Below are 139,816 nucleotides of genomic sequence, written 5' to 3' on the forward strand. Positions count from 1 at the left end.
AAGTCTTTTAAAAACACATGGATGCAGCCTTGAGCTGTGCAACTGGGTGCCTTTCACAGGACTGGCACGAATACTAATTTGATGCAACGGAACTTTTTAACTAACAGGATAGCTTGCTGTCCTTTCCCTCTATTCCTCAAACTACCACAGCCAGCTTGTACAAGATTAGTTTTCAGCAAGACAGCTGCAAAATACATGTAATTTTTTTTTTTTTTAAACCTTCACTCATACTCGCATTCAACATTTTCCTACTTTATAGAAAAGAGCAGTGGGACAGTCTCTTAGAGCTGTAAAGAAGCAAAATTACCTCAACCAGTAGGTGATAAACTAGCATTGACGAAAAGCTTTCATTCTGCAGAGTCTGCCCTGTACACACTGCATGCTTTCAGTTTCCACAGTAACTCAAATGTGTTTTACTGATGAAAATACGTTTCCGATTTGGAAAGTTAATTTCAGGTAGCCTCCTTTCACATGGGAAGTAGAACAAGAGTATACATTTATCCATGAATTCTAACCTCAAAAATATTTCTCATGTAATATTATCACTAGAAAACAACTTGCGGCCGTGCCACCAAAGCCTCCATACGCAGGGTTCTACATGCCTACATTCCCGGAGTCCAGCCATGTCATTCACGACTGTTTTCCCTTCCTGACGTGCTCAGTTTACAAGCAAGAAAACTCCTCCCTTTCTTGCTCAACAGCCCGTTCAGCAAGTTCAATTTCAGATGTGAATCAAGCTAACTTTTCCTGGGCCGAACCAGCTACAAAAGCTCTGCAGGCCAAACTCAGACTGCACCAACATCCACGCAAATTCACTATTTTTATTGATTGCACAAAATTTCATCCAACTGGAATTCAGTAAAAACAACACTGGTAAAACAAACAGGGAGATAATTACATTCCCTTTAACTTTGTTAGTTTTGCAAAACAAAGCGGAGGAAAAAATTCAGCCATCTTAATGGAACAGCTCCAACACACTTTGCACAAGACAAAATCAGAGGTTTTAAATAACAAGGAGTCTCTGTAAAAAGTTACCTTTGCCGAGTAAAACGGCATTCTGAGGGTTTTCATCTCATCTACCAACATCAACCAAACCAGTCCGTCCCCCCATCTCCTCCAACCAGTGCCCTCTAGAATTAGGCAGGCTGCTGTTTCCAGATAAAACAAGAAAAACCTGACTGGGCATGACACAGCATAAGAAATGTAGCTTTTGTGAACTCAGGTGGTATGTATCCAAAATTACACTGGCTACAGAAAAAGATGCAAAGCCTTAGCTGTACTGGACAAGATCCTACTCCTTACGGAAGCTGCATAAGGACCATTAAAATATGCTCATATATTATCTCCAAAGAGGATTAAACTCTATCAATATAACTGTCCGTCCACAGAGCTTGGTACTGTTGTTTTAGTAGAAAATAATCAAAGCAGTATACCAGTGCAAACAGTGTGCAGGACAAACATAAGGCTATTTGCAGCTCCCTATTACATACATTTATAATATCTGAGGGCAACAGGAAGGTGTCATTACCATTGACGGAAAGAATTACCGGTTTCGAAAGCATCCCCTCGCTAGTGCCTCTCCAAGCAGGTGAACTTGGTCTCAGGCAGAACAACGGAAAAAGCCACTGTTAATATGTTCTCACGTAACAACTGCTGTATATTAATAAAGGTAGATTTTGCCGCCGTTCCACTCAATTACTTTTCTTAAGTATGTTCTTTACTAATGATCTGCTCAACAAGATATACCTCAAGTAACAACTACTTTCTGCATCTTGGGGATACATTCAATGATGGCAGACCACTATATGACCATCAGTCACTCCATGGCAGTAGGCTGTGGTAAGACAAACTAATCCAGTTGTTATTGCAGCAGCATGAGAAAGACATCACAGCCATTTAAAAGGAATACTTTATTTACTTACCTGTCTTGATAAGCAGGTAAAGTTAGTTAACTTTCTCTGGTTGCGATAGGAGTCCTGGGCCCCTTTTTGGTACTTTGAACAATCAAATCCTCCATACGAATGAAAACATTAATCAACTTTTTAAAGGACTGAAGGAAAGAAAGCAAGCTGGACAGGGAAAGTAGAATGGTGAAAACAAAAGAGTTGGCACACAAGTTGGCAGCAATTTAGACTTGATATTCAATGTATCAAAATAGTAGTATCACTTCTCAATCATCTAAGTTCTGGTGCTACATATGCTTACAATATATTTAGATTCAAATAAAAGTAAAGACATCACTAGATATTAAACAAGTTTAAAAAAAAGAAATAGCGTCAGAACAAGATTGCCATAGTCAAAAGAACACCTCTCGTATGGGTTATAAACTGCTAGAGTTGGGATTCAAAGGACCGTATCAGCAACTTGCCCGTTCGACGGGACACCCTGGCAGCCTCTTACTTGGTGAGGACACAGGAAGACTGCAGCAAGAACGAACTGGCTTTCCACAAGTTTCACTCTGTATTCCCTCTGCTGGGTCCCAAACATCAAGATCCAAATCTCAGAATGGAGCTCACAACAAATATGCAAGAGCGTGTCTGCTGAAATAACTGGAAGGGGCGTAGCACAAAAACTCCAGGTAGGGGCTTGACGCAGACTAGAAGAATCTCTACTTTGTGAGAAACATTTAATTCAACACGATGAATTACAAGAGGACAGATTTACAGAATAATAACCGTAACAGACTGTTTAAAAAGGAAAATAATTTTCACTGGCTGCAGTACCAGGTAAGGTTCCCCAAAGCAATACCCGGTAGAGCAGCAGCAAAGTACAATTCAGTCTTCTTGCAGTACTCCAAATGAGCAATATCAAAGATTTTTCTGTTTTCAAATCTTTAAGAAAAAGAGTTAATATTGTATCAATCACTTTGGCATGGGTTACTTTTCAAGGAGCTTAAACCTATCCAGATCACTAAGCTGAACTACTCCCAAAGGCTATTACTTTCCAGGCAATTCCCCTGGCCCCTTGCTGTCGCTGCTAATCATTCTTACACGATAAAGGCTCTGGGAGCTACTTTCTTCCCCAAGTTTTGGGATACCAACAACTTGTACAATTGGTTAGTGGCACAGTATTTAATCCACCACTTTATACTGTATTCTCAGCTGAGACATCCATGCATGAATTACGCAATGGATACCCTAAGACTAAAATAACTTTTGCAACCTAGTCAACACATTCTCCAAGCTATAAACTCTCATCTTCCTCCCCTCTCCCTATCCTCCCTCCCCAGATAAATCCATTTTTAGCCACAAGTTACCCCAATATGCTCACAGATGTACTAGAAGAGACTGAGGAATCAATCAAGGTACCCATGGTGAAGCCAAATACTTATAAACACATTAAGGCAGGTTTCACATCATTTCATTTTTGGACACAAAATGCTGGTCACTTCACTGCACATGCAAATAAGAAAGATTTAATACTTAATAAAAAGCTTTAAATTCGTTTTTAGATATCAATTATAGAAAAATCAACCTTTTTCCTTTCTTGTTTTAAAAGAGGTCAGAACATTACTGCACACGAAAGTAGATGTGAGGACACACCTGTTGGAATGGATCCCCTTCCCTCCACACACACAGAAACAGAGGTCAGGGTTCTTGGCACCAGAAGAGAATGGAGGAAGTCTTCCTCATTGTCAGTCAGAAATAAGTCATCCTTCCATTCTGAGTTGAGAAGGTCCTTCTGACTGGACTTAAACCAAAGCAAAATATACCACAGAGTGGGTATATTTATCTTCAAAACTATTCGGCTATGCTTGGACATACACACAACTCCGTATCAAAAACGTGCACCGTAGCGCATTCAGTGTGGTGCTGGAACTAACTAAAAAACCAATTGCCATTGATGTAAGACCAATTCCTCAAGTGTAACTTCCCCTACCAATCAAAACGTCAGGTGGAAGAGGCACTGGCAGTTCATCTCCCAGACTACACTTCCAAGACCAATGTGGTCTTGCGAGGAAAAGGAAATTCAGTGACCCGAATTGACACATGGAATGACAATCCACAACATAAAATGACCTCCCTACAGTCTGGTACAAACAGGTAGCCCACAGCAGAGTAGCCAAGGAGTGAAACAGCATCTCTCTCACTTGTGTTGGGAGAGAAAATTGTTTCTATGGGTCATTGTTAAAGGTACTTCGATAGAAAAGCTTAAAAATGTATCACCTATCACTGACCCACAACAAAAAAAAAAAAAAAAAAGACGACAAGAAATTTGGTTCCTAGTATTTTCCCTCCCACCATTTTATATTCCTTTATTCCCTCCCACTTTTGCATTCCTGATCACCCTACCCCTTTAGAAAAAGGAGGGGGAGTAGAGTTTAGTCAAGTTCCATCTTCAAAACTACCCAGCAATTAATGAACCATCAGCTTCTCAACGTTTCCTGAAGTGTACATCAAAATGCTCATAGGTACAGTTGGATTGTTGGTGCAATTTACTCGGCAGACACTCTTGGCTTTGTTGTGCTGACCCTGCTGACAGGGTTTATACTGGGAATTCTTAGATGGAACTCCCTAGAAGAAAGAGAAAAAAAGACCTTGTAAGTCAATAAGAACTTTTTATGTCTTTATAGCAAGTGAGCCCTTAAGAGAATAAAGCACCATTGCCATAACATATCTATTTCTTTACCTCCTGTTTTTCACCTTTAGCAGACAGTTTGTTCTGGTTCTTTGCTGTTGCCAGACCTTTGTAGTAGAAAGGAACGCCAGACATTCGCTGTCCACATAAAGCTACTGTTAGTGATGTGGTAAACCAGGAAAATACAGAGAGCCCAGATAGAAGATGGTATCTCCCAAAGGCCAAACAGATTTTGTGTTATAATCAACCTTCCAGCTTGAAGGATTGCTTAACATAAATCACTCCTCCTTCTCCCTGAAATACAGCTGCCACTCCCTCCAAAGCGGTTTTCTTTTCTTTTGCTATTCATCCTAAAAATTCTTCCCCCCCATTCTTGACTCTTGCCTCACAGGCTCTGGAGTCTACATAACGAAGCACCCAGGGTATTGGCTATCCTACTTCAGTGACAGAACACTAATTGATTTTCTTAGGCTAAAACTTAAAACGATCAAAAATTAAAATCAGTGCGTTCTGTTTTCATCTCACTGCATGAGCTCCGCTGACGATACATACAGTGCTCCTGGCTAGGGTTACATCAAAGGAACACAGCAAGGAAAAACTCTGCTTCGTAGCATGGTGCGCCATCCCTATCTCGTGCAGCATAAAACATTTAAGGGAGCTCCTGTTGGTGTATCTTGACTTGGCCTTATATATCTGCTTTTTTCTGCATTGCTACACAGTAACGATTCATTACTCAGAGCTATTGTGGTTTACAAGGCAATAAAAAAAAATTCTAGTTGCACCTTTAAAAAATTGCACTGCACAAGTGAAAGTCAGACATATACTGGAGAACTGTGATACTTTTAAGGGATGTGCAATGTAAAGTCACATTTCTGTGAATCCTGTAGTTACTACTGTTACACTATCTTAAACTTTTCAGACGTTTCCAGATTTTGAATATATATGTTCTTCTGTTACTTTCAATTTATAAATTTCCACCACATATAAAGTTTTTTTAGCAACTTCCCTCTTTTGATGGTCAGGTTGCCTTTTTTTAACTTTCTACAAATATTATTTAAAAAATTCCACAAAGGTGCCCTCTAATATACCCTGCAAGAAAACACGTACTAAAAATGCAAAAGTGAGAAAAAAAAGGCAGGCGAGGGAGAAACTGAGTCCGTAAGATGGCAGCTGTCCTTTCTGCCCACAGCGTCCTCTTGCCTGTCACAGGAAGTAATAAACAAACAAATAGGGGGGAAAAACTGACATCAGAAGACAAATAAATTTTTAAGAACTGATCCACTTTCAAGACAGAATCCTTCAAGTGCTTACATACGCGTTCTGGTTACACATTTAGCCCATGTGACACAGACATAAGGCCCAGAGCTCTCTATGGCAACGCAAGCACCCACCAGACGTCACACACATCAAAATATTTGATTTTTTTTTTCCTGAAAGCATGGCTACTGCACCTTTAAAACTGCACGCTAAAAAGCAAAGATTGGTCAGTATATACTAAGATTCCTTCCGAAAACATTTCTGCCTTCAGTGAAGTACAGTTTAAGGTGAGAAAGGATGCTGCCACATTACCTGGACTATACATTCTCCATCTCCTGGTCATGGTCCTGCTCCTCCTCCTCCTCTTCCTCTTCTCCTTCTTCCTCGCCTCCCTCTTTCTCTGAAGGAGCTTCCCCATCTCTTGCTATTTCCTCTACATGGGCAAGCATGTCAGCCATCAGCGCTTCCTCCAGCCTCTTTCGCACCTGCTGCACCAGCTCCTCTTGCTTCCTGCCCCAAATCAATGAACACGGACATCAATCCTCAAAGTTGCCTCTTTCAAGGGAAAGGAATCTTATATCCCTCACACACGAGCCTGGGCAGACAAGCATGGCTTTGAAAGAGCCCTCCAAGAACTGCATCGTAAAAAAATGCCTGGCATTATACTATAAGTGAAGTTGAAAGAACTTTAAACAGTTGTCCAATATTTTCTATTACAAGCCCTTAGCACTGATTGTACCATTTTTAATTCTGGCTGAAATTTTCCTAATCTAGCAGCTGACTCAAGACTTTTTTTTTTTTTTTTAAATTCCTAGTACTAATATGAATTTAAACAAGAAAAAGTCAGCCTACCCTGCTCGGATTTCCAAAATGAGACTGGAGAAAATTAAGTTTCTGACCATTTCAATCTTTTTGCTCATTCTCCTTTTGAGTCACAACCTTAAATTTGCTCCTTTTCTGTCAAAGTCATAGTAAAGAAAAGAAGTGATCAACAGTCTCTGGCTCATGGGACTCCTACTTCATCTCAGCCACAGGAAATCATAAAGTTATAAACAGACCATTTTTCCTGGTCATTCATGTGTAAATCAAGCAGAAAAAAAGTCATCCTGTAATTCAAAAAGATTTATCAGTCAAACAGTCAAAACAATTACTACCTTTAAATGCTGTTAATGAATGCAAATTAGCGTGCTTTCAGACTAGTCTTTGGCATATTCAGTTCCCTATCAAGAGCTTAAAGCTGAATTTGACCAGTCTTGATTTAGCAATACAATTCATTACTGAAAGCAAGCTGTACCTAAATAAATCACATCCTTGTTCGATGCCACCACAGCACTTAGTGCTTTTATTTGGTCCTGTGCTGACAGAGTAATGTGAAGAGAATCAAATCACACTGTTCAGGATTTCTCCAATCCCTTCTTTGCTTAGAGGTGCCTTAATCAAAGTTACTCAAATTCAGACACCTTTTTCAATACAAGGAGACACACTCTGACATGAAAAACAAGTATGAACCTGAAATCTCAGGGTAACTGAGCATGGTCAAAATAAAAAATAATGGGCTTTAAGTACATGCCTGTATGAGAGCAGCTTCATGTAACAGGTTTTCTTCTACTCTACTGATATAGAAGCATTGAAATTAATTCAGCAATAGTGCTCCATCAGACATTTAAACTTGCCATTGAAAGGAAAAAGAAAGCAGGAGGTACTGTTTTACCACAAGAAACCGTGTTCCAAGACAGTAAGCGCTATTTCTAGTTAATACCTAATATCTTCATCCGTCACCATAAAGGCTTTGCAAAGCGGCTGTGAGGTGTTTAGCCAAACGCCAGGATTCTTCTCAACGGCCGCAGACAGCTGTCCAGTGATAGGCATAGTGCTAGTGTGCAGAGCACTAGCTATAGCAGAGAGAAGGGTTTCATCAGTGCAGCCAGGTCCAACCCCTGCAAGTGGGAGGAAAAGCGATAATCACCATTGCACAAGACAAAAAACAGCAAATCAGGACATCAGGCATTATTCAAATTTTAACGGCAAAGCACATACTGCCACTTAGAAAGCTAACACAACATAAATCTCAGTCCTAAACACTTCTAACAGCACCTGTACAACTCCCTCCAAGGTTATTTAAACCTAGATCAATTCCTCATTCCGTTACACAAAACAAACCCAAATTAGGAATGGAAGTTGTTTCCATTCTGCTTCTGGAAAATGAACAAAACAAAACAAAAAGTCAAGAACTTTGCTTCAGTGTTGCCTCAGGACGAAGGGCACCAAGCCTCCCAGCCAGAGTACTAACAGTTCCTGTGGAAGCAGGAATGGTCTGCAGCACTGAAGAACAAGGAGGTCAAACACAATACCTTCATATCACCGCTGATTGGTATCAAAATGCCACCCCTGGAGTTAAGGGCAGACTCTGATTACCTTGTAAACCTTTTGGAAGGTCCATTGTTTTCACCAGCTCTTCTGCAATGTCAAAAGCATTCAGTCCACTTAATTTCTTCTCCCAGAAGAGCTGACATCAAAGAAAGTGTTTATTGGCACAACACAGAAATGGAATTGACAACTACACAGAGCACCTGCTTACTATCAGAAAAGGGAAGAACACTGCTGCAGACAATTTTATATCGGGTTTACTACAGAAGGGGTCTGCCATGTCTGACGGCAGGGAACACTCCTCACTGCCAGTCCCACAACTCTGTCCGGATTTGCTGCCTTGAAAAAGACTTTCTTTTCTTCCAGGGACTGGTACATTTGCTGCTTCTGAACTGCAACAGCAAGTCAAGGCTTGCTGGCTTTCATCTAAGCACACATAGTGTGGGACAGCCTTTTTTTACACTCCTATTTCTCTCTTGCTGTCTCACACATACCACAGAAGTTAAGGAATGCAAGAACTGCATCCAAACTCTTCCCAAGGTAAAGCATTATTTTATTCCTCTCTAGCAGTTTCTCATGAGCACAACCAGGTCTAGTCCTTTACCGTATTCTGAATCACAGGTTCTCCTCAAGCTTAAGAATACGTGAATGCATGGTTTGGTAGGAAGTCACCTAGATACACCTTCAGCTCTTGATCTATACGTCTAAGCGTGATCATCGAATAGCTGGAGTACGATTTATCTTGCAAGAAAGCAATTTTATCTAGATTTTGAGAAACTAATTTACCCCAAACAGTCCACCTGTCCCCTTTTCATGCCTGTCAAAATCTGAGTGCATGTGAACTCACATTACTTTTCCAATTACCAGCTCCCAACAAGGGGAATAGGGACAGTCACAGCCGGCACACACGGGCTGGATATTCTCTAGCCTATGACTTTCATATAGGTGAATTTTAAGCCAGCGCATGATGGAACTTAACACTGCTTCCAAATTTTAAAGAAACATCTGGAGCCTGCTGACTAGAGGTTAAAATATACTACAGTCTGATAAAACATTTTGAAGTTGTAATTTAACTGACTCTTAGAGGTTTAATGCAGAGAAAGACACAAGAACGAGCAAGTTTGCCCTATTCTATGCTATATAATAGAAAATGAAATATATAAACCAATATGTATACATATTATACATACAGTATATATCATTTTATATATACATATATGCCTAAAAACCTCTAAAGGACCTTCTCAGAAAACAGACTCCAAAGTTGTCATGAAAAGAAAAAGGGTTACATAAGGAAAGCACAAGCAGAGCCTAGGAAGCTGCCTTACAACAAGTGGTAAGGTGAGCAGCGAAACTACACAGGTCAGATTCCATCTGCGTGTACTGGGGCTGATCTCTGCTGCCCAACAGATTGCACTCACGTATCAACCTCTTCCACAACAGGGATACAAATCGCTATCCAGCTCCGCGTTTTGCATATCGATGTCATATCTTTAGTGTCCTCTTTTATTGCCTTAGCTAGCCAAGGGGGTTATGGGCACAGCAACAACACTATAAACATGCATGCTCTACTTCCTTAGGAAACCATGCTAGAACCCCACCAACCTGTTTAAAAAAAAAAAACAATCAAACAAACACCCCCCCCCCCCCCCCCAAAACCAAAACATACCACCCAACTCCATTTCAAACAGAGCCTAACTCACACTTCACAAAAGTAGATTTTAAGTTTGCAGAAAAGGTTTTCAGTGTGAGAGGTGGGTATTTTCTAGGGTATTTTTAAATTTTATTGCAATCACTTTCCCTCTTGGAAAGATGTATTTTAATGCCACCAGACCTACAAGAGTTTAAACTGTACTGAACATTGATACCGATGACAGCATCTGAACAGACTAACGAAGCTGAACATGTAGTCTCCAGAAGGTATGCGGATGGCCTCGCTACAGGAAAGGATTCACAGAATCCCTGGTGTGAGCTCTGCGGAGGCAACAGGCTCCGGTAGTAGCAATGAAATGAGAATGCCTTCCAAAGGCTGCTTTGAACAGGTACATCTTATTTTACCAGTGCCCAACTTCAAAGCCACACTTGTCCTAAGCACACTCGTTGCATCCTTTCACTAGATGAAATTAAGCTGAAAGATTTCCTTTAATTTTGGTGTATTCTCTTGTTTGCAAATACACAGTATGATAAGAAAACCACTTTGATTTTGTATTAATAATGACATTCCAAGTGAATTTATGACCTTATTCATAGAGGTAGAGTTAACTACTAGTGACATACGCATCTGAAAAAAAGGCCCACGCAGGGGGGTACAATCCCTTGCGCTACAGCACAACCACCACATTGTATGTGGTCCGTACAGGAACAGGGATTTCTTGAAACACAGAATTCTTATACAATTGGAACATTTGACAGTGATGCTTATTACAATGCAAATGTCCCTTAAAGTGCTTACGACATCTGTCTAAATTTGTTGATAATACTTAATTTCAGCATTAAGGAAATGAAGGCTTAACTAAAACATAATTGTAATATAAACAATGGTTGGAGTCTAGTTATAAAACACAGTGCAGACAACATTAACTATATATTGGAAATGGGTTTTGTTCCGATTTTAAAAGCTGGGAGCACTGTACGTTACTGTTTTTGAAATATCAGAGACTTCAAATTGCCGTGGACTATCTGTTCAGCATCACAAAGTTAAAGCGGTTTATTTTGGGACCCTGCCAGCAGCAAAACCAGGAGTTTTTTAATTCTGGAGAAGAAGCTACTAAGCTGCAAGCCTTACCTGCCGGGGCTGGTCCACAGCTTTCTGAGGATCACTCTTCACCTTATTGCTGGGATGGTTTGTGATCTTTGTGACAGGTTGTTTGAATATGGAGGCTGTCTGTCTGACAGGCAGTGCTGTGTTCAAATCAGGCTTGCCCTAAAAATTTCAAACAAAAGGAGGGGAAAAGCCCACAAAAATATTTTCAATTTGCTACAACGCCGCTATAGCCATAAAGATGTACAGCAGGGAAAAGAAGAGTTCATGGACTTGAAAACTTGTCTGATCGCAAGCTATGCGAGTTAGACTGCTAAAAACGCATAACTACGTTCAAATCTTGCCTTAGACCTATCAAAATTAAAATAAGTTTTCCACTCTTTTGCATTCCACTTAACCTACTAGCCTCCTCTCACTCTAGTTTATACACATTGGTTTCATCCCAATTTTGACAGAATTTAGGAGTCAGAACACTGAGTTTGCACTTTGACAAGCCTGTAGATCTGTGGTAGATCACAGTAGACAAGTGACTGTAGAACACTAAACGAGAAGATTTTGACACAATACTTGTAATAATGAGAAAAAAATATGAAATGGGATTTAGAGAATGTTTTGTGAATCCAGAAACCATTCTGTTTAAATCCAGCTGTGGATGCCAATAAACAAATCAATACAGCTGGAACCTTGATCGCTTTTTTTACCTTCAGTTCTTAACAAAACTCAGTTTTCCCACGGAGCTCATAACAATCAAGTTTTCACTACAGGACTGCATTTTATGTTAGCGGAAACATAGGAAGACCGTTCCTCGTTCCCGAGATCTAACATGCAAGTCTTGAAACGGCTGTAGGACATACTTTGTTCTTGAGGATGCAGACACTGCGTCTGCTTAACATATTTATTCATGAGATGTAGAAAAGATGTATTCAGGACAAATAGTCTGAATCATCTGTGTTAATCCCTTTATAAGCCAATGATAACTATTCATACATTTATTGAAAGGTTTGGGCAGGATTTTTAGCCGATGAGACGTGTGTTAGCTGCTGGTCTCTGCAGCAAGGCATGTTTCTTTTAAAACATCACTACAGCACCTAGTGCTTTAAGTCAATGCTCCAATCACTCTGATGATGATGATTCTTGACTGGTTGACATATTTAGAAAGTAAGCGTTATGCTCATTTCCACATTTAATGTTTAGGTACACAGACATAAGCTTTTGGGTTCTGAAAAACTTAAGAATGACTTGAGCCAATCTATCCAGACAGGCAGTATACCAATGTCACTGTAATCTTGACTACCAATCAAAATTACCAGGTGCCAAACACAGACTCTTTTATTTTGTTCTACAAATAGGCCTCGCCATGCTCTTGCCTCTTCAGCTTTTTGCCCGAAACGCATCCCCTCCTTAGATCAGTTCCAAAGCCGAGATAGCAGCATGGCCTAGCCTACAGATAGCTCCAGGGAGTCACTTGCCGGAGGCGGTGTTATCTCCTCATCCCTGCTGCTCCACCCCACTCTTCCCTCCTCCCCCAAACCAAATGCCAGAGCAGAGCGGAGCTGCTGCACAGCCACAGGAGTCAGCTGGAGATCCGGGGCTCTGGAGGAGATCGTGCTGGAGAAGACGATCTCACACTCCAGAGAGAAAGATGCCAGCCCTCTCTCCAGCCCTTCTGTACAAAGGATTTAGCAGTACCGCAATGTTCTTCCGTGCTATCAGTACCCTGGAAGAATCAGGGAATCGCAGTATTTGTCCAACACCCCATAACGGCGATTCTCATACAACTCCAGTTTCACACATTAATTACAGAATGCTTAATTTTCACGCTATCACAGATACTGTTCTGAGAGGCAGTCTGGCCAGTACAAAGCAGATGGAAAGGGGAAAGCTGCCGCTGCATCTCAGTCTTACTTTGGCTTGGTTGGAACAGTCATAGCGCATCCTCTGTCTGTTCTTGTTCATTTTATTCATCAACATCTTCCCTGTGCGGAAGTCAAAAGTGCTCAGGTCCATCGAGCTCCCCAGGTAGCGTGCCAGCTGGGGCTTGCTTCGGAACTTTTTACCACTTGGGCTGAAAAAACACAGAAAAGAAGCAAGGAGGGAAATTAAAACGCTCTGGACTTCAATACCAGCGCTCGCTGCAACTCAGGAGAGGCAATTTTTATTTCCTTCATGAAAAACAACGCGTGCTGAACTTCCAAGAATGAAGCTCACATTAAACGCTAAATGGATATTACTGCTTCCATATCAACTCCTTCTTATGATTGCTGTGGAAGAGACAAATTAAGAGCAGACCATGTTAAAATGTTTTTATACGTAAAGAAGAAGATTCAGACCAGGTATAATTCACACAATAACCAACATGGTTGCACAGATGTACTTATCACTTGGTTGTCTCAAATAATAAATGTCCATTTTCAAGCATAATTTCTTCTCCCAGGAGTGTTACGTTTGACTAGCACCACAAACGTCTCCTCGGACTCCTTTTTCCTCCCCCTTGAATAGCACATTCAGGTTTGATTACAAGTCTTTGGTAGCATTCTTAACACTTAACTTCAGGATTACACAGTAGCAAGGAGAAAGAACAGAAGTTAACTGCTGACAAGCTGCAAAGCAAAGAATTACAAAGCTTAAGTGATGCAAAGAAAAAGGTCAAAATCTTGGAAAACATTCCATTAATGGCAAAACAGAAGAGAGATTCTTTTCAAACACCTGGTTTCACATGAAAGACTACAGCCTGGCAAGCAGGCACAAATTACTCCAACTCCTCGTTGTTGTTGGGTTTGGTTTTTTTAAGTAATATAACATAACCTTTTGCACTACTACAAAAAGCACTGCTAGGTAAGCTCTTTTATTTTTTATGCATAAAGCAAAAATAAGCCAATGTGTTGTGACTGCAGCGTAGAACTATACAGACAACAAGCACAAAGTATTCTCCACATTCTCATTTAGCATCATAGCAACACCTCTTTATTCCCTTAATTTCTCTCATTTCTAGTTTTCTGCATCTTGCAACTTGCATATTCAATCTTAGTACCCATCTGGTAGAAGCTCACTCCACATACATCTATCACACTAAACACTGGTTAGCTGGGTGAAAGGCATTTTAAGACCAAAAATGCCAGTTACCACTCCACCCCTATTCATCCATTTTCTTCTTTTAAAGAGCGGTTAGTGGTGTCGGAACATTTTTTTTTCAGCCATATTGCATGGAAGAAGGGTGATCTCCTCCCTAGCCTACAAATACCCTCTGCTCTCAAGGGCCAGGGAAGATTCAGGCCATCTCATTTAGAAGACGTAAGGTCACATCCCAGCGAGACCTCGCTAACAGGCTGCCCGCTGTACCCAGTGGTGGCTCCTGTCAGTTCAACAACTCAATTCAAAGCAACTTCACAATATCCAAGCGTTGAACTTGAGAGGACTAGAAGCAGTACCTACATAATAGAGGCTCTATTTTTTCTACTGAGAAGTGGTATCAATGCAACTTATACCTGCCAGAGACAAATTAATGGCAATGAGGTTCAAATGCTTTCTGCGGACAGTTGGAGCTCTGTGATCACCTGCCGTTATTCCTGAAGCCAGAAATGCAGGCTACTTGTTGCAAGATTTCTACTTGAAGGCCAAGAATAACTTGAAATAATAAAGTTGTGACAGGATGAGAGGAAAGAAGTATTATTATTTCAGCAGCACAGACCCTGCTCTACCTCAGTGGTGGTGTTCACACTGGTAAGATACTAACAACCTCTCTAGGGTCTTCTCAAAGGAAAAAAGCTCCAAGGAAAAAGCCTCTTTTCAACACAATATCTGCTTCCTTGAAGCCTTTATTAGGGGAAAGGCCTGAAAAAATAGCATAACCATAAAATGTCTGGTATGGGACAGTGGCAAACCAATTAGCTCAAGTTAGACTGCATATGCAAAAAAACAGATTAAAAAAACCAGAAAGTACCAAACTGTTAAAAACTCTCCAAAAACTGAGAGACAAGGTTAATATGAATTATACTAAAACTGAAATCTGAAGAAGCCTCTCAAAGGATTTACGACTGAAAGGCTGTGGTCATCCCACACACAGCACCTGCTTCAGAAGCTCCTGGCCCCAACTGCTCCCGAGCTGCTTATCCTGCCTCGTATCTACTCCCCGCACCACCACTGCTCAAGCACCAAAGCATTCATGCAAATGCACAGTTAACCAGATGGGGAAAAATAATCCATCTTTAGAGGGTAGGGAGAAGAGAAGGAAACACACCTCAGCTGGACCAGTTTGCTACGGAGCCGCACAAACACTTAGGCCAGAAAATGACATAGAGAGTTGGAATAAGCAGACAGGAACAGAGCCTGGGTCCAGACTCAAATTTGAAACCACTTTTTAAAAATACAAAGGGAGTTATATGCTTCAATCCAGAAAAAGGAATAACCAACTCCAGCAGCTTTTAGGCCAGAGCCATCGCTGCCTTCAGTGAAGCCAAGAAGAGAAACTCCTACTGTATGAAGAATATGACACTGCTTCCTCTTCCAAGATCCACAGCTCCAATTTACAGTTTAGTATCTCAGTAATTTTAAAAATAACACATTACAGTGAATTGCGCACTGCACAATTGCGCAGCGCAACTTCCACAACACAGCCAGATACATTCAGAGACAGTATTTTAAATGCAACACAGCCCTTCAGCTTTTTTGTGTAGTATGTGTTCTAGTAATTTTGCAAAGAATCTGAAAAGCTGCTCAAAGTCCACATATGTCTAAAAAAAAAAAAACCCACCTGAAATGACTCAGAGTCCTGTCTCTTCCTGGGGAAGCTTGGCCCAAAGGAAAAGCACTGAAATGTTCAGAAGAAAAACTTTTATTCTGATTATGTCTTGAAAAAGGCAATACTGTACCAAGCTTCTCTGGAACAATGGCAGACCGGGGAACGAAGCTACAACTCAAAGCTGACGGCAAACTTGCTCAGTAAACACGAACAGAAGGGAAGTGGCTGGTGTGCTCTGGAGCTCCTGGGGTCCGCCTGGCAGGAGCATGCCTGGTAGGACACAGCCACTGAGGGCACCTACAGACCAGGACGGGGAGAAAGGCAGCCGAAAACCCACGCCACTTCAGCAGCGGGATTGCTCGCTGCATGTCACAACGCACAGAAACAGTAAACCAGCATTTGTGAATTCTGAACGTTGTTAAAATGCTCGTGTGCCCTTTAAATGTCACAAAATTTTATCTCCTTCTACTCCAAAGCAAACACTTTGCTCTGCACTCCTGGTTTTGATATACAAAGACTTTGAAGAGACCCGGAAGAGAGACATCTTGGTGCAAAGCTGCAAAAACCAACCTCTCCTAAATCATACTGCAGGCACTGATACTGCGAGCACGCTGCACTTGGCTGCTGAATTAAGGTCTTTCACACTTCACCGTGTTACGAAAAAGCAAGGCAACTACAAAGTTGCAAACGATTTTACATGCTCGTCCATCAAAAGGTCCAGCACATTATCCCCTTGCCCTGCCTGCCTCAGCACTAACAAAACGAACCCGAAGAGGACCGAGGGGTGGCATGACCAAACCCAAGCCACCCTCATTTATTATTCTCAGACTTTTTGGGCGCGGATTAAGCTGAATGCGTGGCAGCCTATTGAAGGGCCAGGGGCTGCCAGGTGCCCGCTGCTCTCCATGTGCAGCTCACCCTTTGTTTCCTGCCTTATATTCTTGAGGAGAGACCGACTGCAAGCCCAGGCCCTCTCCCCTCCTCCCTCATTACACAAGTCTCCTCCCCTCCGCTCTCCCCATTTAGCCTACGCAGGATCTGCACAACTTGGAAAGCAAGGGACAAAAGACAAAAAAAAAAAAAAACAAACCTGAACAAACCCAGGCGTCTCCTGCCTTTTAAAGAAATGGAGGCAGGAAGAAGCTAGGTAAAAAGGGTGATCAATAGCATATGCCCAAAGCCTCATTTCCTCGGTGGGGGGTGATGGGTATAATGCAAAATGTTTTTCCTTCTCCGTTTCAATCGTGCTCCCTCCTGCGTGGAGCTGGGGAGTCAGAGCCCACCCCAGCCTCCCTCGGCTGCACTTCTCCCCCCAGCCCTGCTCCAGGCCCTTCGGGTGCCGTACAGCCCCGACACTGCTTCCTAGGGAGAGACGCGCGCCCTGGGACACCTCGCACGCTGCCGCCGTCAGCCCCCCCCTCTCGCAGCACCTTCACGTTATCCCTGGCTGCAGCATCTGCACCAAGTCCTGCCTCAGCCGTCCCACACTCCGACAACTCGGTTATCCCGGGACAGGCTAGCACGGACATACTTGCTGCTCTCACCAGCGCACATAAAAAGCACCGGTGTGAACAAGCAAGAGCCCTCCAGCTGCTGTAACCCACCTCACATCTTCACACATCCGCGCAGCAGCATCTCCCCATCCCTCCACGAACGGGTGCCCTCAGCTCTGCACGGAGCAGCCTCGGGGGATCGAGCTGTCCCTTGCCACCGCAGCCGTCCCACGCAATATTTATGTGCGCACGGAGGCCCCGCACCACTGCCAGCAGCAGCAGCGTGTCAGGGATGCTCCCTGCCCCGCAGGGCAACGGGGTTGTCTTTGTTCAGTAACTCGGGCTCTGACCACAAAAAAAAAAAAAAAAAAAAGAAAAAGACCCACCACATCACCAAAAAAACCCCCAAAAAACCAACTTTGATACACACAATACACGCAAAACGTCTCAGATTTCCAGAAGCACCCCACCCCTCAACAAGAACCCAAGCGGCAGTCCCGCGACGCAGGAATGAGCCCAGTATGACCAGTCATTTTTATAGGGCTCATCTCAAGCATCACGAGAGCTTCCCTGAGGGAGCTGCGACTAAAACAGAACAATCAAGAAAGAGCAAAGTACCGTCTCAGTAAAAGCATTCTCCTCCACAATTTTTTTGGGAAAAAAAGGAGTATACAGACCAAAACATACTTGGGGGGGGGGGGGTTATGTAAAAAGATTTTCTTCAACTTTTTACATAGGTGCTGCACAGGTAAGAAATTCACCACAAAACAAGCTTCACCCAAGAGATCTGTTAAGTTTGCTAGAACAGCAACGTCAACAACTCCTCGAGGCAGAGACGAGCAGCGACCCCAAACTTCTCAGACGCTTGGTCATCAAACCTTCAGCAGAAAAACGCTACAAAGAAAAAGCCACACAAAGCAGCACTAAATTCTCCTTCCCCGAGGTGAGAACACTGAGTTTGGAGAGAGCCTTTGCAGCCAAAACTCTCTCAAAGACAACCTACCGCTTTCACAAAATCCCTGATACGCTTCCCTTCCTGAAATCCTGCATCCCTGCCCCTTTCCTGCTCGCTCTGAGTTTGCCCCCCAAGCCCCACCACATCAGCCAGGCACCCGCGTGGGCTTCCCAACTCTTAAGCCACGGGCAGACGGCAGAATGCACTCCAGTTAAAAAGTTTCTGCACAATCAACAGCTGGTAAGCGCGAGGTTATAGGAGTGTTTCTAAAAACCTGCCCTTACACCTTGAGAAGGGTTCGATTTCCAGCCAGCAACCGGCTTGCACAGACTCACATCTCACGGGCTGAACATACACGGCACAACCCATTTGTCCTGTTGCCCAAAGCAGAACTCATATTCGACAGAAACCTTCCCGCAGAAAGCACGTGCTGCCAGTGCTTAGAGTTACAAAAAGAAACCTCCCAACAGAAAGCGCAGTAGCCCTAAACAGCGGTTCAGAAAGGCAGTAACTGCCGCCCCGCCGCTGAGCGCCTCGGCTCAGCGTTAATTCTCGAGGCTGGTGATTGCACACGAGAGCACTCGTTTCCAAACCACGCATGCAATTTTCCACAAACACTTACTCCATCTGTACATTCGGCATAGCCGGACAAAAATATCATCCAGGTAAACAACAGGTAGAAATAGCAGAGGTATTAATAAATTGCCACACGGGTATTTTCCACTCTGAGGTAATGCAAAACGCAACAGCAACCAAAAATTAGTGCAGCAGGGCCCTATTATACCTTTGATCTCTGTCCAAATTGATATAAAGGGAAAATCCATTGTGACTTGGGAATAAAAACATGCTACTTATCCTCTCTCGCCCTCTTTCTCAAGTTCAGCTCCGAGACCGCAACTTTACAAATAATTTATTGGAAAAACGGGGATCTTTGAAGCTTTCGGCTGCACCTCCTCTAGCTGCTGCCGGTGATCTCTTCTTCTCCCTGCAGACTCCAAGCTGCAGCGGCGGAGCCGGCACTTCCAGCCTCCCGCTCTCAAGGATGGCATTCGCTGGTTCACTCGCTACCCGGCACGGCACGCTTTTCTCAGAACCGTAATCCGATTTAAAAAAAATGAAATCCAACGCGTGCAGAAGCCGATCGCGTACGTTTTGCCGACTAGAAGGGCCAGATGAGGACACCTGGATAACTCCCGCTACGCTCTTCCAGCTCCCGATGGATCTAAGTTTCACACATCAGCTGGCGGGTGCACCGGGGCTGCCCGGTACGGGCGCAGGAAGGATCCATATGGCCCACCTAGGGCCATATGAGGCATCCGCCGGTATTAATAGAAATCCCTGGGGCAGAGCGAGCCGCTCCCCAGCCATGCGCTTCCCCCAGGAGCAGCACCCACAGGATAACGCGCCCCCAGCCCTGCCCCGCGCTCCCACCCACAGCAGCAGCCAACGCTCCCCTCCTCGCCCGACCCCGCATTCCCCAATGCGCACAAAAAGCGGCGGACGGAGCCCCCCAAGGCGGGCAACCACTCTCCCCGACGCCCTGGCCACTTCACAAACGCCTTATTTACTCGACATTAAGCCAAGATAACTGTATTTGCCAGGCGTCAGCCGCCCCGCGGGGACGAGCGGGGTACGAAGGGCCGCGGCCCCGCTCCACGGCGCCCAGCACCGCTCGGCCGGGCGCTGACAGCGCGGCGGGGCCCCCGCGCCCCCCGCAGCCCCCGCCCCCGGTCCACCTGTGGCCACCGACGGGCCCGGCCCGGCCCGCCCCCGGCGCCCCGCCGCGAGGGAGCGCGGCCCCAGCCCCCCCCGGGCCCGGGGCAGAGGCGCCGCGGCCCGGCCGAGCGCTCCCACCTCTTCCGCTCCATGGCGGCCCGGCCCGGCCCGCGGCCGCTCCCTCCTGGCTCCGGCCGCCGCCGCCTCCCGCCGGCTCTTCCCGGCGCCGCGCTCTCCTCCCGCCGGCGGCTGTTCCGCGCTCCGCCCGCTCCCGCCGCCCCCCGCCGAACCGCGGCTCGCCCCGCTCCCGCCCGCCGCCCCCCCCCCCGAGCGCGGCCTCCGCCGCCGCGGGCGCCCGCCGGGCCCTGGCGCCGCTCCGCGCTCCGCCGCGGCCCTCCCGCCTCCTCCGCTCCGCGCCGCTCCGCCCGCCCCCGCCGTTCCGCGCCCGCCCCTTCCCACCGCGCCGCCTCCCGCCGCCGCCGGATCCCTCCGCCCGCGCGCGCCGCGCGGATATAGTCCCTCCCCGCCGCCCCGCTCGGCGGGAAGCCGCCCGGCCCCCCCCCCCCCCCCCCCCCGCCGCCCCGCTCCCCTGCGGGCCCTCCCGGCCCGGCCTTACCCCAGCGCCGGGCGCCGCGGCCCCCCCCCGCTGTCCCGGCAGCGCCGCTTTGGGCATCCTCCCCCGCGGCCGCCCCGGCCGGACTGGCGGCCCGGCCCCGCGCCCCCCGCTCGCGCCCCCTGCAGCCCCGGCCCCGCGCGGCACCCCCCACCCCCACCCCCCCCCGGGACCCGGGCCCGGCACCGGCGCTGGAGGCGGCCCCGCCGGGACGCGGAGCACGGCCGGGGGTGCCGGGCACGGCCCCACGCAGCGGGCACGGGCAGAGGCGGCCCCACGGAGCGGGCACGGGCAGAGGTGGCCCCACGGAGCGGGCACGGCCCCACGGAGCGGGCACGGGCAGAGGTGGCCCCACGGAGCGGGCACGGCCCCACGGAGCGGGCACAGCCCCACGCACCGGGCATGGCCCCACGCAGCAGGCACGGGCAGAGGCGGCCCCACGGAGCGGGCACGGGCAGAGGTGGCCCCACGGAGCGGGCACGGGCAGAGGTGGCCCCACGGGCAGTGGGCACGGCCCCACGGGCACAGGCGGCCCCACGGAGCGGGCACGGCCCCACGGGCAGTGGGCACGGCCCCACGGGCACAGGCGGCCCCACGGAGCGGGCACGGCCCCACGGGCAGAGGCGGCCCCACGCAGTGGGCACAGACCCATGGGCAGAGGTTGCCCCGCGCAGTGGGCACAGCCCCATGGGCAGAAGTAGCCCCACGCAGTGGGCACAGCCCCACGGGCACAGGCGGCCCACGGGGAGAGGTGGCCCCACACAGTGGGCACGGCCCCACGGGCAGAGGTTGCCCCGCGCACTGGGCACAGCCCCACGGGCAGAGGTTGCCCCGCGCAGTGGGCACAGCCCCACGGGCAGAGGTGGCCCCACGGGCAGAGGTAGCCCCACGGGCAGAGGTGGCCCCACGCAGCGGGCACGGCCCCACGGGCAGAAGTGTCCCCACGCAGCGGGCACGGCCCCACGGGCAGAGGTGGCCCCACGCAGCGGGCACGGCCCCACGGGCAGAGGTGGCCCCACGCAGCGGGCACGGCCCCACGGGCAGAGGTGGCCCCACGCAGCGGGCACGGCCCCACGGGCAGAGGTTGCCCCGCGCAGTGGGCACAGCCCCACGGGCAGAGGTGGCCCCACGGGCAGAGGTGGCCCCACGGGCAGAGGTGGCCCCACGGGCAGAGGTGGCCCCATGCAGCGGGCACGGCCCCACGGGCAGAAGTGTCCCCACGCAGCGGGCACGGCCCCACGGGCAGAGGTGGCCCCACGCAGCGGGCACGGCCCCACGGGCAGAGGTGGCCCCACGCAGCGGGCACGGCCCCACGGGCAGCAGGCACGGCCCCTGTGCCGATGTCGCCTCCCGCGGCGCCCGAGCCCCCGCATGGGAGAGCCGGTCTGTTCTGCAACACGGGCCCCCCTCGGAGGGGCTTTTTCCGAGATCACCGAATCGTTGAGGTTGGAAAAGACCTGTACGATCATCCAGGCCAACCATCAACCCAACGTGCTTTTCCTGGGTTCATTCCGCACGTTCAGGGGCACCGCGCTGCGGAGCGCCCGTACCCCTTCTCCTGGGACAATGTCCAAAAAGAGATCCATACGGAAAAAAAAAAAAACAAACCAACCACCAAACCCCACACCCAACAAACCAACAAGGAGGAGGAAAATCTGCTCTGGAGGAGATGGTGTGAAGATAAAGCAGGCAAAGTCTTTCAGGAAAAAGTGTAAACCACAGCCTGTTACAGATGGCCAAACCATCCCCCGCAGCGCGCCGGGAGAGGCGGCTGCCTCCCGCTGCTGGCTGACACCTACCTGGACACCCCAGCTTTGAGAGGGTACGACCCAGCCCCCTGTTTTAGCAGCTGGCTGTGCCTCGCCATTACAGTAGCCACGTGCTGGAAAACGCTAAGCAGCCTGCCTTCCAAAGCAAGCCAGAGTAATTAATTTTCCTTCAACGAACAAATGACACGCTAGGTTTTTGTTAAGAATCCTGCACGGACCAGCAGTCCTGAAGCAATCACCGTCAGACTTCAAAACAGCAGCGTCCGCAGGAGCGCACCCGGGTCGTGCACCCGGATCCGGCCACGACGGCAGGGCTCGCCGCTCTCCCGGCCACAGACGCGAGCGCGGCTCCGGCCACCGCTCAGCTCTTCTGACGCTGATTTCGTCTGTTTGAACCTCCAGCGCTTCCTCCAGCCCACATCTGTGCAACAAGCTGTCGGTAGTTTTACTTACTTACTTTTTTTTTTTTAAAAAACAGGGCTCACTCATTTGTTTCAAACTCCCTTATTTGGAAAGCAGCAGGGAGCACAAGGAAGGATGCAAGCCGCGTGTCGCGGGCGAGAGGAAACCCAGAGTCCCCCGCGCACGGGGTGCAAGTTGTCCAGACTTGGGGTAGAAATTGAAAACAACTTCAGAGAGCTGGGTGAGTCTGTAGGTGCTGGGTTGCATTTGCTTCGTATAGAAATATTTTTACGATACATGACGGTGGGGATTTTGTCTTTAATTTAATCAATATGGAGCCTTCTGTTGCCCTGAAGGCATTCCACCTCTCTAGGGACTGGTTTGGGGTTTGTTGGCTTGTGTTTAACGTTGTCTCCTTCTGGACTCACACTTACGAAATACCTTGCTCTGCTATCACTGTTATTTCCTGCAATCTTGAACGCACAGATCAGAAAAGTTCTAATAGCCAGTATTGATCAAACCCACATTATTTTTCATAAATGCAGCTCCCCTTTGTTAAAAAAAAAAAAAAACAAAACAAACCCTAGTCACAACCCAGCCAAACTCATACTATTCTAACCAAAAACTTGTACTGAAACACAGCTTCTTGATTAAAAATGAAGTGTACAAAGGGAAACTGAGGCACAGAGTGATGCGGTTGGCTCTCATTTAGCACAGCAAATGGGAACACTGGGAGCAGAACTCAGTAAGGGTGAGACGCTGCCCACCTGAAAGCGGAGTCCTGACCCCCGCACGCCACGAGGTAACCCACTCTGTCCCGCTGGTACCTACACCTGGGAGCAAAAGCTGGCAGAGTCCTGCCCGTATCTCATCCCTCTGCTCCAAAACACCAGCGATCCTCAGCACCAGGGATGGAAACCCCATACCCCCTCTTTCACACTAATTCCTTCATTGTTTCCTCTTTCTCCGATTAAAAATCAAAGCCACGAAGAGGAGCGAACCTTTCACTAAGAAATGAGATTGTGCAAGACACGCCGTCCACATTTGGACGCTGCGTTTTGAGAAGGACATGGAGTGACTGGAAGCAAGCCAAGAGGAGAGCAATGAAAATCATCAGCTGTCTACAAAATGACCTGTGAGGGACGAGGAAAGAACCAGGGCTGTTAGTCTCAAGATAACAGGTGAGATCTCATCATAGCCTTGAAATATGTAAAAGGGAAAGAATTACTGGGCTTGTATTGCAGGACGGGAGAGAACTTCCTTTTTCTAAAGATGTAAACTGAGAAGTTAAGCACAGAAACAGACCACGCAGAGGACTCTAATCTCCCTCAATGGCATTTTTTAAGAATAAACTGGAAAAGCTGGGGATCGGATCCTGCTGTGGGGTGGGACGGAGAAGGTGACCTCTTAAACGTCCACTGAAACTCAAGCTCAGGGTAACAGTAGTTAGAAAATCAGTTTTCACTGACAGCTGGTGCAGCAACAGCTTGCAGCAGGGAAGGCATTTACTCTCCTAGGACTGCATGAAATGTTTGGGTAGAAACTGTCTCTTGAGCCCAAAGGAAAATATTCCAGTGTTCCTTTGGGAATGCTGCAAAGGTACAGACGATAAGGTCTTTGCAGATGTCGCCACCAGCTGAAAGCGTATTCAGCTGCCAGAGAGCCCGTGTTGTTCAAGGACTAGCAGACAATCCAAAAAAAAAAATCACCAAAATCAGTTGTTGTCAGCCATGGAAGCAAGCAACAGGATATCCTGACAGAAAAAGCTCTTCCACTTAGCCCTGCAGATAACTCTAGTTGAAAGCTTTCTGCTCTGCAGCCTCATATCCCAGGCCCATCAGCAGAGCTTATTTCAGAGCAGGATTCACCCGGGAGCGCCCAACCTACCAGCCCCTGCGGAGGGGCAGAACCTGAGGCTGGTCCAGGAGACGACTGCAGGAGGAGACCAAGAAGGGCTGAACGTAGCAGACTGACAGCACTGAGGTGGTTGCAATAACGACTCCCTGTCCCATCGCCACTTACACCTGTCACGATGAAAGTGAAGCGGAGGTACCAGCATGGACAAACACTTAGAAGAGGCGGGCAGGAACGCAAGCCCTCCTTTTCTTAGAGGCGGTTTTGACGTTACACCGTTAACCCAGAGCGGAAGGTGCTTTCCGATTTCTGCAAATCCAAAGCCCGGTGAGCTTGGCCGCCGCTGTGCCCTCTAGTGGGACTCTCCAGGTTTTGAAGGGGAAGCTCTTCCTCTGGCAGGTCGTCCGTTGTCTTTTAACTAATTTGTTCATATAATGTATGTGACATTTGGTTAGCTCATTCTGAAAAATAATTAACTATTAGAAAAGAGGCAATGCTAGGATATTAAAAATTAGAAAGATCACTCGTGACACTTGAACAGTGATTATTTGAATTTTAACAGAAATGTGCCCAAGGATGCAAAAGAGATTCTATACTCTATTCTAATACAGTATTTCTGAAGAGTGCTTGCTCTTGTGGAAGGAGAATTACTAGAAGTTAAATCAGTTTTATGCACTAATCCTCATGTTAATTAGAGACAAAGCCATCATTTGAAATGCTGCAAAAAACACAAGCAGCTAAACAATCGCCAAAGGGCAAACAAATCCAAAGCCCGTACATTTCTTGCAGTGCCTGCCTGTGCGGGCAGCTGGTATTTTGAATGTTTTTCTCCTTTAAATATCTTCTAACCTCATCTGCCGTGCACAACGCTATCGCTGGGGCTTTGCTAAAGGTAACTCTCACTAACGAGAGCTGCAGACTGACAACGCGGGGGGACCAGGGTCCTTAGGGGAACGGGCAACACAGACAGCCCCTCAGTTCAAGGCCTTCTGAAGAACTCTCTCAGCCGTGGCAGCAGAGGCTCGCCCGCCCACGGGAACAAGCCAAAACTAGATCATTTCTGAAGTCAGCAGCAGCGTATTATGCCCGTCCTGTCTAGACGTGTTGAACAGGTAAGTAAGAGCAGAGGCTCTTAACTGTTCAAGTCTGAGCTTACACTCCTGATGATGTGCAAGTACAGGCTAATATAATGTCCACTTTCAGGTGTCCTTTGGATGAAAACGGATCGATATCAACATCCCTCTATATAGTGCAGGGCTGCTGCTGTCAAACCTCCATTCTTGCCATTTCAAGGCTTTGGCCTTTTGGGAGTCAGCCAGGAGTTCAGGAGCGCTGCTGGAGCAGGGGAGCGGGACAGACCGAGGAAATAGCACAGTTATCCCGTTACACCGTAAGCTTCTGTACCGTCCTGTTGGACGTAGCAGGGCAGCAAACAGAGCTTTGCATGTCAAAATGATATTCCTCATGCCCCCAATTAATTATCAGTGATGCTGCCCAAGCAATGCCAAAGCAATTATTCTGTTAAATAAGTAGTTCAAGCGTCCTGCACAGTGCCACTGTTTAGGCAGATTTTACCACGGTTTTCCATAGAAACAGCACTCAGAAGCTTCAGCCCTGAAGGTGACACCCAAGCAGCACAGCTACTACAACTGAGACTTTTTTTCCCCTAAAGAGATTCGAACTTTTCATTACAGCCAAAAATTATAGTGAGATGAAATTTGGCACTAAACAGAGAAAACAGCGATCCTGTTCTCACACAGAGATAAGTTTGTTTGCAAATTCTGGTCTTTGAGGAAAGGGATGAACTTCCCCACTAAGTCCAAGTCGCCTGCTGTGGCTTAGTGGCAGAGACCAGATCAAGAATAATCCTTGTACTTCCTTTTTCTAACAGCTAAAAACTTTTTCATCTAAAGGGCTCTGGTAGTCGGTTGTTTCATCACCAATTTATGTTGACAAATATAACTATACATTCTTTTCCTACATATTCTTTTCCTCCTCAAAACCCACATTAAGAAAGTAACTGCGCAGCTCTCTAAACCACTGGTTTTCACCCTGAAAGCCTTCCAGGGTTCGCCGACTGCCTTCCTTGAGCCCCTGGATTAAGCCAGAAAAGCCAGCCTGTTTTCAGACAGCACACACTGCTTCCAAATAGTGTGTGCCCAGTCAGACAGTTTAAGCGGTCAACAAATTGATGTTAAAAAGAAACAAAACCTTGCTTTAAACTAAACGCCAGGAATCTGCGTTACCGTGAAACTCTGCAATATTGGCTACAAAAAATTAACTGCATGCGAGTCCACAGTTGCTACTTATCTAGGGATGATTAGCTTAAAATCAACACATCACTAAGAATAGTTCAAGAACTACAGCAGTATTAAGAGCTATGAGCAACAACTACCAGGGGACAAACATCAGGCATCCCAGCAGCCACTGTTTGATGCCCGAGGAACCTGCACAGGAAGAGAGGGAAACACACGGCAGGACCTCCTTAGCGCTCACATTCGAACACACTGAAGACATAACCCAAACCAGGAGTCTAGTCTAAAGAACGTGGACTAAGAAGGTAACACAACACCCCCAAAATATCATTCATCTGGTTTATTTTGTACATTGGGTTTATAAATCACTCCCATTAGGACAAGATCTGCTGTGAAAGTGATCAGAGGAAGAGTACTAGGCGGGCTGGTCAGTGAAGTTAAATTCATTCACAACCAAGCGGTCACAACTGTTCATGGGGGAGAGAGGGGGACACCACGACCTGTTGCAATGTATTGGGCATTTCAAGTTCACCTCAAAGCATGGTCTCAGCGGACGGATGGCTCCAAAACACTCTATCCAGCAATAAATTTCCTACAATAAACACAAAGCAGTCATTAAGCAGTGCTTCCTGCAAAGTGCTACAGCAGCCAACACTACAGGCAGGTTTCAAAAGCCTCTGGTATCCAGGCAAGAAGTTTCTGTTACAGAAGCCGACACAGGCACAGCAGAACGCAGGCACGCAGGCCCACAGTCCCTTTGGAAGGAGTCACAGGCCACCATAGAAACATCCTCTTCCTCTATTTCCTGTAGAGGAATATGCTCCTTCCAGATGATTTATGCACAATGACACATCAAAGCTCTTGCTTCAAAACAGAGAACATACGCTGTGGTCTCAGGAATGTATCCATGTTCCTACTACTGGCTAAGACAATTTTTAAGTAAAGAAAGCCCTTACTATGTAATTTAATTGCCTCTACATGACTTGAGACCCTTTCCACTGCCTTGTCCGTAAACATCTACGGTCATCTGGGATGCTACAAGTGCAGCTGGCTTTCATGAAAAGTTTCTTTCATCCTTTGGTTACACCAGGGATCTGTGTGATACATGTTTTGAAAATGTGGAAGACACAGTAAATTGTTTAAACTGCAACAAGCATCTCTGGAAGAAGACACTTACAAAAGTACTAATGATTTGCTCTGTGACTTCCAGACTCGCTGATTACCCTATAACACACTGTGTAGCTTGAAGGCACGTATCTTACTTTCATTTAGCAACATTTAAATGTAACTGTTATTCTAAATGGGAGAAACAAGTATTGAGATGTATAGTTTCCTCTGGACCTTTTTCCATCAGCATCCTTTAATGTAAAGCAAAAATCTTCGTAACTTCCTTCTACCTGTGGTAAGGAATAAAAAAGTTCTAAGCCTACCTACTACACAAATACGCATTTAGAGGCCCAACAGAAGGTATCGTCTAATTGCTGCTCTAGCTTTACAGATGGTCAGTCTTACAGAAGATTCAGAACAGCACACTTCATATGCAATTAAAGAAGGGAAAAAAAAAAAAACAAAACCCCTTTAGAAAGTCAATTTTCCAATTAATTTGTGGTACACAATAACCAGCTCTGAACATTCAACTTACTTTTAATAACGGTTATCAGGAACAGAAAGGAGTCTGAATTTGCCTAGCGACAAAACTAGTCATGAGCTTGAAGCCATTCTACTTTGGATTAGAAGTAAACAGATCTGTCAAAAGCTCCAAATTACCACAGAACATTTGATCTGACTTCTCAAGAACCACACTACATTGTGAAAAATCCACTGCTTGCAAAATAATCACCTGAAAAACATATTCTTATTAATATTTCATCCTTCTGGCACTGTGAAGCCCCATATCAGGGGGAGTGGGGCGGACAAAAAACCAAAAAAGCCCTGAACTATCAGATTGAGCAGTTCTGTTCTGGAACAACAATATGATTGTGCCCTGGACAAACAGGACACATCAACTGTCACATCAGTGCAACACTACTGCTTAAGCTGAGAGATGCACAAACAAAACTTACCATTAGAGGGAAGCTTAGTCTTCAGTTTTAAACTTGCCACCGATGTATGGAACATACTGAAGGACCAGCTTCCAGTCTGTGAACCATATTAACCCAGTACCAGCTACACCACCCCATGTAACGAGGGTGGGAGTCCTAAAGAAGAGACACACACACACGTGCAGGTAAACAACATTAATCCTCCATTGTGAAAGGTCTGCCAAATGCCCATCACTAAGGTACCTGGGGAAGTAATTTCAATCAAGAAGAAAGCATTGCAGAAATCTTGAAAGAATCTCACATACACAGAAAAGTATTGGTTCTCAGGGCGGTGAGAATATTTTACAGTCTCCTGCTGATACTCTTTTATTTAAAAAGGGCACTACCAAGTTAAAGAGAGACACGCTCACTTGTAACTATTCTACTGTTATAGCTCGCGTCCCCTTTATTCCAGCCCGCAGGCTACTTCGTTCTCCCTCACGCAACAGCACAAGGCAGCAGCTGCTGGCACTGCGACAAACATTCATAGCTCTGAAACACTTTGAAGACAGCCGGCGCAATCCGGAGGCCAAACCCACCGCAGCCAAACCAGCGCCAGGCAGACACCCGCCCGCCCTCCCCCCCGCCAGCCTCGGCCCTTCAAGGCCAGCTCTGGCGCTGCCCGCGCCCGCGGGGTCAGCGGGGCTCTCACGGAACACAGAGCCGCGGAACAACGCGGAGGGGAGCGGAAAGGCCGCGGGAAGCCCTTCAGGCTCCCGAGGTGCGCGGCGGGGGCCGCGGCCGCTCCCGGGGTCCACGGTGAGGCGGGCGCAGCAGGCCGCCGCACCCCTCACCGTGGACCCCGAGACGGGCCGCGGCCCGCCTCCCGCCCCCAAGGCCGGCTGTGAAGGAGGGGTCGAGCGGGCAGCCCCGGGCCGGGCCTCACCAGTTCTGGAGGAGCTGGACGTAGCGCGGCCCCACCAGCTTGCTCAGCATCGCGCCGCCAGCGCCGCCTCAAAGTCACCCCCACGGCGCATGCGCCGGCGCGCCGCTGCGCCACGAAGGCCCCCGCGGCCCGCGCGTGCGCATTGAGCGAGGCTGCCCGCGGCGCTGCCTGAGTCAGCGGCGTTGTCATGGCAACCTCCCCCCCCCTCATGGCCCCGCGGCGCCGTGCCCGCCACACGGCCGCGTCCGGCCCCGTCTGGAGAAGGGACAGGAGCGGCGGGGATGGCCTGTCCCCGCGCGGGGGGGGACACGAGCCCCGGGGATGGCCCGTCCCCACGCTGGAGAAGGGACACGAGTCCCGGGGATGGCCTGTCCCCACGCTGGACAAGGGACACGAGCCCCGGGGATGGCCTGTCCCCACGCTGGACAAGGGACACGAGCCCCGGGGATGGCCTGTCCTCGCCCCAAGCTGGGGCCGCCTCACCCCCCGTGCTGGCAGAGCGTAGCCCCTTTGCAGAGCAGTTTCCCCAGTGCCCGTCAGTGCCTCCACAAACCCTCCTCAGCGCTGCTGCTCAGCCTCTCCCAACAGGAGAGGGAGTTTGAAAGCAGATTTTTCCAGCAGAGGGTCCTAAACCCACCATCGATTCGGTGATTCTCCCCCCCGCTCCGCTCCAAGCCAGCTCAGCCTCTTGTGGACCTGCAGAAAGCGCTGGGGGCCACTGGAGCCCGAAGCGCTCATCTGCCTGAGCCCCGCAGGCCTCTGGCCGGACTGCCAAAGCTCCAGGGCTGCAAACGCTTCCCGTGCTCCCCTGTGCAAACCTGGAGTAGCCGTGTCCGGCAGCGACGCCGGCGCTCGTTGTCTTCCCTCACACCCTGCGCTGGGGGCCAAGAGCTGAGATTCACAGAGCAGAGCCTGTTGCAAAAACCCAGCTCCTGTTTTTACTCACCAGGACACGGAACAACTATTTTATCAGCCCTTTGCGTGACTGACTCAACACCACGTTTCATACTGATGGTTCGAGTGTTTCTCTGCCTAGGTGCCAGCAGGGCGACGTGGGTTACTGACCCATGCAGACTTTTGGGTTCATTTCTGCGAGCTGTTTCCCCGCTGCCCACGCACCAGCTGGTGCATGAGGAAGTCAGACGGGAGCTTCGTGGTGCACGTTCCTGCAGGGAACCAGTGCTCGTGCCACAGCCACCGTGTTACCAAGGGTATGGTGGGGGAAGCGAGCCTGATGAACGGGATCCGCACAGGTTTTGCTTTTCTAATGTCTGTTTAGCTCCATGGAGTCGTGCACACGCAGGAGTGTCTCAGCTTTCACTTTGCATTGAAAGTTTCCTAGATGCCAAAAAAAAATATTAATAACAAAGGCAAAATAACTCAAACCTCAAAAGGCAATGAAAAGCAGCTCAGTGTTTATCTTCAGAAAAGCCTTGGGGTTTTGAAGGCAGTTTGGAGGGGGTGTATCTGACTGCTTTACCCCAGTCAGAGGAGACAGGGAAAGATCCAGCAATACTACCGCTTTCTTGGTTAAAACAAAGCAGTGGCAATATTAGCAACTCATCCTTTCAATAGATTTTGCTGTCATCTACAGTTCAAGCACTGGGCAAAGGGATTTGTGGTCTGCTCTGGACACCACGCTGCAATACCATGCTTGCTCCTTCCCTGTGAAAACTCCTTTTAGCTGTTGGGAGAATGTTAACACCGCAATGGGGACAGCTACGCCTCCAAAGCCTGACTGCTGAAGGTGAGCTGCCACTGAAGATGAGGGTCACTTTCTTCTCTTGGTGACTTCTGTGGCACAGGTGTCATTTTAGATTCTGAAGCAGAAAAGAAAGGGCAGTGAGCCTGGTTGTCCAGAGCTGCCTTAGAGACACCACGGTAAAGCACAAAGCTGTGTTCAACCATTAGAACAAGCGCTCTACATCTCCCAGGCCACCAGAACAAGTGGGGATGTCTCTGCTGATGCTTTGCATCAACAAAAATCACTCCCCGTTTAAAGCAGTGAGGTGGAGTTTTTGGCTCCAAGAGAGCAGACAAGCTGCGATAGCTTGTCCTTGCTTTAAGGACGGTTCATGGCCATGTCTGGCAGGCCCAGCTTGACATGATGTTTGCCCACAGGATCAGATAGTCTCATCCCACCTCTTGATTCATCTCCAGGGAGAAAAACGCTTCTGAGCATTCACCCAGGAACCTCCAGCTCTGCATTGGTTGGTGGCCACTGCTTGGATCTTGGGCAAACTATTTGCTCTCAGCTACTCAGCAGCAACTCCTGTGTGTCGCTGCTTGTTCCTGCCCTCACCTGACCTCCCAGCCCAAGCCTGCTCTGGCCACCGGCGCTTGCCTGCTTTACCTTCAGCCTTGTGCATCTCCGAGCATCCATCTTCCAAGCTGCAGCCTTGCTCCCAAGCATGTATTTCTCCCTTGTCTGGATCTGGTACAACCTTGGTTTCTTGGTCCTCCACTGTTCCTTGTCCTGATAGGGGTGGATGGCTCCTCTCCTCACTCCAAGGATGCCCCTCACCCCCTGGCCTGGCAGCTCACATCTCCAATTTCTCAATAACCAAGGTATTTGGTGTCTTTAAACAGTTTGGCTGATCTGGGCCTGTCCTGACTTTTAGCCAGCTCAAGGGAAGAAGAGCAAACAGGCCCAGCACAGACTCTGGCCACACAGCAACGCAACCTCCAAGGCTGAACTAGCTCTTCTGTGTGAAAGCATGCAGGAGACAACCCCTGTGAGGAGGGAGCGAAGGCAAAGAGGGTGAGGTGAGGCACGTCAGCCCGGCCAAGGAGGCACAGAATTAAAAGGACTATCACTCGATGCACTCGCTGCAGCTCGGGAAGGGCAGTGCACCACCTTAGAGCTTTCTTGCCGCTGAGGGCAGCCAGGGCTCAGTGAGGTTTAACTGACTACTGCAAGAGCCTCTGCTCAGTTAATTTGGACTAGTTTTCCTGCTTGGCCCTATATGGACAAGTCCCAAGCTTGAGAAGCAGAGCAGAAACACAGGCAGCAAGCCTGAGACAGGAGGGCTGCTTTTGGGTAGCATCTCCTCTTTGGACCCGAGGTGCTGGAGAGGGTCTGCGAGGGCTCAGTGCTCCTGGATGCAGCTGCCACAACTCTGTTTTCCCCAAAAGATAGTTGCTAATGTGCCGGGTGAGCTGGTGGTGGAGCGCTAACCCAACCACTGAAACCACAAGGGTTGAAGCTATGACAATTTGGGGAAATACCTGCTGATCGGAGGGGCAACACATCGGGGACCTGCCTGGCGAAGCCTGGAGGATGAGGGCAGGGACGGCCCAGCTGGGCATGGCGGCGCGGCGCAGCGCAGCGGTGGGTTTGAAGATGCTGCGGCTGGGGCTGGGCCCTTGGCAGAGGGTGACGAAGAGAGGTCCCAAGTGATTCGGCCTGGCCAGGGCATAGCCTCACCCCACAGACGAGGCTGGGAGGGTGAGAACCTATGAGGCTGGGAGGATGAGAACCTACAGGGCTGGGAGGGTGAGAGCCTACGGGGCTGGGCTGTCTCATGGTGCTGGATCCAGCCCATTCTCGCAGGGTTTAAGCCACCTTAAATGCTCTGCCACGTTGTCTCCCCCATTACCAGTCTATGGCAGGCTCCTGGTATGCGTGCGTTTGACCTGACTTCCAACTTGCACCCTGCTGGTACCGCCCTCACTGGGTGCTCCCCAGGGCAGGGCAGAGGCAAGGAAGCAACAGCCACGCTGCGACAGCCCCTCCTTCCAGCCAGGCAGGAGCTGCATTCCCAACACCAATCTTTCCAGCAATAAAAATGAAGACGAGATCCCTGCCACGTGTAACCCGCGCTACAACGCACGCTGCCCCAGGAGAAGAGCAGCCCGGAGAGGTGCCGGGGCACCCACCGACCACGGCAGAGCCACAGGAGCAGCTGTGCTGCCACAGGGAGACCCCAGCACCCACACGTCTGCCAAGGCGTTTCCGATGGCTGCTGGGGAAGGTGCCCAGATCCCATGGTGATGGGCAGCGCTGGAAACCTGCACCGGAGGCCACAGGCAGGAGGGTCAGGAGCCCTCGCAGTGCACGCGTTCAGGCTGTGCCACAGCGTCGATTCGGGTGGGTAGGACCCGTGCCCAGAGCACAGGAACAGAGTGTGAGCGGACAGTGTCTGAAAACCTGTCGTGTCTTGTCTTTTCTTTCTTTTTTTTTTTTTAGTACAAGGTAAAACCTTTATTACAACTTTTCATTCATAGGTATACAACATCTGAAAGACAGATATGGGGAAAAAAGGTAATATTGTTATAAAATGTCACATTTATTGCTACATTACTGTTATATACAGGACAGTTCTCAAAATCTACTTTAAAAAAGTTAGGATTATTTAAAAATTCCAAATAATCCAGCCAGCTGTTTTGACACTTGTATAAAATTATTTAAAAAAATGAAAACAATTAATATCTTGAGGCACTCAGAAACACAATTTTATCCCCCAATTGTGATTCATTTCAAAGAACAATGCATTTCCCCACCCCCAAATACTTTATTTTTTTTTTTTTTTTGCTGGGTTAGGCATATATATATATATATTTACTATATATATAGTTCAAAACTATAATGTGTATCTGATTTAAGAACAAGGATTTCAGCCACTTAAGTACATCTGGATTTACAGGTAGGCAGCATAAACATCAAAAGCAAGGACCATTTTTTTTAAAGGCCAAAAACCAAACCCCAAAACAACCCAAAACTTTCTACGGGGTTAAAAATAAACAACTTCCACAGGCATCTCCCATCTGCTCTCCCACCCCCTGTCCTACAAAAATATATAGAAAGAGCAACCCAGTAACGCTTCGTTTCCCCAAGGAGCTGGAGCCCTTCGTAGAAAATGGGTCATTTCCCGCAGACCACGAGGTCCAAGCGTGTGGCTGGGGTCATCCCTGCTCCGCTTCACCAGGTGCCCCTTTCTCCTCTCTCCGGGCAAATTAACCACCGCCGGCAGGAGGATGCACGGCTTCCCACGGCTCCTTCCCTCCCCGCGAGGCCCCACGTTACAAGGTTTGCTCGAAAGCTGGTGGGTTTCAAGTGATTTGGGAAGACGTGGCACCAGGAAGGGGGAACCGCGGCGTCCCCCGCTCGCTGCTGCGGGAGCTGCCACGGGGAGCTCCACGGCTCCCCAGGGCACAGCCCAAGGTTGCAGGGCACAGGGATGTTCTTCGGCAAAAGGCCTCAGTAGCCGGGATGCCCCATTTTGAAGCACAAACCCCTTTGCTCTCCCGTATGGGTGCCCGCAGCTCCACTGTGCCAAGATGAAACAGGGCACCAGTTTTATTCCCTCTCCCAAGCATGTGGCAGGTGCTTGGCTGGACCGGGGTGGGTACGGCAAGGCCTGAGGAGCAAGAGGTGTACAGAAGTGGAGGAACAGAAATATCGGCATGGAGACTCGTGGCAGGGCTGCCTCTTGCCCCCCCGAGGGTGGGATGCAAGAGGGACACAGAGGTTTTGGCAGAAAGGACGCCTGCGGCCTGCACTGCCCTCCTAACCAGAGACCACCTCCACGCTCGGCTCACACGGGGGTCCCGCAGGCAAAGGCACTGCAGCTGCCGGCTCTCCAGAAGGGGGGAATTGCCCTGAAGATCAAACCTCTGCACAGAGCACCAGGTCCCCCCATGCCTGCCCCAAGGGTGGTGGGGCAGGGAGAGGCAGCCATGCCGCGGGACCGACCTGCAGCAGCCACCTCCCAAATCCTCCCGCCTCCACCCCAGCAGATGGGCAGCTAGTGGCACGGTTCTGCCCCACTGTGAAGACACCCACGGTGGCTGTGCACGAGGGGAAGCAGCTCAGAGGTGCTGGCTGGAGAGACTGGCGAGCGCGGGAGGAAGGCAAACGCACCTTCAGGCTTGAGGTGGTTGAAGGAAGACCAGTCAAGCCAAGCCTGAGGCTCGGGCATCAACAGAGCAGCCCGCAGAGCCCGGCAGCAACGAGCTGCGACACAGCTTCTCCATTCAGGGGTACTGGGGGAGATGGTGCGAGATGAAGGATACTGGCAGTGAGCTGCCAAGCGTTGAGCAGAAGGCACAGGAGGGTGAAGGGTGGAGGAGCCCTAGGACCAGGTCATGCCCCCTCCAATTCAGCGCTCAGCTGCTGCAGCGTGACTTGGAAGGGGTGTTCCTGTGGTCTCAGCCCTTGTCTACCCACCCCTGGCTCCAGGGCATAGGTCTTGAAATGCTTTTGGAGCTGCTAGAAATGAAGCTGGACCCTGAGAGCAGCTGGAAGCGGGAACTCAGCAGGCATGGACAAGAGCAGAGAGAATGGGCTGGGATAGGATCTGGAGAGCCCCGTGGGAGAGGAGAGGGGGTTGCATAGGATTTAATAGGGCAAAGACCTTGTGCAAGCTTGTGGTACGGAAAACAGGTCTTGCTGTTGCTGGTGTCAAGCAGGAACAGGGGAATCCAGTGGCCAGGGCTTGCTCCAGGTTAGCCAGCACTGCACCTCGGGGGCTGATGGCTTGTCGTGGCCCAGCTCCAGCACTAGCTTTGCTTCACCTCCCCAGTCTCGGCTCTTTTCTAAAACCCCAGGCCAGGGGCTTGCTGAAACTGGAGCTGGCCCAGAGTCACCAGCATAGCATGCAGCAGGGCCTGCAAGAGGACCACGGGCTCCACTGGCACTGAAGCTGGCAGCCTCCCCACGGGAGCAAAGCTCAGGGATGCAGGGGATGGGGGGTTTCAAAAGCCTCCTGTTTCTCAAGGCCCCCCCCGCCTGCCAAGGGGGCGGATGCGCTGAATCGCCCAGCAAGGGCCCGGGGCCCAAAGGCTCTGCTGGCTTCAGTGGGTACACGCGTGAGACGCAAAGGACCTTTGAGAGCGGCTTCTGCACTGAACCTGAAATTGCAGACTCCTGGGGAAATCCCAGCCCGATTCTGTCCTTCCTGTTCAATCGCTACCAGGCAGCGAGTGCAAAACCTCTAGGAAACCAGCTCATCACCGACACACGGGCTAGGGGAAAGAAGCCGTTCACTGAAGTCACAGCTGGGGAGGTTTCACATCACCTTCTGCATTTCTCCACTGGAGAGGGCTAAAAACCCAACTGCAAAGCAGCCAGAGCCCTGGCCCTGGAGTGATGGCACACGGGGGGCAGCAAGTTGACCCCACCGCATGGGGCTGGCATGGGCCTGCTCCCAACAGCCAGCTGCGGGATCCTGGGGGGCCCAGCTAACTCGACTGCCTCGATTCCTGCAAAACCTCTGCCCAGGCACAGCTGTGCCCCTTGCTCCTGTGCTGGAGCTCAGTGCGGACAGGAGGGGCACAGACTGGCCAGATGTCCCAGGTCCTGTCCCTCCTGCCAACACACCTCCGTGGGATACCAGCGCAAGCTGTAAAAGCAGGGGAGCAGAGAGCCTGAGGAGATGTTGGCAAAGAGCTGGAGCTGAACGTGAGCCAAGCAGTTGCTTGGCTGTGAGTAGGTCTGACTGGCGGGTCACAGGCAGGGGAGCGACTGCCAAACCAGGGGTGAGCTGGAATTTTGCTCCCTGAGGTGCGCTGGCAGTGGCTGCGGGGTTGTGAGCAGGAGCAGGCAGACTGCCACCACTTCCTATAGGTGCTGAGCACCGTCGGTACGAGACCATAAAGGTGCAGTCTCTGGGAAGCTGCAGCTGTTTTGCTCTGGGGCGAAAGCAAGCGAAGAGGGAGAAAGAACAAAAATCTGTAATTTTTACTGTTAATAAACTGGATTCCAGACACTCCCCAGCACCTGGTGGAACGCACAGCTCTCAGGCAGGATGCGCGGGGAGGCATGGGGCTGCTTGAGGGGGAGGCAAGAGGAGGTCCCTCGGGCCGGGGACCCAGCGGCTGGCCCTGCCCCACAAGAAGCGTCCCATGGCAGCTGTGCGCCTGGGACCCCAGTTCCGCCGTTCGACCACGATGCAGCTCAGCTACTGCGGCCTGGGACAAGAGAAACTAGCAAATGCGCACAGGGGAAGGCGGCCTCTCCCGATTCCCTATCTGACAAAGGAAGCTTTGTGGGGGCTCTGTGGCTCCCAGCGCTGAGGGGCACGCAGCCCAGGAGAACCCATGCATACAAGGCTGAGAGAGGAAGCAGAAAACTGAATGCCACCCTGCAGCACGTCACCCATCGGTGACACCTCTCTGTGCAGGACCACCGGTGCAAGGGACATGCAGACATGCAGAGAAGCAAGTTTGGAAGAAAAGCAATCCACAAGATAGCATGGCTGAATGCCAGCAGAGCCGCAGGCCGGGGAGGGTGCAGACCCTGGCCCTCTCTGACCATGACACCTAAAGACGACAGTTTCACTGCAACAGGCTGATACTTCAGGGCTGGCCTGGTGGTATTTTGGGGACAGCACCTGACAGTGCTCATTTTTAGAAAAGCCACTTTCCCTGGCAGGTTACAGGCATCACGTTCACACTGAGCCAAACACATTGGCAAGCCAAAGGAATTTTGCCTTGCTGTGCTCTGCAATTGCTCCCTACGCACCTGGAGAGCAGCGATGCCACCGAGGCTGCGCTGGGCTGGCGCGGGCAGCAAGCGCGACGGCACACGAAGCGCCCTGCGCCATCGAGGCAGCTCCCGGGCACAGCGTTACCAGCCCCCGACACTGTGCTTTCCTGCTGGTGGAACCAAGATCTCCCCCAAACCCTGGCACCAGGGCTTTATGCTCAGGGACCTTCATCCAAGCCTTGCCAAGGAAGTTAGCTGGTTTTGCTGTCAAGAAAACAGCATCTGAACCACCTAAATGCAGAGGAAAAGCCCCATCTCTGCTGCAATGCCTGGTGGTTCGAGGATGATGGGAAAGGCTCTGTCTCATCACAAGTCCCCCCTGGCCTGCAGAGTGTCAGCCAGGACTTGGAGGGGATGAAGGAGTTCAGCAAAATTTTGAACAGATCATAAATCTTCTCAAATTTCCAATTTTGTTGAGTTTCTGGATTTTTCTTGACTACGATCTCTTTTCTTTAAGTCCAGTTGTACATGACTGCCACCTCAAATTCTTGTCGCAAAATCAAAGTGTTGGGGAAGCACTTTTTAATTTTTTTGTACGGTTTCAAGCTTGCCAGGGCTGGGACATTGCTCCATCACTCCCTGGTCCTGGGGCAGTGGCACTGAGCCAGCAGAAAACCCGGAGCAGAGAGTGCCCTGCCAGCCCCAGCACTGGCCTGCTGACAGGACAGAAATGTTTGCAGGATGAAGCAGGCTCTTACAGGCTGCAAAAACCAGCTGATAAGTCCCCAATTCCTACCCCAGAGTGTGAATCGGGGTTGTCTGAGCGTCCAACCTGGCTGGCGGGCTACGGAGGGGCACTGCCCCCTCCCTGCGTGTTCTACCATCCCCAAACTGAACTTGCTCCAGCATCTGAAGCACAACCCAACCCGGCAGGATGCTTCAGGAAGACACGGCTTTTGCTGCAAGGGAGCTGCTCCACGGGGGCAAGGCTGTCACGCACAGAGGAAAACCTCATCTGTCTCACGCTGCCCAATGCTTACACAGGCAGAAGAACCCAAGGGAGGGAAGAGTGCCATAACCTGACGAGCTAATTAGGCTGAAACATGTCTGTTGACACAGGCGAAAAGAACGCGTGTGGGCTGCAGGGACCACAGCCACTGACCTTTCCCGGCTTTCCTGGGGACAGAGCCGGAGGCTGCTGTGGTCTCAGGTCTCACCACACAGAAGTGATGGTGGAAGCAGTGCGCTGTGGGCTGGGAAAACTGGGAGCACCAGAAAGCCTCAGAGCTATGGTTGGACCTTGCAGAGTCCCAGGGCAGTGCCGGTGCCAGGGGCAGCAGGGAGAGGCAGTCCCATACTGCTCCGGCGTTTGTAAGCGGCTCCTCTCTGAGATGCTACGGGGGCTGAGCCCACGGTATCTGGGTGTAGGTGGGAGATGAGCAATGTCCTGAGCATTGCCAGTAGGTTCTGCTGGAGCACAAAGCACAGCTACGAGCACAGAGGAGCACCAGGAGGTTATGCCAAAGCCTGGGGTTGCTAGGAAGGGCCACAGGACCTAATCCTGTTCACCAGTCCCTCCCTTTCCCTGTGCCAAGGCAATACAGCTTCCCCAGGAGCACAGGCTAGAGAAGCAGAGGGGAGAGATGGACCCTGCTGCCGGGGGTCCTACAGTACTCGCTGTCCCCACGTCCCCCCCAGGCCAGCACCCGTGCCCCATGCACTATCCTGCCTGCCTGGGCTCTGCAAGGCAGATCTGGGCAGGAGCCGGCCCCAGTCCGAGAGCATTACAGACACTGCTGAGGCGGGGAGCTGACCCTGTCTGCCTACAAAGCTGGGAAGAACCGGGCACACTATGTTGCAGAAGGGGAAGGAGAGGGAAGAAACAAGAATGAATTCCCAGTGGAAGCTTTTCCATTGCCGACTCCAGAACGGCTGCTGCAGCTCAGCACCGCTGAGCACCTCTTCGTTTGCTCCTGCACCTCCGGGGCACCCTGCCACGCGGTGGGGCTGCTGGGGGTCTTCCTCCTGCTGAGCACACCGGAGCGGTCTGGGGTGATGCTGGGAAGCCCTTGGAGAGAAGGGATCGTTGGCCCGGCTTGGCTGCTGGAGCATCTCACGCAGGACGGGCGCTCGCTGCTCCCCTCCTTTCCAGCACGGACAGAGGAGCCCACGTGCAGGTGACAGCGGCCACCCTGCATCCCCAGGGCAAGCCGGGCAGCGTGCCGAGCTGAGTTTGCCTCCAAGGATGCTTTGGAGCTAAGACAGCAGGTGAAGGTGGGGTGTGAAACCACCCCTCTCCCCAGGCCTGCAGCATTTTGCATTCCGATGGCGGTGGCTCCAGCGTGGGGAGAAGCTGCGCGGAAACGGGGATCCTGCTGCCAGCTGCGACTTGCCGAGGGCTGGAGCGAGTGCACGTGCTGGGTAGCTGCTCCCCTTCCTGCCATGAGTCCGTCTGCTGCCAGGTCCCCAAGCACAGTGTCCCGCTGCTGCCTTTGCTCCGTCTGCCTCTGCCTCTTCCCAGTCCTCCAGCTTTGTTCGGTTTGTCTTTGTTCAGCGCTGCCCCTGGAAGCACCTCTTGACAGCAGGCATTTGCTCAGACACATGGGCAAGAGGCGTTTTCCTCCGCCCTGGGCTTTCCTCTTGCATCCGTGTTGCTTCTTTGCTTACCTTGAAAGCACCCCAGTCCCTCAGTTCTCTTCCACCCCCCAAGGCCTGCGCTTCTCCCAGCAGCTCGTCCTCCCCATCACAACGCTCGGGCACAGCCGCGGGGCACCTCCTCTCCCACGCGGGACCGCAGCCTCCGGGGTCCTCCAGGAGTAAAAGCAAATCTTGCAGAGACCCTTGATGGACCCCGGTCACCTCCCAGGAGGAGCGGGAGCACCGCTGAGGGATACTGCTGCACCTTGCTTTGCTGTTTAACTTCCTTTTCCCAAATCAGAAGTGGCCAAAGCAAAGAGATGGTGAATTCAGCACATGAGTTTGTTTTTTTATAATGGAAGGTACAAGCCAGGCAAGGAAGAACATCCCCTCGCTGTGGCTACATTCGCTTTTAGTGGCTTTCAGAGCCGAATCTGAGAATTCCTCTCTTTATATCCAGTCTCTCTTAATACAATTTTAATATTCTGGTTGATCCTAAAGATGCAACGTTAACTATAGAAACAGCAGCAGAAAAGCGTGGGGTACAAGACATTTTTTTTATACAAAAAAAAATTATTTTCGTTGCTTACAAAACATATGCAAAAGAAGCTAAAAAAAACAAAAGGCATTGCTATTTGTTCTACATAAAAAATCTCATAACTAATGTTCTTTTTTTTTAAAAAAGAAATATCAAGCTTAGGCACAATTTTGCTGCTGGCTGCTTGTGAACAAGCCAAGAGAACACGCCACCCCCTCCTAACTGAGTGATATGTATTGACTGTTCCGCACTTTATACTTAAGGCAATTTTTTTGTTTTCATTTTGTTTTTGACATTTCCACCCCTTACGTCATGCCAGGATCCGTCCACGTGTGTCAGTATTAGCAGTACTAAAGTTTATGGTTCGAGAAGGTTGCAGGTCACACCGAGGGTTTTCTTCCTACAGATCTCTCTATCCAGAGGAACAAAAAGATCTACAAATAAAAAAAACCAAAAGCCTGAAGTGAGAGAAACCCCAAATGAGAATAAAACTCTGCTCCTTGGTGGGGGGGGCTGCAAGCCCCCCTGCTGCAGTCTCGTTTCCGCAGGAGAAGTCAGCCCCGAGGGCTCGACCTGGCTGCAGCAGAGCCGAGACACAAGCTCGCTATTCTGCCAAGACACCGGCTTTGCCTTTTTTTTTCCCCATGCCAGCCCCAGGCACCCACCGGCACAGGGGACTTTGGGGGACCACGGCCCCTCCACGCGCTCCGGGGCGTGCGGGTGCTACGGGCTGAGGCACTGCAGCCCCGCGCAGGGGAGCCTCGCTGGTGGGGTCACCCTCTGACCCGCCGCTCCCGGATCTGCTCGATCCCCCACCCACACCCCTGCTCCGCTCAGGCCAAACAGGCTCAGCTACTCCTGGCACAGGGTTCCCCTAAAACCAGGGACAGCCCAGCAGAGCCTGCGCCTGCCATGGTCTCACTGGGGGAATTTCATCTTCTGCGCCTTTCTCGGCATTTCTGGGACCTGCCTGCTCCCTCCCACAGGGCCACAGGGCAAAGAAGTTGCTGGTTTCCAGTAGCCAACTGGGGCAGGGCTGGGAGGTGCAGGGCAGAGCTGAGCTCGCTCAGGGTGGTGAGAGCACCAAAATCCTCCGTCCTGGCTACGTCCTGTGGGGCAGAGGCTTTGGGTGTCCACGGACGAGCAAATGACACGCACGTGCAAGTCATTTGCTTAAGGTAAATTAAGAAGGACGTTGGCTGGGGCCAAATGAGTGGGGCTGAGCAGCCAAAGCAGAGCAGCGTGCGTCAGCAGGTTGGACCTGCAGCGGGGTCCTGGGATCGCGGGGCGGGGGACAATACCTTTACATGTGTCCGACAGGGTTGTGACCATCTCCTAGACCAGGATGTGAAGCTGAAAGTGTCATCTGGGGGTCTCCTACTACTCCGGACACTTTCTCCTCTTCCCGACGCTTCAAGCAGGCTGCTTTAGGGTTCAGATTGCGCTCTATGCCAAAAACAGCAAGGAAGGGAGGGAAGCAACCTCAGTTTGGGCAACAGCATCGCGCACGGCAACAGCATCCGCAAGAGAGAGCGAGGACAGAGTCCCAGGACAGACACACGGGACCATGCGAGGAAACAACCTCAGGGCAAGCTGCTCTTTGCCTGCCGCTCCTTGCAGTGGCTGCAGTAACTTGGCCGGACCCCTGCTAGAGCAAAACCCCATGCCCGGCTGAAACACCATGCCAATTTAAACATGTGCTTGCTTAGAGAAAACCCCAACTGCCTCAGCCAGCTCTCGGAGTCGAGGGCTGAGTTTTCCAAAGCTGCTTAATGGGATCCAGGTGCCAAATTCCCATTAAGCACGAGGGGAGAGGGACAGAGCGGCCTCAAATCCACCCCAGGCCAGGGCTTTGGAAAGCTCAGCCTGCCGCGCGGTGCACCCGAGGGTGCTGCTGGCAATGCAAACGCACAACCTCGCACCAAAAGCGGGAGTCACAACAGAGATGCACGCGCACGCAGAGGTGTGGGGGGAGAGAAAGGCCCCGAAATGCACCTGCCAGCTGTTACCATACCTCGTACTTGCTGCTCCAGGCCCAGAATGACCTGCACCGCTTGCTGTAGGATGATCAGTTTGGTCTGTGCTTTGTCCGTTTTTAAGTGCATCTGACACATGCGTCCCAGTTCTTTAAAGGCCTCGTTAATGTCCCGTACACGCACCCTTTCCCTGGCGTTATTGGCCATTCTCCTCTCCCGGTCCCTCAGATCTTTGTCCTCCAGTGACAAGGCCTCGTCTGTACTGCTGGGTTCATAGCACCACAGGGATTAGTCAGGGGGGTGGTACCAAGGGGGGGGCTATACGTTGCCGTGCTGGTAGTGCTTCTGGTGTCCACTGGAAACGGCTCAAACAGCCTCCCTTTGCAAAGCCAATTTGTCTCAGGCGCTTCCTGGAGCGGCCTGGGCTATCCGGGCTGCGCGTCACCTCTGCGAGTCACGTCAAGGTGCTGCCAGCACGGGGCCGGGTTCCCGTGGGGCTGGAGGGTGCTGCCGGGGGCGAGGGCGGGCAGCGGATGCAGTATCGACACCGACACCTTCTCCCCTCTGCAAAATTTTGCCTTCCTGTTCGTTTTCGGCTGAAACTAAAAGTTCAGGGCGGGGGGGGGGGGTGGGTGGGGTGGGTCTCAGCCAAAAACATCGGATTCATCCCCCAAGGAAAGACTTTTTGGCAGAAAGCAAATCCCTCTTTATAAGATTTCCTTCAAAAATCCCACCTGCAGCAAAATCTTCCCCGGGAAGGCATTTCGGCCAGCCGTGCCGCAGCAGCGTGACGCAGCCTGGCCCGGCACCCTCTTACAGGTGGGGGGCAGCAGCTGAGCGCCTCCGGCTGCTGCTGAGGGTCAGTCTCGGATGCAGACACTGAATCCAGGGCTTTCAACACAGCCAAAATCACTCTGGAAGGGAGTGATTTTCTTTTCCAGGCACAGTCAGGAGCTTTGGGAGAGCCTCCACCGCTGGCAGCACCCCAGGGGTGCCCAAAACAGGCAGGGACAGGGGGGAAGGCAGAGTCGTGCTGGCAGCATCTTAAACCGTGGCCTCGCCCACGGCCCGTCCCCTCCAAACCCCCAATTTACTGTACAGACGACCTTCTCCCCCAGAGCAAAAATTCTTGCAGGAAAGACACCTATCTGAGGAGGGTCCTTGGGTGAAACCTGGCACTGGGACAGAGCGTGGCCTTCGGCTCCAGGGGAGCCACGCGGGGATAGGCCTTCGCTGAAGAGGGGCCACGGAGTCAGAGCCTTCCTGGGTGTGCTGGGGGCTCTGGAGAGCTTCCAGACGGCGCCCGACCGCAGGGAGGGGGAGCAAGGGCTCTCCAGGCAGGCGCTTGCCTGTGTGGGACAGACAGCTGCCCGCTGTCCCTGCCTGCATCCTCTCCTCGCTGCCTTGTCCCTGCTCCTGTCCTCTCCTCACTGCCTCAGTGCCCCAGCCGGCGCTGCCGCCTTCTCTCCAGCACGCCCAGGACGGCTGGGGGGAGCGGAGCCACCAGCCACCCCAGCACCCGAGCCCACCCGCAGCAGGAACCCAGCTCGCTCCTCCGAACGCACGCCAGCAGCCGCGGTGCCTGGCTGGTGGCTGCCCCGAGCAGGGACACAGCTCCGGCAGCACCTCGCACGCCACAGCCGGGCAGGACGGAGCCATCTCCCCGCCACCGGCGAGCGCCGCTGGCAGTTTGCACGGCTACGCGGGGTCCTGCGGGTTGTAAGGACATGCGGTGCCTTGGCTGCCTTGTATCCTGCTCAAAGGGAGCGCTGACCTGCCTGCCTGGCGCCCTGCAACGTCCCCCACTCTTCTCCTTTCCCTTCCTGCCCCGTCAGCTGCTGTCGGCAGCAGGAGGACCCTGGCAGCCCCGGCTGAGCACGCGGGGACCCCACGGCCCCGCTGCCCCGGCAGCCCCGTGGGAGGGGACGTGGGGGTCAGCTTCTCTCCTGCAAAACAGCCTGAAGGCCAAACCCGCCAGAGAAGGGACACCCTAGCTGCCTGCGCTAACGCCTGCTGACAGCAGCACGCGGGGCTCGGCTCGCTTCCCCGGCTGCGTCCAAGAAGGGTTTAAAAAGGGACAAGCGTGGGAGACCAAAGTGAACACGGTGCCAACTCTGTCTAGCCCCTGCCCCCCCCACCTCGGCTCCTGCCTCGATCCGCAAGCAGCAAGTACAAGGTAGAGAGTGGGACCACCGAGAGGTCACGGCTGGGGACTGTCTGTAGGAGATTGGAAAGAACAGAACCAAAAAATAAAAACTCGAAATAAAAAATAAAAAGGAAGGGGAAATTAAAAAAGAGACAGGAAAAAATATACATGTTATGAAAGGCAAAAAATTACAAACTGAAGAGAGGCACAAAGGACTCCAACATCAATGCAACAGCAGAGGCCAGCAGAGAGGAGCACAGCCAGGCACAAACCACCGATGCGTGTTACAACAGCCTCTGCAGAGAGAAAGGGGGTTAACCTGCCACAGCACCCTGCGCAGCGGGGCCGGGGAGCGGGATCATGCACTGTGGGATGCAGGAACAAAGCAGCAAAGTCCTCCGGAGGGGGAAGCCAAGCCCTCCGCTTCCCCTCCCACCGGGACGCAGCACCCGGGGCAAGCACAGGCGGCCGAGACGGGCGCACACGCACGTGGGAAGGGAGCAAGCGTGCCCCGGCGAGGGGGAGAGCCTGCGCGCACCCGCCTGCAGCTCCAGGCTCTGCGAGGGACGCGCAGTGCTCCCAGCTTGCATCGGAGACCAGTCTGCACAGGCAGCGAGGGCTGCCCAACTCGGCTCAGCGTCTCCATCCCGCTGCCTCGCGCACAGCTCCAGCGATCCCCAGGGGTTTGCCGGGTGCCCACAAAGCCAGGGGCGCAGCGGTGGGGACGGGAGTGCAGAGCCCCGTGCCAGGTGGGCAGGGAGGACAGGGCATCGCTCACTGCTGCTGTGGCGGCGGGCAGAGATGGGCTCTGTGCTCGGAGCAGCCCGCGGGGAGACGTCCGATCTGGGTCCCCTCAGAGATTCGCTCGTTTTTCCTTTTTCTTTTTTTTTTTTTTTTCATTTTGCTGGCCAAGCAGCTGAGCAAAACACCTGGCTGCGGGAAAGCAAGGACAGCGCAGGTGTCCCCTTGGGGACCGGCATGCAGCACACGCAGTGGCAGTGGGGAACAAAAGAGAGAACAGCAGGGATGCAAAAAAGGGGGAAAAAAAAGGGGGAAGAAAAAAAAAAATAAGGACATCAACAGCCTTGAGAACCCAAGGCCACAGGGGACAGAGACAGTGCGAGGCACCACAGCACATGTCACAGGAGACAGACAGACAGACAGCCCCGTGCCGATCAGATACGTAAAATATCACCACTCCGGGACCCTCACTGACCTCTAACTTGTTGCTCCAGGTTCAGTATGACTGATACGGCCTGGTGTAGGATTAGCAGTTTGGTCTGCGGTTTTTCGCTGTTTAGGTGGAGTTGGCACATGCGTCCGAGCTCTTTAAAGGCCTCGTTGATGTCACGGACCCGCAGGCGCTCACGGGCATTATTGGCGACCCTCCTTTCTCTCTCTCTCTCGGCTTTTTGCTCTGGGGGAAGAAGATCGTCCTCCTCATCCTCATCTTGACTAATGGTTTAAAATAAGAACGAGACAGGGACATTCCTCGCGTGCACTCTCAGCACTGGTCAACTCACAGAAAAGAAACACACGTCGAGGCACCGAGACGCCAAGCCCCACGCGTGGCCCCGTGAGCCAGGGCACTGCGCCCCGCGTGCCCCCACTGGGACGTGCCGGCTCGGTGCCCCGTGCCCGGACACGGGGACACGCAGTGATGCTGGAGAGAAGCAATTAAGGCTCTTCTTCTGCCTCTTTTGTTTGGTTGGTTTGTTTTAAGCAACAAAGAAAGAAACCACAACAACGCGATTAAGGCCTGAGCTTGTTGCCGGGAGGTTGCAGGGTGGCCCGGAGAAGGTGTGGGGACCAACGCTGGTGCCCCAAGCTGGCGTTTTGGGGCGACACAGCCCTCTGCCCCCAGGGCAGGAGGTGGCTGCGGTCTGGCAGCAGCGGGGCTGGCGCCGCCCCTCCGGGCAGCATCACCCTGGCGAGGTCTCCGAGCCGATGGCGAGGTTGCAGACAAACCAGCGTGCCGGAAGGACTCTACCTGATCCGCTGCCACATATCTGGCTGGATGTGACAGAGGATACAGGAGCCCGAAGCAGACAGCGGAGATGACCCGAAGCAGGGAGGAGGTCAAAACCTTCCCCACCCCGGCTGAGGGGAGCCGAGCACGCAGTCCTTTCCACACATGGCCACAACCAACACCCTGAGCGACCACGCAGGCGGGCGCAGCTCATGGGGACAAGGCGCGAGCCCTCTGCTTTACGAGCACGAGGAAGCCCTGTGGCCACGGGGACGGACGGAAGCCAGCAGAAGAGGGTGGCAGGGACCCTTCCCCAGCACGGCCCGAAGCGGCCAGCCCTGGGGAAGCAGCGGGGGCCCAGGCCGTGCCGCCTCCGTGTGAGGACGGACAAGGCTCCCGCGGCGGGCAGGGGCTGGCGGGTCTGCGCCGCAGGACGACCCCCGGCCTCACCAGGCCGAGCCCAGCGCCCGGTGGGTCACCGCGGCCGTACCCCAGTCCAAACGCCCCCAGCCTGGTAACAGAGTAAGTGAAGGGAGAGACCTGTTCAAAGAGCACCTTGTTCTGTTCCGGGAGGGTTTCAGCTCCTTCTTCTCCTCTTCTGAGTTATCCGCCACCGACGTGTTCTCCTCGTCCTCCTTCTCTTCCCGCTTTATTTCGCTGGTTCCCGAGGAGACACTGCTTCGCCCCAGCCCCCCTGACAAGCCTGCTGAGAAAGCAGAGCCACACATGGAGGGGCCTGACCCACACAGAGGGCTGGGGGTCCCCAGGCCCTGCTCCTGCTGCGCTGCGCTGCCAGCGCACGGCATCCCGGACTCATCCTGCGTCACTGGTCTGCAGCAAGAGGAGCTGGGGGAGTGCTGGTTCTGCCCCGCCACCGCTCCCCGTTCTTCTCCCCCCACCTCCCAGGCCCTGCAGAGTCAGAGCCCAAACCTCCCCCAGCAGAGCAGGGCCCGGGGGCATTGTGCGCCCACAGCCGGCAGGAGGGACAGGAACGCGTAGCTCAAACCTCTGGAAAAGGCTCAAGGTAGAAACCGCCCTGCGGATGCTGCAAGGAAGCACCAGTCTTGCAAGAGCACCCATCTCCCCCCAGGCTGCTGCTGCACAGAGCTGGACCTAACGGGCGACCCAAATCGCCCCTGCGGCAGGCGAGCCTCAAGCGTGCACGCGTGCAGAGCTGCCTTACCGCTGTACGTGTCTTGCTGCCTGTTGAGGTCAGGGAGTGAGCTGGGCTGTGACGGAAGTGTGACATGGTTGTGGAGCATGCTGGGGTTGCTGGACAACCCGTCTTCGGGGTGACCTCCTCCCACCTACAGCAGAACAAGCAGAGCAAGCCTTGAGGGGGAGAAGTGCCATGGCCAGCGGGCATGGGCACAGTCACAGTCACCCAGAGCGCAGCCGCAGGGCTCCGCAGGCCAGGCTGAGGTGCAGCCACGTGCCCTCCTCACACACTCCCACCCCGCAGAGCGCGGACATGCAGGAGGGAAGAGCCAACCTGCTCCAGCACCAGCTCCCCTCGGGGACCGTGGCGGGGGCACTGCAAAAAGCAGCTCCGTGCCCTGCACACCAGCTGGAGCAAGCAGAAAGCCCCCACCAGTGCTGCCTCCCCTTGCCCTGGAAAAGCCTCTCTCTGCCTGGATGCCAGGCTGGCACACTGGAGAGGACACCCTGCCTGGGCTGCACGTGTCCTGTCTCCACCAAGCTCTGCCACCTCCCCAGTGCCAACAGAGCAGGGGACATCCCAGCAGCAGGAACTTTGCTCCAAAGGGCCTGGACGCAAAGGGCGAGGATCAGGCAGCCTTTCTGAGCCTGCACCCCCCGAGGCTGCGCTACGGCAGCCAGGGACCGGCAGGACACAGCCAGCCCGGCTGCAAACACTCTCATTTCTGCAGCTGGCAGCCGTTCGCAACAGAGGACGCACATATGATTCATCGCTTAGTAGCAGAGTCTGGGGAGCTCGGGAGGGAAGCATGTCTGGTTTTCTAGAGAGACTGGAGACGCTTTACTGTTTGCTCCAGCAGGCAACCAGCTCTGCCAAAAATGTGCTCCTGTGGTCACTGGCCTCTGGACAAGGGGAGACCCTGCTGACCCAGCATGGGACCCCAGCATCCACATGCTCAGGACACCCAGAACCTGTTGTGCTCCCTGGAGCCCGAACGAGCCATCGCACATCAGCACTCCCCACACGCAAGGGGACACGGTGCCTGCCCAAGCGGTTCGGAGCAGGGAAGTCCTGGCGATACCTGGCTCTCTATACCCGCAGTCCTGCCCTGCACTGCATCCCTCTCCTCCTTCTCCCTGCATCCCCCGGGGACGGCTTGAAGCTGTTCTGAGGGATTTCCATCCATGTTGCAGGGAAAGAAGAAGAGCTTTCACCACCTCTGCCTGCCGCGAGAAGCGGGGGGCATGAGCGAACTGCAGGCAGGGCTTGTGCCTGAGAGGCACCACCGTGCTGACTGCGGATTCAACGCTGCCCGCACAAAGACGGCAAGCCGCTGCGCTGCTGTGCGCATCGCCCGTCCAAAGCTGTCAACAGCTGACCCAAGCTGGACCACGCTGAGCTATTCTCACACCAAAGGCAACATCCCTCTGGATGCCAGGGGATCCCACGATGTGGGTCCCCCGCACGTCCCCGCCAGCTGCCGTGAGGCTTCCGCACTTACCAGACTCGGGTGCCTGTTCCCCAGGGACATGACCGAGGCGGGGAAGGCCTGGCCCAGGCTGCCCACAGTGGCACTGTGGGCCGGCGCCGAGCCCAGGAGACCGTGCATGTCCCCGTGGTTGCTCGGCATGGCGGCTGTCTGGCCCACGGCGTGATTCCTCAGCACGTGGATGGCTTCGTCCAACCTGTCTTCCATTTTGTTTTGCTTGAAGGACAGGACAGAGAAACAGGTCTGTGTTAATGCCTGTGGAGCCAGCAGCCTGCTGCAGCTCTCTGCGCTAAAGAATAGCTGGCAGCAGTCATGCACTCAGCTACCTCTAGGCAGCCATGGGGAGAAATAACCCCCCGGCCCCATCAGTGCCATCCCCTAAAGGCACAAGGGGTCACACAGGCAGAACCGCTCAGGAAAGGGAGGCAGAAACAGGACAGAAATGTGTTCGGCTGGGCCAGACCCACAGGGATGTGAACGGGCCCTAAACAGGGGGAGGGCACAAGGCTGCGCCTCTGCCAGCCAGGCTCTGGGCTCCAGGAAGCCAGCACCAACTCTGCTCAGCTGCTTCCAACCAAACATCCATCTATCCACCCACCATCTTCCTTCAGGCCCCAGACGTCTGGGGGAGAGGACTTTACCCAAAAGCCTTTTGCTGCCAGGTGCACAAGGGATGGAAGAGAAAAGGAGAAGGCAGACCTTTCAGCACAACTTACTAAAGTGTGGAGGCTCCCTTCGTAGCTGGGAGATAAGGCACCCTGTCCGCTCGCTCGCGACCACTGGGATGTGCCTGCGAACAAACGGGGAGAGCTTGGGACCGGGCACGGCTGCCGCTAGATGGGGCTGGAAGCTGGGCCACCACGCCGTGCGAGGGCCACCGTGCCACGCGTGGCACCACACGGGCCGCCGCGGCACCGGGCTGCACAGGGATGGTCACGCCGCACGTACCAAACCAGCCACGCCACACATGGGCGCAGGATTTTCCCCTGCTCCCCGTCCCCGCTCTGCGAGGCAGCGGGGTGCCCGCAGAGGTGTTTCATCTCCGAGCAGGTGCCCGCCTGATCTCGCAGCAATGCCGTGAGGGGTCACGGTCTGATCCCACATGCCTCCCATGGAAATCTCTGTTCAGCCCCTGCCGCAGGCTCGCCTCTGCTCTGCCTCAGCAGGAAACTGAGCTCAGGCCTTCAGACCTCAAGAAGCTTTTAAATTTGTATCATCTCAGTGAGCGGGCAGCCAGCACACACGCCGTGCTCGCTCCGACCCCGGGGGAGCAGCAGGCTGGCGTGCGCACGTTGCTCTGCAACCAGGGCACGGGGAGCCTCGGCGCCAGCTCTGCTGGGCAGTCAGCGAGACCTCTCCCGCCCGATGGGAGCAGAGACGGGCTGTCATCGGGCACTAAAAATGGTTTTTAACTAGTTGGCCGCTTCCCAGTTCCCACTGCACTCCTCCCATGGGAGACAAAAGCAGGGACAAAGTCTCCCAGCCTCGCCAAGACAGGACGCTCAGGGACAGGGTCTGTCTGAATGGCAGGAGCGGGTCCCATGGGGTGGCAGCGATGCTTTAACTCAAGCACGTGCCGGTGCTACCATGTGGGCCAGGCTCGCACCTCCAGCAGAGCCTCCTGCTAAAATTCCTCTGCCGGGGCAAAGCCAGGCGCAGGCAGAGCCATCGCCCTCATGTACGCGGCGTTTGCTGCACCTGGGCACTGCTCAGCTTCATATGGGGCAAAAACTACAACTGATTAAAGCAGATGGACAGGCAACTTCACAGGAGACCTTTAAAAAGTATCTTCAAGTTTGCTTGTCCTTCGTCTTCACTCTCCTGCTTTTAAAAATAAATGGGATTTGTCAAGACTGCCAAAAGTGTATTTAATGAGGGTTTGGGGCTGATCTGGGAAGTACGCTGCCTTGGAGCTCCTGAAAGCAAACCTGACATCCCCCTTTTTACACAGAGAGCAACGTTTTTCACCTACCTGCAAGCCCCTGAGGGGAGCCGACCGGTGTAGAGGGGTTTGATGAGAAGTTATTGCTAGAGTGATCGGGGGAATAAATCTGGAGCAAGAGAAGCGGGACACGGTCAGCAGCGCCCACCCCTGCGACGGCTCTCCTCCTCCCCAGCAGCGCCGCTGAGCCCAGGTGCAGTGAGGACCACCCGACAGGACCACCCGACAGCACCTCCCTTGCCATACCCACTCCAGCTCCCAGCTGGTATGAGGGCCCAGCCCGCTAGTCCCCCCGCAGCTCCCCGATTAACACAGGGGTCCCTCTCTGTCCCCGCTGCCACCACCCCTCCAGCTACAGCCTCCGTTCTCCAGGTCCCACCTCAGAGGGAAGCAAGAGCCCCATGAAACTGTTGCAGGGTGCAGTGCTGGCACCCCTCCACCACCATGCAGAAGCAAAGGTACCTGCACTGAATGGGACAGAGGCAACCCCAAGCTCTGACAGTGCAGTGGGACCAGTGCCCTCCAGTTTGAACCAGCACACGCAGGGCCAGGAGTACTGGGACCTGCTACGAGGGCTGTGTAGGGCCGTCTTGCCAGACCAGTACCAGGCTGAGCAGCCACAGAGCTGGCTCATGGGCATGGGTCAGCGGGGCCACCATAACATCCAGTGCCTCAGTTTCCCCATCTGCTAAAAGGTGCTTTTGCACAGCACCAGGACTCAGGATGGCAGCACACGGCGGGGGAGAAGCCCTCCCCTCGGAGGCTGCCGTGTTTTTGGGGTGCATTCACCCAAACTCCTCAATGTGTCCATCTTCCCTGCTGCCTAGAGGATGCCTGTTATAGAGGGGAGGTCCAACACTGCAACAGGACAGGGACCGGGGTCAAGGATCTGCAGAAACTCTTACTGAAGCTAGTGCCTTCCCGAGCGCGTCTCCTGAGCTCCCAGCTGCGGTTCCTCTGTTACCTGCCAAGAGAGGACACAGACATCACTGCCAGGGCGCCAGAAACCCAGCAGGGCAAAGCACCCATAGAAGACCTACTCTGGGGTCACCTGCTCTGAGACTGAAATTCTGGCTCTTACTGCCTTGCTTGAAAATTAAATGGATGCCCAGCTCAGAGCAGCCCGGATGAGGGCACACACACCCCGGCAGCTTTCGTGGGGTTGCAGAAATGTCTTTATAAGACACTGGGCCAAACATGTCACGCCATCAACAGCAATCAAATGTCTCTGCTGCAGCACGGTCCATTTTCACAGGGCATCTTAAGCCCCTACAATCCCAAACTTGCTTCCCCTCCTCTAAACAAGGGTTTTTCTACAAAAATCAAGGTCAGAATCCTCATTTCCTGGGGAACACGAGTTCATTTCAGTAACAGGTTTTGTTCAGCAGGGTTAGAAATTAAAGCACTTAGAGGTTTAACACGGTATCCAAATGCAGCACAAACATTTCTCTTCCAGATTTAGATGAACAGCTTCACACATACCCCTGCCTTCCCGCAACTCATTTAAGCCACAGTGCCTCCAAGAGATAATGTCACAGATCCTGGTCTCCTCCCAGATCCATCAAGAGAGGTGTAAACCCCCAAGCCGGCACCTGGTCCCCCTGCTACAGCCAACCCAGGTACCCAGCCGCAGTACCCTCGGTGCACCTCTTCCTCATGCAGTAACTCCATGCATGGGCGACACACAAGGGATAAAAAGTGTCTGGGCACATCGGACACAGATACCACTGCCTCACGCCTCAGAGATTTGCACGAGGCTTTGATTTTCCCCTTAAGCCTCTGCAGAGCAGCGGAGCAAGGAGGGTCACGCTGGCGACCACCACGCGCCCCGGGGCCGTACGTACCCATCATGCTGTCCGTCCCGCTGATTGGGGGCGTATGACTGGAGACACCGTACGGCGTGGAGGCAGAGGAGAAGCCAGACACAGAGGGGAGTCCGCCGTTAACCTCTCCTGAATGAAGCTGGTAGTTCTGGCAGAGAGGGGGAGAGGCGTGAGAGGTACCCTTGAAGGACTGCCGGCCTTTGGCACCCAGGCCAGGGCCGCGGTCCTCCCGGCCGGCAGCGGCCCCGAGCCAATGGCCACAGGACGAGGTGACGTGCCACCACCGGCTGGCTGAGTGGAGCCCCCCAGCCCGCCCGCGGGGCAGCGCGGGGACGCGTTACCATGCGTTCGTGCTGATGTAAACTGTTGAAGCCACTGGACTGCGGAAGCGGGGAGGAGGAGCTGCCCAGCATGGCACCGTAACTTGACTGGCTCATGGCACCTGGTGAACTCCACAGGTCTGGCGAGTTATGGAGCCCGTCTGGAAGGAAAATCACAGCTGAGTGGGGCAGAGATGCCGGCACGCGTCCCACAGCACGCACGGGAGCAAGTCAGCTCAGACTGAGGGGCTGCGTCTGTCCCAGTCGCATCCTGCCTACGCCAAGCATCACCCACTGAGCAAACTGGAGCCACTTCGGGGCTGCTTCGTGTCTCATGCACTCCTGCCCCAAGCTCCCTCCATCTCACGTGCTGCGCAATACTTCCCATCGTCCGTAACAGGCCAGGCAGCCCCTGCTCTGGCCGGCTTGCAGGACACGGGGGTTGTTAATAACTCACCTGCCATATAAAAGGCTCCGGGATACACAGTGCTGGGAGGTTTCGAGGGAGTATATCCAGCTGGATCCCTGCTGTAGTCATCACCTGAGTTGGATGGATACACCTGTAGGGCAGGGAAGGGGATGAAGAGAAGTGCTTGGCCACCCCATGGCCCCACGTCCTCCCCATGGGTCACCCCACCGTGCGCAGCTTGGCTTTTATTCGTCGCAGCAGATGACAGAGTTGGTCCCACAGCAAAGCCGGGGGTGGGGGGGAACCAAAGCAGCTCAGCTGAAGTCACGGTGGCAGCACCGACCGGCGCAGCTCTGCTGGGGAGCGGCGCAGGGCACGCGCCCCGTCTGCCTTCCCGTAACAGCACGGATCCCTGCAGCCCCCTCCTGCAGAAGACGCAGGCACCAGCAGAAGTTTCAACTCTTAGCTCTAGTTCCTTTTTCTGTGGTTATAACTTTTTATGGGTAACCACAAAAGCCATCATTTCTGCGTGCTAACCCCGCACCCAAGGGCGCGGGCTGGGTGGTGGTGATGGGGACGGGCGAGGCTTCGGGACCTGCTGGCCCCTGCGCCGAGCCCGCTCTACGCCGGGCTGCAGCACCAGGACGGCAGCAGTCGCGCCCGAGGACAGCGTCCGCTCAAACCCTTCACAGCAATCAGCCTACCCTGCTCCAGGGGAAACTGAGGCACGGGGGAAGCTGAGGGCTGAGCAGTCCCTCAAAAGGGATGTCACACGGCTCTCGGACAGCTTTTGGCCGGATTTCTGCAGCACGTTCAGCTACGTTATTTAACAGCATATTAAGCAAAAGAAAAGCTTTTTTTCTTCTTCTTCTAAATTAACCAAACCCATCCTAGAAAGCCCTTACCGAAAATCATCTTCTGCCAGTGCAAAAACACACCTTTTTTTTTCTTTAAGCAGAAATTCAACACGCAAAGAAACTGAAATGCCACTCAAAATTACGTGAGAACTTTTGTTACAGCTTATTTTCATCCCCATTGATTCATTCTGAAACTGCTAATAATTTTTTTTTTTTAAATACACACGAAAGCAGAGGCGGGTGCAGGGGCTGGCTGGGCACGCTCAGCCAGCTCTGCCTGGAAGACACAGCTTTCTTTGGAAAGGAAACCTGCCCTGAGTTTCTCTTTCCCCACACCCAGCCAGCTCCCTCCGACCCCTTGTCCTCACCCAGCAAGAAGGGGCAAAATTTTTCTATATTTCTGTAACTGCCCAGAACACCAGGAATTTCTTCTTTTGTTGTGGGGGAGTCTTCTTGTTAAAAAAAAAAAAAAAAAAAAAAAAAAAAGCTATGAAAAGCACTAGCGACTGCACTTAAATATCTTGCTTCATTTTCCCCTGGCAGCCCAGGTTCCTGCTTCTCGGAGCAGCTTCCCTCGAAGCTGGGGGAGTTCAGAGCCCGGGGGCAGCCCGGGCCCCTCACCGCCCATCAGCTCTTGGGCAGCGGGTGGCCGGACCCTGCGGGGCAACGGGGAGCCGAAAGCAACTTGTGGGCATCGGTGCTACAGATTGAGACCGGGGAACTTGTAAAATAAAGAAAAAAAAAAGAAATAAAACTAAAATAAAGACAGGGGGAGGGGAAAAACCTGACAGACACTGACAGCTGCCCTTCATCCCTCGCTCAAAAAAGAAAATTCACGGCGCTTCGCCTCTGTGCGGCATCGCAGGACGGCGTCGGGGCGAAGCGGGCGTGCGGAGCCGCGCGTGGGCAGCGCGTGCGGCTGGGGAGAGCGGGGGAATGGAGGCGGCTGCAAAGAACAAGAATCCAGTAAATTGACTTTTCCTATAATTTGATTAAATAGCGGGAGCTGGGACAGGGAATCGAATGAAGCGCGTCTAATAGCCCCGCGCCATCTGCCAGGGGCTGGCACCTGGCCAGCGCGCGAGGCAGCTGTGCGGCAGCGGAGCGGGCGCGCGGGGGGGGGCCGCGGCGAGCTGCAACATCCATTTCATAAATCCGGGGCGAAAATAAGAAGAATAAAATAGCAGGGATGAGCAGACCGGGGTTGCAAAGAGGGGGGAGTCCGCCTTGCTGCGTATCCGCCCCGCTCCGCCACCCTCGACCCCCCCGTCTCCTGGCGGATCCCCGGTGGGCAGGTTTCACCCCAGCAGCGGCCCTGGCCCCTCCAAATCTTTCATTTCCCTGCTCGGCGCAGGGGAGGCTGCGAAAGCCAGCATCGCCCTTCCCCGCACCGGCTAAGCGAGGAGCATCCCAGCGCCGCCGCGTGCGGGGCAGCCGGCCGAGCCCGGCCGAGCGCCGCAGGAAACGGTAAATCAGCGCCGGGTCCCCGCTCCCCACCCCGCGGCCCCAGCCCTCGTGTGTCGGCAGCAATGGCGGCGGCCTCAGGGACCTCCAGGTGAGGTCATTTCCTCTGGTTAAAATTGCCAGCGCGGCGAGAGCGCCTCTTGAAAAGCCCCAGCGCCGGGATTCGCAGGGCTTTGTGGTGTTGGGGTTTTTTTCCCCCCCACCCTCCTTGTTTTTCTTGCTTAAATGCATGAGCTGGGGTGGGACTTCAGGCAGACTGAAGTTAAACAGAGCAGTGACCAGACTGCGAATTCGCAGGCTGAAACGGCTCCCGGCCACCACGCTCGCTGCAGCAACAAAATCCTGCAGGAACCGACTTGCACAAAATCCCTCCCCGGCTTCCCCTGGCAAAGCCAGCCGGCGTGCAGCAGGGGCTCGGGCCCCATCCAGCCCCGGGTCGGGGCCGGCGTGCAGCAGGGGCTCGGGCCCCATCCAGCCCCGGGTCGGGGCCGGCGTGCAGCAGGGGCTCGGGGCCCCATCCAGCCCCGGGTCCCATGCCCGGACGCGCCGGGGGAGCGCGGCCGCGAGCGCTGACCCCGCTTCCCACATCACGGGGAGGCTCCGAGGGGCTCCGCGCCCCGGGGGCAGCCCCAGCAGGCGCCGCTGCTCCCGGCCAGCGCCCGTTGCACAAGAACTAAGCCCCAAGGGCCGCGGGGTGCAAGCACGGGTCCCTCTGCGCCCGCCCGCGGTCAGGGCAGCTCGGGCTCTGCCCGGCATCGGGCGCCTTTCCCACCCTCCAACCTCCTCACATCGCCAGCGCCTCTGGGTGCCTCTGGCAGAATCGCTCCCCTTTCAGCCACCCTCAACTACTCCAGCTGCTGACCTCTCCGAGTTTTCCAAGCAGCTAGGGAATTACAGATTAAAGCGCTTTATTTTAATGAGATGCCGATTAACCTATTTATTTTGCACGGGGTCCAGCGATAACACGGGGTGGGCTCCTGCACAGGCGAGTCAGACAAGAAAGACCCTTTGATCCGCTGCCTTTGAGGCCGGCGACTCCTTTTGCTCCCCGCTTCTCTCGCCGCCTCGGTGCCCATTTCCTTCCCCAGGTGTGGAAGTTCAAAAACAAGCCAAGAAGCCGGAGGTCACGGCAAAGAGAGGGCGGCGGAAAGAGGTAGCACCAGCCCATGCAGCAGGAACTGAGCTCTGCGGTCAAGGGGCAGCCGAGGCGACAGCCAGCGCTCTCCGGGCTGGAAGAGTCCGCGTGCAGGTGTCGGCTCAGACGCAGGGAAGGGGCTGAGTTTTGGCAAACGCCAAGCGGCTCTTCCTGTGGGAACCGGGGCCCTTTAGGGCACCGCCGGCACGACGGGCAGCAAGCCCCATCGCCTTTGAAATCTGAGGCCAATAAAGGGCCATTTGTTGGGAGCGATGTTTTCCCCACATGTCGACTGGGGTTTAAAAGCTCCGAATTTCACACAGAAACTCGACACAGCAATAGGGATTCTGCTTCGAGCAGGTTCTCCCTGTTAAAACAGACCCTTGGAGCAACTTGGCGCTGCTGACCGGAGCCGGTTTCTCCGTGAGGGGGGTCCGCAGGGACCCTCCAACCCCCTCCGGTCTGCAAGCCCAATCCAGCAAGCCCTCAGCGCCTTCCTCTCCCTCCATCCTCCCAACATCAGCATCTCAGGGTCCCTTTCCAAAGGCAGAGCCCATGGCGGAGGTGACAGAGCAAGCGTTGCGCTAGCAGTGAAGGAACGCCACAGCACGAGATTTCCCCCACGGGTGGACGCACGCAGGCGTTCCCCAGGGAACGGGCGAGCGGGCACCCGCTTCACATCGCATCAGCTTTGGCGGCGAGCGGCACGACGGGCTCGGGCTCGGGCACATCTCCAGCGCGGCCCCAGCCTGGGCTCCAGCTTGCCTGCAGGACGCAGCCCGCCCGTCCCCCTGCAAGCACGCAAACGCTCCAGCGAGGAATGCAGCCTCGGCCGCCGCGCAGCCAGACAGCTCCCATATTCCTGCAGGAACCCTCCAGCCCACTCCAATTAGCTTTCCTGGAGATCCCATTACTTCTAGCCACAAAGACATTGTTCAGTTTATTCCCCTGTAACAGCCGCGGGAGCATGGCTAACATATTCCTACAGGCTGCCTGGCTTTCTTATAAAACAGCCCAGGCAGCGCACACACCTGGAGCAGCCCCAGCTGCCTGCCCGCATTACAACTGGTTTGGTTTCCCTTCTGGAGTGAAATCCGATTACACCGAATATTACATTTCACTCGGGCACTCGCGACAAAGTCAAACAGACGAGAGCCAGGAGGCAACGGGTCCAGGTTCCGGCCGGGGAGGTGCCGCCGGCGGCTGCTGCGCACGGGGAGCATTGCAGCTCCTTCTCTCCCATTAGTGCCGCAGCACCGCAGTTTCACAGCGCTTCCCCATTTCTCCTACGTAGGAAGCTGTAGCTGGGAAAACCCTTCCTCGTCCCGCTCAAATCCAAGCCCTCGATGTTCGGGGTGGCTGGACCCGTAGGGTCGGCAGCTCTCGCGGCAGAGGAAGCAGGGACGCCCAGGGGATGGGGGAACGGGGATCCCGCCACTTACCGAGGAGGGGAGTCCAGGAGGCACCTTCCGAACCTTTTTGGGCTGTCCATCTGGTTTAAAGAAAAGAAGAGAGGATCTAACTTCTGAAGGGGGTTATTGGGAGGGAAACAACGAGCTATAGCTCAAAGTCTCCAAGGATGGAAGATGCAGGTTCAAACAGGGCTCAGATCCCAAATGCCCCATAGCCAAAGAAGCGTCAACAGTGAAAATGTCCGAGGATGAACCTCTTCTCCTCCTCTCGTCTGCACCCTCTGAGGGCGGGTTTCACCCACAAACAGAGGTCACAGGGCAGTCTCTCTCCTGAAACACCACGCTAAGGGGTGCTCACCAGCCAGAGAAGGGCTGCGCTTGCTCTTTGGAAGAGACCGAGCCCATAAATAACCCCTCGTTTGGGGTTTTTTTGGAAACAATTTAACTTGAAGTGGGTTTGCAGACAAAGGATGCAGAAAGAGAATAAATGCAGGGAGGGGGCTGTATTTTCATGTGCTCCTTATGCAGTATTATTCTTGGGAAAGCTTCACGGCTGCAGGAAGGCAGGGCTGGTGCTCATCCCGGGCCAGCCCCTCCCCAGCCCAGCTCTGCAGGTCCAGCTCCGAGGGGGAAGGACACAGTGTCCTGGGGGAAGGTGGTGGGGGAAACATCCTGTGAAGTGGCTCAAGGGGAAGCACTGGTTAAAAATTTGGGGATTTTTTTAGTTCATAATTAAGGAAAGCCCCAGCTGAGGGGGTGCAGGATGCTAACACAGCAAGTCTGCCAAGCCAGGGGCTCTGCCGGGTTGTAGCCGAGGAGGAGAAACTCATCACACAGAATGACCTGATGCAGAAGAATCATTTCCCAGGCTGACAACATAAACCAGCAATGTTTTAAAGTGGCAATATCAAAGTGGATGCCTTTATCTGAAAAGCACTGGAAAAAACACACGTAACACCGGGTCGCTTCTGGTTTCGTTTGTTGGGGAAAGCTCAAAATAGCAGCAAGAGAGTGACTGGAGGGTGCGGGGGGGGAACTATGACAAGAAACACAAGAACTGGGGCTTGTCTTCACTTGAAAGTTAAATTCACACCCGACCTTAGCCTTTGTTAAAAGCAAAATGGCTTATTCCCAGGTATTTTCCTGGCGTGGGCAGGCGTGGGCAATTCCTGCTCTGGAACATCGAAGCGGGCAGGTGGGCAAGGAGAGCTCCCGGAGCAAAGAGCACCTGCGTCCCAGGGCACGGCTCCGTGCCCCAGCAGACACCCCGACCTCATGCTGCTTCTTAGTAACTTGCTCCTGGCAGTCCCGTTGGCTTGCAGCAGGACAGGGGCTCCAAGGACAGCCGCCGGCCATAAAAACAGCCTCGAAGGCGGCCCAAAGTTTTCCAGGAGCAACTACTGATGCGCAGTGTGGCCGGAGGCATTTTTTGAAGAACCTCAAGCCATTTGCTGCTTTCATCTAATCTGACATTTTCCAGAAAGAAGGAAATTCTACACGACTGTGAGCCCAAACTCCCTTTTTTAAAAATTATGTGTATATATATTATATATAGTTTTCCCCCCCTAAAAAAAGCAAATGCAAATTCACACCTATGTGCACAAATGGCAACACCAGTGCTTTCGTTCCCGAAGGCGGACCCGACGCGGGCGCCTGCCCGGTCGACAGCCCCTGGGTCGCTCAACCAAGCTGCCGGACAAACCGGAGCGGTGGCACCCAAGGGTGACACGAAGGAACTTACCTATGTTGCTCTCAGCACCTCTCCTGCGAGGATTGTTGGGGTAAGAAAAATACTGAGACCCCCCTTTCACCCCAGTGGGGGAAAGCGTGCTCGGACTCGCGATTCCCATTTCGCTGGGCAGGAAACCAGCCTGCAAACAAGGAGACAGAAAAGCCCTTCCATGTAATTACGCTGCAAAACCACCGCGCTCGCTGGGAGAGAACAGAGCCACTTTGAGCCGCCTTCGCACAAATTCAGCCGAGGGGGAAAAAAAAAAAAAAGACAAGCCAAAGGACCAGAAGGAAAAAAGAAATGTGTAAATATGGGGGTAGCTATGGGGGAATACATGTGTAATAAGACAAGGGTCTGTCAAGCTGTGTCTTCTCACTGGATCCCAGCACGGAAGCTCTCTGCAAACCAAGGATGCAAACTAGCAGGTGCCGTCGCAGGGAGCATCGTGGTCCCACGCTCACCGTGCTGCCCACGAGGGCAGGATGAGGCCCTGCCAAGGGTTTTATCGACCCAGCCTGCTGAAGGCAAAGAGGAGGCGACAGCCAGGCGGAGGGGCTTGGTAGGCAGCCTGCCCGCAAAGGCACGGGGTGGGAAGCGTCTGCTGGGGCGGCGAGCTCTGCCCGCACAGGGGCGAACGGACTTATTCGGGACAAAACTCTTCCCACATCATCTCGGAGGTTTTACGGCAAGGGATTACAGCTCCTGATGTGATCGGTGCTCTGGTGCCTGCGGGGGACGCACCTGACGGGCACAGAAAACCCATAAATTTGATGCTATTAACATTTGTAATTTCTTGTACTTGTTCCTTTAGGTGTTGATATTTTTTAACTTTTTCTGTTGCTGCCTCCACCAAAGATGTTTCCGTATATTCGTATCTTATTGTAACATCTACTACTATTGCTTTATCTTTTACAAAAATCAAATCTGGTTTATATAATTCATTTTGGGCGTCCACCCGTCCTCAAAAGGCACATCCGACCCAACGGCCCCACGCTGCCCCTCACCCCCGCGACACCGTCGGGGACCCGGCCAGGGCTCACCCACCAGCAAAGCCGGGAGCCCCCAGGCTGTCACACTTCTCCACCATGCCTAAACCCACCGCAAGAGATGGGAGAGGCTACGCAGCCGGCAGCCCACCTGACCGTGCCTCTCCCAGTGCCCCCTGGCCACAAAACCCAGCCCAGGGTGCTGGCACTGATGGTTTCTCTCCCATCCCCAGCGCGGCGCAGCTGAACCCGTTGCGGACGACGCAACGGAGCTGCAATGCCTCTGCTGGGGGTGGTTTTCTCTTGCATTTTATCAGGGAAAAGTCAAATCCCTCTTTCTAAAAAGAGGAAACTCCTCCCTCGTGTTTATCCCAGCTGACCTTGGGCACTCTGGGAAGCAGCGCGGAGCCGGCAGGAGCCGGTGCCCAGGGAGCTCGCTGGCTCCCGGGATGGAGCAAGCGTGTCTTTGCTCCAGGAGCACGCCCGCCAGCATCGCCCCTTTCACCTTGGGAGAAAGTTAAATATATTTACGTGGAATTTAAGAGGGCTGGCAAAGGGCCTTGAAGTAACAAAAGCTTAGCTTTGACCCATCTTCCGAGGGCAACACGTTGAAATAAAGGAGGATTTCAGGCTTTTGAGAAACTGGAAAGAAAAACCCACTGCTTTAAAACTCCATCTCCTCCAGAAAGGGGTCGGGGAGGGAAAGAGGAGCTCATGTATTCACAGCTGGTGAAATTCCTGCAATCTGTTCCACCGGTCATATTACCTTTGCACTGAAACCGCTACGCGCCATGGAGCGGCGTGGCCAAGAAAAGCAAGCGGCACAGCACCCTGGAGGAGATCCTGGAGGGCCGAGTCCCTGCCGCCCCGCTCCTCCAGCGGGTACCTCCAGAGAGGCCCTGGGATTTTCATTTCCCAGAGAAAGGGATTTTCTTCCCCTTCCCTCTCCCTGGGGACGCCTCCAGAGGCGGTTAAGGGTTAAACGAGGGGCAGCCGCAGCTCTGCCCCGGAGAAGGGCATTTTGGGGAGGAAGGTGCTCCCCATCTAGGGCATCTGCCAGCAGACAATTTTCCAGCACTTTTCGAAAAGAAAAAAACCAGGTCACCTCCCCCGCCCCCCCCAAACTGGAGCCAGAAGCAACAACTGTTCTGGGGGCCACAGCAAGCGTGCAGACGGCCCCGCTCGCCTCCCACCGCCCCGCACAAGAGGCGTTTTGTCTCTCCTCCACATCAAACGGGCTCCGTCTCCCGCTCTGCCACCCGATCCGGACCCGTGCGCCCGCGCCAGGGCCCCTCCCGGCCCGCGGCACCATTTGCCCACCCCGTTTCTGTTACCTTATATCTCCCCCTCCTCCATGAAACCCCAGCAAAACCGTAACATTAAAAAGCAAGGCTTGGCATCTGTCCCATTTTTATTTTAGCAGCTTCAGTGGTAAATTAAATCCACTCTGGCACAGACAGCCAGCACAGCTGTTTCAGCAAAGGAAACATCCTCAGTTCAGAGAAGAGGAAATTATGACAAATTTGTGTAAAATTAAAACATGTAATATGTGTGTGTGTACATGTATAAAATAAAAAGCTGTCCGGCCAAAAGCTGCTCCCTTCAATAAAATGGTGGGACTGTTTTCCCAGAGCCATGCTTGGGCACTGACGGGGCAGTTGCAGCAACACATCAAAGCAGAGGTGCTCTCTCCTTCCCAAAAAACTATTTCTGGATGCCGGTGGCAGCAGGCTAGATTATCTCAGGGCTGGTCGACTGCGTTCCCGGGCTCTGATTTACACCTGTGGTATTCCCGACGGGAAGCGAGCTTTTCCCCACAGCACAGCCGTGCTCCTCCCGCCGGGGTTCACATGGGGTGACCCAACAGGGCAGGGCTCTCCCGTGCCGCGTCCCTCCCCGACTGCGGAGACGAGCATCTGCTGCAGGTCCTGCATCGACAGAACCACCGCAAAACCAAACCACCACCCAATATCCAGCGAAATGACGCTACAACAGCACAGAAACCATCTCGCGGACTCTCCCTCCCCTCAGCCGGCGAGTGGGGGGACACAGGGATGTGGCTGGGGTACGGGGAGATGCTGTTTGGGGCGGGAGAGCGTGCAGCCCCAGGCGGGGTGCTTGGAGGCAAAGGGCGAGCCCCGAGGCAGGCAGCCGGAGGGAGAAGGTGCCTCCCGGCGCGGTCCTCTGCCCGCAGCCACCCTGCCACAAGGAAAGGTGTTGCGTGGATCCGACTCACTGAACCTCCCACCAAGGGCAGTGTTGGCTAGGTCATATCTGATTAAACACAAATCAGCTAGAAACAGGATTAGCAATAACAAAGTAAGTGAGTCTGAAGAGGTTTTGAAAAGAACCGAGAAGCTGCTACAACCCCATTTTCTGAACTCTGACAGCTCTTCTGAGCCAGCAACACGCGCCCGCATAAACCCCCGACACTCAACAGACGTTTCTGAGCAGAGCGGAGGCTTTCCAGGACCTCGTGCAGAGAGGCGAGATGCAAACCGCCAGGTTCCTTTTCATTCCCAGGCTCTCACTCCTAGCAGCTTAGCCAGTAAATGAAGCAAAAAATCTCAAGGCATTTTATCATTACCTGGTTTAGTCCTGGCATCCCTGTGTCTCTTCCAAACGTGGAGTATGAGGCTCTTTCACTGCTCTTCCCTACAGCGGAGAAAAGACAAGACAAGGTTTTGTGCAAGAGGGAAGGGGAGGTTTTGCGTGCACCCCTGCGCACCCGCCCTCCCAGGGCATCCCGCCGAGGTGCGAAGCCTGCTCTCCTAACGCAGCTTCCTGCGCCGTCTGCAGAGCTGCCTGCCTCCCGTAATAGCTTGTTGCTAAAACAGGAGCTCTTTTAAGTTCACGGACAGCAGGGCTCGGCCGGTCCATAAACAGCAAAACCCCAAAACTGCAGCGATGCAGGGAAGTGCTTGTGGCCATGGAAACTGGCAGTGTCAGACCAGAGCAAAAAAACCCCTCCAGACATACTCAAAAAAGCCAGCCGAATTTGGCAGAGGCAGTGACAGAGCAAACCGAAAGCCAGGCATGAGTGACCAGACTCTGTGGGCGCTTTCCATACGATAGGAAATACAATTCCAGCGCACGCTGAGCGGCAGCGTGCGGAGCTGAGCTCCTGCTCCTTATGGCACAGGGATTACCTTCTTCCCCTTTCCTGGTGGAGATTCAACTTTCCAAAAACCCATCCAGATCTAAAGAGCAGCCATTCAATAGCAAAGCCCTTCCTTCCTTTCCGAGCCCCCTACGTTATGTCCCACCGGCCGGGCTCCTCCCGGACTGCGGGGCTCCTCGCAGCCGGAGCATCGCTGTCGACCGGGACGCTGCGCGGGAGCGGCCCCGCGCGAGCCAAGCCCACGTGCCCCAGCGCTGCCGAGTGAACTTTAGCACCCAGCGACGGCTTTTATCAAACGTGCTCAACCTCACCCTGCCCACACGCTGCTGAAAATAGTGTTTTCAAGGCGGTGGGGAACTCGACACACACGGTGAAATGTTTCCATTCTGAAATGTCCTTGCCATCTCTTCCCTTGCGGTCACCACCCCGGAGCACAGCGTGGCCCCCGGCAAGCAGCACCCATGGGTGCCAGGGCAGCGTCGCAGCCCCAGGGAAGGACACCAGGCCAGGGAGAAAGGGAATAGCTCTGCACTGTGCCTGGGGCAGCCAGCAGCACAACAGTCTCCTTCGGGGTTTCCCCCCCGACCCAAAGCAAAATTAGACATTTTCCCAGTGGGGAACAGGCACTTTTTCATTTAAAAAAAAAAAAAAAAAAAAAAAACCGGACTGAAAATATATGAGGAATTCTTCCCTGCTGTTAATTACAGCCTATTAATGGTGCCACCAGGGAAAAGGGGGAGGGAAGAGGGAAACAGGAGATGATGATCAAAAAGGCTTTGAACCCAGGGCAGGACGGCCCCGCTCCGGCAGCTGCCCCACGCCGGCGCAGGGGACTCTGCCCGCGACGGGGCCGGGAGGCGTCGGGCTCTGCCAGCCCCCACCCCCGCCCAGCAAAAGCCCTTCCCCGAAAAGGGCCGACTGCATCCTGCCTCCGGTCTGGCTCAGTAAGCAAAATTGGGAGGGGGAGGATTTTGCCAATCTGCTTAACCTAAAGCCGTCACCGAAGCCTGCTAAGATGCAGGTTAATGCACTGGGGCGACGTTTGGGCTGGCGGGCAGCTCCACACGCGGCTAAGAGGTTTTGGGGAGCAGATGAAGAGGGAGGGGGAGCAAATTTCCCCAAAGCAGCCCCCCTGAAGCACAGGGCACAGAGATGGGGAGAGAGAAGAGGCTGCCTGGTTTTGCGTGGGGGCCTTGAACTCAACCCCAAATTTCCCCACTACAACCCCCAAACCCGAGACCCCCCCCGTTCCGGGGGTCACAGCGCGACACGCCAGCATCCCACCACCCCTCGCCTCCAGCGACAGCCGGACACACCGGGCGCCGCTGCCGTTTCGTTTCAGAGGCTTAAACGTTAAGTAAACAAAGGTCAAAATGTCAGAGGACAGATCTCCTAAATGACCTAATTTTTAAAAGAGCTTAGCAGCTCTATTTGCCGCAGCGCCGGCAACGTTACACAAATAACTCAGCGGGTTGCGGCACCGGGCAGATCACGATCACTCCTAAACCAGAGGAAAACCGGGGTAACGCCACGCTAGTTTATCTGGCCAGCAACAGCCAGGCCTCCCGTCTGATAACGTACCGCTGCCTCCGCACGCGGCTCGAGCGGCGAAACGCCGAGCCCAACGCCTCTGCCGTCGCCAGATAACCTCGGAGGCTGAAGCACAGGGCTCCCGGCACGCGCGCCGGAGACCAAGGGCTGCGACCCCGTGCCAGCTCCGCACCGCACCGCTCCCAAGCCCGCTGCCTCCACCTGATGGTCTTTCCTGCCTCGGTTCACATGGGCCAGCAAGCGCGCCTGGCACCAGCGATGTGCTGCACGCCTGGATCAGCGGGCGTCTCGCGGGATGGGGGACATGGGGCAAGGGAGGGCAGCCGCCAGCCAGCCCAGCCCCTGCGCCCTCCGTCCTCACAGAAAAAGGGGATAAAGCAGCAAAAGTCTCAGCAGTAGAAATTATGCATTTAATTGCCTAGGAAAACAAGGCAGAAGGAAGAACGGTAAACTTTTCTGGACCGGAATGTATCTAGCCTATTGAAATAAAAAAAGTCCACGAGTTGGGCAAGAAAAAGCTGAACTTGCCAGCTGTTTCTGCTGCCAGGGAGATGCCAGCTGGCACACACGGCAAACCCGGCTGTGCCGGGACTCGCCCAAGTCGCCCCTACGCAGCCACAGCCCAGGGCACCGACCAGAAAAGGTGGTGAAACCCCAGGACCACAGCAAGGACCGGGATGGAGCCAGGTCTTGGCAGAAAACGCCAGGAATCTCCCCAAACGCCATCTCACTCCTGACCAAATTACTGAAATCCTGCAGATGGGTGTTAAGGGATCTCGGGGGGGGAAAAAAAAAAACCCAGATCAGAAGATACTGGGAACAAATCCCTCGAATAGGAAAGGGGTTTCCCTTGGAAATCCTATCTGTTGGATTTACCTCTGCAAATTTTAGCACGCAAAGATGACGCAGGGCGGAGGGCACCTTGAGCGAGGTGCATCCAGAAACTGGCTGGGAGCATTTGGTGTTTCCAGCTCTTCACGGCACGGCTTCGCTGCCAGTCCTGGCATCCCCCTCCTGCCTTTTCCACCCCCGGCAGCTCTCTCCCCTGCCCCTCGCCTGCCCACGCTGCCTCCAACCCTGCTTAATAAGCGATTTCCCAAATTCTCTCCTCTCCCCAGCGTGTTCTCTCTTGCAGGATCCGGCTGTGCCGGGCTCAGACGAAGCCTCCTCAGGGCTTGCCTTCACCCAGGGCTCTTGCAGAGAAACCCCCACGCACCGTTTGCTCTCTCTCCTGCCAAAGGCAGATCTGCTCCCAGGCTCAGAGACAAGGTAGCAGAATAAAAGCTCTTTCCCAAGGTTGCCGCCAGCTCTGGCAGCAGCAGGGTTCGGCCTCGGCGCCCAGGACCACAGCAGCATCTCACCTCAACCCGAGCAAACCACGCTTTTAAGTAAACTTGTGGTTTTGCCATTTCTCTCCCCAAGACGAGCCCCACTCACAGATGTGTACAAATAAGCCAAGAAAAGGCGATTCAATGCCGCCTATGGCTTTTGCCAGCGCTCGCCGGGAGGAAGGCAGATGCTTCGCCGAGGCGCAGTGCCCGCACTCCTGCCAGCCCACGGGGAGTTCACAGCGGTGCCCCCGCATCACCCCGTCCCCGCCGTCCGAAACAGCCCCGGCGCAGCCCCCAGCACCCACCGCCCCGGCCACCGCACAGCCACCCCCCGTGCCTCTCCCCGCAGCCCCGCGCCGGTAATTCCATTAGAGTTACAGCCTGGGGAAAAAGGGGAGGAAAAGCACAGGCAGGGATTAAAAATGGGAATGAAAAAAAAAGTTAAAAAAACCCCAGGAACAGCGACAAACCCTGTCTGTGGGCAGATTAAAACCATTGTCCAGGAAGAACCCAATCCACAACAGCTCACAATACACACAAGATTAGAAACACTCCTCTGAAAAGAAGCTAATTACTAGAAATAATTACTAGAAAGAAATCTGTTATGGCTTATCAGTTTCCCCGCTGTTTAAGCAATCCCCCCCGCCTGCCCCCGCTGAAGACGAATGGTAAAAGAGTGGCAGATTTTGAGGACCGGCGATTTAAAACAAACAGAAAAGCCCTCCTCGCCCTCTGGGACGAGCCCGTTCCTCACCGCGCTGCGTCCTGGCAGCATCCTGGGCAGCCAGGGATGGTCCCCGCCACCTCTCCCCCCTCGAGCCTGGGGTGCTCGGACCTTGCCAGGATGTCACCCATCCTCCGGGGAGCAGCACAAGGGCTCAAAGCTTGACAACTCGGAGCAAGGAGCGATGGAGCTCACGGGCATTGCTACTGCACCCTGCTCATGGGGTTCACCGGCCCCCGCCTGGCAGCCTCCCGTGATTTTTATTCAGAGCACTGATGGTATTTCCATTCAGGGACTGACTTTCTTTTTTTTTATTTAATTTAGGTTATCCCATCCAGCGCAACACAGGCCAGAGCTCCCTGCCCAGTTAGCGTTGCGGGCAGCTCTGGTTTTCCCCATCACCTTGTCGAGCTGAAGCTGTGGGAGAGAGGGCACCTGGGCTTTGGGAAGCATCCAACCGAAGATTGCCCTCACACCGTCTACTTCAAAACGTGCACGAGCGGCATCACCCGCAGCTCTCGGGGAGCCCTGAGGGCAGGGGAAGGCCAGCGCTGGGAGCAGCACCCGCAGGTCCCGCTGTCAGTGCAGCCCAAGGTGCCTCCCAAAGCCAAGCTCCCACCGCGCCAGATGCTGTACGTTCACGTAAAGAACACCCATAAGCCCCAAATATCACATCTGTGTGCCCCAGCTGAATAGAAATCAGTACTTTTCCTTTCAAAGCACGCTACGTGAATTCAAACCGGTTTTGGACTAGGCGTGCGCCCTGCGATCTGCAGGGCCGTCGTCCTGAGAGCGGGTGGAACCGGGGCTGCCCGCCGACGAGCGGGCAGGCAACCGTGCCTCCAGCCACCAGTGCCAGTGCCTCCCGCCGCCGGGACTCCCGCCCGCTCGCAGGAAACAACAGGCACGCTGTCCTTCTGGGATTAAACGTGTCCGGCACTTTGCACCAGAGCCGTGTGCTCCCCAGCCTGGGCTGCTCAAGCACCTTCCTCCTGCCCAGGAGCTGAGCAGCCCCCTCCACGCTGCGCCGGGGGGGCGAGGGCACAGGCTGGGCCGATGGCGCAAGGGACCTGCCTGGACAGGCAGGCAGGAACAAGGGGCAGGGATTCAGCCTCGCAGGGGGTTCGGGGATGTGCTGGCAGCGCCCTGCTCCCCCCAGACTCACACCCGCTTTCTGTCCCTCCTGGGCCATGCAAATCCCTCCGGCTCTCCTCGTGGAGTTTGCTGCCCTAGCACTGCTCTCGATTTTCCCCCTCCCTAACTAAATAAACCTGAAATCAACGCTCTGCGCTGCTTCCGCGCACAATCACCGCTGCTCGCAAGCCAGACCCGCCTGTAGCCAGAGCTTCCCTGGCCAGCCCTGCAAAGCCAGCTCCCGGCGCAGGGACTCGCCGGGAAGAAATTGGGATGAACAAGCTTGCACGTTCCACTGCTCCTCTATCCAAACGGCCACTACACCCTGCAGTTCCCAAATCTCTCTCCTTGCACCCCTGCTCATGTCAGATCAGTTCGTGAGTGGCGAAACGGCTCATGTGGGAAGGGGAGCCCCTGCTCCTCCTCCCGCACACCATGGCCCCAAAACACCGTCGGCCTTCAGGGGCAGGTGAAGTCTCCACCCTCGAAAGGACGCGACCACTGCTTCAAAGCTCGGGCGGGCAGGAGCTCCCCAGCCCACCAAAGGATGGTGAGAGTGGAGCTGCCTTTTGATGTGCCGGATGCATGTGCAAAATAGAGGCAAAAAAGAAAAAAAAAAAAAATCAGAGTTTAGCTCCATTTCTCCAACAAGTGCTGCCTGGCCAGCAGTGTCCCTTCGCTGCAGGAAGGGTGCTCACTGTCCCTAATGCACGTTGTTGGAGGATGGCCGGCTGAAGGCTGCCTCTGGGACACTGCACTGGCTCAAGAAACACAAGAGCCGGAGGACATGGGTGCCCGGAGGCAGCCAGCACCGCCCCAACCGAGCGGCAGCCGGCAGAGACCAGCGCTCAGAGACCACGCCGACGGGGGATGCCAACGTGCACGTTTTCTTTGTGGGGCCCTTTCAGCTCAGCCTCCCTCTCTAGTTGGCCAAGTCCATCATTTCCAACACAGATCGTGTTCTTCCTGAAATATTTCTTCCAGCAGTTTCTGATCCTCCTTGAAGAAACAGAGGTCAACTGGGAAAGAGATACGAATTCTGACTTTGCAGAAGGGCTTAGACAATAGTCTCACGCACCTCTTGTCCACCCAGTACCACTGGACATGTCCATCCTAATCTGCTCCTTCCATCTCCTCACATTTTAAAATCCATCGGTTCCACTCAATCGCCCCACGAGCACAAGCTTGCCCGGCCCGCTGCCCCCGGGGCGGATCTTGCTGGAAACCAGGGACTGGCAGCTGAAGCGACACATCTCCAAAACTCACCTTTCTCTCCCACTTTGCCACTGCTTTTACGCTATCATATGCGAAAGCATTTTCTTTTTCTGCTCTCCTTTCTCTCCCCTTCCACTTATCACTTTGCCACTTGAAAAGTTTTCAGAAGCAGCTTGGTAAAGAGGAAGAGAAAATCCCACCCATGGTCTTCCTCCGGTCCATCCTTCTCAGCACAACAAGCACAGAGGCGAAGCAAAAGTTATTTATGTATTTTGGAACCTGCTCCAGGAATTGGTATTTTCTACTTTAACCACATTCAATTTTAGGAACAAAAGCAACTTTGAAATGCGAGGAGCCCCCTGCCCCTCCTGGCTGCTCTTTCCCGGCCTCCCCAGCTCCCGTTTCGGCAGTGGAGCTCCCGGTGCTGCAGCCAACCACCCCGGCCAGCAGCCCAGACCCTGCGCCAGCGCCGGGAGCTGCAGCCCCGGCAGGCGCTCGAGCCTCGGGCACGGTGCGTGGCCGCCGGCCTGCCGGCCGCGAGGCCGCAGCTCGCCCTCCACCGCGGAGGCAGCCGGTGGAAATCACCTGCCGGGGCAGCAGAGGCTCCGGCTCCGCGCGCTGGGGACCAGTTGGGCTCGCAGCCTTGCTGGGGAGTGCCGCGGCACTTGCCAAAGACTGGGAGCCCTGGCTTTGAGAGGAAGCCAAACGCGTCTTCCCTGCACACATCAAAGGGGAAACCTCCGTGTTCCTCCCCGGGCAGCTCCTTCTCAGCTGGAAACTCTCAAGGCTGCCTCAGCCCCAGGCGTGGGACGGGTCGGGATGGGTCCCCCCCACGCACACCCCCAAGAAACCCTGCTGAACTGCATCGAGGCTCCGCCGCCTTATTAAGAACCATCTCTTCTGCTTTGCTTACATCCTTCTGGGGCAGAAAATGAGAAGGAATAACCGCCCTTGCAGAGGGACGCGGGGGGAGCTGCTCAGAAGCGCCCTTCCACGCTTGCGCAGGACCCCGAGGGGCAATTAAACATCGTCGTGTCCCCCCCGACAGCAAGAGGAGCGAAAGGGGGGAGCAGAGCTGAGAGCCAGCCCCTCGCCCCAGACGTGAGCCCGGAGGAGCAAACGCGTGCCTGCTCGCTTCCCAGCACGACCCCGCTCCCCTCTTCCCCTTTCCGACCAGCTCCACAGGAGGAACCTCCTATCGTGGTGGGGATTTTCTGCTTCAAACGCAATTCCTTCTTCTAACCCCACCCTTCAAACCACGAGCAAACACCGCTAGCTGCAGGGCCCTGCCCCGACACCGCTCCTTCCACACTCACTGGAGGGTTTTAACCACCACTGCGTGGGCAAAGGTGGGGAGAACTAACCCCAATTCCCGACCTAATGCCATTAGAGCTCTCTAAGCCCTTCAGGATGGGTATTTGCTGCTCTTAATCTCTCCTCCCACCCGTGAGCTGGGAGAGTTAACTGGGTAAATTGTCGCAAGCATCCGGTCACACACGATCACCGTCTCTGGCAGAGCAGGCGGGCCCTGTTGCCAGACCTCAACGATGAGCTGGGTCTCTTCTCCCCCTCTCTCCCGGTGCTTTTCCACCCTTGATTACCAGCTCCCAAGAGCAAACTCAGCCCAGCCTGTGCCAGCACGGTGGGCATCAATCTCCGCTATTGCCTCTGGGTGCTACTGTGAAGCAGGGAAAAATAATCATGCACATAAAATACGGCAACCGCCATGCACGTCAGGCACTGATGAGACCCTCTGGACAGCAGCTCCTTGAACAACAGCTTCCAGAACACCTTCTGGAGCAGGTCTGACATGGGGGACAGCAACGCCAGCGCAAAAGCTCCCACCGCCACGTGCCATTCTGCGTCAGGATTCCCCTGCTTTGACCGCACACCCGCCAGGCAGCCGGAAGGCACTTACCCACTAGTCCAGCTCCCAGGAATGGCGATGAAGATATGCTGTTGTGAGACGGCAGGTCCCTGTGCTCGCTGTAGTGGGGGCCTTCGCCATAGCTCTGCTGAAGCAACACGGAAGAGTTACCGCCTGGGCACGTGGGGATGCCGAGCCGAACACCAGAACGCGAGGCTGTTGGAGCTCGGTCTCTCCCATAGCAGGAAGGGTCAAAGTCAAAGGCTCCTTGTAAAAAGGGCACAGAAATGATCTCATCCTCAGAGCAAGGGAGAGCAGGGCAGTGCAGCCAGGAGGCTGTGGCGCTGGGAGGGGATACGGCACCAACGCAGGGACATACGGGGGGCTGCCCCGCGCTGGCAGCTCCCAGGCATCTTCTGCCTTCACCCAGCAGCTCGGCACCCACCCGGTGAGAGCCAGGCAGCCCCCTCCCCAAGCCAGCGGGGAGAAGAGGAGAGGAGAAGGCCTATAAAAATGAGAAATGACACCACAGCGCCTGATCCGCCACTGACCTAGGGGAAGGGAAAGGTGCCATTGCACAAACGAATCGCACAAACCCATTAAAATGAGCATCTGTCAAAATAACACCACTTCCATTAAGTTAATGTCTTTTCTCTCTTCCCCTCCTCCGGCCCCGGTTACACGCTGTCGCAGCCTCAACTCCTTCGCTGCAAAACCCTTCCCGTGCTCCCCATGCCTGCCAAGGGCGCCTCGGCTGCCCGATGCGGTAGATTCCCCCCAAACAAGCCCTGGTGGGCCCCTCGGGCTCCCAAAGCCGTGCACGTGGTTGCCCAGCGAGCTCTGCCGAAGGCGCAGCCCGTCAGGCGAGACCCCTCAACCTGCGAACCCGCTGGGGTACCCCTCGCCCCCAGGAGCCGCCCCCGCCCCACGCCAAAGCCCAGCGCAGGGAGGGCAGAGGCCTCAGCAGCCACGGGGTGCGGGCCCAGGGGGTTTTTGGAGGAGAAGCTTTCTCCAGGGGGACCTCAAGGCAGCAGAGCCTGGGGAGATGGGGATGGGGCCCTCTCCCCGCTGTCACCCCCGCAGGGTTAACGGGACCGATGTCCAAAACGGGGCAAGAAAAGCTGTTCCGGGCTTAGACCCAACCTGGGCGCAAACACGGGCGCTGAGAAGCCATGGCACAGCCCCTGTTTATTTTGGTTGGAGCTCGGTGTTTGCGCTTCGTCCTTACCCTTCCTTGGTCAAATGTGGAGCTGTTTTGATCTCCCGTTCCCCAGGAACCTGATCCCGGTCTTTCATCCAAACCTACCGAAAAACAGGAAGAACAAAGGTTACTCTTGCTTTATCAGCAAAGCCTCAAAGGTGTTCTCGCAAAATTAACTCTTCCTTCTACAAACAAAACAATATTTTCATTAATAAACCACTTCCACTTGGCGTGACCAATCCTCCCCTCTCCCTCCTCATCTTCCCACTCCAGCTGGGAGTTTATTCCACAAACTTCAAAGCAAATCCCACCACAGCCTGGAAACGCTTCAAAACATGGGACAGTGGGAAGAGGAGAAACAAGTATTTTAACTTGCTTTATTCCAGAGAGCACCTATGAACCTCTTCTCCCCAGAGACTGACAGTGAAGAGGACTACGAATTAAAAACTCATTGCGCCCATCCCGATGCTCCAGTGGGACCCGATTTTTTTCCACGGTGCTGCTAGGTCCCAGGCCAAACTCTGTTCTTCATTGCACCCGAGCAGATTAAAAGAGCGCCCAGACCCGAAAGCGCCTCGGATGGGAAATGCTGGGGGTACAACATGACCCGTGCCTTAGTCACACTTGTTCAAGACATTTGTTATTTAAGCCCCATCACGCTCCCGCAGAGGAAGGTGTGCCGTCGGCACAGGGCACGCTCCCGTCCACCTCATTTTTAGCCCTCCCAAGTTTATCCTTGGCAAAGGGGATCCGACCCAAAATGGCAAGGGACCAACCAGGAGGGTTTTGCAATGTGCCTGCACACAGACTGCGGTAGGAAGCCGTCTCCTTTCATCGTCTGCCAGGTCCGCCCAGGCTGCGCCTCTTGGGCTACCAGGGGAGATGGCGAACATCCACCGGGACAAAAAAAGCCGGGGAGTCACATCAGCAAAGCTCTCGCTGCTCAAGCCGGCACCACGACTGCACCAAAGAAACCCTTCCTGGCAGCCAAGCCTCGACTCGACAGCAGGATTTCCGACTGCGCTGGTCCGTCTCCTCTGCTCCGGGGGGTGGCCAGGGGTCGGCATCTCCGCGTTCAAAGGCTCGTGGGGGTAAAGCCGGGGATCTGAGAGGGGGCCAGGCAGGGCGGGGGCATCGCTCTGCCCTGCGTCAGGGCTTTGGAGATGCTACACAGATACAGTGAGCTTCGCCGGGGCGGACGGGGAGAAATCCCAGACCTGCAGGAGGCTGAGCAGCGCGGACGGCACCGGCCAGAGCCACCTCTCTGCCTTGTCCCATGGAAACCCCAGCCCCGCTGCGGGGGGCATACGGCCACGCTTGCCACGCAGCGGCACGAGAAACCTCTTGCAACGGCTCTGGGCAGCATCCAGCACCATCCTGTGCCACCCCCAGAGCCAGGGGCTCTCTGGGGACCCCCTCTGCACCGGCTCTTCCGATAGCACAGCGCCAACAGCCGAGGTGCCGCCTGGGACTTACGGCAGATTTTCTTTTAGGAGCAGAGACCCGCTCGCAGCAGCGGTGACAGCGGAGGCACAGGACGGTGGCAGGGACAGGGGTGCACGTGGGAGCAAGGACACGGCGGGGAAGGGTTGCAGGGCGCACTCCAATTTCGTTTCAGCAAAGCTGATTATTATGGCAAACACGCCGTGTATTTGTCTCCTCCGCTCCCCTTACTGTTCATTTAACCAGAAACTTCTTTCAAATTACATCCTTCTATTTCTGTGCCTTTGTGTTAATCATTTCCCCAGAGAATTGGTGTTTAATTGCTGTCTAATTTGCATAATTATGCATATTAATCTCCACACCTAATGAATATTCATACTTCTCATTTAGATTTTGTTTTCTAATCAAAAATTTCCAATGTGATTACTGTGCAGAGCAGGGATAAGCCTCTAATAATACCTTGGATACTAGGGAGAATTACTGCCAATTCTCCCACCTCCTACTTCCTAGAATAAACTTTTGCTTTGCTAATGTGTTTTTCTAAAGCAATTCATCTGCATACCCTGCAAACACCAACGGAGATCAGGAGGCAGAAACGCTCCTTCTATTCATTTTGCCTTCACGGGTATTTTTAAAGCTCCCTAACGGTCAGGGTGAAGACTCGAGCAGGAACCGCAGCCTCAGACATCCCCGGCAAACTCGCCCCTTTGCGCCCGAAGGACGAGGACCGCGGCCCCAGCCAGGCTTGGTGCCCCCACGACGCGCCTCGAGAGCCCCGGAGCCAGAGGGGAAGCCGAGGCACGGGGGCCTCGATTCCCGCACCCACCCCTGCACCGTGCAGGATGGGTGTTCGCAGGTCCCGGGCCACCCTGTCCTGCCTCTAGCCCACCCGACGGCGCAGGAGCATCCCCAGGCCAGGACGCGCCAGGAGAGGATGCCCAGCGGGGCAGGCTGGGGGCTCTGGAGGGAGCTCAGGTGCCTGGAAGCCCAGGATGAATTTTTTGCCAGAATTCCTTGGCGGGGGGCAGAAATCACTGCCAGGCTTCCCCAGGGAAGGAGGGAAGAGGAGGCGGCGGGTGGTCCGGGTGACAAAAGCCGAGGCCAAGAGGCTAACGTGACCCCTAGACGTGGAGAAACCCTCTGCGCAAGCTCCTTCCACGCCGCGGTGCCACCAGCGCGCCCCAAAGAGGGGTCAAAACCGCACCGGGTGCTCTGACGGCACGTACGCACGGCGGCAGGCTGCAGAGGATGAGCCGCTCTGCCAGAGCGCGTGCGAGCCCCGGGCACCGCGCTCGCCTCCTCGCTGCTCCTGGGGAGACGCGGAGCTGGGGGCAAGCAGCCAGGAGGGAAACCCTGACCTCCTCCCACCGGCTCCGCAGCGTGCAACCCGGCTGCAGGCACAGCAGCGGCCGGATCCCGCAACAGCAAACCAGTCCCCGGGGAAACCCAAAAGGCCTTTTTTCCCCTCCAGGCGCCGGTGTTCACGTGGTGGCGCGGCTGCCAAGGTGAACCGAGGTTATCGCTCTCCCACCCAAGCGGCAAAGAAAGCGGCGCCGGGCTCCGGGAGCAGCACCAAAGGCTCGGCCGCCTCCGAGCGTGCCCGTGCCGGCGCGCCGCTGCAGAGCCAGCCCGCTGTCCGATGCCTGCTGGAAAGAAAGGTCTCACGGCTTCCCTGAGCTGCAGTCACCAGCATGAAAGGTGCCAGCAAAAATCTCCCATTTTCAGCCCACAGGTGTTTTAAGGATTCAGGGATTTCTGGGATGAAGCCAGGAAAAAACAGACTGCCCTCTTTTGACTCCTGGCACCTGTCCTACATTCAGTGTCAACCTGCTCTTCCCTCCCTCCGTATCGGAGTCAGGATCTCAAATTTGGCAGCAAATGCCCTCTGCCAACCCTGTGAAAACCCAAAGTTTGGCCAAAGGCAGGCGCTCCTGGAAAAGCCCCCATCAGCAGGGTTTTGCCCCGCTCGCACCATAAAATCCCCAAAAACGGTGCCACCACCGAACGCGGTCGCAATTCCCCCCGCCCGCGGCGCTCACCGGCGCTGCCCTCGAGCCCGGCCTTCCTGCGGGCACCGAGCGGCTGGGCTCGACCCGAACGGAGGGAGGGGAAGGAGCGGAAGACGCGGAAGCCTGGGGCGAGCAAGACATCGCTCAGGCTGCCCCGTGCCGGCACCCCCGGGGCTCTCCCCAAGCGCTCGCCCCAGGGTGCCCAAGCATCCCACCCGGACCTTTCTGTCCCAGCAGCTCATCCCGCAGGCATCTCCCTCGCCCCCCAGCTCTGCCTCGCCCCTGGGTACAGATTTCCTGCATTAAAGCACACAACAGTCCTGGAGGAAAAAAAAAAAAAAAAAAAAAAAAATCATAAATCCAAGTCACCAACTGAGATCGTGTCAAAACTCACGTGGCACGGAGCTGAATTACGTTTGCACAAGCAGGCTTAATTCTGGCATATCCCAGCTTTTGAGCGCTTGGCTTTGCAACGTTTACACCGCTCTTCCAGCGCAGGGCGTGTGTGCCGTTTCAGAGACACCCACGCGTGCACGCAGCTGTCGGGAGCCAACTTTATTTTAAAATAAACCCATTTTCCAACTAACCAAGTTAAGGCACACTTTCCAAGTCAGAAAAGACAAAAATAGGAACTACCTCGTCTCTCCATTAATACAGTTATTAAAAAGCGTACAGATTAATTGTGCATTTTAATATCCCGGATCATGAATATTCATAACACATTTCTTGCTCATGTTCTAATTAAAACATACTAATAGAATAAGATGTAGCTGTCAGACAGCAATTTTTTTTTCCCCTTACGATTTCTGTGCCGCAGCTAAGAAGAGCTGATAGACAAGAACCGTCCTAAGCTCTCAGCATGGATAAAAATAATTTGTCCACGCTTAGCCTCAGCAAAAAAGCCCTTCGCGCAGTAAGGAGCCACAGCAAAAGGCTGCGTGCAAGTCACCGGCGACACAGGAACGGCAGCCGTTCCCCACCCGGGAGGAATGAAACCACTTGAAATGCAAAAAGAAGGAAAGGCATTACGGAAGGTGTGGGGTGTTCTGCCCCATCCCCACATCCCAGCAGCCACTTACGGTCCCTCCTGCTCAGCTCCCAGTTTGCGGCTTCCAGCCCTCACCCGCGGGGTCCCCGGAGCCGAAAATGCTGCACCAAGAGATGCCGCTCTGGTTTCAATAACCCGAGCCCCGAAAGCTACCTGGGCACACGTGCTGGCCCTCGAGCCAGCTGTGAGCCCCAAAGCGTTCTGTAGCTCGGAACCCCCCGATCCGAGCACAGCACCGGGACGCGGCTTGGGAGGGAGCGCGGCTTCGGTGCCAGCCCCTGCTCTGCCCGCCCGGAGACGGCCAAGAAGAATTCCCCGAGGTACGGCCTTTGCATTCCGGCCAAGGTCTTTCAAAACAAGCTCAACGGGTGGGCAGCCGTCCCTCTGGACCCGGAGGACGTGCGGGGCAGGACATTTTGCTCCTGAGACCTCTCGGACGCCGTTTGTGCGGCAAGATAGAATCATAGAATCATCGAATCGTTTAGGTTGGAAAAGCCCTTTAAGATCATCCAGTCCAACCATTAACCTACACTACCAAGCCCACACTAAACCAATCAAGGGCAGACCAGACTGAACCATGTCCCCAGGTGCCACATCTGCCCGTTTTTTGAACACTTCCAGGGATGGGGACTCCACCACCTCTCTGGGCAGCCTGTTCCAATGCTTGGCCACCTTTTCCGTGAAGAAATTTTTCCTAATATCCAACCTAAACCTCCCCTGGCGCAGCTTGAGCCCATTTCCTCTCGTCCTATCGCTAACTAAAGATGCAGGGTTTTTGCTCTTAAATCCTGCACCAAGGGATACCCGGAGGAGAACACGCACTGCTGCTAAGCTGCGGCCCAGCAGGCTCAAAGGGCTCGAAGGCACCTAGTTTCCAGCGTCAGGAGGATGCAGCGAGGGGACCGTCACGGCGGCCTGACAGGTGACAGTGGGGGACACCGCCGGGGATGCTGCGCCGCTGGAGCTGCGGCTGAGCGCTTCGCTCCCCAAGGCTGCCCCTGCCTCCGCAATCTGCCAGCACCAAAGCGCCCTCCCTAATCTGATTCCCATCAAAACGACTAGGCTAGGCTTTTTTTTTTTTTTTTTTTTTTTTAAAGTCTATTAAAAATATTTAGGCCAAGCCCTTCATGTGGCTGGACAAGGTTCGGGAGCAGCCGCAGCCGCATCTTCCAGCTTCAAGGGTCCACCGGCTGCAAGGTGCCCGCAGCGAAAGCCGGGCGGCAAATTCAGCTCTGCAGCCGGAGCAGCACCCATGGGCCGGAGCAGCACCCATGGGCCGGAGCAGCACCCATGGGCAGGAGCAGGGTCGGGATGTGGTGGCAGCTGGGAATAAAAACCCCGCAGCCAGCAGCTCACCATGCTCATGTTATGAATACACTTAACCTCCGCCAGCCCCCAAGCCGCCCCGGGAGAAGCGTGGGGGACCCCGCTCCCCGCCTGCCTCCGTCAGAGGTGGGACCGCCGTGGATAGAGACGCCGGTGCCACCGTAATTTGATTTGAAACAGAGGTGACAGAAGGCTGCTTGATAAACACTTCCAAATTAAGCGGCTTTGTGTCCTAATCGCCCTGGCGATCAGCCTCAGAGCAAAATCTCGGCTAAAAGGGATTTGAAATCAATAAAATTAGTCGACTAGTAATTAGCTTTAGTCCCAGTCAAACCAGCAAAGTTGTTTTTCCCGGTGAGAGTTGGCTCTCCGGACCCGCGCACCACTGCCTGGTGAGGGGAAACCCACCAACGCACCTCGGCACCCGGGCATCCCGGGAAAGGCTCCTGGGCGCAGGCAGAGCCCCTGCAAGGGGAAGAGCGGGCGCTGGGAGCGGCCGCCGGCTCTGCCTGTTTATTTACCAGCCCCGTCCACCCCCGAATAGGAAAAAACAGCTGTGAATGGAAGGCAGCCGGTAGCTGTTTACAGGACGTCGATTGTGGATGGGACTATACAATTTGTTCACTTCCTTTTCCCGGCGCACGACAAAACAATTTAAAAAAAAAAAAAAAAAAAAAAAAAAAGGGCAAAAAAATCCCCGAAAAGCAAGCGGTGCCGAACACCTGGAGGGCAGCACAGGGTCCCCGGCAATGCCGCTTTGGTGGCCCCCGCTCATCGGGCAGACTGGGAGTCCTCGCCCCAGGTAGGGGAGCTCTGTTTCATCCCCTCCACCGCCTCGAAATTTGAGATTGGACCAAAGCTGGCTGGGCAAGACAGCGAGGCTCAGCTTTGCTGTTGCCTGGGGAGAAAGAAAGAGTTTCAGTGGATCTTGCTTGAGAGTGGGCGGTTTCGTGCCTCGAGCGCCCAGCCCATGCTGCGCTGCTGGTAGCTGCAGCCCAGCCGCCGGCCGGTCCTGGGGGAGGGATGCAGCATGGCCGGATGCGGGATGATTTGGCTCAGATGAAGAGAGCCGCTTATCGGGCCGTGCTCCCCCAAGCTCGCAATTTGAGGGGCACGAGGGTGAGCCCCGAGGATGAGCGCCGCTGCGTAGAGGTGCCAGCCCTGGCCGGAGGGACCCAAAGCCACCGCGGCATGTCCCGAGACGGGGATGGAGCCACGCCGCCCAAGCAGCTCACAGCTGCCCAGAACCCAGCTCCGTCCTGTCCCTGCCCCTCCACGCTGCCGCTTCCCGACCCGTCCAGGAGGAGGAACCGGGCCAGGCGGCACAAGCCGGGTGCTCTGGACCACGACAGCCCCGGTAAGAGGAGGGCAGCGACGCCGTCCTCCAGACCAGGCACCCAAAGCGGGACACGCACAACTGCGCTGACACGTTCAGCAAACGGGTCATCTCGGAGCCCGCTAACACAGATCCCTACACGATTTATGGGGCAGACTCTGCCCATTTATCTTTGCGATGATGAATGTATCAAGGATTCAAAGCCAAGACACGCACATCCACCCTGCACGGGGCCCCGCGCCCCCGTCCCCAGGGAAGCGCCCACGGCTGCCTCCCCCCTCCCCAAACGCACACTCGGGGATAATTTTTGACTTAAAAAAAGCTGATGCCACCACTTCGGTGATCATTAATTCCTACGCTTAGCATCTGCTCTGGCATCTCCTGTGCCGTATTCTGGTTTAGTAGTTTCTGCACAGTCCACACTCGGAGCTGTGTTTTAGGAAATGTTTGGGGCTGGGAAAGATGGGAGCAGTACCAGGCAGAGAGTGCGGAAAAATGATCCATTCCCCATTGGCTTTGGACAAGGGACGAGTACGGAGAGAAATTAAATCTACAGCCAACACCAAAAAAAAGCCAGAAAGAGGGGAAAAAGAGTCAAAGAAGTACTTCAGCTACTCCTGGTCTTTTGGAAGATGGTCTGGGAGGCGATGCACATGGCGTTTCAAAACGAAGCTGCATTCACAGCTTCTGCTGTGGGTCAGGACGCTGCTTCGCTCAAATGTCACAGCCCACGGGTGGCTGCCACTGCTCTCAAAGGACAGGGCAGGCTCCAAGGCAGCTCCCAGGCTGGTTTCAGGGGTGCTGGGGTGACATCCCAGAAATGTCTCGGAAGAGAAAAGTAAGTGTACAAAATGGTGCCCAGCACAGGGGTGAGGAAGGTTTGGGGGGGGGAGAAAAAAAGAAAACCCAACAAGCAAATTCACCCACCTTTCACTTCAGAAACAAGTGTTATTTGCAGACCCTACAGGAAGGTCCCCACTGCCTTTTGGGGGGTGGCTTTCTGATAATCAAAATGAGACTTTGCTCGCTTAAAGTCATAATTAAGGAAGTAAACCACCCGGACTAGCCCAAACCTCATCAAGTCCTCGCAAAACAGCGCCAGTGGTGGGACAAGGCTGCACCGTGGCACGGCCACCGCCACCGGTGTCCACGGCACGGCCACGGAGCAGAGTCCCGTGGGTCGCAGTGCCCACCCGCTGGAGCACAGGCCAAACTGGACAGGGTTTATTAAACTACCAAAAAGCCAGTGTGACCAAGCGAAGGCAGCGAGGCCACGGGGTCTCCCGAGCGCGGGGAAGCAGCCCGCTCCCTCCAGCGGAAAGGCTCGGAGAGCGGAGACGGTCCTGCCTGCCAGCCCCTAGGAAAGCCAGCAAGATGCCACAGGGAGAAAGAAAACAAACCTGTGACGACAACCAGAGGGAAGAAAATAAACTTTAAAGCTCAAAACACTTCCCCCAGCTGTAAAAACAAAGGCACAGCGATGACCAAACAAGAGCACAAAGGAGCAGCACGAAAAGGGGACAGAGGATAACACGGGGCTCGACCAGGCGGTGCCTTCAGAGGTCAGCAGCCTGCGGGACGAGCCCACGGCGTCCCTCGTCCCCAGCCTCTCTGGGACGAGCCCACCGCGTCCCTCGTCCCCAGCCTCTCTGGGACGAGCCCACGGCGTCCCTCGTCCCCAGCCTCTCTGGGACGAGCCCACCCACGTCCCTCGTCCCCAGCTTCTCTGGGACGAGCCCACCCACGTCCCTCGTCCCCAGCTTCTCTGGGACGAGCCCACCCACGTCCCTCGTCCCCAGCCTCTCTGGGACGAGCCCACCCACGTCCCTCGTCCCCAGCCTCTCTGGGACGAGCCCACCGCGTCCCTCGTCCCCAGCCTCTCTGGGACGAGCCCACCGCGTCCCTCGTCCCCAGCCTCTCTGGGACGAGCCCACCCACGTCCCTCGTCCCCAGCCTCTCTGGGACGAGCCCACCGCGTCCCTCGTCCCCAGCCTCTCTGGGACGAGCCCACCCACGTCCCTCGTCCCCAGCTTCTCTGGGACGAGCCCACCGCGTCCCTCGTCCCCAGCTTCTCTGGGACGAGCCCACCCACGTCCCTCGTCCCCAGCTTCTCTGGGACGAGCCCACCGCGTCCCTCGTCCCCAGCCTCTCTGGGACGAGCCCACCGCGTCCCTCGTCCCCAGCCTCTCTGGGACGAGCCCACCGCGTCCCTCGTCCCCAGCCTCTCTGGGACGAGCCCACCGCGTCCCTCGTCCCCAGCCTCTCTGGGACGAGCCCACCCACGTCCCTCGTCCCCAGCCTCTCTGGGACGAGCCCACCGCGTCCCTCGTCCCCAGCCTCTCTGGGACGAGCCCACCGCGTCCCTCGTCCCCAAGCCCAAGAGCCCATCCACGCTCTGCAAGAAGCGGGATATCAAGGAGGGTCTAAGGGACAAAAGCACAGGGAAGCGGGCCAAGAATAACATTTGTTTGAGTCAGACTGGTAACAGGTGTCAGAGAATTCGCTTTGGCTTTGCTAGCGCCTTGGATCAACGCATGTTTTGGAGGAGCAGCTCTGCTACCCTCCTCGTGGATGGGAACAGAGAACCAACACGAGGGGACAGCGGGAACCCCAATGCCACCACACAGACAGCCCCGCGGTCCCGGCACACCACGACATGGCAGAGCAGGGCTGCAGGGACCACAGAGGGTCGGAGAAGCACAAGGGGCTGCTCCAAGCCCTGCGGACGAGCCACACGCAGCTGCTGGTAGCAGCTCACGATAAAACCAGCCCCGCAGAAGAGCAAGGAGGTGGCTCAGACCTGACCCCGCGGGACCCCCTTACCAGGAGGGTGCCATGAAGCCCCTCAGCCCTCCCCAAACTGCTTTTCGACAGGAGGCTGGGGAACACACCCATGCATGGAAAGCCGATTCCAACTCAGGGCTGCTAAATCTCAGTGCAGAGAAACTCAGCGCTGGACACCAGCAGTGCCGCCCCGCCACCTCCCCAGCAACCCTTTAACCCAAGCCTACCGAACGCTGCCAACGCGCTGCTCCTCACTATTTCCAGGCAGACAAGTTTGAAAATGTTTAATTCTATTAACGAAATATTAAAATCCACGGAGCTACAAGGAGTTACATCCTTGGCCTGAACACCAGACCCGTGCCACTCGGGAGCCCCTGGCTTGAAGCCCATACGTGTGTCTATAGGACCTCCGAGGGCGCCGGGGAACTGCAATCCTACGAGCAAACTGAAATGCGAAGACAGCCCTGCAGAGAACTCTTACTCATGTTCTGCATCACATGCATTCAACAACATCAACGTGTTTGCTACCACAAAACAATTTAAATTCAGTAGATACAGGCTTATTCACAAAGCAAGGGGTTATATTCCATTAAACAGAAAGCTTTGGGGAGAAGAGTGAGAGTAAATCCACATCCTGTTTTTTCCAGCTCATTTATTTTACCACAAAGTTGCACACTCATGAAAGATGCAGACACTCGATGCTAACGCACGTATTGTTGTCCAAAGAAAGAATTCATTTTGCTGAGCGCGCACAGCAGCCCGATGCCAGCGAGGAATGAAATACGACGGCTGCGGGTCCCCTGAGGCCCTACGTATTGACCTTTCAGATTTCGCAGGCAATTGTGTGTTTTGCACATACACACAGATGCACGGAATAGGCGCATACACCCCCCACTACTTTACTTAGAAACATATAGCTCTGATTTGCATCTTTCCAAGTATTGTTTCATTTGCAATGTAAAATCAAATTACGGTATCAGAGATGCAACCAGAACACTGTCCTTTTGCTGGAGAATAGAAACCTTTTTCCAACGTGGTTTCTATTACTCACTGAGCAAGAAAACAGGGGACAAAAGCCTGTTTACTTACACCTGACCAAAAAAGAAAACCCACCCCAAAAGTTTGCAAGAGAGACATTTCAGATCAAACAAAAAGGCTTTCCTGGGCGGCTTCCCCGGGCTGCGTCCAGCGCGCGGTGCCAGCCGTGCGTACGTGAGCCCTCCCGGCCCACCGCCGCGCCCCGAAGCCAGCAGGTAGCGAGGCCGGAGGCAGTTAAAAATTAGACAAATTAAAGACCGTTTCCAAATAATGTGGAAATTACGTGGCGAAATGGCCAAACGCACGCACACACGATCCCAGTGGCCTTGGTAGTTTATTTGTAAGGCTTCTCTTACCAGGCAGAGGGATGGTGGTTAATGACTTGCACGCTTTATTGCTAACGAGCCAGCACTTACCCTGCAAACTTCCCTGGAGCAAGGGTCAAACACGGATCCCAAAGGGGAGAGGAAGGCTGAAGCAAACGCACATCCAGGAGCGTTTATTCTAACCCGAAACGCAGGGGCTGAAATCCTGCAGGGTGCTGGGCAGCCCAGCGCGCTCCGGCTCCGCCGGCAGCGGGGGATGCCCCGGCCCGCGCAGGATGCGGCTGTGGGGCTGGCTAGGACAGCCAACGTGTTTGCCGAGACGATGATTCAGCCCACAGGAAGGATCATCTAAGAAGAATTGTTCGACACAATGAGAAAAACTTTCCCAAACAAAGTGTTCTCAACACCACCTGCCTGCCTGCCTCCGCGGGGCTGGGGCGAGCCCTCAGCACCAGCTTTTGTTTGCACACAACGTCGAGACTATGGTCGCCACAACAAAGGTTCGTCTTTCTGCCTTCTCCTTTCCCGAGGCGCTGCCATCCCGTCCCCCGCGAGCAAGCTGGTGGGCAGCACAGAAGCTACCAACACCTGCCTGGTGCCAACGCCCCGGCCAGGCCGTTACGGTGCTGTAAGGGCAGGACTGCAAACTTCAGTAGCTGAATGTGCCCAAAATACGCAAGCCAGGCTTACTAAGGCACCCCTAAAGCAAACCCAAGCGCCGTAGCATACAAGGCACGGAGTTCTGGGGATAACTGCACGCACAGCCAAGGAGTTTTCCCTCCCAGGTACCAGTTCTTACAGCATTTGGTCAACACGACACAGCATGGTGAGACATTTACCTTCAGAACAGTTTAAGGACAGATGCGATGTATTTAGAGCTCTGCCAAATATTTCTGTAATTGAATATACCATCAATTATTTAAATTGCATTAAGAAGGGCTGTATTCGATCTACTTGCTACTAAGAAGCACCATTTCCAAGAACCACGACTCGTTTTTTCCTCTTTAACTATAAACACTTCAAGATGTTCACTGGTCCCTTCCCCTACGCAGAATCCACATCTTTGCGTAACCATACTCCATACCCCAAATTGCCCTTGTGCCCCTAAAGCCAAAAGGACAAGTCACAGGAAGAGCTTACCTGAAAAAAAAAATATAAAATCACCAGCTTCGTTTTAAGGTCTACAGAGGCTTATGGTGTAGACGGCGTAGAGCCCATCAGGCAAGGTCTCAGTCAGCCTCTTGACCTCGGTAGAAATCAATGATGCGTTGCACTGTGGGTTTCGGCTGTCAATCAGCCTGAGACCCTGTTTCTAATCACACAGCGGCCAGGGGACACCGAAAAGTTGCTCCAGCCCCTTGTGCCCTGGTTCCCCTCGTCCGTAAAACCAGATCACAACACCCGTCTCCACGCAGCGCATTAGCCCAAACGGTGGTGAAGAGATTAAGGGACTGAGCTGGTGGTGGTGGGTTGGTTTTTTTGAAAATCTAGATCCATCACCTGGTCTGGTTCAGTATGTAGACAAGCATCTGGGGGCAGCTCAAGGGAGAGGACAGGAACAGAGGGTGGCACGGCTTCTGCCGACAGCAGCGCAGATGCATCCCACGTTAAATCAAGTCATGGAGGTACGGTATGAAGCATCCAGCTCAGGCTGGGATGTGTCGGCCTCAGCGGACACCTACTTCTGGGCTCCTCCTGCACTGGGTGGGATTCCTTGTTGCTTGGACAACGAGGACGTCGCTGAATGAGCGAAGGGGAAGCCCATCCTTGCCGTCCCTTCGTCAACAGGCTGGACGTACCGAGCCCTCCCTCCGTCAGCCCCACGGTGGGTCCCGCGCTGCTGACCCTCACGACAGCTCTCCCTCTCCCCGGGCAAACGCGTCCATATCATGGAGGAGGTGCCAGTAGATGGCACTCAACGTGTAGCATGGCTCCTCTGTTTTCTAGGACTAACCAACACTTTTTTTCCTGCGTGAGCACTTCAAACCATTTCCTGGGTGCAACTTCAGCATCGCTTAACAACAGCCAGCAGGAGCTGGTCCTCCTTGGTCTGATTTCTCATGCTGAATGACAAAAAAAGCCCTGAGAAAAACCCACCGCACAGTTCCTAGGAAGCCCCACGAAGATCTCAGGCAAGCAGGTTTTATTCTTCTGACTACTACAACACTGAGGAGCAACATTTCCCCTAATTTACATCTTTCACTTTGTCCCAGGCACACACTGCCCCGTTGTTCGGGCTGCGGAGGGGTGATGCAGCACCGCCAGGAGGGTGGGAGTGGGTTTGCTCCCCCTGCTCCGCAGCCAGCGGGGTGAGCCCACGTCCAGCCTGGCTTCACGCACTGCGTCCAAGCCCTTTAAATGCTCTTCACATCAGTGCTGTGCGCTATTCAGAGGAACAAGCTGGAGACAAAAAGAGACCTATTAGATTATCTTGTCTGTGTCTCCTCTACATGATGTTTCATTTTCTAGTGCTTTTGTCTAGACAAGCAGTAACACTTCTTATCAGGAATGCCAATGTAACCATCTAGTAAAATTGACCATTAAGAAGCTTCTCTGATATTTTGCTCAAAGCTTGCTTTCTCTTAACTACAAGAAGCTCAAAGGAACTTTTTCCTCCGTGAACAAAAAGAGCTGCCCACCCCGTAAGTGCAGAAGCTCTGGTTGTTTGAAGGGGGCTAAAAACCTGGAGCTCCATGGCTTGTCGGGATGGCGAGAGCCGAGCCACGTGGCTCCCGGCAGGCCTGGGTGAAACTACACGTGCTCAGGACGAGAAGCTGCTGCCCCACAGAAGAGTGGCTGAATTTTCAAATGCAACTTTGCATTTGAAAGAATATATATATATATGTATGTATAAAAATGAGGAGGGGGTGGAAAAAAAGCCACTTCTAGCCTCAGTGCTGCAAGGAGAATGTGAAGGACCAAAGTCATCACCAAACAACCGGACTGCCTCCAGCGCGCGAGCTCTGCCGGCAGCTCCCACCTCTGCTCCCGGGGAGACGCCGGCCACCCTGGCCGCCGACCAAGCTCCCCCTGGTTCCTCACTGCACCAGGTTCACGAGGTGGTTCAAGGCATTGCAGCACTCTCTGCTTTGGAAGGAAAGGGTCCTTCTCGCCCCGCATTTATCTTGAACAAGTTCTGGGGCTCACCGGGCTTTCCAGGGGCTGCTGAACGTGTAAGACAGCAGGCAACCCAATGAAAAGCAGTTCCCCATTTGGAGCACAGCGTGCCCCAGAAGCCCCCAAGACAGGGCAGGCCAGGATGGACGGGAAGAGGAAGACCTCAGCCGGCAGCGAGCCACCGGCAGCTCAGCTGTTCGCAAAACCACAGCTCCACACCTCTCGCCTTTCAGGTGACGCGAGAGCCCCGTTTGCTTCTGCCGCCGTGGCAGAGGGAGCGGGTCAGAGGCTGGAGGGTACAACCGCCTCCGTGCAAGCTGCCTCAGCTGCTCCACTCAACCCCACGCAGAACCGAGGGGAAAATAAGCCGGTTATAAAGCTCTCTGGTGCCCAGGATCCATCACACTCAAGGGTTTGGCTGTCCAGCTCCTGCCCACGCTGCTCTGATCAGGACAAGGAGCGCGCATCTACCTCTGGTGACCTCAGGCACAGAGGTTTAACTCTCTCGTGGGACGCTAATTCTGGGCTTGCATAGTTTTGTCCATCCTGCCCGTTGCCTCTCATCTCAGCAGCATCCCAAAGCCTCAGCTGCTCTCCAGCATCGCAGGGGGGACCCCGTCCACTGCAGAGCACACACACACTGCCTCGCACGCAAGCCCGCGTTCATTTAAAACTAAGAGGTGCCGGCTTCCCAACCAGAGCAAGAGCCCCTGTAGCCCACCTTATGTCAAAGCAGGCACCGTTCAGATAAACTGGTTTCTCACCAGTTAAAACTAGATACGCATGAGCCACTCGAATTAAAGCAAGACCATCTCCAGAGAGCCAGGCATCGGTTCGATTTGCTTCTAAAACCAGTTGCAACGAAACCCATCCCACAAGCACCTTGCAGGGGAAGGAAACCCCGCAACCGGGTCGCGTCACCCGCCTGGCTACAGCAGTTAGCCATGCCCGCTACCGGCGCCCAGACGGGGACCACGGGTCGCCACCCCACTCAGGAAACCCTCGGCTAGCAAATAACTTCGCTGTGTGCCGGAGCCAGCCTCCAGCTATGTACCCTCCTCCTCCTCTTGCCGTGCCACTCGCCGCAGCTTGCTTTAATAGCTTTTGAGGGACTGACTTATACGTTATGGGGCAAGGCAGGAAAGCGGCAGAAAAGGGTGAGCTATTCTTGGAGATGCACGCATCTTGCTCCCAAAACAGGACCGTGTGTCCTCAAGCAGCATTAACGCTCTCTGCTCCTGCCCAAAAGCGGAACGGTACTGAAAGGCAGGTACTCAGAGCATGGGGAGGAGGAGAGAAGGATCCCTGAAGAATTCCAGCCTGACACCCCAGCCCACCTGCCTCCAAACCCCTCGAGAGCAGACTGATCCGCTAAAAATTATTCCTTCGCACTCCATCCTCCCACCCTCTGCCAAAAAATCCCAGTGTCGCCGGATGTCTGGCACGAAGACCTACCCCAAAACAGCTTCTTCTGGGATGCCATGTCCATCGAGTGGCTGGCAGCCGAGGAGCCCAGTGCCCCCGTGCCGAGCGGTCCGAGCCCCAGCGCGCTCCTCCCACCCGCCCGGGAGTGCCGGGGAGGAGCGCAGCTCCCGGTTCCTCCGTCCCTGCCCACTCCTGCCTGCCTTTGTTTGGGGGACTATAAAGGAGTTCACTCTAAGGACAGGCAAAGGCAGTTAAAAGAAAGTTAACGAGGTTTATGGAGTGGATTAAGTTTACCAGGGGATTTTATGATGCACTGCCCGGAGAGCCACCAGCAACTCGGCAGCATCTCTTCCAGACCAGGTTCGCTCCCAGGGAGCCCTGCGACAGCCTGAGATCACCCCGGGCAATTGGAAGTGCGGGGAAAAACTCACCTACGTGCCTCAACCGCGCTCTTATCCGCAGCTGTTACCTCCTTAACGCGAGCCCTTTTAACGGCCAGGGTCAGGGCTTAGCTGCACCCCTCCTGCTAGCAGGGCTCCCAACCAAGCCTGCAGCAGCGGCTTCTGGAGCAGTTGTTTGCCCTCTAACAAAAGCCATCTCCACCCAATCCTGCATGGCTCTGTTGTGGTGATACAGGGTATTTCTTTGGCACAGCCCTGGTCACTGTTTATTGTCTAGCTTTCCTTTATCTGCAGATCTCAAAGCATTTTATAAATGTTAAACCTCAAAGCCTCTCTAGGGAACAAAACTGTTTCTAGCTATTGTACATATGGAGAGACTTGCCCAAAAATTAGGGCAGAGCTGGAAATGCAGCAGCAGAGACCAGAGCCGAGACAGCCTCTCTTGGCACAATATAAAGCGACACGGATTACTCCTTAAATACCTGCGTGGACAGACACATCTCCAGCTATTAACCCGCATGCTGTCGAGCCACCCCTTGGAACAAGCACTTGCACTCACCAGGTCTGAAAAAGCCTTGCACGCTGGAGCGCACAAAAATCTTCACAACTGGCAATCCAAACCACAACGGCTCACTAATCTTTCAGTTTTCTTCTTTGGGTAAAAAAGCATCAGTCCTACAGTTTCAACTTTTTAGAAAATTATTTAAAGAAAACAGAACAAAAAACCACAATGCTTTTAAAAATACAAAGCAAGCTGGGGGAGAAGTGCTGTTCTCTATTTTTGAGCTGACCCAGAAGGGCTGGAAGAGGCAGCGTGCTGTAGGAGATGCTCATGCCTGGCTCTCCTCGCCATGTGGCTCACGTCCTGCTGTCAGAGCTCCTAAGCTGCAGCGGTTTCACAGTGGGGAGCGTAAGTCGCAGCTCCCCATCTTTTTACTCGGCTTTATTTTCCACGCACTTCAGTTGAAAGGAACCTGAGGAGCAGCAGGAAGCGGGAATGCAGTGCCATCCAGGCTGGGCTTTTCCCACCGCTCCAGGGAAACGCTGCGGTGAGCCGCACGGTACGGGAATCATACCAGCGCTTTGCTTGGGAGATCGCTGCCTGTAGACTCCAGCTAGGGGAGAAAACCGAAATAACTGAGCGTCTGGGATGGGAAGGAGCCAGCACAAGGGTGCCCTAGCTAGAGGAGCAGCAGCTTGAAAACCTCATAGAACGAGAACGAGCAGCAGCGGGAGGCAGCCTGGCAGCTGGCACAAGCATCCTCTTGGATGCACGAGCTCCCGTGCGACCTCAAACTGCTCCGCTGGGCTGTAAAGGCTTTGGGACCAGCTCTGACAAGGAGCGAGTTCAGCACCTGGCCCAAAGGCCCTCGAATTTTGACTGCAACAAGCAATCGAGAGAGCACCCCAGCAGTTTGATGTGAGCTCATGGCTCCAGACATCAGTTCCCTGAGACGCCTCAGTTCCCAGGCCCTTCTCAGAGCATCATCTCTCCCCCAAGCCCGGGATCTCATGCGACACTCCTCCAGTTTCTGACCCATACCTAGAGCTGTGCACCACAAGAAACCTGGAAAAGCAAAACTGGCTCTGAAGAGTATGTAACAACCCAACAGGACAGAATTCAGGACGCGTTTTCCACTCCGAGCTGCTCACATCCGAGTGGCGTTTCCAGCACGGCAGAGCTCCATTTGGATGAACTTCATGCTTCCCTGCGGAGCCCGGCAGTTCCTGGAAAGTCAGCGCAGGGAGAGCAGCACCTCTGTGCCACTAGCCCTGAAAAGAGGGAGAACCGGAGACGGGCCAGGCAACCGCCAGCCCCTTCCACTGCTTCCCCGCAGCCCCGCTCGGGACGGGTGCGGAGCCAGAGGGGCTACAAGGCTGCTTTTACCAGCAGAGAGAGGACAAGCAAGGGCTTGCAGGCCCCTCAGCTAGAAACAGCAGCTTAAAAATAAACAAGCACTAAGTTTTGAGTTCTGAACTAATAGAAACCGAGAGGACTTCTGCAGGATCTCCACTGACCACAAGGCAGCAAAGACTTCTTCCTCTTCAGCTGTTTCACCCCCGAGTCGCTTTTGCAGGTCGTGGCTGCAGCCGCTCTAACCTCAGAGGCTGCTCGTTACATCACGGACGAGAAGCAGCTAAAACGAAGGAAACGCAGCCGGGACGGGCAACACTGAGGGTCCACCTCAGAGCGTCCCACTCGGCCAGGAGAATTCGGCTAAACCAAACCCCAAAGTGGGAGTCTTATGCCCCAATTTCAAGCAAGAAGATCCAAAGCGGACCTGGGCTGTTTGGGCATGGAGGAGCTGCAGGCGGCAGCCAGCGGGGCCCTGGGTGCTGCTCCCCAAGGAAGCTCAACCTGCAGGTCCCTCCCAAAGGTTCAGATCAGCCCAGATCACCAAACCACCCCTTCTCTCCATTTTCCACACCTTCACTACCCACTGATTTCCAGGGAAGGGCTTAATTAAAACCGTGATGACTGCTGAGTCTTGCAATATCAACAGTGAATTAGCTGCAGGCAGATGGAGAAAGAGGAGGAGGACAAGAACCAGGAGAGCTCCAGGCGAACACTGCCCAGACGGGACCACAGCCCCAGGTGAGCAGCTGCACGCGCAAGGACAGGAGCTCAGGACTCGCTTCTTCCACGCCCACCGCTGCCACGTCCCTGGGGCTGGACGCGCCGCTTCCGCCAGCATGGAAACGGCTTTCGCCCCGCGCAGCCCCAGGCTCGGGTGAGACCTTTGGATCGCCCCAGTTAACACCTTCGGAGGGGCAGCGACAAAAAGGCTGAACCAGAGCGCAAAGGTGCAATCCTGTGCTGGTGGCCTGGACCTGAGCAACCCTGCACCTGCGCTGCACAGCATCCCGCGGCGTCCACGGCACGAGGAAACTCCTGCAAGCGCACAGGCACTCGCCCTCCGGTTAACGGCGCTGCTGGAGCCTTGTGCCTTGGTCCTCAGCACCTGCGGGGCCGGCTCCAGGCCCGGTGAGAGCTGCTCGTGCCGTTCGAAGTGGCCCAGCCCTCCCGGGGCACAGACCCTGGCTTTTCCTGGGAGACTCTTTAGAGTTAAAGCAACACCGGTAGTGGGATTGTCAGCAGCACAAATGCACAATCAGGAGGGGAAGATGTGGGGGGAAAGCATCCAACTGGTGAATATAATACTTGGAAGGAAAAGCAGATTTTTAAAAAAATAAAAAATGAGGGGGTGGTAAAAAAAAATCTCAGGAAGTCATCTAGTCATTCCTGCTCTTTGCTGAAACAATAGACTCGGGATGCTGGCTAAGTTATAAATAATCCTGCTGGCTACGCAACACAAATACAAGACAGGAGCAGGGTAACTATCGGCTCGATGGAAAGTGACTCACTACCTTCTTACAGCATAGCCAAAGAAGGGCAAACACCGCGGCCCCGCTCCCGCGCGGCGGGGCCGTGCCCGTGCGGGGGCTCCGCCGGCCGGTACCTCCGTGCCGGCAGGGGAGGAGCAGCTCGGTGCTTCAGGAAGCCAAAGCCCGCGCGGTTCCGAGACGCGGCACCCCGCGCCACGGCGTGCTTTCGCAGCGGCCAGGCTGTCTCCAAACCAAAGCAGACCGCACAGCCTGACGCTGGGGGACCAATGGCAAGAAAGCGCTCAAATTGGGGAAAATAATGGGAAGCCACTAACTCCGCAACATCCTTCTCTTTTTAGAAAGGAAGTTGCCATTGCGGACAATTTGGCTGAGCTGTTTTCCAGATCACTCCTCCGAAATCTGAGAGTAAGCACAGAGACGAGCAAAGCCAACGCACCTCGAGATGCTGGTGGAACTGCCCCAGGGAAGGGCATGCGTGCACGGGTCTCTGCCCCGGACGCAGCACTGGGGGACGGACACGGCCCCTTTGGCCTAGCAGCTCTCATGGGGAAGGGAAAACCCATTTCTTTGGGCACCCAGGACAGCCTCGTGGTTGCTCCAGGTCCGTGGCCGACCACGGCACGGAGCACGAAGTGCAGCAGCCCTTACGCCAGGACCGGGGTGCCGCGTGCATGGCCCTGGTAGCAAGGGAGCCCCTGTGCCAAGAGTAACTGAGAAAGGGAAAGATCTTCCCAACTGGAGACTTGGATAATTTGGAAATGACATAAATTCTCCTTCTTTTTTTTTTTTTTTAAAAAAAAAAAAAAAGGAAAAAAAGAGCTTCCTGACTTGTTATTCCATTACCCAAATCTGGAAATGTAATCATATTAGTTCAGCTGCATTAACACAACAAAAAGCCCCAACAAAAACTGTCTTAAAGATTGAACTGATCTCCAAGGGGCCAAGAGAAAGGAGAACAAAAGTCAGAAACCTGTGGCAACCAGCCCCCCCGTGAGCACCATGGCCAGCCCGGCACCCAAGCGCTCCTCTGAAGACAGATTCAGAGGCAGAGGATGTGAAATAATCAGGATACGAAGTGATTTTTAAGGGGTTTTTTTGCCAGGTAGGTGAGGTAAAAGGTCAGCAAGAGCCGTGTGAGCACACCCAGCTCAGCAACGTAACGCTGAGCTTGTTAGAGAGCTTAACGCAGTTCAAATGTAGCTCAGACGAAGAGAAAAATCCAGCCTCCAGCCAAGCGGAAAGCCCAGGCAGCTCTACGAGACTGCGGGGATGTGCTGCCATGGACCCCGCCACCGCGCGGCTCCTAAAACAGCTCTTCTTCCAGCAGCCCAAGCAGCAGCGAGGTGCCACCGCTGCTGCTCTACGGCAGCCGGGAAACGCTGCCGAAAAAGCAGCAGCCACAGAGAAACCACGGCCCCGTCTGCGAAGGGGCTTGGAGCTGCCGCCACTCCAACAAACTGAGAATGAAAAGGCAAAAAGCTCCAGCCCCCAGCTAGGGAGCTGTGGTGCGTGCACTCTGCTAAGCCCCGCACGCCAGGGACAAGCCGAGGCGCACAAACCCCGTCCGACGGCAGGTCGGGCAAACGAAGCGAAGAACCCTCCCCGCGCTCCTGCGCAGAGGCAAAGGCGACTTGGAGCCTGCACGGCCAGGCCGGTGCCTCGCTTTTTGAAGGAAAAGGCGCCTGTCGACACCAAAATCTCGGCAAAGGAGATTACAAACCTACGAGGACACAGCAGCCACGGCCGAAACCCAGAAGCGCGGGGAGGCTCGGCAGCGGGCTCAGCTCCTCGGCCGTGCGTGGAGCTGCCACCGAAAACGCGTTGCTCACGAGTAAACCTAATCCCTCTCCTTCGGGAGGCTGGAGCCTCTGCGCTTCAGAGGGCGCAGGAATGACCACCCAGCCAGACAAGTTCACTTAAGGTTTTAGAGGAAAGGTGCAAACAGTTTGAACCACGGTACAAGAAATAAAGGAATCTTGCTTTAAAATTTTTTCTTTAAAAAGAAGAAAAAAAAAAAAAAACAGACAAAAAAAAAAAACCCCAACCACATGTGATAGGGGGGCGCATCCACCTTCCCACAGCCTCTCAGGCCATTCATCATTTGGATAAAATCCAGTTTCACATTGAAATTCAGCTGGACTTTCAAATGCAAATACGAGGAGAAGAGCAACATATGGTAGAGGTTAGTACGTATTTTTCCTAATTAAATGGCATACTGCTGTTTTGTATAACAATGTTAACGGGGCATTAAGAAGCCTTTGGAAGAGAGACCACCTCACTTTAAAAAAAAAAAAAAAAAGAAGTCCCAGAGAGCAGAAGGGGCCCAGGACCTCCGCGCTCTGCGAGGAGCAGTCAGACGCTCACCACCGCAAGGACGGGTTTTGTCACTCGTCCCAGCCAAGGCACCGGTGCCCCCGGCTGCGCAGGACGCGGCACAAAGGCACGAGGTGACTGGCAACACCGGTGTCCTCCAAGGCTTGTCCTGCCGGACTTTGGCTGGCCCTTCTTCCAGGCCAGGCCCGCGACGGGCCGCCCCCGGGGGCACTCCTGGCTGCCACCATGTCTGCGACCAACGAGCACCGCGACGGAGACCCAGGAGCGCTTTTGGAGGGGGAAAAACCTCGCCGAGTCCTTGTCCCCAGGCGCCAGGGATGAAGGACGGGCAGAAGTAGCTTCAAAACTCGTTGAGAAGGGCGACAGCTCTGCCTCGAGAGGTGGCCAGCGAGCTCCAGGCGGCTGCCACCAAAGCTGCCGCCCATGGGTTCCCAGGAGGAGACCCCGTGGCTCGCCGGCGATCCCCAGCGCCCCGCAGACACGGGGAGCGTCACCCGCTTTCCGGGAAGCTCCTTCCCGTTTAGGACAGGCCAAGGTCTTGTAGAGGACTGTCCTTTGCCCCACTTGGTAGGAAAAAAACCCCACCTCCACACGCATCCTGGGGCGCCGGAGGCTGCCCTTCCTCCCAGCATCGTCCCCAGAAGCTCTGAAATGAGGCCCGCTTATTTATTTTCAGTCCCTGTCAAACCATGAAGACTCCCCTGCTAGAAAAAGCTTATGCCACATTAACTTCACCTCCCTCTTGCTCATGACGCAATCTCCAGCTAAATTTAGAGGGAGACATTGCCTTAGGACACTTTGGAGGTGGGTTAGTGCTTCTCAGGGTTAACAGGCAGATGGACAGTATTTTTTAAAATTTTTCTCCCTGCTGGGCTACCTGGAGAGTTAAATGAAAAATTCAAGATTAAAAAAAGAAAAAGGGGCAGATGTCCTGGACTGCCTCTTTCCCTCCTTTAGTGGAGGAGCAAGGCGCTGTGAAGACATCCTCCCTCCAGAAACATTAATCACGGCAGCGAGAAGAGCATCAAAACAGCCGCTACAAAAATTCGCAAAAGCTGAAATCAAGGAACCTTCACTCACAGTTCAGCTTTTTCCTCTTCCGATGTTTCTTCATATGTATTTCCAACCTGCAAGGCCACCCAGGACAGACAAACCCGGAATCTCTATGGCCAGACAGCAAAACTCCCCATCCTACCCCAATCCCAGGCCGAATTGCTTTCAAGATGTCGCTTTCCCAAGCGGCAAAGGCCACAGCGGTTGCTCCTGCTGCATCCCGGAGCGGACAGACCCCAGGGAGCCGCAGGCGCGAGTCCTGTCCGGCTGTTTGGCTCCGGTGGTTGGATCCACCAGGAAAAACCCAGCGACCAACCCTTGGGCACGACAGCGCCTTCGGACGCTGCTTCGCTGTGGGGGGGAGGCTGGCCCGGTCCCAGCCGCCCCGGGGAGCGCTGCCGGGGTGCGTGTGTCCCCACATCAGCTTGCTGCCGCCAGCCGAAAGCGCGGCCGTGCCGCCGCCGCCAGCTGCACGCGCTTCGGTGCCACGAGAGCCCCGTGCCCCAGCTTGCCTCAGGTGATCTCCTATCCTCGGCGCTCGCTGCGCTCCCGGTCCCCCGTGCAATTACGCATTCAGCACCACAATATATTTCACACTGTATTTCATGCCTCATTTGGCAACAAAATTAATTAAACTTTAAGTCAACACTGAAGGAGCGCAGTACCTTTCTTCCCTCTGTGGCACATATAACTCAATTTGTTTAAGCTAACGCACTAATCAAGACTTGCAAAGTATTTGGGAACCTTTTGGCAGGAGGCCCCCGGAGCGTGTGGCGAGACGCTCTGCGCCCCGGCGGGTCTCCGCTCCGAGGTCCGGTGGGGCAGAGCCCGCCGAGGAGAGCCTGGCTGCGGCCAGCCTGCGGAAAAGCCCCACTTTCCTAAAACGCAATCCCTCGCCGCACAGCGCCGGTCACCAGCAGGTGCCCGCATTCAGGCCAGCACATCCTCTTAGGGTTTTTTTGCAGGCTCCGAGCTGCCCGCTGGCTGGGAAGCGTGACACCGAGCAGGTCACTGCCCGTCCTCGCCTCCCACGCTGATCGGGTTCAGGTGACTGCACACATCCAGCTGGGCCGGCGGCCTGGGGAGGTGCCGGGGAAACCGGAGGCTGCTCAGGTCCCTTGTCCTGGCCAGGGACGGGCAGGGGAGCCGGCGCTCCTCCTCGGAGCCGGCGGGCTGCCACCCCCTTCCCGTGCTCCTGGGATTTCTCAGCTATTTGGAGGCGCTGAGAGAGGGCAGGATAATCCCAACCCACGCGGCTGGGAATCCAAGAGGCAGATGTGGGCAAACTTTTTGGCATAACTGAGACAGCTGCGGCAGCCGCACGTCCACCACTGGCCCACAGCTCGGCAGCCCTCCACACGACGGAGAGGGCGCTGGGTGGCCGCCAGCGCGCGGGCAGGCAAACCCCTCCGCTCCTGCGCCCGGAGCAGGTGAAACAGGCCGAGCAGAAGCAGAAAGGAGCCAGCAGCCAGCAAGCCGGGGCTGACCGGCACCGTGGTCCCCGCACAGCCCGGCTCCCGCTGCTCCGGGGGCAGGTCCCCGCTGATGCAGCCCGGTGACCCCCGCTCCCGCAGCCAGCTAATCGCGCCAAGCCGCTGCAAAGGGCCACATCAGCCCGGTTTCGGCAATCCCCCCGCATCAGCCTCATCTACGAGGAGACGCGGCGTTTCCCGAGAGGGCTTCACCTGCCCGTCGAGTTTAGTCGACGGTCTCCTCTCGGGTCTGCAGCTCAAAGCCCTCAGGAAACAGAGACGCTCGTGACTTCACCCCGATGACCGTGGGGAGGCTTGTGTCAACATTTCCCTCTTCCAGCTAAAGTGGTAGATCACCATCATCTTCCTACTTATGAAAATGTTGCTTGCAAATAACATCATTATCCAGCTGGGTTCACAGTCTGCTCTTGTCGTAGAAGAGCATCAAGAACATCACCTTTACCAGCGATTTTAGGTGCTAGTGAGCAGAGAAGATGCATTTATAGCATCCTTCAGCCATGTTAACACTGGACAATGTAGTGCCAGGTTAGAGATCAGGCCATCCAGAGTAAGAAAATAGCACTGTGCATTAAATCCATCCCCTTAAGACACCATTTGCTGTCTCTAACTAACTAAATTCCAATTTGACTTTCACTGCATATAAACATTAACAATACAGATGCAATAGGCAGAGTAACCAGTCACACGTGGGACACGTGCTGGAGTACGGCACCCTATGGAGCATGCAGAATTTGAAATTAGCAGCAGCGAGGTCCAGCAGAAATGCTTGCCAGACTTGCTGGGTCCCTTCCAAAGCCATCTCTCCCCTTTGGAAAGGGCACAACAAGCGTGCAAGGCCTCAGGCTGGGATGCTGAGCCAAAGGCTCAGCCCCGCAGCACCGCGGGCCGCTCAGGCAGCCCCGCGTGAGCGGGATTTGAGGTGGGCTGAGGCAGAGCTGCTGCATCCCGGTGCCAAACCCCAAGCGTGCTGCCCTCCAGAAGAACGTCTGTAACGAGACCCCAGCCCTCGCAGCTGAGATGACAGCAGTGTGAACAAGGCAACGACATTGGGCATGCAATTAATATGCAACCAGCTCCTCTTATGAGAAGGAAAGCAGGTGCTTGAGCTTGTACACATTCTTTTGAAACACAGAAGGTTCACTCCTAGCCCAGCTTCATGTCAGCTTCCGTCCAGGCGAGGCACGTGATTTTTCCATAAGAAACACTCGTCTCACCATAACCCCTCGAGCAGGCACAGTTACACTCGTACTGAATTGCCTCATCCAGGGAAGGAAAAAGCTCTGCCGGCAGGAGATAGCTGCGCTGCTTTAGCTCTTCTGGCAAAGTTAAAGCTGTGTGCTTAAACAAGGTCTGTGTCAAATTTGCAGTTTCTAAACAAAAGCTGTCACTTATCTCAGTACAGCTTCGGCTCTCTGGCACCCCTGACATTCCCCATGCTCCTTCCTAGTTCAAAATCTCAAACCCAGCCAGGAGGACTCTTCCCCAGGGTGGGAGAGGAAGAGGGGAAAAAAAAAAAAAAAACCCCAACCAAAAAACCTCTCCCCTGAAAACGTGCACCCTTTCACCGGCTGAAGTTAAACACACACCAAGACGGGGGCTGGGTTACATTTGCCTTTCCCCAAATGCTGGAGAAGCACTGGGCTGCAGCCAGAGCATCCCCGCTGCCCCACAGCACGGTCGCCCTTTTCCTACCCTTCCCAGGCTCACACCTCGCATGTCTGCAAGAACCGGCCGTGCCTCTGGCAGGACACCCTCGCTCTCAGCCTTGGCCAAAAATTCGAGGAAAAAAAAATAAATTTGAAGAGAGGTGAGACAGCAAGAGAAAGAGGAAGGCCTTCATGTTTCGACCTCACTGCAGAGGCACAGGAAAAGCAGCTGCCCAGGTGGGGAAGCCCTGGGAGCAGGAGCACGCACCCCAGGACACGGGGATCAGAGATGCAGCTGGGGCGTGAGGCTGGATGAAGGGAGACAGGCGTGAAGATCTTCCCCTGCCATTTGTTCCCCCACGCTTGCTATTTCCTGCCGACCCGCGTGCCCTGCCCCCAGCTTTCGGGCCCTCCAAGCCTTTTCCAGCCCCTGCTTTCTGTATCCTGGTTAACGGGACCCACCCCACGGGAAAAACAGGGAGCAGAAAGGGGAGAGGAAGGAGAACAGGACCTTCCCGAAGGCAGAGACAAAAACAAAGCAGAAAGCCGTTTAGCGCACCTGACTAGCACGTGGGAGACGAACTTCACTGAAAGTCCTCCAGGCTTTGTTACTGGGAAGGTTGGGACTGCGGCACACTGGGTGTTTCCCTGCAACACCCTCAGCACGCCGGCAGCATCCTCCTACACCCCGGGAGCGGGCTCTGCTGCGGGCAGGGATGGAAAGGCTCCAGGGGTGCAGAGAGCGGCGGAGGGCTGCAGGGATTTTCTCTTTCCAGGCTAACAAGACCTCACAGCTTTGCAAGCTTGACTTGTCCATGGCAAGGCTTTTATTTTTTTTTTTTCCCTTTGATAATGGCCAAAAAGTAATTTTTACTTTGAAAACAAAATGGTCACGCCAATAGGCAGGCAAGTACATTTTTCTGCTTTGACTTTTTTTGTTGTGGTGGCTTTGTGTTTAGCGACAGTTTTGCAAGCCTGCTGTACGGGCACGCACACAACCGCAACATAAACAAGCAGCCTGAAGTACGTACTTTAATGGAAAGTGCCAGTTTTAAATATCAAGTCACATATTGCGCACCTCATGTCTGCCTTTCATCATCTATCAAAATAGCAAGCAAAGCCCATCACTCCCACTTCAGCATAAGCAAAACACGTGGGAACTAGAGGCAGTTAGTAGGAAAACGTGATACATCCTTACTAATAAAAGCTCCTGCTTTCCTCACTATGGTAAATAGTTGCAAATGCGTTTCTGCAGCCTGAAACTCGATTGCTGACAGCGTGGCAAGAGAAACGCTGCGCTTAGCTCTTCACAACTCTCTAACTTAGATGCTTTTACCGCAAACTACCCAGCCGGCTGCTCCGCAAGCAAAGCGGAGCCCAGCACCGCTCCTGCGCTTGCAGAGCTGCCGGGGCAGGCGCCGCGCTCCCAGCCGGTGCACCAAGCCCTCCCCTCCCCACCTCCGAGCTTCCTAACACAGGGCTGCGTGCACGCACAAAATAATTAAATCTTCAAACAGCTCACCCGTAGCACCAATTAAAGAGACAACCTCATCTTTCACAGAATTTATTACTTTCAGTGCTGTTGCCACAGGTATCCAAGTTTGAACGTTGTTTAAAGCAGGCTTTCAAAGGGAATACAGACTCACCCACCTCCAGGGAGAATGCATTTACTTTGTTCAGTAGACTATAACTTAAAATTTGTTACATGCACCAGCTTGTAACTCTTTGAAAAACTCCCCGGTTAGCCAGCTTCAAATGTATTTTATGAACTTGCCCCGATCAAAGCAATTCCCTCAACAATGAGCCTCATCTCACCATCTCACTAGCAAAAAAGCACCGAACAAATTTTGGGGGTGGAAATCACAGCGCAGACCAGGAGGGGACTCTCCCTTCCAAACCCACCTGAGAGATCCCAAGCAAGGGAGCTCCCTTCAGCACAAAGCGAGAAGGAAAAGACAGTTAGTGGTGAATTCGCTTACTCGGGGGGAGGGGGAAGCTGTTCTTTTCAGCAAAGCTTTTATTTGTTGCAAGCAGAATAATCTGTCAGCAGGAGACCGCCTGGGCTCCTGTTTCAATAGGACGCAAACCTGGCATCGTGTACCATTTTCGGGGAGATGGTTGCACACCCTCCATATTAACCGTGGATGCAAAGCGCTGCTCCTGAGCTGCTCCGGGAGAGGCGTTACCGCACGCAACCATTTGCCTCACTTTTCTTTCCCTGCTCCGCAGAGCCCCAACTCATTTGCTGAAGCAAAGGTGCAGCTGGCACACACTGACCCTGCCAAAAACCCAGCAGCTACGAGGCGACAGCCCCGGCACGGCCCCACGCCGCGGCCGCAATGCCGTGGCCCAGGCTGGGAAGAGACAATGAAACTTCCTTGCCTCTTGCCACTCCTACTGTCTTAATGTCAATTAAAAATGGTTATTTCCATGTGAAATTTAGCACGCGTGGTTTCCTGCTAGAGGCGCAGTTTAATTAAGCACGCTGGGAGGGAGCTCGTTTCTGATCGGATTAGTCATTTACGAACTATGACATGGAGGGGACGGAGGACACGGTTTTAAATGTTTTGCTACTGCAAATAATAAACAAACAGTTTGGCGAGGGGACGATGAAACCGCAGCCTTCTAGGACCAGGACAATAGGCATACACTGAGCGTCCCAGCTAAAATAGAACACCAGCAGCAAATGACACGGCTTACGCTGGAAAACACTAGTTGCAGCTCAAAGCCCCAGGAAGACCAACTTCCCTGCGGTGACCTATATGTGCTATAAATGCTGCAGACACGGTCTGCATGACGTAAGCTCCATCCTAGTGGCAATTGTTGGGTTTCGCCTTGCCAAGAAAACGCAAAGCGGAGGTGCTGAATTGTCCATGCGGCGGGGTAGCTAAACCAGTTCCTCCCTGGTGCATTTAAGGACAGAAATGAGGGAAACAGTGGCAGAGCTTAAAATAAAACCAGGAGACAAATATAAAAGCAAAGGGATCTCAAAGCTGGAGGGCTTGCGTTAAGACTTTGAATTTTCCTGGCCTGGGAGAGAGAAACGGGTTCCTCTTTGCGAAGGGGCCACCCGCACGAACGCCAGCAGCTTGCCCAGGGCAATTATTAACTGGGATTTGAAAAGGATTTGATTTTGGGGCGATTCTATCGCTGTGATTTTCTAGTAGCACTGTTTCAATGACTGCACTACCTTATTTACCAGCTGGACTTTGGAAGCAAGAATCTCGTCTTGGCAAGGGGGGCATTTTGGCCGGGAGTCACCAGCCACTGCCTTGCTCCCTTCGCTCCTAACTTCCCCCGTGGAGGAAAGAGCCTGGAGTTAATAGATCCTCTGGAAGGGGAAAAAAAAAAAAAAAAAACGAGCTACATACTGCCCCAGGATTTCCCCAAGGAGGAGGGAGATGAAAAGTGGAAGGCCACGAATTCACATGTCCAAGGGTGGGCAGAAGCATGAAACCCATTTCTCTGGCACACGAGAGAGCACCAGTTTATTACCGTGGGGTTACTACAATAACCCCAATTAATGAGACACCGGCACTACGGTGCGCACTACCAAGCTAAGTCTTAAGCGAACCGGTGCTTGCTTCTCCCTTCCAGGCAGAGGGACGGCAGCGGAGGGGAAACGCTGCGCTATCTGTACCAGGGGTAGGGGACACCGACTGAACAGCAGCGTTTGAAAAACACGAGGCATGTTAAAGATGAAGCCTAGGCCTTCCTGCAAGGCAAAATTTAGGGAGCTCCTCTCCAGGTCCAGACTATGGCGTCGCTGGAAAGCGCTCTGCTCCCTCAGCACGTCCAGGTCCCCAAACCCGAGGACCATCTGCTCTTCACCCTCCGACCACACCAGGTTTGGCGACGATTCGACTTCAAATCAAATTTTGAGCCCGATGGCTGGCTATGCCTTTGTGGGTGAGCTAGCATCTGATTGTACCTTGCCGTTAATTAGTGAATTAAGGTAAACCGACATCGGCAACCGATGAAAACAACCACTTGCCGCAACCTAGGACCTAGTTTAGGCACCTTGGATCCTTCTAACAGACGCAGTGCACCCCTGTGCAAGGCCCATCTCGTTAACGCCTTGCTGCAGTTGTTCACCTCACCAGCAAAAATCAATTGTCGTTCAGGACCGGAGAGAAGTCACAAAGCCGACAGGCAAATGAAACGTGTCCCCGACTCTCCAAAGGCGAGGCCGAGGATGGCTGGCCGACGGATAACTCTGCTGCCGGAGCAAAAGGCTTCCCCTAAACCAAGCCCCGAGCTGTGTTTCAAACCTGGGATGCCCGCGGCAGGACGGAAAAGCCACCGCAGAGTCCCGGGCCGAGGACAGCAGCGATTGTGCAACTGCCTTCAGCGCAGTTGTATAACACCAGTCCTCTGTTTTTATGAAGTGCTCACAGCCAGACTCAGAAAGCAGCAGCCCAGAGGAAGGGTGGTGTCAACATTACCTTTCGCTCACCCGAAAGAAGCAGGGGTGGGGGGGGAATAAAAGATTTTGTGTCATTTCGGCTGCTGCACAGCCAAGCGGAGGGGGGTCCGGTCGCTGCGCCGGCTGCAGTGCAGAGCCCTGCTCACAGCCTCTCCTCGCTGGCCAGCACTATAAACCCGGCAGCCAAGGCAGCCTCTGAGCAGGAAACCAATTAATGTGAGCTTGCTCCATTACTATTCTCTCACTAGCATGTAGCGTATCTTTTGCAGATTATTTTAAGAGCAAAAGTCGCACACAGGAACACTCGCTGGAGAGATCAGCTTCCATCTGGGTTAACCCAAGAGTTTTCTCCCCTCGAATTTCCTCCAGCGCCCACTCAACAGCTTCCCTCCCTGTAAAAATGTTTGCTCAAAACCATCGTGACATGCAGCTAACCGGCCCAATCTGAAAGCATCAAATTTCCCCGGCCAAATAGGGCAGGAGCGGGGCAGGGCAGAGTACACCCCTCTCGCCCTGCTTCTGCAGGTTTCCCCAAGAGCTGCCCCACAGCGCGCTGCGGCATCAGAAAGCCCATGCCGGTCTCTGGGATGCCTCCCAGTACCGGGGCACAGCCGTTCCGCATGGCCAGGAGTTTTCCTGGACAGCTCAAGTTGGCCCAGGGTAGAGAAGGTCAAGTTTGAACCGTCCACAAAGCATCAGCGTGTTTCAGCAAGAAGAGCAAATTAACTGAACTTCCTGCATGCCAGGGGCCGCAGCGAGCCCTGCACAGAACAGCTTCCCCGGGCATCAAAAGCCTCGCCGGGGAATTCTCCACTTCAGCCTCAAATTAACCAGCGCCGCGTTTCCCAATCAGACATCTAAAGCTACGCACCCTTCAGAGAGTCTCATATCGCAGCCAGATCGCCAGCCCGCTTCTCCCTGCGGACACCCTGCTCCCAAAGCCCTTTGATGTCAGCACCCCGGCCGCTCCTCGGCAGCCGGGCCGGCAGAGCTGCGGCCACTCAGCGCTCCTGGGGAGCAGGGCCAGCTGCTGGTGTCGGGGGCACTGTGGCAAGGCGAGACAGGCGAGGCTCTGCTTGACAGCACCCCAAAACTGCAGCGGGGTGCAGCTCAGAGGCTGGTGAAACGGCTCCGGCCACCCTTGCTGCCCGCCTCCCCGGGGCAGCCGTGCTGCCATCTGGCCAGGAAGGCTTTGCAAAGGTCCCTCTGGGAATGCCGAGATCCCACCCGACAGCGGGGAGCTGCTGGAGGGGCTGAGCGGAGCAGACACCCAAACTGCACCAGTCTCCCTCTGGGCAGCTGAGCCCCAGGAATTAACCACCGCCACCGTGTCTTCTCAGTGACGTACAGCAAAAGTCTCCCACGGCGTACGTCTGCAGGCACGCGTTCATCTAAGCAGCTTAAGAGAACAGCATCGACTGTCTGCTCTCAGGCTGCTTCAACGGGAGCAGCGAGACAACCGCCTTCAGCTCAGGTAGCGACTTCTTAATTGGAGACAGATCAGCAAGAGCAGCTTTGACTGCCCAGAGACACGTGGAGCAACAAGAAAATCATCCAGAGAAATAGCAGCAGACCACCATCAGAAAAACACATAACACAAAACTACAGAAACCCCTCCTTTTGGGTCTCTGGAAGCAAACACAAATTTATTGCGAGAAACATTACCGTGTTAAGAAAAAAAAAAATTTAAGATGACAGTACCTGATCCTCCAAACTGAGTGCTCGCTAGGGTCGTGGGTCTGTTTTTTCCATTAGCCACTGGCAGGGGAAACATCTAGAAAAACAAGAAGATGAGAGAGAAGGGAAGAGAAAAGAGATTTCAGTATGTTAGTTTTACTGTGCTGCTGCAAAGGGGGTCAGATTGGGCAGGCGGGGGGGAGGAAAGGGGGAAGAGAAACACTTTATTGATGCAAAAAAACTTTCCTCTCCTTGTGTCCCTGCTACATAGATCAGCTGCAGGAGGGACAGGAGAGCAGCGCAGCTGCGCGCTAATATACACACGCATTCCTACGTGCATAAACTCCTCTGTGTACACAGCACGTCTGGTTCCTTAGGTGCAACTGAAAACCATCCAAGAAGCATCATTGCTGTGGTCAAAACCAACAGTTTCTTCCCTAACTTATTCACGGAGGCCCAGAAGAGAGGGTGCCCATGGGGCCACGGAGAAAGGCCGGCTCCATTCATAAAAAGCGAGCAGGAAAACGACAGCAGCCCACCGCGACCGCGGCGCCCAGCAAAGCTCGTTTCATCCCTCGACACCCGCAGCGGCGGGGTCTCACCCCGCTCTCCCGCGCTGCCAGGCCCGTCTCCGGCGGCGCGCCGTGCCCGGGGAGGACGTGGGACCGAGCCAGGCGCTCCGGCGATGCTCGGCCTCGGCACAGGGAGCCTGGCGCCGGCTCTCCGAGGGACGAACCCTCCGGCCTCGCGCCGCAGCTCCCACCCCGGCTCCCCGGGGGCTGCAGCAGCGCTGAGCTAACGCGGCCCTGGGGTCCGGCCGGAGGAGCCGCACCGAGGGCAAAGGCGTTTAACTCACGATCGGGAAGACGAACGTATTGTACAGCATCGCTCCTCCTGGCTACTTGTTTGCTATACTGCTGCAGCTCCAGTATCGCAGCTCATCTTCTGCCAGGGAGCTTCCTCAAAAACACTGCATACCTCGTCAGCTAACCTGTATAAATATTTTTAATATAAGTTGGGAGGGTTTCAGAAGCCGTTATTTAAAAATTTATATGCACCTGCGTGCAGCAGAAAACTAATTCTTCTCCACACAAATGGAGCTCCAGCCAATAAAACAACTGGTGGGAAAGCGCTTAGTGAATTAACATTTTAATATCCTTTTACTACTCAACTCAAGATACTTTCACCACCAAGTCATTTGAATTTTTATTATTTTTAGCTTTGCGATGTCTCAGTAACTCAAAAGTTTAATGCTTTGAAGATTAAACAATGTAATGGCACAAGAGCCTACAGAAATGCAGCATTTCATGCCCTGACATAGCTGATGTCTGGCTGTGGTCAGAAACATTCCTTTGTACAAAACTGTCTGCCCAGCTTTGTTTTTACAAATGCTGGGGAAGGAAAAAAAAAAAGAAAAAAAAAAGAAAAAAACAGTTAAATGTGGTAGAGATGCAAAGAGAGCAGTTAAGAAACCAACTGCCATTCAAAAAAAAACAACACAAATTTGGGATCGTATATATGCACGCGCACACGCGCATTGTGTATATGTTACAGATACGTATTTAAATAAAGGTGTAAACAGTGTTTAAGCATGCGGCCCGCGTGCGGACAACCACTCCCGCCGGCAGCCCGCCGCCTTCCTACGGCTTCGCCCCCCGCCCTCAGCCCGCTCTCCCTACACCCCCCCACGCAGCTGGGCGCGCGCGGCTGGGGGGGCTCCCGCCGCAACCCCCCTCGAACGCGCCTTCTTTCCTCAGGAAGTCGGGCTAGAAAACAAAAACAAACCCTGACGACACCAAAGGCTTGCAGCCTACCTTCCTCTGCAACGCTACAGGTTTTTCCTGCCCCCCTCCCCTCGCGAGGCAGTGGTGTTGTCTGCAAAGATCCCCAAAATTGCTAAAACCAGAATTTACGTGGCTGATCCTACCCGGCCTGCGCTCACCCCCTCCTCTTAAGGTAGGGAAGAGGACGAAGCGAAGCGGTTAGAAACCCCCTTTCCAAGCGGCAAGAGGCAGTTCTGCATGTGCAAGCAGGGGGGGATGGGATGCACGGACATAATGGTACCGCGCAGCAAAGCGCAACAAGAAACCCAAAAAAACAAAGCAAAAAAAGCACCGCTGGCTCTTTTTCACGAGCGTTTCTGCTTAATACTTGCTGATGCTGAAAAACCCAAGGTCTGAGCGGCAAACACGAGTGGAGAAAATGAACAGCCTTGTTCCATTGTGCAACGAGCGCTTTCTACTTCTGCAAAAGAGGGGGTCCCCCCCGCGCCACGCTCGGCAATCCCCAGCACGCCCCCACACCCGGCCCCGCCGGGGGATGCCCTCCCCACCTCTCCCCTTCCCCGCCTCCGCCTGCTTCGAGAGGTATTTCGAGACTGATGCAACACCTTCCTGCTCTCCCTCGCCACGGGCTGAAGGAGTCACGGACCCCTCCGACACCGAGGCGAGCGGGGATGCTGAAGCAGGGTGATGCCGGAGAGGGGGGAACCCCGGGTTACCCCTCGCCTCGACACAGGCTCCAAATACGCTTATCGCTTGCCAACTCCAGGAAGTGTTTCGGGTTTTTTCTTTTTTTCTCTCGCTGCCAGCTTGTTTTTCCACTGCAGTGTGGGCTGAAGCTGACCGGGTACGCTGCCTCGAGGAGCCCGGCGCAAGTCATACGTGAAGTGCCGGCCGCCGTCGCTGGCATATGTCACTCGCAGGCAAAGTTCACCCACCCACTGCGAATTTCCTTTCTGCTTTTAAATGCTGCTTTAAAAATAAACGGGGGGGAGGGAGGAGACGAACCAGAGCTGGCACATACCAGAGGGACACGGGCATCGAGGAGGGACCCAGGCATGAGCGACTGAGGAATTGTAATTGGGTCATTACTTGGCCTTTGTTGCATTTGAATAATGTAGATTTGAACGGTTACGTAAAATCCCCCATCTTAAGCCACTGTATTTGGTTTCTCAGCTCCCATCTCCAGCCTCCCCGACAGCTGACAACAACTTCTACCTACCCTCGTAGCATCAATTTCTACCCCTCCCAAAGAATTTGTTCTCCCTCCACTTCTCCCGGGTTAAAAGATGCAAACCCAGCGCATGGGAGGATCCAAACGCCCGCACCCGCCAGCGGGGAGGCTGCAGCTAAGAGACCTCACACTTTCAGCGGCGAACTCATAAGCAAGAAAGGGAATTTGCCAGACACAAGTAACAATATCAAGCAGCATTTCATTTATTGTGTACTTCTACCAGTGCGTCAGTGTTTTCAAATTAAATAGCTGTTTTCACTTCCTCCGCTCTTCCACCTTATGAACTCCAGGCTGAACCAACCTCAGGCCTGAACTCAAAACCTGAAATCTATTTTGCAGCGTGGAAAGTATCCAGCTGTTAACTCGGGGAGAAGAGGGAATTCGACTCAATAAACATTGCCAGCAGGATATTTTATACGTGTTCATTTAAGACAGACCTTCCTGCCTACGGCCCCAAACGTCCACTGCGGCGTAAAGTCAAACTTTACAACCGCCTCGCTCTAAACAAAAGCGAGAGTTTTATCATGGGAACGCAGGCGCTGCGCCTTGGCCGGAGCAGGGCACAGGGCACGGCTTCGGCGTCCTCCAGCACGTCGGGAGCGGCAGCGGCGAGGGCAGAAGGAGCTCGCTCGAGCCCTGCTTGCTGCTAACTTCGGCTTTCGCCCCCAGTTCGACGGCTGCAGCCACGAGGGCTGGCGCGCAGCGAGAGCCGTCGCTCGCCGAGAAATCAGGCGGCAGGTCCTGTGTGACTGCTCAAGCCCCTGCCCACCCCGCGACGTCTCACCGAGCTAGAAACCCACCCTGACAGCGAGCATCCCTGCAGCATATGGTTAATACTCTGCTAATAATCATGGGTGTTAACAGCATTTCACGTCTGCCAGAGACCTAGGCTGGCACGCAGCCGCCTGCCTCTATCTAGCTTGGCAGGCGCGCTCTGCGGCACGGACCCCAGCCCCGTCCGCGCGGCTCCATCCCGGCTCTCCCCGTGCCGTGGGGTGCCCCTGCCCTCCGAGCACCCCAGCCTGGCCGGGATACCCGCCCGCACCTTCGCGCAACGCACCGACGCCGGCAGCGTGGCACAGCCGAGGCGCCGCCCGGCGTAACCACGGCGAGTCCTCGCGGCCGAGCACCTCCCGCCGGCGCAGACCGAGGGCAGCTCCCGCCGTCCGCAGCCCGCGCCCGTCGGGCCGAGCCGCAAAGCCTGGCCACCGCGGGCCGAAGGATAACGCCCCAAAACCCCAAGCCTAAGGAAGAGGTTAAGCCGGCAACTCGCATCCATAGGCAGGATGCTTTCTCGAAAGCTCTCCTCCAGATTTGCAAGCCCGCCCTGGACTACTGCCAGGGAGCGGTGGTGAAAGAAAGCTTACAAATTACCTGCACTTTGGGGCAATTATAAAAGGCAATTTGTTCAGAGGCAGAGGTGAGCACGCTGCCGCGCACACCCCAAAGCAGCGATCAGACTGCGTAGCTGGGTGTTCGGCGCTGGCTCCCCGAGATGCACGCTACAAATCCCTTTGGTTTTCGCCCTTATTGGCAAAACACAGCGGCACAAAGCTTTGGGCTTTGTAACGACCCAATGTATTTATCTATTAAAGAAGGCGCGAGTCTTTCTTGTCAGGACTATAAGCCAAATTTACAGCATCTCACGCAACCCTGCCATTTGCTGACCCCGCAAACGCACGTCTGACTACGCAGCCCCGTTAGGGACGGACCTTTACATTCGCTCGCTGCGCAGCGAAACACGGCGCAGAGCTGGACCACAGACTGGCTGCCAGGGCTGAACATATTTTCCCTAGAAAAAAGGAATCAAAACACTGATCTGAAGCAAATGCTTCCAGCTGCTCTGAATCTCTCTCTCTACTCCTCCCTCCCATCTACTCTCCTGGAAAGGATTAGTTGACCAATACTCCACTCCTGCTTATTCAAAGAAAAATATAAATATACTTGAAAGAGCGAGCTTTGTGGTCAGAAAGCCTGCATCCCAGCGCCACAGGGAGAGCAACCCACGGAGCAGCCTCTTCGACAGAGCCACGCTGTGCACAAGCAGCTCGGAATGCCAGGGTGAAGGCTGTCTGCTAGCTAGGAAGCTTTCCATTTTAGCTGCTCATCCTTCAGGAGAGATGGTAATATTCCCTTTATGCAAACTCAGGAGGAGGGTCTGCGTGTGCGGAGATGAGGGTTTGTGAAACAGATCTGGCTCACATCCAGACCGCGTCGGAGCCCATCGGCCAACTTATCCTGGAGGGAATGTCCTCGAATCATTTGCTGGCAAATGACATTTGCAGGCCCTGAGCCTGCAGAGCAGCCGCCCCCCAACGCCGCCGCTGAAGGCGGAACGAGTTCTGGTTGTTCCCAGGTTTGCACCAGCGTAAGAGCGTTGGAATCGAACCCAAATCCAACTGGTAGGTGTAGATTAATCTCCAAGGACAGAGACATTCGTGTACAGAGGGAACCGGTCAGGACCCCTCCAGGGAATACAGCTCCGAGCATGTAAATGAGGATGGTTCGTTAAACTTGAAAATAAGGTCTTGGGGTTTTTTTAAAGCTCTAAGCGGTGAGTGGGATTTGATTTCTTTTTCCAAGGGGGGGAAAAGCAAAGTAGGAGCCACTACAGCCCTGGCCAGGGAACAGATTACGGGTTACTGACCCAAAGTGCAGTTCAAAGCCTGGCACTCTCCAGTGCAGGAGACGGAAAGCTCCAGGGCTCCTGCCAACCCGCAGGAGCTCCGAGACGGGAGAGGGACAAATAACCACGCACCGCGCCCCAGCGAGCCCCGAACATATCCCTGTTTTTAAACGCATACCATCGCTGCAGTCCCCCTACCAACTGTGAAGCGTACTACTGTAAAAACACATTGCTGGTAATTTAACGGCACCAGCCTCCCAACAGAAGCGTGACACTGGGAGAACTGGGCCTCTCCTTCTGCAGGAGAATTGCTCTTTGGGGGACCGAGAGACCCCCCCCTCCGGCGCAGAGCCCTGCTGGGACAGGTACAAGCCCCAGCTGTATAAGACGTTTTATTTCCCACTGCTAAACCTCAGCGCCCGGGTGCAGAAAAGCGTCCGAGCCTCAGCACTTCCCGCAGGCGTAACAGGCACCGGGACACCGCTTTGCTGCCACCGCTTTTCCCCTCTTTACTCCCTTCTTCTCCAAAGCGCAAGAAAACCAGCCCAGCGCGGCCATGGGCTGGGTGACCCAGGAAAGCCCAGAGCCACAGCGGCGATACTCATGTTTATTCTTCCCCGCGGAGCTGTTTTTTCTATCTTCGCAGCACGTTTGCTTATCTAAAAAGCAAGACGCGCGCTCGCAGTGCCATGCGGGCGCAGCACACGACAGAGGAACCCAAGGCAAAGTTATTTTCTTTTGAAGCTCTCCCCTTCGCAAGTCACCTGCCAGCGACAGGCAGCACCCATGCGGCAAGCGTGCGGCGTACGCTGCGTGGCACATCGCTGAGCCCGGACGGCAGCACGGACGGATGTGCCGGGGACTAACCCTTGCTCTGCTACGACTAGAAGGGACTTCTCCCTCCGAGCCGTGCACACCCTTCTGGGGGAAGTCTTAGGTCCTGTTTCTCTGAAAACAAACAGCTCCTAAACACAGCTAAATGTTTCCAGGGTACAGAAGAACAGAGCGTGGGGAACACAAGCGTCCAACTTCTGCAAAAATAATGCACTGGACAGCTTGGACACATTTCAAACTGTGACAGAATAACCTGTGGGAGCAAAAGTTTAATAGTCTGGATCTGGGGAGAGGAAAAAAGCCCGATTAACCAGCTACTGAAGTTACATCTTCACATGGCTTCAGAAACAGTTACCCAGCCCATCTCGCGGTGAGCGTTTAAACAGAGAACACACAGCTCCGTTACATTTCCCCAGAATTTCCCATCCAAACTAAACCCAGCCCACCTCTCTGTGCTCCCTGCAAGGAAACAATATACGGGGGGGGGGGGGGGGGGGCGGGGGGGAGAGGAGGGGCAGAGGCTTTGCTTTAACTTGAAAATAAACAAGTTGCAGCACATGTGCATGCACACAAACACGGCACATCTGAAACCCATCATGTCCAATTTACAGGCTCACATTTCCTCCCTTCTGCAGCTCCAAAACACTGCACACAAGCAAAGCGCGGGGGCCTTCAGAGCCCCCCCGGGCGCGCTGGCTTACCATACTGAAGTCCAGCAGGTCACTGAGCTCTTTGTCCGTCCCAACTGCAGCCATTCTCTGCTGCTGCTGATTCATACTCCCACAGGCTCACCAGTGGCAGTCCTGCAGAAAGCCAGGGGGAGGGGAAAGAGAGATTTTAATGACTAGAGCAAACTACCCACCCCATCGATGAATATTTTAAAAAGACGGAGCGAGCGAGAGAAAGGGGCAAGAAAAGAAAACCGCTCTGCCCGTCTCCAACATCCAACTCCTCGGCCGCGAGCACACTCGGAGTCCTCACATAGCACCCAGGGGCAGGAACAAGCGCTCCATTGACCAGACACACTTGTATGTTAGTTTTTTGCTGCCAATTCCACTAGTTCAGGCCAATTCTGTTCCTGGCGTGTGGCGAATGAAGGGGGGAAGAGAAGAAAAAAAAAAAAAAAAAAAGAAAAAAGAGTCAACTCATTTATCAAAGGGTTCAGGCGAGTTATCACTCAGGCGCTTGTCTGGCTCGGCTCGCCCCCTCTCCTTCCCCCACACTCGCTCCCCGCAGGAGGCTCTCTTGTCCTTGCCTAGTTTTGTTTAAAAAAAGAAAAAAAGGGGGAAAAACAAAAAAAAAAAGACCGATCTTACGCCTCTCTCCTTCGGGTTGCCGAGCACCTGCAGCTGCTTTTTCAGGGGCTGAATTTGGGGATGCCCAGCCAGGCCATACCCGGTGAGAACTGAACCCCTCTGCTCCCAAAAGAGATTGGGGGGGGGGGGAATTGTTTTCGGAGGGTTTTGCAAAAATAAAGCCCCCCGGGCAACCTTGCAAGATAGGTAAATATTATTCTTCCTAATTTTACAGATTATTTTTTTTAAAGGGAGATTGACCTTTTTGGCCAGCTCACTATGATAGAAAAATATTTCTTTGGGAGGGAGGAAGAGAGGCCTGGGATGAGATAAAAGATTCCTTTTTTTTTTTTTTTTTTTTTTTTGGCCTCTTCTTTTTTTTAGGAACTCATTCATGGTTACAAAGGGCAGCTGGCCAATAAATTTAACTCATTAATCATAAGGTTAAAAAAAAAAAACAAAGAAGAAAACTCCATGCGATCTGCAGCGTTTGTAGGCTGTGCCGGCTCAGCCAGCACATTTCAATGAAGTTTTTTTTTTTTTTTAAAAAAAAAAAAAAAAGAAGTTTGAAATCAGCCCAGCGTGTAAAAACCCTTCGCCACTATAAAAAACAGCCAGGGGATTTTTTTTTTTCTTTCTTTTCTTTAAAAAGCCTTTTCTTCAAGTGTCATCCACGCATCTGGGCAGTGTTTTTAGCGCAACTTCGCCAGCCTTCGCCCCGGTGTGGCGGGCGCAGGGGGCCGCTCCCCGCAGCCCCCGAGGGAGCCCCGGGCCCGGTCGCTGCGGGGGGGGGGGGGGGGGATGCGGGTGCCTGGCCTCAGCAGCCCCCCCAAACCCCGCATCCCCCGGGGCCACCGGCAGCCCTCGCCGAGAGCCCGGGCACCTCGCACAACACACGCTCCCCAGCCCAAATGCAGCCCGGGATTTTATTTTTAACACCCCCCCCCCACCCCCAAACACTTTTCCTATTTTTAACCCCGCGCCCCGCGCCCTGCCCCGGCCGCACGAAGGCCGGGCCCGGCCTGACCGCAGCAGCCGGGCGGGCCCCGCCGGTGCCGGGCGAAGGGCAGCAGATGGCCGCCGCCCCCCCGGGGCTCCCCCGGCCCCCCCGGGGCCCCCCCCGGCCCCCCCGGGGCTCCGCTCCTCGGACAAAGGCCGGGCCGCCCCGGCTCCCCCGGCTCCCGGCGCGGCCTGGGGGCGGCTCCGGCACACGCGGGCCGGGCCTGGGGTCCCGCCGGGCGGGGGGCACCGCGACCCCCCCCCCCCCGCACACCGGGGAGGGCGAAGGGGGCGACTGCCCTCCCCCCGCATCCCCTGCCGCGGGGAGGGGGCACCGCGGGCCGCCCCCACGCCACGGGGGGCCGAAGCAGCGGGCGTGTGCGCCCCCCCCCCCCCCAACTTTCGCAGCGCCCCGGGAAGGGGCGCGGGGCAGCCCCCGGGGCCGTGCGGGGCGGGGGGGCCCGGCTGAAGTTCAGAGCGGGACGGGGAGCGGGGGAGCGGCCGCGGCGGGGCAGGGGGACCCCCCCTCCAGGCGCCCCCGCACGCGTGGGGTCCCCCCGGCACGGCCCGGCCGCTGCCCGCCCCCCGCCCCCGGACAATGGAGCGGAGCCCCGGCCCCGCGCTGCCCGGGGCACCCCCGGGGGGGGGGGGCGCGGCCCAAACCCGCAGCGGCTCCGGGCGCGGAGCTGGGGGGGGCGCGCCGGGCCCCTCCAGCGCCCGCGGGGCAGCGCGGCCGTATCTCACGATTTTATTGGTTTTATTGCAATTATATATAGATTTTTTTTTTACCTGTTCCGGGGCAGGCGCGCACCCCCCGTGCGTGCGCGGGGGCAGGCAGCGCATGAAGGTCCCGCGGCGCGGCGGGGCCGGGGCCGGGGCCGGGGCCGGGGCCGGGGGCGGGCGGCGGCCGCGGCGCCCAGGGCCGGCGGGCGGCGGCGGCGCCTATTGTTCTCGCGCCGCCGGCGGATACAATGTAGCGAAGCGGCGCGATCGCCCCGCACCGGGCGGCGCGTGCGCCCCGGCCCGCCCCGCGCCCCCGCCTCCCCCCCCCACCCCCCCGCCGCCGCCGCCGCCGCCGCCGCCGCCCCGGGTCCTAACGCTGCCGCCGCTCCGCCTCCCGCCGCTGCTGCTGCGCCCGCCGGCCCCGCTGCCTCCGCATGGTCCCCCCGCGGCGGCGGCGGCGGCAGCGCGAGACGCGGAGCTCCCCCCCCGCCCCCCCCGCACACACCCCCCGCCTCACGCCCCGCCCCCGAGCGGCGGGGCGCCTCCCCTCTCGCCGTATCCCTCCGCCTCCCGCACAGGCAGCAGGTGGTGGGGGCAGCGCTGCCCCCCACGCACACGCTGCTGCCGCGGGGGGGCGAGTGGGGCGGCACTTGTTGCGGCGGGACGGGCCCCGGCGGCAGCGCGGGGGGGGGCGGGGCGGAGGCCCCCCCCATGGGGAACTATGTTTCCTGGCGGAGGAGGACGGGCTAACCGAGGCCGACTGCTGAGGGGCGAGAGGGGCGGGGCGGGGCGGCTCGGGGCGGGGCGGGGCGGGAGGGCCGTGACGACACGGGAGCTCCGGGAGATGGACTGATAAGGCCGCGGGGTGGCGTCCAACGGGAGGGCCCCGCCGCTCCGAGTGGCAGTCGGCGCGGCCAACCAGAACGCGTCCTGTCCCGGTCCCCGCCCACCGAGCGCGGGGGGCGGGACGCGGCGGGGGCCGGGGGCGGCCGTTGGTTCACGTCGCCGCCCGCAGCTCTCCCCGCCCCGCTTCGCCGCCGGGGCCCCCGCCGGGGCCGCGCAGGCCGTGGGCCCGCCCCGGGAGGGGGGGGTCCCGCCGCGGGGCCGGCGGCGCTCCGGGAGCCCCCGCCCGGCAGCAGCCGCCTCGCAGCTGGACACCCCCTCGGTGCCCCGCCGTGGGCTGGCTTCGCCCGGGGCGGCCCCGCGCGTGGGGCTGGAGGGGCCCGGCGGGACCTCCCCGGCTCTGCACGGGGCCGCGGCCCGGCCCCGCCGCCCCCCCGGGGTGTCCCGGGCTCCCTCCGCGGAGCTGGGGACGTCGGGCCCCCGCCGCAGGGCAGCCCCGCCGCCCCCGGGCCGGGCCCGGCAGCGCGGGGTCAGCGGCGGAACACTGCGAGGCCTGCGTGCACTGCCTGCGCTGCACTCACTGCCTGCGCTGCACTCACTGCCTGCGCTGCACTCACTGCCTGCGCTGCCCACGCTGCACGCACTGCACGCGCTGCCTGCGCTGCCTGCACTGCACGTGCTGCCTGTGCTGCTTGCACTGCCTGCGCTGCCCACACTGCACTCACTGCCTGCACTGCCTGCGCTGCCTGCACTGCCTGCGCTGCACGCACTGCCTGCGCTGCCCACACTGCACGCACTGCCTGTGCTGCCTGCGCTGCCTGCACTGCACGTGCTGCTTGCACTACCTGTGCTGCTTGCACTGCCTGTGCTGCCCACACTGCCTGCACTGCCTGCGCTGCCTGTGCTGCCTGCGCTGCCCACACTGCCCGCGTTGCCCACACTGCGTTGCCCGCACTGCCTGCGTTGCCCGCGCCACTGGTCGTGCTGCCTGCGCTGCCCACACTGCCTGCGCTGCCCACACTGCCCGTGCTGCCCGCACTGCCCGCGTTGCCCGTGTCGCTGGTCGTGCTGCCTGCACTGCCCACACTGCCTGCGCTGCCCACACTGCCTGCGCTGCCCACGCTCCTGCCCACCGGCAGCTGCAGCAGTCCCCGTAGCGCAGCGGGCGTTGTGATGTAAAGTCCGTATTTGATATCCAGATCTTTACATCTTTCCGCCCCTCACCTGCCCGGTTTCCCTTTGCCGGGTGCCGGCACTCAGAAGCCGCCGGCGGGTGCTTTGTATCAAAGGTGCCGACTGGCCAGCCCCGGCACCGGTGTAACCTTGTGCCGCACGGCCGCCCGGTTCAGCAGGGCGAGGGAGGCTGCTGCTCGGCGGGAGCTTTCCCTGGCGCCCAGGGAGCTGCTTGCCCCGCGAGGGCCGCTCGCCTGTTCAGTGGCTTTTTAAAAAAAAAGGGAGAAGGCAGCCGGGTTCGGGGGAGCGGGGGTTCCCCTCAGCCCGCCATCGCTCCCCTGCCCCGGGTCGTGCCGTGGTGGAGAGCCAGCGCTTTGCCCCCAGTTTGGTTTATTCAGGCAGGTGCAAAAGCCGAGGCAGAAGCGTGTGGCTGCGGTGGGGTTGCCTCACCTCCCACGGGATGGGGGGATCGAGGAGGAGCTGGGCTGCTGCCCCCCTGGAGCGGGCGCTCTCCCTGCCGAAGGCCTGCTGCTCCTGCCATGCCTGCTCGCCTTCCAAGCTGTCCGTCAGCGAGGCTGCTTTCGTTTTTCACTTTGCCTGACCCCCTTCTGCAGCCGGGGTCCCGGGCCAGCTGTCACCTGGACCTTCAGGCCATTTGGCTTTTTTTTTTTTTTTTTTTAATAAAAAGTGGAAAGAAGTGCCTGCATTTAAATGGGGTCGGTGACCGAAGTCATCTCCTGTCCTCAGGGATGGATCTTCCCAGGGGTGAGAACGGCCCCAGCCCCGGTTCGGCAAGGATGGGGATGTATCCAGGCTGGCAGCGAGGTGCCGGTGGTGGCGGCCCGAGGCGCGCGAAGGGGAACCGCCGGCCGCCACGCTCGCAGGCAGCCATCTGCACCCCTCTGAGAGGAGCGCGCTCCCCTGGGAGGGGGGACTCAGCTGCCCCACGCACATCCCACACCGATCCCACATGCGGCGCGGGGGGCTGAGCGTGGCCCTCGGCCCTGCCGCTTCCCCGCAGGCAGCCAGCCCCGGGCAAAGAGCCCGGCTGGGGGAAGCGCTGCCGGGGCTCGGGATGGAGAGGCACGCAGGGCATGGATGGGGCTGGCCATGGCGTGCAACTGTTTTTGGGGATTGGTGTGGGGCTGAGCCCTGGGCTAAAGAGATGGCAGAGGTGCAACCTCCTGCCTGCTCCTCCTCCTCCCGAAAGCAGGCGAGCGCTGCCTCGTGTGCTGCTGCTCTGTAAAAGGAGGCCGTTTGCCTTTTCTCCTGCATTTTCTCTGTGCCCAGCGGCCCCTCGGGCTGCTGTCGCCCTGCAGCACCCTGAGCCCGGCTGCTCGCCCCCATTGCGAGGGGCAGGGCCAGCGCCTCCCACCAGCATCGCCCCTCTTCCTCCGCTCCCCCTCTGCCTTCCGCTCTCAGGGATGACAAGGAGAAGATGAAACAGTTCCCTAACACAATTATATTCTAATTTTGCATGTGTGGCCATAATTTCCCTGTCAACAATTGTAATTAAACCTGAGAGCCTAGCTATCCTGCTGCTGGTGGCGGTGCAGAGCGGCGAGATGGAGAGCCGTGGCGGGCAGTCGGCGTGAGCCTTGCCGGCTTTCCCCAGGCACCCGCCGCCGGGACAGCGCGGGGTGAAAGCGGTGGGGAGATTTTCCCGCTCTGAGCTGTTTTGGTCACTGTGCATCTTTGCGTATGTTGAAAATAGAGTTTGCCTTTGAAGGCTCCTCCTTCCTGGTGGCAATATCATGGCAGGGAGCGTGTCCCCAGGCCTGCCCATGGGGAACTGGGGAGGCTTAAAACTCCTCCGGCATGATGGTTTTTTCTTGAAGCTGAGAAGTTCCCCCTTCCAGTTCCCAGCGCGGCCCCTTCAGTTTCCTATTTAGGGCTATTTTGGTGTAGGGCAGGAGGAAGCAGAAGGGTTGGGGGGGATACGCAAAGGGGTGCCATGGGGATGCCGTGCAGATACCTCTGCCCAGGGCACCGGAGGGGGTCCGGTGACGTTCCCTGCCTGGAGCTGCGCTGGAGCCTGCAGGCTCAGGACCAACCTCAACGTGCCCTGAGCACCTCGTGATGGTGACGTACAGGCCAACCCCAGCCCCTTGCCCCTACGTAATGGCGTAAAGCACAGCAGCATTGCATGGGCAGCACCTCGAGTTCTTGTTTCCGTCCCCTGAACCTTTGGGATGGGGATAGCGGTTTCCATCCCCTTCACAACTGTTAGTGATAGTAACGTACAGCCAATAAATAAGTAAATGGCGCTGAGATCGTATCGTAGTCCTACAACACCACGAGCTGTGTCTTAAATAAAACACAGTTTCACAATGACTCTTGCAATACTCAGAGCTGGCAATGCCAGGGGAAAAAACCATCGTGCAGCGGAGGCTCCAGGGCAGGCGCTGGCTGAAGGCGGGCACGGAGACCTTTCCCCGCGGGCAGGTTATCCCCTGGGGCTCGGCTCCTGGCCGAGCCTTGCTGGAAGGGGAAGAGCCCATCCATGCAATGCTCGCTCTCTTTGGAGGAACAGCGGCCGTTGTTGCAAAAGCATTTGCTGCCTTTGAGAAGAGCAGCCCAGCCACTCTCCAGGCATCCAGCGCGGACCCCCTGCAAAAAGCCTCCAGCTCCACCCGCGCTGGGTTTGCCATCGTCCCGCCAACTCCTGGGGAAATGAGTCCCTTGGTTGCTGCATGTAACGCAGCCGATGTCCCTCAGCTTTGATTCCAGGGCTGCTCGCTGTCCCCTTCCCAGAGTCCCTTCCCGTCCCCTGGCCCCGAGCTCCAGCGGCGCCAGCCCTGGGTCCCTGCAGCGCGGTCCCCGCTGGCCGTAACACGGGGCAGGGCACCGACAGCCCTGGAAAGTGCGAGTCGGTGAAGAGTTCTGCAGGAATCAAACAAATCCCACTGGAGCCAAACCCGGGTGCATCAGTTGCCTCCCCCCAACGCAATGCCATGTTTGCAGCACCGCGTCGGGAGAAACAAAAGGCAATCAAATATCAATAAGCACCGGTGCTGCTGGCAGCTGGAGGGGGTGGTGGAGTGGTGGTGCCCTCGCCAGCCTGCGCAGCACCGGCTTTTCTGCTTCCCACTCTGGGGATTTCCCTGCGTTAAAATTTTTCCAGAGAAACAACATCCCTTTATAGCCCTTGACTGGGGTCCAGGGGCTCCGGCCAGCTCCAGGCTCCGGCCAGCTCCGATGTCCGGCCGCGATGAACTCCCTGCCCTGGGTCTTGCTCCTCACATGCAAAGCGGAGCCGTCACGGCAGCCGGCCGTGGGCGTGCAGCTCCTGCTGCAGCCGCCTCCTCGCTGCTGAGGCCTGGGCAGGTTGTTACACGCAATACGGCAGACGTCAGCAGAGAGAGGCCACGAGCGCCGGCAGACCCACGCACCGTCTCCACAGGGAGATGAGCAGTTACTCTGGTCAGGTCTTTCTGTTTATCTGCAGCCCCGGTCTCCGTGCCTCAGTTTCCCCTCTGCGAGATGGCGGCAGGGACAAACCCTGCCCATGCGAGGCCCTTGGAGACCTTTGCAGGTGCTATCGGGGATATGGCAGCGGTGCGTTGGCCCACACCAGCGTCCCCGGGCAGCGGAGCCCTGAACCTCGCGGCAGAAATCTGCCCGAGCCGGGGGGTCTGCCTTGTGTCCCGGCCTCGTCCCCAGAGCCAAAAACCATCTCAGCCATGTCACTTCTCACCGAGGAGGTGCAGGACCCATCGCTGTCTGCGGGGAAAGGGCCGCTGGCGCAGAGGAAAAGGCTGAAGCCTGAAGCGGGATGGATGGAGGCTTGCTCAAAGGCGGCTTTGGGGCAGGTTGTTCAGCCTCTGAGCCCCCACCCTGGCCTGTCGCTGTCCCCATGTCACCTCCCGGCGGTTCGGGAGGGTCCGGGGAAGGCTCGCTGCGGTCCTCGGCCAGGAGGGCTCGGGAGTGCTGGGCTGGTCCAGCCCAAGTATTGCGGCAATGTCTGGGGGAGGCTCCAGCCCCGGCGGGGGCTGCAGGACGCCGGCCGCTGCCGCTTCCCTCGGAGCCTCCCACCCCCCTCTTACAAAACTGAAAATGAATGAAAGTTCAGGTCAGCGCTGGGCAACAAAACAGGCTTAAAAAAAAAAGATACTGGAGCGAATTCCCCATTTCCCTGGAATTTCCTTCGAGCGGGGCTGTTTTTCCAGGGTGTGATGTGATTCCCAGGGTACGGCGCTGCTTGCTGCGACCTGCCCCGCATTTGGGACCCAGGCTCTTGCCCTGCCTGTTAACGACTGGGGACGCTGCCTGACAGCCACCCGCGCCGCAAGGGACCTGACGTACGGCGCGGAGGAGACAGATGGGCCGGGACCACCCAGCGAGGCCGGTGGCTGCACCAAGTCCCTGCGCAAAGCCCCCCTGCCCCTAAAAATCAGGGCAGCCCAAGGAGGTCCCCTCGGTGCGGGGGACAGCGAGGGGCAGGACGGAGCAGCATCTCCCACCCGGAGCCCAGGTCTGGGGGGGCTGTCCTGCCCCCCAGGCTCCCCCTTCGTTCCAGTTTCAGGGAGGTAAAACAACCTGGGAGGTGCGGAGCATCGCTCGTCGCTCTCTCCGTGGAGGATGCTCCCGCAGACGCCCGTCCCCGCAGCCGCGGAGACGTGGGCCAGCTTGCAGCTGGGCTCGGGCCACCTCGCCGGGAGTCCCAGGGCGAGGGGGGTGGTGGGAGCTCAGGGCTTCGCGCTGGATCCCGGTGACTTTAAGGAGCAAGTTTGAGTTCATATTTGCATTTAGTCACAGTGTGAGTCAGACATTCCAGCCCCGGCTGCCGAAATGCCTCAGCTCTGACTTCTGATTTCCCACTGCAACCTCGGGGGGGGGGGTGTTTCTTTTTTTTTTTTTTCCCCTTTTCTTTCCCTTTCTCCTCTTTTTCTTCCCTTTCTTGCCTCTACTTTCTGGCCAGCCCTGTTTCGAAGGCAGGTCGGGCTCCCGCAGGAGTGCAGTCGGCCCTGGGCATGGGACAGCCACGATGCTGCGGGGGGGACGGGGCGCAGGGACGGTTGTGGGCGCCCCAGCGAGTTTATTTTTCCCTGTAGCAGTGGGGACCTGAGGGGGTGTTAAACCCCACCGGACAGTCCAGCCGTGGAGGGGGCTGAGCCAGGGAGCCCCCCACATCCCTCCAGCAACACTGGGGGGGCCGTGGAGGTGGCAGGAGCCCCGGCTGAAGCCAGCGGCAGCTTTCGGCTACCCTGGCCATCACAGCGAGGCCCCAGGGCAGGGCAAAACTGGGGGGGAAGAAATGGCAGAACCCCCCAGGAAAAGCCCACCAGACCCCCCCGCTCCATGGCAGGGTACATGCCGAGCTTGCGCAGGTCTATTTGTCTTCAGCCACGTGCCAGTTCTTGATTTGTAACTTTTTTAATTAGCGAAGACCTGGAGATGAGCTGGCACAGACCAGGGAGCTGGGTCCCCCCTGTGCCCCCCCAGCTGCCCCTTGCTGTGCTCCCACAGGCACCGGGCACCCAGAGCCGGGTCCCCAGGGAGCATCGGGGGTGCCCAGCCCAGGCCTGGGGGCTGCTGGACCCCCCGAGCTGGGGGCTGGGGGAAGGAGACATGCCGAATATTTGGACAGAAAGGCAGTTTTGTTTTTGGTTTCCTGAATGATGCATTCCACATGGCGTTGCATCACGCACAGCTGTTACATCACTTTAGCCAGGAAATTTAAAACAAGTGGCCTCGGCTGGAAATGGTGGTTTAATTATTATTTATGGTCAACAACAACAACAGGGAGAGAGAAAAAAGGCCTCAGAACTTTTTTTTTTTTTTCTTTTTTTTAAACCGTCCCATCTCTCACATTACAGCGACTCTGTCCCCAGCTCCCTCCCAGCCCGCCGACGGGCTGCCGCGGGGATGGGCTCTCGGTGAGGGCAGGCTTCGAGCCTGGCTCGCGCTCTCCAGGCAGCTCTGCCAGCGGTTACAGGCCCCCTGGCCACCCCGTCCCCCTCTCCCCCAAGGGTGGCCGCTCCTTCCTGGCCGCCCCTGCAGCACCCGCAGCAGAGCGGGGCACCCTCCGCCTCCCGGCCACCCCACGGGGTGCTGCTCGTCCCTGCGCACGGATGCTCCCTCCTCCAAAGGCTGAGCATGTGCCACCGGCAGCTCCCCGAAAGCATCAGCGGCTTCGCTCGCCGTCCTCCCTTTGGGTGCCGTTTGTTATTAGCGACGGCCCCCAGCAGCCGCTGCAATGCGCGCCGCTGTTCCGATTCCGTCAATGAGCTGAGTTACGATAGCGAGCATCTCCCGCGGGACAGTTTGGAGTTGAGGGATAGACCCGAGTCCATCCCTGCCTGCCAGGGCTGCTCACCAGCGTGCCCGCGTGCCCCACGGGGACCGGCCCTCAGCACAGCCGTGGGGGACATTGGTGGCAGTGACGGGTCCCCTTCTCCAACCTATTTTGCTCCTTTTCTTCTAGCTGTGGGGACAGAAGTGATGCACAGAGCGTGATCGTCCTCCCTGCCTTTGCATGGGGGCATCAGGGACCCTCTTCCTTTCTTCCTCCCCTCTCTTTCGGGCACGGCATGGAGCAGGGACATCAGTGGCCCCGACCCCCCTGCTGCCAGCACCCCAGGGTCCCCATCTGGTGCTGCGGGGAGGGGACCCGCCTCCGTGGGGCTCGGCTCCTGCCTGAGCATGAGCGATGGCTGCACGTGGTCGGCCGGGGAAGGAGCCCACACCGGGGCCACGTGTGTCCCCAGGGACCCGGGGGTGGGCAGAGCGCGGCCCCGGCGTGAACTGCCCGGCTGCTCCCGCAGACCCCCGCTCAGGGGTTTCGCGCGGCCCCCAGCCCTGTTTGCAGGTGGGGAAACTGAGGCAAAGGAAAGGGCAGCAGCTTTTCTGCCGGAGCACAGACCTCAGCAGCGTGGGGTGGCCGTCGAGCGTCTCCACGGGCAAGGGCCATGCAGGGCCACGTCCCTGCCGGAGCAGCCGCGGGATGGAGGGGAGGCAGCGGTGCTGGGGGGGCCGGGGCATGGCCCAGCCCTCGCTCAGGACCCGCTGGAGAGCCCGGTGCTGGCGGGGCTGGCCGGATCCAGCCCTGCAGAGGAGCACGGCCGTGGCACCCGCCTCCACTCGCCTCCCAGCCCAGGCAGAGCTGGGATGGAAACTTCTCAACTGCGCATTGAAAAGCTTCGGGGCAGCTCGTTGGAAAATTCAGCGGGGAATTCTTCTGCGCGCGAAAACCCTCGCTTTGTGCAAATGTTGAAAAATGCAAAAATGCTCCATCAAAATACTGCCCCAGTGCATCAGCGGTGACAAACGCTCTGGCCGCCTCCCGCCACCGCCATGCTGCTTCTCTCCCTAATTACACCCGGAATAATGTTCTCCAGACCACTGGGTGGTGATGGGACTCCTGCGAAACGCGAGGTCATGCCACCGTGCAGCGCACCCCAGCCCCGCGGGCTTTCCCGGGGCTCAGGGAGAAGTAGTCCCCGAATCGTAAAGTTTAGAGCGACTCGGTCGTAAAGAATTCCCAGCCTGGGTGCCCCGGGTCGAGGGTGCCCTTAATGCTCCTGGCAGCGGGACAGGGTCCCCACGGCGCAGCAGAGCCTGGGGGTGCTTGTGTCTGCCCGGGGTCTGCCCAGGGGGCTTGGAAAAGCTGCCTTAAAATCCGCCAAAACCAAGCCGGGGTCACGAGGCAGCCCTCGGCACAGCGTGCCGGAGGAGGCAACGCGGCGTCCCCGGCCTCAGGTGGAGTCCCCCCCGCGCCGCTGCGGCCCGCGCCCCAGGATAGCATCCGCCTACGAACAGGAAACCCTCTGTACGTGTTCGCCGGGGCGGGGGGCCTGGGGAATCTCCTCTGAATGGAAAGAAAAGGCACCCCCGCACCCAGAAACCGTCTTTGCGCCTCCTCCGAGGCGGGGGGGGCGTTCTCCGGGGGTGCCCTTGTCGGGGAGCCCCGGGGGGGCCAGTGGGGACCGTCTTCCCCTGCCAGGATGCAGGGGCGAAGGCTGCTGCCGGTGCAGACAGCTCGTGGGTGGGAGAAGGTTAAAGGCGGCGGGGGGGGGATTCTGCTGGGGAAAGGCTGAAGGGAGCCTGGTCCCCGCGGTGCAGGCAGCCCCGGCCTGGGCAGAGGCACAGGCAGGAGGCTCCGGGGAAGGGGGATGGGGATGGGGACGGGGGGAGGGAGAGGAGGGAAGGAGCGAGGCAGAAAGGAAGAGAGAGATGGAGGAAAGGAAATAGCTGTCACGGGAGCTGGGTGCGGAGCAGGGGACAGGGACAGGAGCCTTGCCTGTGGGTGCTGGCTGGGAGGATAAACGCCCTGTCCAGCAGCTCTTCACGGTGAAAAGAGCAGGGTCTGAGGGCAGGTGTCAGATCTGAGGGGAAATGTTCCCAATGGACAAGAAAGGTGGCAGCCCCATCTAAAGGACTGCCAACACACCCCCCGCCAGCTGGAAGAGTCCCCTCCGCCCGCCCCAAAAGTCCCGGTGAAGAAGGGGCAGGAGGAGGTGGCAGGTTTTTGCTCGGGTCTTGGGGTTTGGACGCGGCTGGGATGTAAATGTGTCACTAACGGGGCACCTTTGAAGAAGCTGCCTTCTTCAAGTTAAACAGCTAAGTAAATAGCTGTGGGTGAGGCGAGTGAGGCTCAGAAAGTTTCAATTTGCAAACGTGCCCCGAAGTGGAGCCGCTCCGAGCGCAGGGGCACCGGGGACCACGGTGGCCTCTGTACCTTTGGTGTGGGGGAAGGAGAGGACGTGGGCGGTGCCTCTTTGGGACCGGCCAGGGGATTTCCCTTCCCTGCCCAGATTTCTTCTCTTAGCGGGTTTTGTGATATAATGTCAAGTTTCAGCATCATTTGAGGAGTAATAGAAACTGCCCCGGTGAGGTGAGTCCCTGCTCCGGCTCCGTCCCCGCTGCGGGGCACGGCCGTGGGAGAGGATGGCCGGATCCTGGCGACGCGCAGCAGGAGCAGGCTCAAGCCTCCTCTCCAGCAAAGTCAGAGTTTGCAGCGGGTCCCGTCTCAGCCCCATTCTCCACCCTCCCTCCTTGCGGTCTCAGCCCAGGGGGTGCCTGGGCATCGCCTGCCCCCCAGCTGCCTCCCCACTGCCGGATCCAGCCCCACCGGCATGGGCGAGATCCAGTTTGGCTCCGTCCTCTTCTGTGCTGCCCCTTGACCTCTGGGCCTGCACCGCATCCTCATCCCACTGCGCGTGGCTCTGGCATGGGTGGACGATGCTGAAAACTCCCCCAAAACTTGGGCACAGGAGCCAAGGCCAACCTGACCGTGAGCAGGCACCTAAAAACCAACCTGGGCGCCCTGGAGAAACTGGCCCTGAGCGAACTAAATTTATAGATCAACTCCCCAGCAAGGGGCTGAGACCTGGACGTGCTTCTCCTGGAAGGACGCACGAGCCCAGATCACCTTGTCCCAGAGGGTGCTGGGGGCCGGAGACAAATGACACCCCCCAAATCCGCCCCCCTGGCCCAGGAAGGGCCGGGCAGGGGGATGCTGTAGCTCTGCTGGCTCTTGCCCATCCTTTGCCGCGGCTGCAGGTGCATCTCCGCCGTGTCCTCCCACCCGGCCTGGCCTGCGGCACTGCTTCTCTTTCGCTTCCCCGGGCCGACGCGGCGCGTGGGTGGGGGAGCCAACCGCACCAGCACGGCGATATAATTAGACACCGGCAACCCCGGGAGCTCACGTCACTTCGGCTCAGAGGAAAGAGAAGCAGAAACTCCCGGGAGGGCTGAGCCACCGGTGGGGAGTCCAGGGGGGGCACAACTCAGTGGCCTGGGGCCGCGGCAAAGGGCAGCTGAGGGGAGAAGAGCATCCTTCCCCGCACTGGGCCCGGTCCCCAGCTGTACGGCTGGGGCAGGGGCTGCTGCCGGGGGGTGTCACCGGGCGATGTCCCCATGCAGGGAGCAGCCAAAGATCCCGCAGCCCAGCCGTGGGTGCCTCATCTGCAGCTGAAGCTGCCGGGTCCCTCCCTGGCGTTTTGCAGGGTGCTCCCCCTCCCCGACAGCCCCAGCTTTGCAGGGTGTTTGGGGTGCAGAGGGGAGACAGGACGAAATCCAAAGGCGGGTTAAGGGAGACGGGGGGAGGCCAAGGCCAGAGATGCTCAGCCCTGAGTGTGTGAAAGGGCCTGGCAGCAAAACCCACCTCCCCCCGACGCTGCCAGCAGGCTGCAGAGGGGTTTGCGGGTGTGGGTGACGAGAGGTGACACGGGCCCCCCGGGGCTGGGTCTCGGGCCGTGCCCGAGTGGCAGGGGACGTTTAGGACAGAGCGGTGCGCTGTGGCTCTGGCTGCGGGCCGGTGGGTTCCCAGCAGCCCCGCCAAGGGCTGGGGACGCCTGACCACCCCCGTTGCACCGCGGCCCCCACCCCGTGTCCCCGCAGGGCCCCTCCACCCCCCGCCCCAGCAGCGGGGAGCCCGGGTGCAACCCCGAGCCGCGGGGAGGTGGGCTGGGGGGGGAGGGCGCAGGAAGCCAGATTAACGGCAGCCAGTCGTGAAATCTAGGGCAGACCCATCTGTCAGGCGTCTCCCGTTTGAATCTGGCTGCGACGCCTCCCCCCGCCTCGCCCCTCCACCTCCTGCATCCCCTCCCCACCCCGCTCCCTGCAAACCCGCATCCGGGGGGGCTGTGGGGAGCATCCTCGGGGGGGGAGAGAGGAGGCCTTGGGGTGGCGAAGGGGCTTTTTACCTTTATTAAACCCTGGATGTGCCTTTTGTTCCCATAGGCAGCCCCCAGCCTGGGCTGCCGGCTCTCCTCCGACCCAGTTTTCAGACACCCAGGGGCTTTCTCTTCTTTTGAGAGCTCCGGAAAGCTCCAGGTCAGGGAGTCAGGGGGGTTCATGACAGGTTTGTTTAACATCAGGAGCTTAAGAGGCGAAAAAAGCACATGTGGAGAGGGGAGAGGGGAGAGGAAAGGGCAGAAAGGTGGCTCCGGCTGTGCCAAAGGCTCTGAGCCGCCCACGCGCGCGGCCGAGCCCCGGCTCTGTGGTCCCTGGACAGCCCGGCTTTGAAGCTGCTTTCAAAGCTTTCAGTGACCGGCAGCGTTGGAGCCCCCCCAGGACCCGCCGGGGAGGGGGCACAGGGTGCCAGCTCTGCCAGCCCCAGGAGGTGCCAGGGGTGCCGCCGGCGGGGCCGTGGGGCTGGAGCACGGGGAACCGGGGCGGCAAGGGGAGGCTGGGAGCTGGCGGCATCGTGCCCCGACAGCCGAGCCCCACACCAGCCCCGCGTTCGCGCTGGGAGGGGAAGCCCCCAACACCCTGCTTCAGTAAAATACAAGAAACCTGGCCGCCCAAGAAGCCGGCCCTCTCCTGCAGAGCATCCTGCTCAGATTTTGAGCAAAACTAGGCAAAAAGTGTCTTGGAAGCCCCCGGCCCTGCCATCAGCTCTGCTCAACGCTTGGTGCTCTGTGAAACGGTGCCTTTTTATCAGCCCGGGCAGGAGAGCCGGGTGGAAGGACACAAATCTGCCCAAAATGAAAATCTACATCTGGATGTGTGTGTATGTAACCTGGGGCTGCAGGGGCACGTTCACCTGCCTGGGTTTGCAGTGACCTTAGTTTAACTTGGCAGCCGTCAGATGCTTTATCTTATCTCTGCATCTCGCTGTACGCTCACAGCTAAACAAGTGCCAGGCGCCTTGGCTTCCCCTGCTCCTGCCTGCTGGGGCACCCGCATCGTGCAGGCACAGCACCCGTGTGCCGGGCGGTGGGGGGACCGGCTGCTCCATCCGCAGCGCTCGGAGCCGGCGCTACGGCTCTCTCCCGGGTTAATTCAGGGGAACAGGGAGTGGTCCCATCCCCACGTCCCTCCTCCATCCCCCAGCATCCCGGGAAGGGAAGGCTGAGATGCCAGGTATCACCCTTGTCTCTATTTTCATGAGCGGTGAAGCCAAGCCTGGCCGCACTCGGGGTCCAGAGGTGCCCAGGGCATGCGGGTGCCGTGGTGTGGGCAGCCAGGACGCTCGGGGCTGGGCGATGGGCTGTGGGGCAGAGCCCGGTGTTTATCTCCGATCCTGCCTCCTCCACACACGTGCTCCCAAAATAAAGCACTGATGCCAAAGTCTTCACCTGCTCCAACCTGCCGCTCAGCAAGGAGGGTGCCATCCGGATTTATAGCTTGCTTTTTTCCATTCTTAGTAGTTTATAAACCCAAATATTGGCAGGTTTTTTCCCAGAACAGGGGAAAGAGACAGGGGTGGGGAGCTCAGGAAAGGAACCTGCGAGCTCCTTGCCCCACAAGGTGCCCCCCACAAGCCATGCAAGGAGGATGGGGGAGTGGTCATTGGCCTTGACTCCTCTCTGGTGTAGATAGTTGCCATTTTTTGGGTGCAGCCGGAGCTGGACAGGGGGACGTGCCCCCCAGCCCTGCCTCCGCTGCCTCTGTGGTTTCCCTACCTGCTCCAGGGGGCCCCCGGGCCAGGGTGACACGAGGCGCAGCAGGCAGGATGTCACCTCAAACCTCAAGAGGAGCTGCCGCCGAGGGGGAGGGAGGCCGGGATGCCGAGGCGGGGGAGTGGCGGGGGATTTGCAAGTCACTGTATGTAAACACGGGTGCTCCTTTCCCAACCGTCCTCTTCCGCAGCCTCCCAGCCTTGCCGGGGGCCGTGTGGCTCTCGTGTCCCCCCCAGGGTTGGGGAATGGCCTCGGTGCACCATGAGACCCCCGGGGCGGGGGGACGTGACCCTTTGCCAGGGCTGCATGGGGACCCTGCCGTGACGGTGACTGAAGAAAATGCCCCGATGCCCTCAGGGGTCCCTCGCAGGGCGGTGCCATGAGGGTGTCCCCTTCTCTCGGGGTCAGCGTAGCACCCCGACCCCTGCCATCTGCCATGAGATGGCTTTGGTGGCTTTGGGGCAATGCTTGGGGACCCTGCGACCCCCTAAGCCCATGGGGGAGGGCAGGTCTGTCCTCAGGGCCCGGCGGGTAAATCTGGGACTGCCCTCAGTCTGCTCCATTTCTGGGCTCCACCAGAGCTGATTTGATTTCAATTTTTCAGCCACCGCCACCGCAAACCCCTTTTGCTCATCCATCATCCATGTAACCCTCCAAACCACCCTGCAGCCCACCTGGGGCATGAGCACCCTGAAAGCCAGGAGACCCGGGACCCCGACCGCATCGGGCTCTGTGACGCTGGACCTGGAGCTGGGAGGCAGCAAGGAGGGGGCTGCACGTTGTTCCTAAAGCACCCCGCGCTGCCCAGAGCCCTGCCAGCACCCACTGGCCCTGATGGGGCTCAGGAGGGTGCTGGGGAGGGGGCACCTGGGTATGACAGTGCCCACCATGGCTCCACAATGCCGGTGCTGCTTGGTGGAGGTGTCACGCGGGGAGAGCACCCACAGAGCACCCAACACACCCGCGTGTGCGTGCACCCACAGAGCACCCAACACACCCACGTGTGCATGCACCCACAGAGCACCCAACATATCCGCGTGTGCGTGCACCCACAGAGCACCCTAGCACCCGCGTGTGCATGCACCCACAGAGCACCCACAGCACCCGCGTGTGCACGCACCCACAGAGCACCCAACACATTTGCATGTGCATGCACCCACAAAGCACCCACAGCACCCACGTGTGTATGCACCCACAGAGCACCCAACACACCCGTGTGTGCATGCACCCATGGAGCACCTAACACACTCGCGTGTGCGTGCACCCACAGAGCACCCACAGCACCCGCGTGTGCACGCACCCACAAAGCACCCACAGTACCCACGTGTGCACGCACCCACGGAGCACCCAACACACCCGCGTGTGTATGCACCCACAGAGCACCCAACACACCCGTGTGTGCACGCACCCACGGAGCACCCAAACACACCCGTGTGTGCATGCACCCACAGAGCACCCACGTGTGCATGCACCCACGGAGCACCAAAACACACCCGTGTGTGCACGCACCCACGGAGCACCCAACACACCCGCGTGTGCACGCACCCACAAAGCACCCACAGCACCCACGTGTGCAGGCACCCATGGGGTGCCCCACCTCCCCAGGGATGGGGCATCGGGGCTATGAGCGTCCCCTGGGAAAAGACAAGGATTTCCCTGCTGCCCGACAGCGAGAGGGTGAGCACGGAGGGGGAAATGGAGGCAACCCTCCGCCTGCACCCCCTCCCCGGCCCCCCCGCGCCCCGGCTCGGCTCCACCGGGGAGATGAAGGTTTCCGGCTTCGCAGGTGCACGGTGGAGCTGAGCGCGGTGGCGGGGGGGGCCGGGGGGCTGTGGCAGGTACGGGCTGCGGGGGGACCGCTGGGTTGCATCTGCCAGCTCAGCGTGGCTGCGAGGCACCCACAAGCCACCCCGGGCACGGGCAGGGGCACCCAGCCCTCAGCTGTGCTGCTGGGGACAGTGGGTGTCCCCTGCCAGCTCCGAAGCCCACGGTCCCCTGGGCAGGGAGGACCCTTCCGTCCGGGCAAGCCGAGGGGATGCCCTGGGATGGGGACGAGCTCCAGCTCCCCGGGCCCTTGGATGGCAAGCGTGGCTTCGACCTCCGGCCACCAGCCATCCAGCCACCCTTGCCACTGCAGCGTGGGGCAGGAGGGGCCCCCCCACACCCACAGGCAGGAGGGGCCGCGGGGGGGGCTCCCGAGCCTGCAAGCAAGAACTTTTGTGGCTTTGAAAGAAAGAAAAAAACGCCACGTCTCCGCGGAGCAGCTGCTCCTGTTTGCCCGTCTCCTTTCCTGCTTTTTTTTGCCTTTTTTTTTTTTTTTTTTAAATCTTCTTCTTCTCTCGCCTCGACCACAGCGACGCTAAGATGGAGCCGGTTCCCTCCCATCTAACCCGTAACCGGCTCCCTCCGCCTCCCCCAACCTACCACCTCCACCGCAACGATGACAATGACAGCTGCAGGGGTTGCGGGCGTCCCTTCCCCCTCTTCCGCACCCCTTCCCGTCCCCATCCCTGTCCTCGTCCCCCTCCTCGTCCCCAGCCCCCCCCACCCCAGTGTCGAGCCCCCCGAGCTGGGCTGCCGGGCGGCCCTGCAGCCTTTCGCCTTGACATTTGAAAAATGCCAGGCTGAGCCGGGAGACGGCAGCTGCAGGGTGGCACCCAGCCAACTATTTCATTTTGGGTGGGTTTCGGTTTGTTTTCCGTGGCGGACACCGCTGGCGGGAGTGAAAGGGGAAGGCTGCGACCCGGCTCTCGCCCTCCAGGTTTGGGGGCTGCGGCAGGGGCTGCCGGGGGGGACGTGGCACCCACAGGCAGGTCGGTGGCGGGGTTTGAGCTGGCAGACAGGGGCTGAGCCCATGCCCACGGACTGGCGGCCCTTTGGCCGGCTCATGGCTCACATGGCTCAGGGATCCAGCTGTCCCCGCCACCCCAAACCCTGGGGGCGCCCACATGTCATCCCCCCCAGTCTGGGGTCCCTACCATCCTGGTGTCCGCGCTCCCCAGTGCCGGCCTCGGCTGGGTCCTGGCCCCCGGCGTGCTCACCGGGTAGGAAGATGCGGCCGGGCAAAGTGTTATTTGGCATCCAGCTCTCCCGGGAGTTTGGCCAGGAGCGGGACGGGGGGGATCCTGATCGGTTCAGCCACCGGGTCCCCACGGTGCCACTGGAGGACCCTGACCACGCAGGACCATGGGGGTTCTGGGTCCCTCTTTGGCCGCGGGGGAGGTGGAGAGCCAGCACAGCCCCGGCATGGGGCTCGGTGCCAGTGGGCACCGTGGGGACGGCACCAGCGCGCTGCCGGTTGGTTGGGGGTTTGCCGGGGATGTGGCACAGAGGGAGGGGGGAAGGAGAAGCTGTTTTTCCCCGTTGGTGCAGGTACCCAAGTCCCCTGGCTGCCGCCTCGCCCTGGCGATGGGCAACGCCAGCCGGGCCAGCGCAAGGGACAGGGACGTTGTGCCCTCTGCCCTCCTCCGTCTGGGGCAGGGGACTGCAGCAGGCAGCAAGGACAGCGCTTTGATACTCATATTTTATATTCATGTAAGCAACATAAATCCGCCTGGCTGCTCTTTCCCTGACAATAGAATTCATTATGATGGAAATATCCTCCGGAGGACTGCAGCTTAATTACCTCCTGATTTGCATTTTTGCATATTAATGACTGCAGAGCTGCTAATTTTGCTGCATTATTTTAAAGGCAAAGCAACCCCGCTCCTGTTGTCTCGCCTGCCATTTTCTTTTCCCGTTGCTTTCTCTCCGTTAGGGCCGGAGCTCATCGGGTGCCTCCTTGGTCGTGACCCCAGCGTGACGGCCCGGCTCTGTCCCAGTGCCACCCTCAGCAATGTCAGGCCTTCCTTGTTAGCACGGTGCCCTCGTCGGCCGCTCGGGCCACCCAGCACCGCGGGATGCCCCAGGCCGGGTGCCCTCGCGGGGTGTCCCGGGGATGTGCCCGTCGGGGGCAGCGTGGCTGCCTGCATCTTCCGCGCTCCCAACGATTCTTCTGGCGGCGGCTTTTTGGGCAGTGGTGTCACCACGAGTTACTTCCACTCCACGGCTCCAACCGCAACAGGCTGGGGAGCAGTAGGGGGGCTCGCCTCCCCCCACTCCCCTCTGGCCTCGGCCGCTCGCCAGCCCTGGGTGTCCCTCCTCCCGCTGGCACCCCAGGACAGGGCACTGGGCCGGGTACGGAGGCATCACCTCCTGAATCACTGAGGGCAAGAGGAGGGCTGCAGGGGACGGGAGGGATGGCTGAGCCCCCCCTTGCCCCCGTAGCACCCTGCGGGCAGCGGGGCGCGGAGCAGCGCTGGGGTAACGGGCAGGGCTGGGCGCTGCCCACCTGCCGCCCAGGCTGGAGCTGCTTTGCCCCCGGTCCGGCTCCGCTGGTGGCAGCGACCCCCCCGTGTCCCTGTCCCGGGCGGTGTTTGGGCTCTGGTGGCAGCGACCCCCCCGTGTCCCTGTCCCGGGCGGTGTTTGGGCTCTGGTGGCAGCGACCCCCCCCGTGTCCCTGTCCCGGGCGGTGTTTGGGCTCTGGTGGCAGCGACCCCCCCGTGTCCCTGTCCCGGGCGGTGTTTGGGCTGTGCTGCCGGGATCCAGCCGAACCCCAGGCAGCACCCGCTGCCCGGTCCCCGAAAGCGCCCTGACCCCCGTGCTGGGGGCCGGGGTCGCTTCCTGTTCCCGTTGCGCCCCTCACCCCGCGTCAGGGCAGAAGCAGAACCGGGGGCTGCCCGGCCCGAGCCCCCGCTGCGGCTGCGCCTCCCGGGCGGCGGGGATGCCCAGGTGCCCGCAGCCCGGGGCTGCCCGGGTGACTCGGCCGGGCCAGGTGCCACCAAGGGCGGGGTGCGGGGCGCGCCCGGGGTGACCCAGAGCCGCGGGGTGCGGAGCCCCAGCCCAGCGCCGGGCAGCGGGGGCGGCAGGGCAGGCGGGGCTGGGGCCGGGGGCTGGAATGGGACCGGGACGGGACTGGGATGGGGACCAGGACGGGACCAGGATGGGACCAGGACGGGACCAGGACGGGACCGGGACGGGACCGGGACGGGACCGGGATGGGACCGGGACGGGGACCAGGATGGGGACCGGGACGGGACCAGGACGGGACTGGGATGGGGACCAGGACGGGACCGGGACGGGGACGGGGACGGGGACGGGACCGGGACGGGACCAGGACAGGACCAGGACGGGACCGGGACGGGACTGGGATGGGGACCAGGACGGGACCAGGACGGGGACGGGACCGGGACGGGACCAGGACGGGACTGGGACGGGGACCAGGACGGGACCAGGATGGGACTGGGACGGGACCGGGATGGGGACCAGGACGGGACCAGGACGGGACTGGGATGGGGACCAGGACGGGACCAGGACTGGGATGGGGACCGGGACGGGACCAGGACGGGGATGGGGACCGGGACGGGACCAGGACGGGGACCAGGACGGGACCGGGACGGGGACCAGGACGGTACCAGGACGGGACCAGAATGGGACCAGGACGGGGACCAGGATGGGGACCGGGACGGGGACCAGGATGGGGACCAGGACGGGACCAGGACGGGACTGGGATGGGGACTAGGACGGGACTGGGATGGGGACCGGGACGGGACCGGGACGGGACCGGGATGGGACCGGGACGGGGACCAGGATGGGGACCGGGACGGGACCAGGACGGGACTGGGATGGGGACCAGGACGGGACCAGGACGGGACCAGGACGGGACTGGGACGGGGACCAGAACAGGACCAGGACGGGACCGGGACGGGACTGGGATGGGACCGGGACGGGGACCAGGATGGGGACCGGGACGGGACCAGGACGGGACTGGGATGGGGACCAGGACGGGACCAGGACGGGGATGGGGACCGGGACGGGACCAGGACGGGACTGGGACGGGGACCAGGACGGGACCAGTACGGGACCGGGATGGGACCGGGATGGGGACCAGGACGGTACCAGGACGGGACCAGAATGGGACCAGGACGGGGACCAGGATGGGGACCGGGACGGGACCAGGACGGGACTAGGATGGGGACCGGGACGGGACCGGGGTCTGTGTCCCGGGGGGTCCGCACCGGCGCGAGCCGCGGCCCGGGAGGGCTCGTGGCGCCACCTGGCGGCCGAGAGAGGCGCTGCCGGGGGCGCGGGGCGGGGGGAGCCCCCGGGGGTCGGGAGGGGACCCCGGGTGGGGGTGGGGGCAGTGGGACCCGCTGGGTGCAGGGAAGGGGACACTGGGCGGAGCGGGGGGCAGTGGGACTCCCCGCAGTGGCCCGTGGGTGCGTGGGGCAGGACCCCCGTGGGTGCCCCCCGCGCACACTGGGGCCGCCCGGGGCTCCCCCCGAAGATGCGTTGGGTGGCTTCAACCCCCTCCTCCCGCCCCCCGTCCCCTTCACCCCGGGGACGTGCCCCCGACGCGTCCCCCCGGGGGTGACAGCGGCCCCCCGCGGGACCCAGCCCCCCCGGCGCTGTGCCGGGCCCACCGCCCCGCTGGGTGCCGCTGGGTGCCGCTGGGTGCCGGGATGCCTGGGCCGGGACCCCCGCCCCGCCTCGCCCCTCGCGTGGCTGCGCCACGACACGCGGGACCCCGTGTCCCGCCACCGGCCCACGAGCCCCCCCGGCTGCCCCCCCCTCCCCCCCTACGGCGGACGGGGCGGGGGCGGCGGCCGCGACCCCCGGGGGCAGCAGCGGGACGGGGCGCGGGGCCGGCGCGGGGCCCTCGGCGGGGCCGGGGCGGGGACCTGCCCGCTAGAGGGCAGCGGGAGCCCAGGAATTGGGGTCCCCGGGCGGGACCTGCATCCTGCACCCCCTGCACCCTGCCCTGCACCCCTGCACCCTGCCCTGCACCCCTGCACCCTGCCCTCCACCCTGCCTTGCACCCCTGCACCCTGCCCTGCACCCTGCCCTGCACCCCTCCACCCTGCCCTGCGCCCCTCCACCCTGCCCTGCACCCCTCCGCCGTTCATCCTGCACCCCTCCACCCTGCCCTGCACCCCTCCACCCTGCCCTGCACCCCTCCGCCGTTCATCCTGCACCCCTCCACCCTGCCCTGCACCCTGCCCTGCACCCCTGCACCCTGCTCTGCACCCTGCCCTGCACCCCTCCATCCTGCCCTGCACCCCTCCATCCTTCCTCCTGCACCCCTCCACCCTGCCCTGCACCCCTCCATCCTTCCTCCTGCACCCCTCCACCCTGCCCTGCACCCTGCTCTGCACCCCTCTGTCCTTTCTCCTGCACCCCTCCACCCTGCCCTGCACCCTGCCCTGCACCCCTCCGTCCTTCCTCCTGCACCCCTCCACCCTGCCCTGCACCCCTCCGTCCTTCCTCCTGCACCCCTCCACCCTGCCCTGCACCCCTCCATCCTTCCTCCTGCACCCCTCCACCCTGCCCTGCATCCTGCTCTGCACCCTGCCCTGCACCCCTCCACCCTTCATCCTGCACCCCCCCACCCTTCATCCTGCACCCCTCCATCCTGCCCTGCACCCCTCCATGCTGCACCCCCCCACCCCACTCCACCCAAACCTTCAACCTCCACCCTACACCTCTTCCCCCCTCCCCTTCCCTCCCCTCCACCTCTGCCCCCCCCGGCCTCTCTTCCCGCTCCCCACCAGCTCCCACCCGGGGCCCGCACTCCTGGGTTCCTGCTGCACCACACAGGCATCCCTCTGTGCCTCAGTTTCCCCAGGGAACACCCCACACCAACCCTCCTCACCAGTGACTTCTGGCACCCCCCGGCACCCCCCATCCCTCTCCCCTCGAAAGGGACCTGCCCCTTGGGGTGCCAATTTAACCCTCGCCCTCCCCAAGCCAGTAGCATCCCCAGCCTTGGCACGCTGACCTGCCCCGGCACCCCCCTGCATCCTGGAGCCCCCCCATCCATCCCCTGGGACCGCTGGTGTCACCGTGGCAACCAGTGATGGTCAGCAGCGGTGACCTGGGTGCCCTGGAGGGAGCCCTGGCCCTGGCCGGGGTCACCGGGGTCAATCAATCTCATTGCTATGCACAGAGCCCTTCGTTACCGCCAGCGCTGGTAACGAGTGCCAGGGCTGGCAAAGCGCAGGAAAGGGAGAGAAAAAGGGACAGAACGGGGGGAAAAAATTAGATAAAAACATCTTAAAGAATTTTGTTTCAAAAGTCTACCCCAGTCGTCCCCCCCAGTCCCTTCCCAGCCCCTCCCAGCCCCTGCCCCATCAGGGGACCCCTGAGATGGGTCCCTCCAGAGCTCTGCAGGGACCTCGGGGCAGACGGGTTGTGGGGGTCTCGGGGCCGGGCAGGGTCGTGCCTGGGTGGGTGTCCCTGGGCAGGGTGGGGGTCTGGGTGCCCGGGGTCGGGCCGAGGCGGCGGGGCAGCTGTGCTGCCCAGTACACCGGCGTCTGGGGCCTGTCGGTTCCCGAAACCCCCTGCCCACGCGAGCGAGCCCACTCCCACCGGCGTTACCGCATCCTGCCGGAGAGCGTCAGCAGGCGGCTGCGGGAAGGGGCAGGGGAGGGGGGGGGGTTTGCTGCACCCCACCAGCCTCCTGCTGCCCCGTCCCGGAGCAGGAAGGGGGCAGGCAGCCATGTGCCCCCCCCAGCAATGGGGGGGCCACCCTGGGGAGGGCTCAGGGGTCCCTGCTTGCTGAAGAGGCGAGCTGACGGCAGCCTTCCTCCACCCCCGTTGCTCTGAGCCTTCCTCACCCTCCTGCTGCTCACGTCCAGCCCGGGGCCAGGAGCCGTGGCTGCGGGGCCTCCTGGCCTGGCTGAGGCCCAGCAGACTCATCTCCCCAGTGGGATCCCTGCCCGCACCTCCTGCCCGCCCTGCCTGGGCACTCGGCTGCGTTCGATCCGCCGCTGCCGGCTGGCCCCGGCTCCGGGCTGCACTGGGCTGAGTCTGGGCAGCAGAGCCCTCTCCCAGGCAGGGGGATGGGATGGGGCACCGAAACCTTCCCCCAAAGAGGGTCCTGCTCCTCTGGGGCATCTGGCAGGGCAGATGGGGCACCCCTGGAAGCTGTCCCGGATGCCAACCGGGCAGGAACCCGGCTTCCTGCAACCTCTCATCTCCAGATGCTGCGTGGCACAGGGGTGCAGCCGCCCCCGGACAAAGTCTCAGCCGAAAAAGCCACCAGGTCCCAGCAGAGGCTGTTCAGAGCGGCCAGGCCCCGCATTGCCACCTCCTGACCCCCAAACTGAACCCCCAAGGGACAGCCCAGAGCTTAGGGGGGGCTGGCTGTGGGGAGGGGGCAGCAGCCGTCCCCGGAGCTCTGCCGCTGCCCACCGTGCCCCCGCTCGGCTCCCGCTGCTTCGGGCTGGGGCTGGAGCCTGCGGAGGACAGACACGGCGTCTCCAGCGCACAACCACACTCACCTCGGAGAGGGGGGCTGCTGGGAAAAGGCTCCCCCCGCCTCTGCCGGGTCGCCCGCACTGCCTGGATTTACCGGTACTGGGTTGACAGCACCGTCTCGGGGTCTTCCCGGTTCCTCT

The 139,816-nt window shown here is 56.6% G+C and overlaps 3 protein-coding genes across 15 annotated transcripts; all 3 read right to left on the reverse strand.

Moving 5' to 3' along the window:
- Positions 1-4,180: 4,180 nt before the first annotated feature.
- Positions 4,181-20,015, reverse strand: MBD3 (methyl-CpG binding domain protein 3). The gene is made up of 8 exons (XM_075723547.1): positions 20,004-20,015; positions 15,714-15,770; positions 12,869-13,028; positions 10,988-11,125; positions 8,251-8,341; positions 7,595-7,772; positions 6,148-6,345; positions 4,181-4,514 (listed from the first exon to the last, which is right to left on the reverse strand). Exons 3-7 carry the CDS (start codon positions 12,968-12,970, stop codon positions 6,153-6,155), a joined length of 702 nt encoding a protein of 233 aa, XP_075579662.1. The 5' UTR covers positions 12,971-13,028; positions 15,714-15,770; positions 20,004-20,015; the 3' UTR covers positions 4,181-4,514; positions 6,148-6,152.
- Positions 20,016-27,083: 7,068 nt separating this feature from the next.
- UQCR11 (ubiquinol-cytochrome c reductase, complex III subunit XI) lies at positions 27,084-29,797 on the reverse strand. The gene is made up of 3 exons (XM_075723778.1): positions 29,726-29,797; positions 28,822-28,956; positions 27,084-27,350 (listed from the first exon to the last, which is right to left on the reverse strand). Exons 1-2 carry the CDS (start codon positions 29,773-29,775, stop codon positions 28,836-28,838), a joined length of 171 nt encoding a protein of 56 aa, XP_075579893.1. The 5' UTR covers positions 29,776-29,797; the 3' UTR covers positions 27,084-27,350; positions 28,822-28,835.
- A 4,196-nt stretch (positions 29,798-33,993) lies between these two features.
- On the reverse strand, positions 33,994-116,111 carry TCF3 (transcription factor 3). 13 transcript variants are annotated; one of them, XM_075723747.1, is made up of 20 exons: positions 116,080-116,111; positions 113,698-113,799; positions 106,546-106,618; positions 74,319-74,392; positions 73,142-73,235; positions 64,735-64,802; positions 61,171-61,300; positions 59,460-59,509; positions 54,610-54,712; positions 54,174-54,313; positions 53,854-53,980; positions 52,915-52,973; positions 52,040-52,118; positions 50,784-50,857; positions 50,080-50,283; positions 48,603-48,726; positions 47,960-48,125; positions 46,667-46,905; positions 42,630-42,774; positions 33,994-41,762 (listed from the first exon to the last, which is right to left on the reverse strand). In XM_075723747.1, the coding sequence occupies exons 2-19, from the start codon at positions 113,770-113,772 to the stop codon at positions 42,632-42,634; spliced, it is 2,022 nt and encodes a 673-aa protein (XP_075579862.1). In that variant the 5' UTR covers positions 113,773-113,799; positions 116,080-116,111; the 3' UTR covers positions 33,994-41,762; positions 42,630-42,631. The 13 variants fall into 13 exon arrangements, with proteins under 13 accessions (XP_075579862.1, XP_075579871.1, XP_075579869.1 ...); XM_075723756.1 differs by lacking the exon at positions 46,667-46,905 and adding an exon at positions 43,343-43,566 and having other exon boundaries at positions 47,975-48,122; positions 73,142-73,238; XM_075723754.1 differs by lacking the exon at positions 46,667-46,905 and adding an exon at positions 43,343-43,569 and having other exon boundaries at positions 47,975-48,122; positions 73,142-73,238.
- Between the last annotated feature and the right edge of the window lie 23,705 nt (positions 116,112-139,816).

Source organism: Pelecanus crispus, chromosome 20 (genome assembly GCF_030463565.1).
Source record: "Pelecanus crispus isolate bPelCri1 chromosome 20, bPelCri1.pri, whole genome shotgun sequence".
NCBI classification, from domain to species: Eukaryota; Metazoa; Chordata; class Aves; order Pelecaniformes; family Pelecanidae; genus Pelecanus; species Pelecanus crispus.

Bases quoted from the DNA above. Each gene is read 5' to 3' on its own strand.
- MBD3 (XM_075723547.1), bottom strand. From the start codon at position 12,970: ATGGACCTGAGCACTTTTGACTTCCGCACAGGGAAGATGTTGATGAAT. The intron at 11,126-12,868 runs GTAAGACTGAGA...TGAAATTTTTAG, and splicing joins ACTGTTCCAACCAAGCCAAA to GGCAAGCCTGATTTGAACAC. The intron at 7,773-8,250 runs GTAATCAGAGTC...TCCCACTTGCAG, and splicing joins CCTTCCAAAAGGTTTACAAG to GGGTTGGACCTGGCTGCACT.
- UQCR11 (XM_075723778.1), bottom strand. From the start codon at position 29,775: ATGCTGAGCAAGCTGGTGGGGCCGCGCTACGTCCAGCTCCTCCAGAAC. The intron at 28,957-29,725 runs GTGAGGCCCGGC...TCTCTTCTTTAG, and splicing joins GTCCAGCTCCTCCAGAACTG to GACTCCCACCCTCGTTACAT.
- TCF3 (XM_075723745.1), bottom strand. From the start codon at position 113,772: ATGAATCAGCAGCAGCAGAGAATGGCTGCAGTTGGGACGGACAAAGAG. The intron at 50,284-50,783 runs GTAAGTTGTGCT...CTGTCCTTCAAG, and splicing joins AAGGGAGCCTCCACACTTTA to CAAAACAAAATGGAAGACAG. The intron at 42,775-46,666 runs GTCAGTGAGGGT...TTTTTGGCATAG, and splicing joins CCTGGAGCAACAAGTTAGAG to AGCGCAATCTGAACCCTAAA.